The 121,896-nt window shown below is 45.3% G+C and overlaps 2 protein-coding genes across 4 annotated transcripts; one reads left to right on the top strand and one right to left on the bottom strand.

Annotated features, from left to right (window-relative positions):
* The first annotated feature begins 2,367 nt into the window (after positions 1-2,367).
* On the top strand, positions 2,368-47,490 carry slc25a26 (solute carrier family 25 member 26). 3 transcript variants are annotated; one of them, XM_010881793.3, is made up of 10 exons: positions 2,368-2,516; positions 4,292-4,448; positions 4,840-4,958; positions 11,732-11,836; positions 11,919-11,966; positions 32,883-32,927; positions 35,677-35,746; positions 39,698-39,762; positions 43,024-43,097; positions 47,162-47,490. In XM_010881793.3, the coding sequence occupies exons 1-10, from the start codon at positions 2,484-2,486 to the stop codon at positions 47,256-47,258; spliced, it is 813 nt and encodes a 270-aa protein (XP_010880095.2). In that variant the 5' UTR covers positions 2,368-2,483; the 3' UTR covers positions 47,259-47,490. The 3 variants fall into 3 exon arrangements, with proteins under 3 accessions (XP_010880095.2, XP_034142905.1, XP_010880096.2); XM_034287014.1 differs by lacking the exons at positions 11,732-11,836; positions 11,919-11,966; XM_010881794.5 differs by lacking the exons at positions 35,677-35,746; positions 39,698-39,762; positions 43,024-43,097; positions 47,162-47,490 and adding an exon at positions 34,840-35,609.
* Positions 47,491-48,313: 823 nt separating this feature from the next.
* Positions 48,314-84,256, bottom strand: lrig1 (leucine-rich repeats and immunoglobulin-like domains 1). Its single transcript, XM_029113682.2, has 18 exons — positions 83,185-84,256; positions 69,538-69,609; positions 68,479-68,553; positions 62,891-63,028; positions 62,633-62,776; positions 61,322-61,465; positions 60,795-60,938; positions 59,336-59,479; positions 56,947-57,027; positions 55,058-55,129; positions 54,533-54,604; positions 54,211-54,374; positions 53,580-53,918; positions 52,768-53,049; positions 51,652-52,086; positions 51,425-51,556; positions 51,012-51,308; positions 48,314-50,295 (listed from the first exon to the last, which is right to left on the bottom strand). The coding sequence occupies exons 1-18, from the start codon at positions 83,385-83,387 to the stop codon at positions 50,081-50,083; spliced, it is 3,153 nt and encodes a 1,050-aa protein (XP_028969515.2). The 5' UTR covers positions 83,388-84,256; the 3' UTR covers positions 48,314-50,080.
* Between the last annotated feature and the right edge of the window lie 37,640 nt (positions 84,257-121,896).

Raw genomic sequence — 121,896 nt, 5'->3', positions numbered from 1 at the left:
GCCATCTGCACACACCGGTTCCTGAAATCGAAAAGGGGCACTCAGAAACAGTTGTTGGAGAGACATCCTGGAAGAAATCACTGAATGGCTGGTCTAAACTGGCTGTAATATTCAAAGGCTTGCTCCAAACAGTACTCAGCTTAGAAGCCAAGGACAAGTGTCAAGCAAGTAACACATTTGTGCATCAATAGCCAAAGATTTTAAGGGCTAAATGTAGCTAAATCAAGTCACTTCTCTTCAATTCTGATTATTAAATTGTAACATATGACTTGTGTGAGGACTTACTGGACGTCTGGTGGTACGTTACAAATTGGTCACTGAATGGAGAGGCATCAGGTCAAGTAGGCATGCTTCATGTTGAGTCTTGAGGTAGTGGACAACCTGCTGAATATAAAAAGGGAAGTGACGCTACAGTAAATTATTACACAGTCTGATAAATACAAATAACTAAACCACTCCCTTTCAACTATATAATAATACAAACTCTTCCCCTTTCAATGGATAGCATGACAATAGATTCTGTCCTGCAGCCTATTACAGATCCAAGCAAAACGGATATAAGTCCAATCCTGCCACAGCTGGGGCTCCCACCCAATGGGATCACTCTGAGCAGCACATCAACAAGATGGATGGCGGGCATGATGATTCAAACCAAGCGTGCAGGGACCAGACATCATTGTGGCTGGGGCTGAGTAAAGGGTTGTAGCCCTTCTCCTGCCCCCACCTAATAGGAGGCACTGCTTGGCTGACAGGAACCCATAAATAACCAAGCTGGCGAGCCAAAGGAGCGCACTCACCTGGACACAGCACAGCACATTAGACTGCTTTGGCAGCCACAGGAGAGAACAGGGCACACGATCACGTTGCCCTACAACGTTGTATCGCAGGACAAGTGGAAAATGTGTGTGTGTGTGTGCAAGAGCTGACCACTCCCCATTAGAAAGAAACCATGGGAATGGTATAACCAGACTATTTCCTATGTCATAATTATTATTATTATTATGAATACACATTTTCAGGATTGTAAGCTTTATTGATAGATGCAGAGGGAGAAAAGTGTTATAGATACATGTATTCTCTGTTCCAAACCACATATGACCAAGAATCATAGATAAAGTTATTCTCTCTTCCAAACAACATACCATGAATCATAGATACAGTTATTCTCTCTTCCAAACAACATACCATGAATCATAGATTCAGGTATTCTCTCTACACAATAACATATTTCCAAGACAACAGCATATACAAACATTATCTTGACCAATCAAAAGGTATGCATAATGAACAAAAACATTAACAGAACCGCCAACCATTTCAAGTCTTCTTACTGCTTGAACACATTAAATATGTGTTATTTTGCAAACCGGAGCCTTATTTGCAGCATATTTTTTCCAATAACAGTGAATAACAATGGAATTTGGCCAACATTTCTATGTTTTTTCAGAACCATAAAATCTCTAGAAGTTAGCACAAAAATATGCATAACCTTTCATGATATTGTTAAATAATGATTTGAAAATACAAACCTAACAATGCAGAATGAAGGATAACACAGTGGAAAGCATTAACAACTATTGCAATTTAACATAACATATTTGTATAAATACACATAAAACATAAAGTATGTAAATAGCAATACATGCTGACATTATTCATTCATTTCAATTCGTTTCTAAAAAGATGTCTACCATGCTAGGGGCATGTTCCACCCTGCTAATGCATTTGCCAAACAGGGTGGATTTTAGCATTGTGGAAATTCTGAGGCTAAATTAGCCATATCTCTGAGTGAGCAAGATACATTTAGAAGGATGAAGAACATTTGACCGGGATTTTAACTTCTAAATCAAACATATTTTAGAATTATGGAACTTGATTTGTTTCCTCTATACATTGTTTAGCCTAACAGGGTGAAAATGTATGCGTGAGTCAAACAGCCTGTCTTGAAACAATGAAAAATACATTGAACCAAGATTAAGTAATTAGCTTCGAGCAGATGTTTTCCCAGGTACAAAATGATGATACTCATCGAATGTGATGTCATTGTAGAATTTTTTTCTTTAAGAACTAAAAACGACATAAAGTATTACATATAATAATAATAATTATAAATAACAACTTAAGGGAAACACGTTTTGGATTAGATAGGTTTTAACTAGGACTACAAAATAATAAAGTCCCCCTGCCTATAAAATTGGGGGATATGTCACGCTCCATATCATTTTAAATGTTTAGCGATGTTCAGACCATTCAATCTATATTATCTATGGTTCAGACCGGTTCAGACGTAGCTCTGAGGTTGGCGAATGTGCTCTGAAGAACCTTTCGCTTGAATTACCACGTGATTCATGTTATTGTACGTCACGCGTACGGTCAACAAAAATGGCAGCGTCCTTGATAAGCATGTATTTACTGGAATTAGATGTCAAACATCATGCCGCATAGTAGACATTCCCTCTCACAACGCTTGAGTTAAAGCTGACATGGAAAGAAGAGAATTTATAGCTTCGTTAGTGGTAATGTATTTTATCTTCCTCCATTTACGATCACACTTTTTATTTTGGATGTATCCGTTAGAATAACTTGCAAACAACAGCCTTAAATAATAGCTTAGACTAATGTTACCTTACGATTTTGAACAATCTTGTATTAGCACAGTGAAGCTGTCGGAAAACCCACGGTGTTATTCTGACTTTTTCCTACAACATAACTGCACGGTTACGTTCTCCCACGGCAGGTTGTCTCCATGTAATGTACAGCAAGTTACAATTATGGATGCTATGCTTTAGAAACGTCAATAATCAAAGCCATGACAAACCGTTAGGAATGGATTTAGGAGAAACACAACTTCACCTGTAACTATACAAGTGGGTCATTAATGTCAGCGGGTGAATACTGTTTTTTTTGGGTGGGTTTGATAATGGCCTTATGCTTCGTGGTTTAAGTAACTCCGTAATAACGCAATTGCTTAACGTTACCAAATCAATGACTGCAGTGACTTAACAGTCATGAACAGCATGTGATGTTCCCTTGTGTGAGCTTAGGCTTTGAGAGCCCTTTTTCAAAGTGTGCATATTTCAAAGGAGAATACAAATTAGCAATACAAAAGCCAATTCATCCCATTGCCATCCTGTCACAAAGAATATTCTGGAATATATAGGCCTGACCAATCCCACCCCCGTCACACACTGTTCCAAAGTGATCCTCAGGCAGGAAGAGACCATGACCATGAAATCCTACCCTGCCCTGAACAGATTCTTTCCCCGTGCTTTGGCCCTCAGTGTCCAGCTTTAAACCCTGCAGAGAATAAGACTTTGTTCCCCACATCAAGTTACCTCCAAGCTGTTAACTAAATAGCTTCACTCAAACCTGCTCATCTCCCAGCATCTAGACATACTGATACTGTGTACACAAACTGCAATTCCATGCATGCTATAAACTTACCGCTTATGCCATTATTTGATGCTCACCAATATGTAATAGTATTTCAGCTCTAGATTTTGTGTATTCTGGCCCTATTTTTGGTGTATACCCGTGGCTGAAAAATTGCAACAGGTACAGTTATATGTGTGATTGTACTCAGGAGCATGTTATTAGACAGGTTTATAAGTAACTTATATAGGGGCGGTTTCCCATATACAGAAAAAGCTTATTCCAGGACTAAAAATACATTCCAATGGAGATTTTCGATTCAGCTCGTAGTCCAGGAATAGGCTTAATCAGTGACTGGGATGAAGTACTTAACATGTTCCTATTCCATATCGATGGGACACCAGAGGTTTCTTGTGTAACCCTGCTACTGTGAAATCAGCTGCTTTTCAATAGTAAGACATCTATAATAAGTGAAATTAAGCGGACCGTGAGTTTCTCCATGAATGGCGATAGACCTCGGACCTATAGGTCATAGATTTACTGATTTAGAGGATGTTGAAATAAACCTCACTGGGGCAACATGGGTCTGGCACTATCCAGCCCAAATGTTGTGTTAACATGGGTTGACTGCTCTGTTCGCAGGGAGTTTATTGCTCATTGGAACACATAAAAAATTGCAAGCTTTTCATGGCACAGGATTGCAGCAAAATGGTTGGGTTTTTATTATCAGTCTCTAATCTCTGACGTTGTGTGCTTGTGTGTATCATATGGATCAACAAGACTGATAGTCTTTCCGTTTGATAGTCTATTTGCTACATGTTTGTTCGAGTGAGTTTGGTGGATCAGTATTCATCTGTGTGTGCCCCTCAAGCGATATCTTTCAGTTGGCTCAGGGAGTGTGTCTTTCCCTCCACGCCAGGCGGGTGGGTGTGCAGGGATGTGTGTGGACCTCACCCTGTTCCCCCTGGACACCATTAAGACCAGGCTACAGAGCCAGCAGGGCTTCGCCAAGGCTGGGGGTTTGAGGGGCATCTACGCAGGGGTCCCGTCCGCTGCCATCGGCTCCTTCCCCAACGGTGAGTCTCTCATTAGGGGTCTCCTGTGTGTTTTAAACCCTCCGGACAGAAGACTACCTGTTGACACAACTTGCTGGAGCCTACCCAGGGAGGGCCTCAGACGGGATCATTTATTCCTGTAATTAGTTCAAAGAAGCGCTTCAGTGATTACACATTATCCACCAAGCACAATGAATTGTCTGTATTTTCCATATACAACTCATATGCTGTATGCTTTTAGAACAAGATGGCGAGGTTTATGTTGCCAGAGTGAAGTGAAACATAAAACACTATGAGAACAGAAGCACAAACCAGAATAAGTGACAACTACAAGGCCCATCTCCCTTGTCTCAAGTGACTGTATGCCTGTTGACTAAAGGTCTTTAACTGTGATGGCTCTGCTTGCTTTCAGCTGCTGCATTCTTCGTTACTTATGAAAGTACCAAGGCCCGGCTGGGAGCCCGGGGTGCCTTCTCAGACCCATACATAACACCTGTCACTCACATGCTCGCCGCCTCCTTGGGAGAAATAGTAGGTCTACAATTGTTTTTTTTTTATTGTCTTTCTCGCCAACCTCTCTCTCTCTCTCTCTCTCTCCATCTCCATCTCTCTCTCTCTCTCTCTCTCTCTCTCATACAGTGCTTGTTTACATACAGTAATTGCCTGAACATTTCACAGACAAATATACATAGGGTTAGAATGTGCTTTGGGCCTCAGGCCCAGCTGGGTGACTTGGGGTCCCCGGGGGTCTAAAACATTTCCCTGCCAGCTGGATAAATAAGATGTCATTACTCGCTATTGACTTAGCTGTGTTCCCAGCATGGCCTCAGACTCTGTGAGTTTTGTCTGGGGATTTAGACTTTAAAGCGGCGAAGAACGGCACAATTTCCTCTGTTGGTCCTGTCCTAATCGCTCACAGCTAAGGAATCCGTCCCTCTGGGGCTGTTCATGTTGGTATGAAAGGAGGGGGTCTACTGTCTGCACCTCCCTCCTGCCACCCCCTCCTCCATACCTGCCAGTATTGGTGCTTAGTATTCATGGCTTTTGGATGCTGTAGATGTCCAGTTTTACATGTTTATGTAATGGCTGTTATTACTGTGGTGTGAAACACTAAGTATTTACTGTTGCCTTTTTGTTCAGTCAGCAGAGAGTTAGGTGTTTCCAGGCAACCAAACACGTGACAACCTTGTAGTGGGCTGGTAGGTTTCGGTCCATATTGTCGCCTTCGATCATAGGTGACTCCGTTGTAGGAGGATTTTTCTGTCGGGCCATATTGAGCCGTTCCGAGCCATTCCGGGCCATACCGAGCCGTTCTGGGCCTGCTGTCTGATGAGGGTCTCTGACGTCTCTCTGATTATCATTTGGAGAGGTAAGGCCGAGGTCAGTCCTGCTTTTAACCCCTTACACACTGCTGGGGATTTGAGCACTTCAAAAGGGGGATCCGTGAATCAGGGCAGAGCAAGGGCGGTACCCTGCTGCATTCTGGGTATGCATTACGTGATTCAAAGGGAGTAATCTCCCGGCTTAGTCATAAAAGGCCTACCCCAGGGCAGCCCAGAGAGACTCAGAGAAGACAAAAACATCTTCCAGATTATGCAACTGTTTCCACATGTCATTCTGTCTTCAAACACACAATGCATATTAGACTTTGATTAAAGACTGAAATGCTATGTTATGTTTTTTTATATATTTTTTTTTATATCTGAGACCTTGATAATGATAATCTCAAAACTTGGTCTTAAAGTTAGTTCTTTTTCCAAAGTCCCTTTTTCTTTGCCGTAGATGAAAAGAAGTTTTGAAAGGTTCAGCTAGAAGTCAGGTGGTAACTGGTGTAACTTATGCAGCCATTATTAAATATAGAGTCAAATGAACCCTCCATCCCATGATGAAACCCCAGCTTCAGTCTGTCCTGTGTCCACCTCCAGTAATTCAAACTAGGAGGACCAACTGGGCCCTTTGAAAGAGGCTTGACTAAATCTATCTGTATTTTTTTTTTTTTAAAGGAGAGTGGACATGTCTGTGTGTGTGTGTGTGTGTGTCTGTGCTTGTGCGTGCGAGCGTGTGTGCATGTGTGCGCCTGCGCGTGTCTGTGTGCCTGCCCTTGTGCGTGCGTGCGTGCGTGTGTGTGCGACTGCACGCGTTTGTGTGTGTGTGTGTGCCTGCGTGTGAGTGTGTGCACGTGCGTGAGTGTGTGTTTTTTAAGGCTTTTGTTGCTAGTTGGAACACGGGGTCACAGGTAAAGAGGAGTTGGGTAGGAAGGTGGGAGTGGGTTTTGAACCCTGGTCTCTAATGGGGAGCCCCATGTGTCAAGACTTTCCCCTCTTCTCTTGTATATAAAATGAGGAGAAATAAAGCTTTAGGTGAGGTCTGCTTTGTCTAGAGTCTCTGTGAAACGCGCATATAGAGTGACAGGTCATCAAGGGCTATCTCTGCCCATCTCCTGTGTGTCTCTCTACCTGCAGTGAGTGAATACAAATCAGGTCCGCCTCGTCACCACAAATGAAAACACCAGAATTCCATTATGTTCCTTTTTCCCCCCTCCACATTACCTTAACCTTTTAGTCCTGTCTGATGTCAAGTAGGCACATAGCACAGATGAAAGCCCCCCACCCTCTCTTTCTTTCTTTCTTACTGTCTTTCACGCTTTCTTTGGCTTTCCCTCCCTCCCTCCCTCCCTCTTCCTGAGCAGCTGGCCACAGGCATGGCCTGACCACAGGAAACTTCACAAACGCCAGAAATGACGTGTGATTTGGGCCCAGTCAAACCCCAGGGGACAGTTATGCCAACTGCTCATGTTGGGAGATTTTGGGTTGGAGGCTTTGCAGCGAAACGCTGAGCACAACCCCACTAGGCGCAACGTTCCCTCCGTCCAACGTATGTTTCCTCAGGAGGAACCATTCCAGTGTTATGTTGTTGCCAGTCTTGGCCTAAGACGGTGCCCCTGCTCAAGCCAATGCCTAAGATGCTCCTTCACTGGTGGCGCATCGGTTCCAGCCCCCTCCCCGCTCCTCCAAAATAAAAATGTCACCGTTCATTCTTTTTCAAAGAGACCGTTCACGTCATCTTGGGGGAGATGTGGGTGGCCATGTTTTCCTGGGTTTGTTCCAAATGACCTCACAGGGCTCGCTACTATTTTCCACCTTTTGAAATGAAGCAGAGAAAGTGACAACGCCCGGGGAGGAAGGAGAGAATGTGGGGGAGGCGCCGGCTCCATTGTCTTCCTAACCGCAGTGTGACCGCCCCTCCCATAAAGAATGGCGAAGCTGATGATGTCTGTCAGGGGCTAGCAGGTTGTTATCCAGCCATTATATCAGATTTATCTTCATTCCCATTCGGCCGACACATGCCCTGAAAGCTCATTTGTCAAGCGGAGTGAGCGGCTTTCTTGCATTTATAAACCTGTCTCCTAGGATGTACAGGGAAAAACAGTGTGACATGACAAGGGGTGGCAACTAGCTGCCACTTCGGCTCGGCCCAGCCTGGAGTAATCCATGCATTGCCTTTCAGAAGGAGCCGTGGATTTATTGGCTGCCTCTAACTCCAGCTTTGTACCTAATTGCCCTCGTCTCTCACTCCTCCTCCTTTCCTTCTTCTCGTCACACCTTACCAGGCGTCAAATGGAGTTGTGCTCCAAACTGGACGTGAGATTAAAATGTGCGGCGTCAGGATGAGATTGGCTCGGCCAATATGTAATGGCATCCATTCTATGCCTGTTGGTTGTCCTGTGTAGAAATTGCCCGGTGCTGTCTCCTACTGATGTGTTTCTGCACGACTGCATCCCATGAGGCAGAAGCCCCTCGCAGGTTCATAAGAAAACCCATCTGCAGGAGCAGAGGTGTGGTTGATGTAAATGCAGGCACATATATTACCACCCATAGGAGACGGGCTGAGCTGGATGTTCTGATAGGATTCTGACTTCCTGTGGGAAGCACTGCTGGGCGGCTGAGGTAATCGGAGATGCTCCGGTATGTTCTGTTGGTTGTCTTCCTGCTTCAGAGATGATGTGTGTGGAGACGGCCCGTGTGTGTTAGACTGAAATGTTTTCAGATACAAAAGTGAGAGAGCTACAGGAGGAACTATTCATCGCTTTCCCTGGTAAGATTGGTCATTGTATATGATTGCTCTTCAGCTCCCCAGTGTTGGAAAATGAGCCTTTTTAAGCCTATTCAGTTATTCAATCTGTGAGTTAATTAATCACACATCACATTGAGGCTCTCTGCTCTCACCTGAGGCTCCATGTGGATGGACTCTGTTGCTTTAATGCCAGTTCTCTCTGTTAGTGGAGCGCAGGCTTTTCTTTGAGAAGTGCCAATGCCCAAAACTTGAAACTACAAATTAATCAAAAGTGCCTCCCCTGCTGTGTGTCTGGAGCCTTGCCCATTCCCATTGTATAAGCCCTCCTTGCTGCTCTCTGTGTCTCTCTGTGTCTCTCTGTGTCTCTCTGTGTCTCTCTGTGGATCTCTGTGTCAGGAATCTAGACTGGCCACCAGAGCAGAGCAGTGGGCTAGGGAGTGGATGACATAGGAGTTGGGAACCGGATGGGTAACAACTTGTTTTGAGTTGATTTCTCTGGCTGCTGATTAGTGCTGTGAGTCTGTGGTAATTTCCCTTGTTCTTCCTGCCCTGTTTCCCTGGTCAGTGGTTGTTTGGTGGCAGCTGAGAAGTTAAAGCATTCATCATCAGGATATACAGCATCCAGCCAGCCAGTCAGGCAAGCATCCAGCAAGTTATTCAGGCATCCAGCCAGCCAGCCCATCAGCCAATCAGTTAGGCATCCAGCCATCCAGCAAATCAGTCAGGCATCCAGCCAGACAGTTAGTCAGGTATCCAGACTGACAGAAAGGTAGAGGGCCAGGGTGAAAGGCAGCTGGTTTGTGAAAAATGGTATTCACACCTGTGAGAAAAAATAATCCAACATTTTAAAAATGAATGGGGCCATGTGCATGAATTAGTTCTGTACTACTAGCACAAATACAAGCATAAATGACCAGAAGTCATTTGCAGTAAACATTTTAAGCTAATGTTGAAAATATAAAAAGAAAATTATACAAATTTGTTGCAAGTGCCTGAGATACTCCCCATTCCAACATTCTCGCCGGTCTGTCCGTCAGAGGCAGGACTCCACACAGTGCCCCTGTAACAGGAGCCTACTGGGCCAAGTAGAGCAGTCTTTCAGACCCAGGTCCATGGGTCAGTGCGGACATCGTGGGCGCCTCACCCGCCACAAGGAGTAGCTAGACCTCAACGAGGCAAGACCAACTTGTCCAACACCAACCCTACCGATTCATACCGCCACATTCAAGGCCCCCCGGGCATCGTCGCTATAGCAAGATTTGATGCATTCACTACTGCAAGGTTTTCAATAATACAAAAGCTCGCATTTTTACTGAGTTGGTCCCCAGAGGTAGAAGTCTGTGCTTTTCTGGTCCCTGTCACTCATGGATCCAGTCTCTCTACTTGAACACACATGCTTCTAAAACCATAGGATGGTCACACACCCCTTCTAACTCTTCACCTCTCCCAGTAGCACTTCTCAAATGACTCTCAAATAAACAATGTCCCTAATTTATTTGGTCTAATCTCTGTCTCATTCCGCAGCCTCCTGTGAGCTGATGTGAGAGAGCTCCCAGCCCCCGATTCAATTAAGTCAGGAATTACTTGTCATAGCCACTTTTCTTTCCATTGAGCAGCGTAATTCTTTCCTTTGGAGAATTACGTGGAGGAAACATGATGTAGAATGTATGATAAATGTTAACCCATCCAAAGGGAGAGTAAATGGATCCTGTCAGGTTGGGTATCGGTTAGATAGCGCCGGGTGCTCTTTCTCACCACTTGGGGGCACTCTTGTAGCGTGCTTCGAAGGGACAACTGAAACCGAATGCTGTAGATGAATGCAAACCACCCAATTAGACCCCTAAATTGTTCCTACTGTATTAAGGTTCTGTGTTGTACCACAGAACATTTTAAAGTAAGACGTTTAACGATTCCGACCTCAAATTAGACTCTGGTGAAGTGGAATAGTTAATTCAACAGGAATTAGCTATTCCAATTTAGACTCAAACTAAGACTCTGGTGAAGTGGAATAGGCTGTTCAACAGGACCTGGTAGAGTGACATCACACGCACCCCACTTTGAAAGTCTCTCTCCACATGTGCTGTAACATGACTGGTTGTTCCCAGACAAACTGAATTGTCAAAAGTGCCCCCATCTGTTAGTCTGTGTATACAGTGGGGAGAACAAGTATTTGATACACTGCCGATTTTGCAGGTTTTCCCACTTACAAAGCTTGTAGAGGTCTGTCATTTTTATCATAGGTACTCTTCAATAAAATGCAAATGAATTATTTAAATAATGTGATTTTCTAGATTTTTGATTCCGTCTCTCAAAGTTGAAGAGTACCTATGATATAAATTACAGACCTCTACATGCTTTGTAAGTGGGAAAACCTGCAAAATCGGCAGTGTATCAAATACTTGTTCTCCCCGCTGTACATCACTGCCCTGTCAGAGGACTGCAGTGGGGTGGAGGTGTTCTGTGTTCAGGCAGCGTGGAGTGTTGACGGCAGATGGCAACCTGTCCTTTCCATGGTGTCACCGCCACTCTCCTGACTGCGGAGTGAGATTACCGCGGTGACTGTAGCGCTAGGCGTTTTGTGCCGGACGCGGTGCTGGGGTCTCCTGACCTCCCTGTGTCCGGGTGATTGCTTCCCGTTGCCAACGCGACTCCCCGGCATTTCCCCGGCATTTCCGCTGCGCCTGCCATATTGGGAAGTCAGTCGGAGGAGCCCGGCCTGAAGGGAGAGGGAGACATAAATATTAATGGCCACTTGGAGGAGTTGTTTGGACTCCATATTCCTGTTGACATATGTGTTGGCATTTGTGTCTGGGAGGTTTGAGCGGCGGTGGAGCGGCGGTGGGGCGGGGGGGGGGGGGGGTTACGGAGGCGCTCACGCTGACCTGTTGACCCGCTGGCCAGGTGCCATGTGATTAAGCCTTGGTTACTCGGTCACACAGGTCTTTGCCCGGTCATTCATTGTCTCACAGCAGCAGGAATATACCATCAGAACCAGCGGTGAGTCTACTAGCACGGTAATTGCTGTCGACAGGCCACGTTCTCCGTGGCGGTGATGTCTTACGGTAGCTTATTTGACTGGAGAATAACCACGTGCTCATTTCAGACTTGTTTTATTGAACATTCAAGAATAAACAAAAACAAAAAAAGCGACACAAATCCCGCCCAAACGGAGGCCTGTGTCTCCGGTTCTGATTGGTTCTGGGTGTTTAATCTCTAATGTTCCTCCCTAGGTGGCGTGTCTGATCAGGGTTCCTACAGAGGTGGTGAAACAGAGGACCCAGGCGTGCCTGTCCTCCAACACCTACCAGGTTCTTCTGGCCACCCTCCGGGAAGAGGTAGGCATGCACGGCGACCCCATCAGTGCCAGCACGTTGGTTCCTCCCTTCTGTGCGCCTAACGTCCGTGGTGTCTCTGCAGGGCGTCAGAGGCTTGTACCGAGGCTACAGGAGTACCGTGCTCAGAGAGGTATGTCTGGGGCCCGCCCATCTCTCACCGCTAACCCCAGTCCAGCACAAGTCCATGAGCCTCTTTCAGACACCATTCTGTGGGTGAAGTGTCCCTCGGGAATCCTTTGTAGTGGACCTGCATGTCTGCAGCATGTTCCCCGGTCAGACAGGTCCCTTTTAGACGGTTGTGAATGACGGTTGTATTGACTTCCGTTATTCCTCTCAAAGACTTCGACCCCCACCCCCCCACCTCATTCAGCCCCCCCCACCCCCAGCCACCCCCCCCACCCCCTTGACTGGAGGGGAGCATGAATGGGCACACTGAGCCGTTGGGCGTTTCTGTTTCATCTGGCTCAGTTACTTCTCCAAGACCGCTTCTCCTCATCGGATTCTCCTGATTAATGAAAGTAATTAGAGATGTTAGAAATGCAAAACAAAATGAAGAGGGAGAAAAGAAGACTAGACGTTGAACTCCTTCCCTTGATGACTGTTCACCTTTGTAATGGAGCGCCCAGTCTGTCTCCTCCCTCCCTCCACTCTTTGATTCATTATCTGCTGGTTAATTGCACCTGCAGAGCATGATAATGTCTGATGGATTCTGGCACGCAGCATACTACTCATTTATATCCAACGCAGGTCTTTTTTCCCTCCTTTCTCATTTTCAAGAGAATGAGAGAGAAACTGAGAGACGGGGAAGAAAAGTAGTATATGAAGGTGACACTGGTTTTAGCCTCTCCTTTTTTTGGGGTAATATAGTCCCTACCGCTGTGCTAGCCTGTACTTATTTTCTGCCTCACTAAACCGATGTTATTCACGCAAATTCCATCTGGACAGGGATGGAAAAAAGGACATCAAGGCTCTCTGATTTCTCCAAGGGGCTGTGAATAAATGAATACATTTGGAGGCTGGCGCCCGGCCCGTTGCATACTAAAGGCAAGATGAAACGAGTGGGGGGAGGGGAGCGGGGCAGAGGGGCGGCTAGGATCCTCCTCGCGATTGGCTTTGACGTGTGTCAGGAAGGTAATTCATTTTCTCGGCCGGCTATCCGCTATCTCATGGTTCTCGGCGACCCTGTCAAGATAACTTTGTTTACCCGGAGTGGCTCTCCCCCAGCACGGCCGTCTAATTGGGGTCCTCTCCATGATGTATATTCATTAAGGATCCTTCACAACTGATTTCTGAGGCCCGAAATATCACCGGTTACTGTAGGAGTAGAGTGGCTTTATCCAGCAAAGGTTCTAGATGGTTTAGAGCAGCTGTAGCCATGGGAGGTTCTAGAGGGGCTGTACCCAGGAGAGGTTCTGCATGGTCTAGAGTGGCTGTACCCAGGAGAGGTTCTACATGGTCTAGAGTGGCTGTACCCAGGAGAGGTTCTGCATGGTCTAGAGTGGCTGTACCCAGGAGAGGTTCTGCATGGTCTAAAGTGGCTGTACCCAGGAGAGGTTCTACATGGTCTAGAGTGGCTGTACCCAGGAGAGGTTCTACATGGTCTAGAGTGGCTGTACCCAGGAGAGGTTCTACATGGTCTAGAGTGGCTGTACCCAGGAGAGGTTCTACTTGGTCTACAGTGGCTGTACCCTGGAGAGGTTCTACATGGTCTAGAGTGGCTGTACCCAGGAGAGGTTCTGCATGGTCTAAAGTGGCTGTACACAGGAGAGGTTCTACATGGTCTAGAGTGGCTGTACCCAGGAGAGGTTCTACATGGTCTAGAGTGGCTGTACCCAGGAGAGGTTCTACATGGTCTAGAGTGGCTGTACCCAGGAGAGGTTCTACATGGTCTAGAGTGGCTGTACCCAGGAGAGGTTCTGCATGGTCTAGAGTGGCTGTACCCAGGAGAGGTTCTGCATGGTCTAGAGTGGCTGTACCCAGGAGAGGTTCTGCATGGTCTAAAGTGGCTGTACACAGGAGAGGTTCTGCATGGTCTAGAGTGGCTGTACCCAGGAGAGGTTCTACATAGTCTAGAGTGGCTGTACCCAGGAGAGGTTCTGCATGGTCTAGAGGGGCTGTACCCAGGAGAGGTTCTACATGGTCTAGAGTGGCTGTACCCAGGAGAGGTTCTACATGGTCTAGAGTGGCTGTACCCAGGAGAGGTTCTACTTGGTCTACAGTGGCTGTACCCTGGAGAGGTTCTACATGGTCTAGAGTGGCTGTACCCAGGAGAGGTTCTGCATGGTCTAGAGTGGCTGTACCCAGGAGAGGTTCTGCATGGTCTAAAGTGGCTGTACACAGGAGAGGTTCTGCATGGTCTAGAGTGGCTGTACCCAGGAGAGGTTCTACATGGTCTAGAGTGGCTGTACCCAGGAGAGGTTCTGCATGGTCTAGAGGGGCTGTACCCAGGAGAGGTTCTGCATGGTCTAGAGTGGCTGTACCCAGGAGAGGTTCTACATGGTCTAAAGTGGCTGTACACAGGAGAGGTTCTGCATGGTCTAGAGTGGCTGTACCCAGGAGAGGTTCTACATGGTCTAGAGTGGCTGTACCCAGGAGAGGTTCTGCATGGTCTAGAGGGGCTGTACCCAGGAGAGGTTCTGCATGGTCTAGAGTGGCTGTACCCAGGAGAGGTTCTACATGGTCTAAAGTGGCTGTACACAGGAGAGGTTCTACATGGTCTAGAGTGGCTGTACCCAGGAGAGGTTCTACATGGTCTAGAGTGGCTGTACCCAGGAGAGGTTCTGCATGGTCTAGAGGGGCTGTACCCAGGAGAGGTTCTGCATGGTCTAGAGTGGCTGTACCCAGGAGAGGTTCTACATGGTCTAGAGTGGCTGTACCCAGGAGAGGTTCTACATGGTCTAGAGTGGCTGTACCCAGGAGAGGTTATACATGGTCTACAGTGGCTGTACCCAGGAGAGGTTCTACATGGTCTAGAGTGGCTGTACCCAGGAGAGGTTCGGCATGGTCTAGAGTGGCTGTACCCAGGAGAGGTTCTACATGGTCTAGAGTGGCTGTACCCAGGAGAGGTTATACATGGTCTAGAGTGGCTGTACCCAGGAGAGGTTCTACATGGTCTAGAGTGGCTGTAACCAGGCGAGGTTCTGCATGGTCTAGAGTGGCTGTACCCAGGAGAGGTTCCAGATGGAGAATGTTTTTGTATAAAGTTCCTTCATGAACTGTTACATTGTAATACTGATCCAGTAAAGAATATACCTAAATGAGAAATCCAGAGCAAAATGCTACCTAAGACCTTTTGTAAAATGCCGTAAAAGCACTTACTGAAATTTGTATACGTGTTGTAGTAAGTAATCAGTTTGGTGTAATTATTTTGCTCTAAGCTATTAGTTGCATCTGCCGTCCATTTAGATCAGTGTTTTATTGCAAATTGCCACCATCAATATTATGTAAATGTGTGTGTTAAATACTTTCCAGTAAGATTTTGCTTAGGTCTTTGGTTTATCTACTTTGGTGTGTTCCCCAGTTTACATGTTTGTATATGCTATGTTCTGTTTACTTACCACCTGTTTAAAGTACTCCTCTCTACCACTAGAGGGCACAATCAGATTATTCTACCCAGACTCCTCGGCTCTGAGAGCCCTCCCCTTTCTCTAGTCCAAATGGCTTTATGACATTTATGAGCACCAATCACCATGATGAAATCTATAGGCATTTTTTCTGTGTGACAGTGGTGAGAGTTTTTGATGGAGAGCCCATGTACTTTCGCTTTTAATGTAATATTTGATCTACGAGTTGATTTAGACTGCTTCAATTGGTTTTTGAGTAATGAGCGTCACTTATATTATTTGAAAGTCATTTAGTCATTTGCTAGTTTGCGTTGAGGAGGTCTAGGTACGCGAAGCAAACTGTCATTCATCTGGCAAGGTTGAATGATAGAGCTGCCTTTTCCTGTCTCGCCCTAAGGCGCAACTCCAAACTCCCGTCTCTATCTCTCCCACTATTTCCCTCTTTCTCTCTCTCTCCTCTCTGTCTTTATCAGTCTCTCTTCCTCTCCCTTTCTCTGTCACAGTTTTGCTCTTTTCCTTCCCCCTTTTCTCTCCCTTTTTCTGCTCTAGGGAGTGTCTGTAGGAGAGAAACAGTGACAGACACAGAGTGTGAAAGGCAGCAATCCAAAAAGCATTTTTTAAGAGAGGGCGAGCAACCTGTCTTTGGTGAGTCTGACAGGAACAAAAGCGCAATGATTTATGAGTCCTCAGTCCTCCCAATAATACAGGTCTGGAACAGCTGTCTGGAGCACAAACTGACAGACAACCTGCAACTAGCTCTCTCTCTTCCTCTCTCTCGCTCTCTGACACACACACACACACACACACACAAAACAAGAGAGAGCAGCTCAGAGCAGGAGACCAGTCTTACCGACCATCTCAGAGTGAGAGAGGTCACTGTTCAAACTCCCCTTTATTCCTCTGTTCCTCCTTCCGTTCCACTCTCCCTCCTCTGCACATTGTCTCCCTTGAACACTGTTGATATGAAGGGCCTTTGATCCCTGAGGCCCAGGTCTAACCCCCAGTCCTAACCCCCAGTCCTAACCCCCAGGTCTAACCCCCAGGTCTAACCCCCAGTCCTAACCCCCAGGTCTAACCCCCAGGTCTAACCCCCAGTCCTAACCCCCAGGTCTAACCCCCAGGTCTAACCCCCAGTCCTAACCCCCAGTCCTAACCCCCAGTCCTAACCCCCAGTCCTAACCCCCAGTCCTAACCCCCAGGTCTAACTCCCAGGTCTAACCCCCAGTCCTAACCCCCAGTCCTAACCCCCAGTCCTAACCCCCAGTCCTAACCCCCAGTCCTAACCCCCAGGTCTAACCCCCAGGTCTAACCCCCAGGTCTAACCCCCAGGTCTAACTCCCAGGTCTAACCGCAATGCCGATTTGAATTCCTCCTGTTTATGTTTGCACTCTACTTCAGTCAGGGTGTCTGTGTCTTATCATCGGAATGACGTTGCTACACCGTCCTCATCGCTCCGCGGATATTTGGAGAAGATCCATGTTTAGGGGGGGGACGTGGGGACTGTTCCTGGGCTGTGATCCTCCTCGCAGGTCATGTAGGTCCAGTACCTAAGTCGGCGTTCATTGCTTGTTAATACAGCCAAGTTGGACACTGGCTCCACTGGCCACTCCACTCACAACAGGTCACACAGTACGGTAGACGCTAGAAGCATGTTCGCGTGGGCGCGTGGGCCGGTGAAGATTCAACCCCTGCAGGTGCTACGCAACGTCTCTGTCACTGTCTTTAACAGGTTTTTCTTATGGGTCACATCTAGACCTCCAGACTGTTGTAGACTGCTGGATGATCGTACAGTCGATCTTTTCCCAGGCCATCATAAGTATCCCCTCAGTTCAACTACAGAGTTGGCTTATCCATACAGGATGGGTTTGGGTCTTTCCATACGCTGTCCATTGGCTGGTGCATTTCTTCGTTTAGTCATGGAGTGGGGGGGGGGGGGGACCAGCACCGGAGGCCGGATGGGTATAATGGGCTCGGCTGACCTTTGTGTTTTTGACCTCAGGCCAGTCTTGCAGCGGTCGGTGGGGAGGGAGGGAGGGAGGGAGGGGGGGGACGGAAATAGGTGGAGGGTGAGGCTAGCACGTGTGTTTGGGGAGGTGTCTGATGTCTGTGCATATTTGGAGCTGGTGTTGGCTGTGCGTATAGGCTGAGGGAGAGGAGACACAGCTGCTGCACACTGCTCCTCACAGGCAGGGAGAGGGGAGGGGGGAGGGAGGAACCGTTTCCACAGCCTCCTCGTTCCCCTTAGGCCAGCCACCCTGCTGGGACCAGCTCCGTCTGATAATCCATCCCCCAGTGGAGCAGTTAGCCTGAACTAACTCAGCAACACCACCTGGATTAGCACCCCTGTTTATCCCCCACTAACCCCGTTCGTACCACACGTGGTATTAGCCCTGAGTAGGCCAACAGAATGAGGATGAGGACGTCATTTGGATAAAGATACTGCTTGAGGAACTTTATTGCACAATGTCGCGGTGGTGGACGTCGCAAAGCCGTGCCTCCTCTGGCCGGTCTCAACGTTTTGGCCTGCGGTGCACAAACCCTTCTCAGGAAGGATTTGATTGAGTGTTCAAGAGGCTGTCCTGTTTAAACCGCTACTCTTCTGTCGCTAGCCTAACCCCATTCAAATGACGCCACAAGCCAGTGCTAAACGGTTGGCGGCTGTTCCTTGCTGTCAGTGGCCGTGGTTTGTAACTTTGCGTGATGATGCATGGCTCCGCTCTCCGCCCAGACGAGTGTCAGAGCCCTCTCATTACTGTCCTGGTTTCGCCGTGGACCTCAGCGTTTATGACATCCGTCTGTGTAGGCCTGCCTCTCCCCGCTGTCTCTCTGTCATCAAGCTAACGGCTCGGTGTGTCTGGCGCGCTGTAGCGCAGAAAACACCCAATCCACCCTGTAGTTTATGACATGTATATACCTACATACATGGATGAGAAAAAGCCATGCGCCCCTTTACTGTCTCGGTCTTAAAGACCCAGAGGTGGACTGTGAAGCGGTGCCTGGTCGGGCCACTGCCTTTCACTCCCTGTGAGTGTCTGTTGAACGCACTCCGAGGGCCTGCTAGGATTCAGTATTAGCAGGATTAGTTCATTGCTGACTTGTTTGGTGTCTCTGCTCTTACAGGAGCTTCTCTGTTACTGTATGTGCTGGAGCAAGGCCACTGATTCATCTGTGTATCTGTTGCATCACAGCTTTAGAGGATTGTCGGCGTTCATGTCATTGGAGTTGGATGGACTGACATTTAAAGCCTGGTGTTTATACAGAGGGCAGAGGACTATTCACTGTGTACCTCTACTTGACAGTGCTGTAATTATTAGCAGCTCAGGTGGCTTTTAACCCCGAAACCACAAGAGAATGCATGATTACCGCGTTTCTCCAATGTGTGTTTGTTGCCCAGCCTGAACGGAGAGATGTCTCAGGCTCCGAGCTATCGGAGTTGCATCGGGGAAACCTAAACGCCAGAGTTCGCACTCTTTTAAGCGGCGGTACTCTGTCTATAGCCGACACGCACACACGCACATGCACAAAGTATAGGGATTCACGACGTAGTCTCCCACTCTGAGGAGGGCTGACGGTCGGCGCACACTGTCCGGTGAGAGAAGCGCTTGTCTCCAAGTCGGTGCTGTGATCATGACCATTATGATTGCCCCTAGGGGTCGCTAGTGAGCGTATCTCTCTGCTAGTCAGGGATATATTTGCCTCCCTAAATGTTCAGAGTGTTTGCCTCAATCCGAGCAGAAAACGATCCGGGCCCCGACATGTGTTTCCAATCAAGTCTGTCGGCCTGGCAAGGAACCCAGAGAATCCTAGAGTGGGGAGGGGAGGATTTGGAGGAGGGAAGACCATGGGGGAACCAGCCCTAGAGAAGTCAAGGATGTAGGAGGGGATCTGGAGAGGGGGAAGAGTAGGAGACACTGGAGGGGGGTGATATGGTGATTAGGAGTCTGGGGGTCTGGAGAATGAGGGGGTTGTTGAACTACAGAATAAGGCCTTTTACACAATGAGAGCGAGTAAGTGAGAAAGATATTGTGCTTTATTTTACATTGTCAATTATGTTTCAGTTTACATTGATGTGCTGACAGATAATCCCAGAGAGGGTTGTGATCTGTAATCTGGGTATATGCCAACGCCACATCTTGACCAGCCACTTATCTGTGTCCTATGTCCAGACATCTTCTATAGGCTACATCAGTGAAAAGGCATGCAGCTACCGATAGAACAAACAGGCCTGCCTGTGACACTTGTCTTTACACTGATATACCCAGAGAAGATGGCAGGTGATATTTTGGAAGATTATGTCTCCTGAGAAAGCAATTTTGCCAATTTATTTTTCAAAAATAAAGTTGCTTGAGTACCTTCAGAAGTATGTAGTAGTGTAAAAAGCCCTATTTTATTGTGTAGAATGAGTGAAGATGGGGAGATGTTCCAAGGGAGGATGAAGGACCATGTGTTTAGAGGTTAACCTCACGCTTGTTTAACAGCACAACCGCTCTTTCATGAGAGGAAGCTTCGCTCCATCTCCCTCCCAGTTTCCTCCGACCTCTCGCTCTCTCGCCACACGGCTCTAATTCCATTTAAGCCTATTCAGCTGTTACACCGAACATATTACATTTCATTCATTTGCATTTAAGTTATTAAAAGAATTAGCCACAGCGACTTAGCTAGTGCATTCATTTTCATAAATGTTTTCACACCGGCCCCTCGTGGGTGTCGAGCCGTGCTTTACCAGCTGAGCCATACAGGGCGCTCTTGGTGTTATATTGGATATTACGCCTAATTTACAGTGTGTCCTGGGCAAGGCAGTTTTTAATGGAAATGTTGTTTGGAACAATGAATTACATTTAAAAAATAATAATAATCTATATGTAAGCTCCTGTCTTTTCCAAGCATGGATGTGTGTTTCTTTCCCTGAGTCTGTATGGATTGTGACGTTGGCCAGATAGAGGCACCTGTCGCACCTGCTGGTTTCTGGTCCCTGTAGGCGCCCAGCAGCCCGACTCGGCCCCCGGACAGCGTAGAGCTGCTGACACGTCTGTTTAGTTTAGCTTGGATAACAGCTCCGCTAACAGCTAAACCCCACCTGGAAACATCTGGAACAGCCCACTGAGGTCAGGGGTCAGAACATGATGTCACTGCTCTGTGTGGAACCAAAATATTGAATGTTTGAACACGTAACCCTGCTATGCTGACCCCACTGCACTGGCTTTGGAGCAGGTGGAGGACTGCCGAACGGAGTCCTGGGACATTGTAGCTTATAGTGGATCTGCTTCATTGCATTCTTCGTTTTTGAGTTGTCCTGTATTGGCTTTTTGAGGGCTGATAAGAAAGATCACAGTGCTTTTATAAAGTATTTAGTCCCTGTCACTTTCTACATATTTTGGGGTTTTATAGATTGTAAACAATTGTTTACATTTGTTTGTTTGCCATCAATCTACATGTACCCCATGATGATGAAGTGAAAACATGTTTTCTGAACTTTGTGCCATTTCATTGAAAATAAAAAAACTGTCCGTATGATATCAGAGCCCTTTTTCAGTACCTTGAAGTGCCTTTAAATCTTCCACCAGCGTTGCACACCTGGATTTGGGCAGTTTGTCCGGTTTTCTCAAGCTCTATGTGATTGGATAGGGAACGTCAGTGAATTGCGATCTTCAGGCCTTCCCACAAATGTTCAATAGGGTTCATTTCCTGGGTTTAGCACAACTACTGAGGTGAAAAGATGGGTTTTCTGGGCCTACTTGACGAGTTCTGAAGGTTCTACTATCTCTGTAGGGAAACTCTGAAGCTCTGTTAGTTTGGGCATTGGGTTCTTGGTCACCTTTCTTACCAAAGCCCTTCTTGCCCGATTTCTTAGTTTGGCCTGACTGCCAGTTCTTGGAAGAGTCTTGGTGATTCCAAACGTCTTCCCATTAACAATGATGAAACCCATTGTGTTCCAGGGAACTTTGAATTCTTTAGATAAAAAAAAAATAATCATCCCCAGATCAATGCCTTGACACTATTCTATCTCGGGGGTCTACGTAAAGTTCCTTGACTTCATAGCTTGGCTTTTCTAAATAATTTCCAGTCAATTGAATTTCCCATTGGTGGACTCCAATCAAGTTCTAGAAACATCTAGAGGATCATCTGAGGACACAAGGTGCACATATGCTCAAGTTGGAGTGCTATGGCAAAGGAACTGAATACTTGCAGTACCTGTCAAATGTTTGAACACGCTTACTCAAGGATATTTTTTCGTTTTTAAATTTTTTCACATTGTAGAATACTGAAGACATCAAAAAATTATTTAATAACACATGTAGTAACCCAAAGTGTTAAACAAATCAAAATACACTTGCATTTCAGAATGTTGAAAATAGTAAAACTAAAGAAATCCCCTTGAATGAATAGGTGTGTCCAAACATTTTACTGGTACTATGTCTAGATGAGCTATTTAGGTTTTTTATTAAATAAATTGGCGCACATTTCTAAAGATTTGTCTTCTCTTTGTCATTATGGGGTATTGTGTACATTATTTGTATTTTTTTTAAATGTATTCCGTTATAACTGAAGTCTATAAAACAATAAAATATGGAGAAAGTGAGGGACTGCATGTGATGGTTGGCTGGGACGGTTGGCTTCTCTACTCTGCTCCAGCAATCTGTCTCACCTAATCAGTGTCCGTGTCGTCACTGCCAATCACGCCTCAGTTCTCTGTCTGATGCCCTGCCGTTCCCAGTTCTGTTCTAATCTGATTACCGTAAGAGGTGTGCAAGTGGGCTTACAAAAGTATTGTTCTCCGGGCTTGACCACTGTGTACCCTGGTGTTTGTTTTTTGGGGTGTGCTTACAACCCCATGCAGTCCTGCACCCCCAGTCAGACCTGTGTGGCTTCAGCCCCACCCAGGCCTTCAGACAGCCGTATATCTCTCCCTAGCTGTCAGCACCTAATTGGTTGGCCCTGAGGGCGTGTGTGTCATACCACAGGATAATGAATTGGCTACCTAACAGACTACCTCTGACATCATTGACACAGGCAGTGAAAGATATGTTGTCTGCATGCATAGAAAACCCGGTTTTAAAGATAGTGAGCATACTGTTATTACTGTACTCTTGGTGTGTGAGCTTAATGTTGTTACTGTACTTTTGGTGTGTGAGCTTACTGTTATTACTGTACTTGTGGTGTTTGAGCTTACTGTTATTACTGTACTCTTGGTGTGTGAGCTTAATGTTGTTACTGTACTCTTGGTGTGTGAGCTTACTGTTATTACTGTACTCTTGGTGTGTGAGCTGGATCACTGGAGGTAGTTGATTAGGGAGTGGTGTGTCTCCCTTTCAGTGGTGTTCTCAAGTGTCCAGTCTTAAAGCAGCAGCGGGACAATAGCTTAGGTACACAGGACAGGGAAAGAGCAACACAACTCAAGCTAAACATTATGGTCTGTTTCTGGGAATCATGTCTGTCATGTCGATGGAATGACTCCGTAATGAACGTTTGCCAGCGTGTTGATTCCAGCCCACCTCTCAGAATAAGTCTTCATTTGTTGGGAATATTATTGCCCTTCAAGTCCACCAACACTTGTTGCTCTGCAGGCTAATGGGGAGCCGGGCCAGCTGGCCTGTGATTGGCTGTTTGGAGCACAACATGCCGGGGCAATAACCCTTGTTTGGCTTGTTTAAACACACTGTGTGCATTGATGGTTCTGAGGCATTCAAGAGCTGTCAGGTGGAGTTCTTCAGGAAGTGCATTCACACTGGTGCCTGACAGAACCGGAGAGGAGTGTGTGTGTGATTTCAAACTGCTAAACACTTGGCGGTGTTTAGCAGTTTGAAATCCAACAGACAGCTTCAGACAAAACATGGGAAAACCTTAATAAGCGTCCTTGTATGAGGTTTATGCAGAATGACTAAAAACCCTTTCAAACCAATGTAACTGCATTACATGTAGACAGGCGCTGGCTTCCCAGCATGTGAGAATATGATAGGCAGAAGAGCAGTAATACAAGCCAGCCTCTCCCGCTGGCTCCCTTCCCTTCCCAGGCCACGGCCTTATGAAGTGTTACTGGTTTTAGGCCCAGAGCTCGGGATCTGACTCCACATTATTGATTGGCTGTGTTTATGTACGTGGCCTGGTCCCTGAGGGGTGCTTATGCGGCCCTAGCTGGCTCTCCTGTGCTCATATGTTTAGCCAGCCTGGAGATGGCTTGGTGATTCAGCCCTGTTCCAGTCATATGGAGGTGTGATATTAGCTCATACTACATGCACATCGGATGTTGTTGGTTGGTTGGTGACGTCTTCTAGTCTGTTTATTCATGAAGGAATCGCTGACAGAAAGATTCATTGACAGACCTGGCCTTAGGCCTATAGTGTGTTTCAGCTGTGAATTTGTGTTGGAATTTAAGTGGTTTGGACATGTTTATATTCAAAACATTATTCTGTTCAATTTCATGTTTTACGGACTACTTTGCGGCCATAACCATAAGTAGATCGTTATTTCTCCTTAATCTCTATATCAGTGGTTCTCAAACTTTTTCACACGGCGTGCCAGAAAATATTTCACTGAATATATATCCACTAAAGGGAGCACCATGTACCAGCAGTGGCACACGTACCATAGTTTGAGAAACACTGCTCTAGGTTATGGTTAGTCAACTCCTACCCTACCTTAGTTTTCTACCTCGTCATGAACTGCACCCACCTGGTATCCCAGGTCTAAATAAGTCCCTGATTAGTGGATTGAAATGAAAAGAAAAAGAAAATGTAATAGCCCCGGGGGGTGCCGCCTGTAACCCTAGACGTTTATTCCGGAGCCACAGAGGTTCTTGTTCTACTGTGTTCTTTGGAAGGCGTCTTACATGGACCCCCATGTTTTCTGCTGCTGCCACACACTGTTAGCTACAAAAGCCCTGACCAGAAATACACCAGCACCGCAGTTAGTGTGCGTTTGTGTGTGAAAGAGAGAAAGAGTGTGAGTGACTCTGTAGGCCTACAATCTGATAAAGAGCTCAAATCATTTGGCAAACTGGTCTGTGTTGGTTCTCACTAGGTTTTATTGAAGTTGATCGGTGTTAGCGATAGAGATTAAATATGCCCCTGCTGTTTACCTGCTGGAGTGATTAATATCCTTACAAATGAATAGCGGCAAATTGCTGGGTGATATCTATCAATCCCTATTACATGTCACTAGGGTTTCTTCTGAAGTGTCCTGGTGATTTGTGGTAGGCTGTGCGACTGTACATGCCAGTGTTTTGTGTGCAACAGCAGCCTTGGCCTGGTATTATGGCCCCGTTTAGCCTGCTATTCTTCCAGCAGGCCAGCAGCGTGAATATGTGCCGGTGGCTTTTATTTTCCCATCAACTTTATTTTGGCAGGGAGACTCAATGAGACCAAGGTCGCATTTCCCAGGGAGCTCTGCATGACAAGGCCAACATGAACCTCTGAGGAGTTTTGACACTACAGTGTGTGTGTGTGTGTGTGTGTGTGTATGTACTGCGTACTGCGTGTGGAGTGCCTGGTGGCCAGTTGATCCACTGTCCAATCTGGCTGCATTAACAGGTAATAAATGTGGACTTAGGCTCAGGGCTTTTCTCACTCCCTCTCTCCCTGCGGTATCTTGTCCATTGTGCCCTGCTCTTTCTCCCTGCTGATTCAGACATCTGATTTCTATCTGCTTCCTGCTGCCTCCCTATTCCTGGCTCTGTAACCCCTCCAATATGGTCTCCGTCTGTCTCCCCACTCTGGACAGCAGAAACACCTCTATCGGCTTCATAGGAAATGGCTCTCACTTCCAAGTACTTTTTGATGTTCTGCCTTGTTCCTTCCAGGACGTGAAGAACCTCAAGGCCCTCTGTCTTGCAGACTATAGTCTGCCTTTGATTCCTTGTCTCTCTCTCTGAGATTCTTCTGTCCTCAGGCTAGCAGAATAGTCGGGTGATTCTCATCTAACCAGCTTTTAACCGTGGCAGTAGCAAATTGAGTTAGCAGATTTTTTAAGATGCATCATGGTCTTCTATCAGGCCCAGTTTATTTCAAATAGATATAAAATCATCTCCAGGATTCTGTACATTTTCACCAAATTCATCAAAATCATATTAAAACTTTAAGAATATGGCATACTTGGTCAAGTCTATATTAATAAAGCCAATATCTATATTAATGAGCCCTATACAGTGAGTGAAAAAAATATTTGATCCCCTGATGATTTTGTACGTTTGCCCACTGGCAAACAAATGACCAGTCTATAATTTTATTGATAGAATAACAGAATAACAACAAAAAAATCCAGAAAAACGCATGTCATAAAATTTTATACATTTATTAGCATTTTAATGTGTGAAATAAGTATTCGACCCCTCTGCAAAACTTGGTGGCTAAACCATACCATACCATACCATCTTCTTCCGCTTATCCGGGGCCGGGTCGCGGGGGCAGCAGTCTAAGCAGGGATGCCCAGACTTCCCTCTCCCCAGACACTTCCTCCAGCTCTTCCGGGGGGACACCGAGGCGTTCCCAGGCCAGCCGGGAGACATAGTCCCTCCAGCGTGTCCTAGGTCTTCCCCGGGGTCTCCTCCCGGTGGGACGGGACCGGAACACCTTCCCAGGAAGGCGTTCCGGAGGCATCCGAAAAAGATGCCCAAGCCACCTCAGCTGACCCCTCTCGATGTGGAGGAGCAGCGGCTCTACTCTGAACTCCTCCCGGGTGACCGAGCTTCTCACCCTATCTCTAAGGGATCGCCCGGCCACCCTGCGGAGAAAGCTCATTTCGGCCGCCTGTATCCGGGATCTTGTCCTTTCGGTCATGACCCAAAGCTCATGACCATAGGTGAGAGTAGGAACGTAGATTGACTGGTAAATCGAGAGCTTCGCCTTGCGGCTCAGCTCTTTCTTCACCACGACAGACCGATACATCGACTGCATTACTGCAGAAGCTGCACCGATCCGTCTGTCAATCTCCCGTTCCATCCTTCCCTCACTCGTGAACAAGACCCCTAGATACTTAAACTCCTCCACTTGAGGCAGGCACTCTCCACCAACCTGAAGTGGGCAAGCCACCCTGGTTGGCAATCACAGAGGTCAGACGTTTTTTGTAGTTGACCACCAGGTCCCTCTCAGGAGGGATTTTGTCCCACTCCTCTTTCCAGATCTTCTCCAAGTCATTAAGGTTTTAGAGGCTGATGTTTGGCAACTCGAACCTTCAGCTCCCTCCACAGATTTTCTATGGGATTGAGGTCTGGAGACTGGCTAGGCCACTCAAGGACCTTAATGTGCTTCTTCTTGAACCACTACTTTGTTGCCTTGGCCGTGTGTTTTGGTTTATTGTCATGCTGGAGTACCCATCCACAACCCATTTTCAATGCCCTGGCTGAGGGAAAGAGGTTCTTACCCAAGATGTGACAGTACATGGCCCAGTCCATCGTCCCTTTAATGCGGTGAAGTTGTCCTGTCCCCTTAGCAGAAAAACACCCCCAAAGCATAATTTTTCCACCTCCATGTTTGACAGTGGGGATGGTGTTCTTGGGGTTATAGGCAGCATTCCTCCTCCTCCAAACACGGCTAGTTGAGTTGATGCCAAAGAGCTTGATTTTGGTCTCATCTGACCACAACACTTTCTCCCAGTTCTACTGAATCATTCAGATGTTCATTGGCAAACGTTAGACAGGCCTGTACATGTGCTTTCTTGAGCAGGGGGACCTTGCGGGCGCTGCAGGGTTTCAGTCCTTCACGGCGTAGTGTGTCACCAATTGTTTTCTTGGTGACTATGGTCCCAGCTGCCTTGAGATCGTTGACAAGATCCTCCCGTGTAGTTCTGGGCTGATTCCTCACCGTTCTCATGATCATTGCAACTTCACGAGGTGAGATCTTGCATGGAGCCCCAGACCGAGGGAGATTGACAGTTATTTTGTGTTTCTTCCATTTGCGAATAATCGCACCAACTGTTGTCACCTTCTCACCAAGCTGCTTGGCGATGGTCTTGTATCCCATTCCAGCCTTGTGTAGGTCTACAATCTTATCCCTGACATCCTTGGACAGCTCTTTGGTCTTGGCCATGGTGGAGGGTTTGGAATCTGATTGATTGATTGCTTCTGTGGACAGGTGTCTTTTATACAGGTAAAAAACTGAGATTAGGAGCATTCCCTTTAAGAGTGCACTCCTAATATCAGCTCGTTACTTATATAAAAGACACCTGGGAGCCAGAAATCTCTGTTTGAGAGGGGATCAAATACTTATTTCACTCATGAAAATTTTTGACCTGCATTTTTCTAGGATTTTTTTTGTTGGTAATCTGTCTCTCACTGTTCAAATAAAGCTACCATTAAAATTATAAACTGTTCATTTGTTTGTCACTGGGCAAACATACAAAATCAGCAAGGGATCAAATACCTTTTTCCCTCACTGTATACACCACTATGTGGTGATAGCATTACTGTCACCCTACTATTAGTTTTTGATGTCTTTTAAACGAGAAAACAACCAAAAAGGGGGATTTGTATTTTCTTTAGAATAGAATACTCTTTACTGTTGATGTCAAAAGGGCTTTTATGAATGTAATTGTTTTTCCAACGCCTTGTTTATGACAACTTATTTAGTAAAAAATGTTGGGGGGAAAACTGGGAAAAATTCAGAAAACCATTAGCTAAAGTGGTCTTTATTGATGTGGTCAATTATTTGCTGAATCGCGATTGCGGTATGCCATTACGTGCAGGTTGGAGCCTTTCATTACCCAATGTTTCAGGCATTATTGTTCAGGCCATTTTCTATAATTAGGATCTTCACTCTGGTAATAATAATACAATTATAATGTGTAATCACTCTGTGGGCTTTCCTCCAAATGTTTTATTATTTACTTGGAACATTGCTTACAAGTTTTTCCTTTTTTTCTTTTTCAGTAATCAGTTATTTGATCAAGTAGGCCATGTCAACAAATATGGGTATATAAATATACCCAAAGTCACAATGTAGTTTACCGTTTTAAACCCCAAATCATGGACACAAAAGCGTTGTCAGAATACCTGACCTCTGTGAATGACCCAAACTTAAGAAAATGTTATTATGTAAAGACTCAGTGAGCATTTCCTTGCTATTGAAAGAGGTTACCTGAAACATTCCTGTCTTCCAGACAATACAAGCTATGTTCACATTAGGTGAGGTGGAAACTGAGCTGCACTTTATAACATCAAAATGTATTACCATATTAGCAACAACTAATTTTCCAAAGATCACACAAAGCCACAGAGAATTTGAAAGCAAATTGGCTTATTCGATGAATGGCCATGTCTGTTAGATTGAATATCCCCAATGTACAATCACAGCCACTAACACTCCACCAGTGTCTGAGACCAAAGTGCTGGAATCTGATAAATCTTCAATCATGGAAAATAATTTGAGTGAAGATGCAAACATAATCAAAATGGAAGGTCTACTATAACTTTTTTTTGGATTAAACACACTTAAAATGGGTAGAGTTATCCAGAGATTAGGAGTTTAAGAGATTTTGATAATTACTTGAAATGTAATGAAACAAAAATTGAAAGAAATGCAACAGTCATGACAAAAACAACCAGTAAAGGGAAAAGGAAATGTAAGTACTATAGTCGGTGCTGGCTCCTGTTGTTCTGTAAAGTCGTATATAGAAAGTTAGAACCCCCCCCCCCCCCCCCCGTTCTTCTCCAACTGTGGATGCTCATCAGTATGCACAGAGCATGGCCTGACCTATTAAAGTCATTTGTCAGATTGCAGCCAACCGCAGGCCCTGCAATCAGGCTCAATTTAAATGTATTTTGACATGTGTTTTTCCTGCTGTCGAATGAGTGGCTAAGGGCTTGTGACAGCCTGAAGCTTCTCTGAATACTAATACACATCCACCCTTAAATGCAAAGGTGTCAATGCAAAGGACTGCAACCCAGTAGGGCCAATCTCTCTGTCTCAATGATAAAGTACCTGACAGTCTCTCCAAATGGGAATGTTGCACACAAACAAGCAGAGCCTTGTGACTTGCTGTCATGGGTTTAATAGGGAGGGCCATGATTCGTGGGGGACGACATGTTTGCTGGTTCTGGTTGCATGTCATTATGGCCTGTGTTTACTTAACCAAATAAGCGTTGACAGGTAAGGGAGCAACCTCACTGTGTTTCCTTTCTGTGCATATTAGGACATCTACCATTCCTTGTGTTCAGCACCCTGTCTACCGACGACTAGCTATCTCCCTATTTGACATATTAAATGAATGGGTGGCTGGGTAGCCCATTAACTGCTTGTGTTATGTCTTGGTGGTGGCAGTGGGTTGTGCCAGGCCTTGTCAAAGCTTGCCTGACGACTCACACTAATGTCTACAGTTACACTTTTGTTTCAGCCTGAGACTCACTCTATTATAAGGGGTGTTCGGGTTGGAAGCAAAGTAATGGGCAGTTGTGTCATCTGTAACCACTCAGAGGATCAAAGCCAACAACGCATTTTCTAAATGTTTCTTTGACTGAGTGCGTTCAGGGTGCTTGGCTCTGGCCCCAGACCATCAGATCCTGGGACCAATCCGACGGAACCCATCGGTTTCTGGGACCAATCCGACAGAACCCATCGGTTTCTGGGACCAATCAGGCAGAACCCATCGGTTTCTGGGACCAATCAGGCTGCGCCTTTTGGGCCTGGCTGTGTTATCATATCGGGCCAGAGTCTTGACACGCACTGGTGCCTCCCGACCCAGTCTGGTCCTGGTCCGGCACGACCCGGCCCACTGGCCACAAAGGCGGGCAGGCTTTATGGAGCTGAACACCCTGCTCTCTTCAGATGGGCGGGTATAGAAGGAAGGGGCGGGGCCGAGGGGCAGGATAAGCTCTCCAGGTATGTGCTGGCGCCTCTTTCCCTACATGTGCCGAGCACATTTGTGGCTGGGCCCGGTGAACTATGGAACATGAATACTGTGGCGCTGCCTGGAACAGTCTGGAAGGAAATAACAACTTGTTCTTTTGCAATCTCTATTTGTTTCTCATTCTTCTTCCCTCGTGTAAACACCTTACCCTATCCAGTGGAGTCATGAGTAACCATCTGATGAGTTATCTGTCGATTCAGTCCCCTTTTAATGCTGCCCACATCATTTAGGTCCTCGTCAGTCACTCGGTTTATCATCCCAGTTCAGTTATCTGACCGTTTAACTGTCTGAGGTGATACACAGTTGGAATGTGCACATTGGACACACACACACAGCTCCTCTGCCAGAGGTGTTGAACCTGGGCTTAAATCAGCGCTTTCTCAGAAGCCATCTCTCTAGCGGCAGCAGTCTGGAATGGTTGACTTCAACCCCAACCCTAATAAAAGACAGGTGTCTGTTCTAGTGATCCTCCACGCTGGAAAGCAGTTCTCACTGCGGGCCCTGAACCAGCGCAGCTCGGGTATGTTCCTCATAACAAATCCTGTGTGTGTGCCAAGCTGAGAGAGAAACAAAGATGGAGAAAGATATCATAGTGAGAAGACGTGCTGTCTGAGCGAGCGGTCGCTAGGTTCAGCTGTTTTTTCATCCAGTGGCCTATAAAGAGCTCTCAGTCAGACCTAACCCAGCATGTGTTCCAGGCCAGAGGAGGGTCAGACTCGGACTGAGCCACTATTAGATCAGGCTGAATTTGTCTTGGTAATACTGTCCAATTGAGCTTCACAGAGTTGAGGCCAACAGGATGAATGCCTCTGTTGTTGCTAGGAGGCGTGGGGGTGACATTTTGGTGTGTGTGTTTTCATGTGTGTTACATTACTATTGACGACCGGAAGTCCTCGCAAGCACAGTATAGTAACTCGCTTTGAGTATATTTAGATTTTATCTCTATCCCTCCAACCCTCCATTTCTCCATCCCTCCATTTCTCCATCCCTCCATCTTTATCCCTCCATCTCCATCTCTATCCCTCCAACCCTCCATCTCTATCCCTCTATCTCTATCCCTCCATCCCTCCATCTTTATCCCTCCATCTCTATCCCTCCACCCCTCCATCTCTATCCCTCCATCTCTGTCCCTCCACCCCTCCATCTCTATCCCTCTATCTCTATCCCTCTATGTCTATCCCTCCACCCCTCCATCTCTATCCCTCTATCTCTATCCCTCCATCTCTATCCCTCCACCCCTCCATTTCGATCCCTCCATCTCTGTCCCTCCACCCCTCCATCTCTATCCTTCCATCTCTATCCCTCCATCTCTATCCCTCCACCCCTCCATTTCGATCCCTCCATCTCTGTCTCTCCACCCCTCCATCTCTATCCCTCCATCTCTATCCCTCCATCTCTATCCCTCCACCCCTCCATTTCGATCCCTCCATCTCTGTCCCTCCACCCCTCCATCTCTTTCCCTCCACCCCTCCATCTATATCCCTCCATCTCTATCCCTTCACCCCTCCATCTCGATCCCTCCATCTCGATCCCTCCATCTCTATCCCTCCACCCCTCCATCTCGATCCGTCCATCTCTATCCCTCCACCCCTCCATCTCTATCCCTCCACCCCTCCATCTCTATCCCTCCACCCCTCCATCTATATCCCTCCATCTCGATCCCTCCATCTCTATCCCTCCACCCCTCCATCTCGATCCGTCCATCTCTATCCCTCCACCCCTCCATCTCGATCCGTCCATCTCTATCCCTCCAACCCTCCATCTCTATCCCTCCAACCCTCCATCTCTATCCCTCCAACCCTCCATCTCTATCCCTCCACCCCTCCATCTATATCCCTCCATCTCGATCCCTCCATCTCTATCCCTCCACCCCTCCATCTCGATCCGTCCATCTCTATCCCTCCACCCCTCCATCTCTATCCCTCCATCTCTATCTCTCCAACCCTCCATCTCGATCCCTCCATCTCTATCCCTCCACCCCTCCATCTCGATCCGTCCATCTCTATCCCTCCACCCCTCCATCTCGATCCGTCCATCTCTATCCCTCCAACCCTCCATCTCGATCCCTCCAACCCTCCATCTCTATCCCTCCAACCCTCCATCTCTATCCCTCCAACCCTCCATCTCTATCCCTCCATCTCTATCCCTCCACCCCTCCATCTCTATCCCTCCACCCCTCCATCTCTATCCCTCCATCTCTATCCCTCCAACCCTCCATCTCTATCCCTCCAACCCTCCATCTCTATCCCTCCACCCCTCCATCTCTATCCCTCCATCTCTATCCCTCCACCCCTCCATCTCTATCCCTCCACCCCTCCATCCCTCCAGCCATCTGTAGTCTCTCCATGGTCCACATTCTGTAAATCCTGTCGTGTTCATTTGGATGCGACATGAAGATAATCCTCACGAGGAACATTCACTTTTTCAACATATAATGCCATGGATATCAGCATGACCTTTTAGTCACAGCTCCAAAAGAACATAAATCATTTGATTGTGTACCGGGAGGATTTTTTAATGCTCCTTACCAATGTGTTTTATAGAGGCCTTTGGTCTGACATTTTCTTTTCTTTAAGACAATTTGAAGCAGTTATAAAACATGACATTTGCTGTATATTTATAACATTTCTGGTTTTCTGTATTTTCAGATTCCCTTCTCTCTTGTCCAGTTTCCACTTTGGGAGTATTTAAAGGTATGTGTCCTCTCCCCTCAGTGTCTCTGTGCTGTAATTTGTCCCTGTAATGGTGGTGCAGTAAAGTCATAATAGCCATTATGTCCTGACACATTTACAGCTGAATGGGCCCGACTCAGCATAGCGTTACAGCAGGCGAAAATTTACGCCCTCATTTAATGGCTCACACCAGCTACCACCAAATAGAGCTGCAGTTAGTCATCCTCCTTTAGCATGGTCAACCGTTTCTCTCTTCATTGTCTGGTCCTGGACACATAAAAGCTGTTTCTTTTTGAAAAGGCAGCATTTGTGAGGCTGACATCATGTGTCCGGGGACGTGGGCAGCATAACATTCCATTAACGTTCGTCCCAAAACCGGCAACGCATCGTTGATCGTCCAGGACTGGATGAAGGCGGGGGGACAATGGGACATGCAGCTGTGGGGGAGCGGGGGACGGAACTGCAACCCTCCCTCCCCCTGCCGCCGAGTAAAGACATGTCAGTTCACAAGACCCTCTTTGTCACCCTCTCAAAAGCCTTCACTCCAGGCCATCCGCACACAGCCGTTAGAGGAGGCTTCTACTGGTCCTCTCCTCCACTGGCCTGGATCAACTGCCGTCCCCCCGGAGTTCCCTGGGCTGAAAAAACACAAAAGCGTCGAAGACACGATAGAGTGAAACTTACTGGGAAAAACCCCACTTTAGCCAGAAAACGGTTGTTTTTTTTGGCTGTTTGGAAAGCTACGAGACTGGTTTATATGTGTCTGTGTGTGGCATTCGGCTGTGGGGGAGAAATGTGTTGCATTGCAGCTTTTTAATTTGTGTTTCATACGGAGCCAGCGACACAGCCAACCAGGACCAGCTGTCAGCCGACAGACAAAGCTCCTCACACGTCACCTAAACACCACAGCCAGCGCAGACATCAGTCATTCCTCCTCCACTCCGGGACGAATGGATACACAATTCTAACTTTCATCCACACAGCAATGATCGGGGGATGCCACACACATTTCGCGAGTTTGGATTTCGCCCCCTTCGTCAATCGGATTGACTCGACAGATGAATCAGACCAGTCATCAGACTCGGAGTACATGGCCTCTAACTGTCAGACCTGGTAAAATCATGCCCAGTAGCATTTTGTGTAGCTGTCATGGTTCATCACACAACACAGCTCTTTGGTGATGTGGCTATAGTGTGACAGCACACTGTGGAACCCTGTTGACACCACAAATGTTTGACTTATTATAACACTTCACACAAGTACATGCAATATGTGGACACACATGGAGGAGGATGAGGAACGGCTATTTCTATCAGCTATTTCCAGCACACACACACACACACACACACACACACACACATGCCTTTGATGTAGAAAACAAAGTCTCCCATTTAATCTAATGGAACATGCCAACCCTGTACTGCAGCGCAGACAGCTCTCCCCTGCTTTGTGTATGTGCGCGTGTGTCTGTGTGGGGGGTGGGGGGTCTACCGAAGTTTAGGTTTACACTCTTTAGGTGAGGATGTTTTGGGAAAATTGGGTGTCCTCACACCGACAATAAAGATTTTTTAGGCTTGGGGTTAAGGTTTGGGTTAAGTTGAGTAAATTGAAGGTTCGAATTTGGCTTACAATTAGGGTTTAGGTTGAGTTAGGCATTCTGAGTCAAGATTACGCATAAAAGTTAGCTTATTGAGGTTAGGTTAAGTTTGGTTCGGTTAAAGATATTACAAGGGTCAGAGTATTTCTTATATTTAGACATTAGGGGCATTTTCTTTTTTATTGTTACTATATTTTCCTTAGTTCAAATGCAATTCTGGTATGCATTATAAAGAGATTATTTTGTTATAGATTAGGCTTGCAGGGGGTTAATATTTGTAATGATTACATGCTGTTCCTTTAATTGCAGCAGCCACTCCTGTTTCATATGTTATAGTGCTTTTCAAGAAAGACCAGCAATTATCTGTTGTCCCGGGGCAGGACATGCAGCCCAACCAGACCCAGAACTGTACTGCAGAATCCACCACTACCCAACAGCACATGCTGTCATGGCCACCACTACCCAACAACACACGCTGTCATTAAATCTCAAACATGACTGATGCAGGCTGTGTATATAGCTAACGCTAATGTATTGCGTAATTAGCCGGGTTTCCAGTCCAACTGGTTTTACACCACATTTGCCCTGCTATTGCCTCCTATTAGAACATTAACAGAGTACTATGAGACAAGCTCATCCAACTCCATAAGCTCTGTGGTGAATATTGAACAAATGTTGTTTCTTCACTCTTCAGCAGCATAGCACAGACTGCAAACAGTTGTCTTGAGCTGGCTCCGTTCAGGTCCTGCTTGATTTGATTGGCCTGGGATAAGTCTTAACCTACATGGATATGAGAACGTTTCAGAGCTTAGGTGCTCTGCTCCGTACAATAGTAGAACTTCATTAGCAAGGTGTTATCTTTTGAGCTGGGGTATTCTGGGGAACTTTTACGGCACCGCTTTCATGTCTTTCCCTTTCTCAATCCCCCTCTCTTTCGTGTCCTGTAATGTGCATGGGAAAAGAGAGGATGACATCACTCCAGAGGGGAACACAGAAATAGCCACGCCGTTTGGTTCCCAGCCCCAGGGCGATTCCGATGAGGTTTGAGATGTGTTTTTAATGCGCTTGATAACTCTTCTAATCTCTCTCTCTTTCCCTCTCTCTCTCTGTCACTGTCTCTCTCTCCCTCCCCCTCTCCTTCCATCCCTCCCTTTCTCTCTCTCTTTCTCTCAGACACACTGGTCATGGAGGCAAGGTCACACGCTCTCCTCTTGGCAGGCTGCAGTGTGTGGAGCTTTTGCAGGTGCAGAGGATTATATGCTGCTTTGGGAAAGGCAGAGAAAGGGGGAGGGATGTTGGATGGTGAAGCGCAGGAATATAAAAAGTTTACCCAAGCCACATTCCTTAAGAATTCCAACTCAAGTTGCCTCAGTTGGCACAGTGTCATTCACCTGAGGCACAGACATGGAAGGAAAAGGGACGGTAAAGAGGAAACACTAGTTTGGTTGACTGTTTCTCCTGTACGTAGAGGTAGAGTTAATGTTTGACTCAGTATGCCGCTAAGTGGTCCACACATAGTGGGTCAGGTTTCAGTGCGTCAGAACAGATGGACATCGGGACTGGAGAGGAGAAGAGGAGAAGAGCAGAGAGATCAGGAGAGGGGCCCTCTGGACTGGAGAGGACGAGGAGAAGAGCAGAGAGATCAGGAGAGGGGCCCTCGGGACTGGAGAGGAGGAGGAGAAGAGCAGAGAGATCAGGAGGGGGCCTGCCCTCGGGACTGGTGCCCCTGCAGCTGTGTGACCCCTGAGCAGTGAGGCCTGAAGAGATCTCAGGCTGGGAGAAAAACAGGGAGGAGAAAAGAAGAAAAGAACAGAGAGAGTGAGAGAGACGGGGGGCGGGATTGGGGGAGAGATGGGGAGAGGGAAGGAGGAGACTGAAAGAAGGGAGAGTGATGGGGAGGGATGAAAAGAAAGAGTGTGACAGGCCAGACAGGAAGGAGATTGATGGGAGCAGGGGGCTGAAGCTCAGGACACTTGGAAGGGAAGGAGAGATGTAGTTGAGTAGAAACAAGGGAAGGAGAGATGTAGTTGAGTAGAAACAGAAGGGAAGGAGAGATGTTGGTGAGTAGAAACAGAAGGGAAGGAGAGATGTTGGTGAGTAGAAACAGAAGGGAAGGAGAGATGTTGGTGAGTAGAAACAAGGGAAGGAGAGATGTTGGTGAGTAGAAACAAGGGAAGGAGAGATGTTGGTGAGTAGAAACAAGGGAAGGAGAGATGTTGGTGAGTAGAAACAGAAGGGAAGGAGAGATGTTGGTGAGTAGAAACAGAAGGAAAGGAGAGATGTTGGTTAGTAGAAACAGAAGGAAAGGAGAGATGTTGGTTAGTAGAAACAGAAGGAAAGGAGAGATGTTGGTGAGTAGAAACAAGGAAAGGAGAGATGTTGGTGAGTAGAAACAGAAGGGAAGGAGAGATGTTGGTGAGTAGAAACAAGGGAAGGAGAGATGTTGGTGAGTAGAAACAAGGGAAGGAGAGATGTTGGTGAGTAGAAACAGAAGGAAAGGAGAGATGTTGGTTAGTAGAAACAGGAGGAAAGGAGAGATGTTGGTTAGTAGAAACAGAAGGAAAGGAGAGATGTTGATGAGTAGAAACAGAAGGGAATGAGAGATGTTGGTGAGTAGAAACAGAAGGGAAGGAGAGATGTAGTTGAGTAGAAACAGACGGGAAGGAGATATGTTGGTGAGTAGAAACAGGAGGGAAGGAGATGTTGGTGAGTAGAAACAGGAGGGAAGGAGATGTTGGTGAGTAGAAACAGAAGGGAATGAGAGATGTTGGTGAGTAGAAACAGAAGGAAAGGAGAGATGTTGGTTAGTAGAAACAGGAGGAAAGGAGAGATGTTGGTTAGTAGAAACAGAAGGAAAGGAGAGATGTTGATGAGTAGAAACAGAAGGGAATGAGAGATGTTGGTGAGTAGAAACAGAAGGGAAGGAGAGATGTAGTTGAGTAGAAACAGACGGGAAGGAGATATGTTGGTGAGTAGAAACAGGAGGGAAGGAGATGTTGGTGAGTAGAAACAGGAGGGAAGGAGATGTTGGTGAGTAGAAACAGAAGGGAATGAGAGATGCAGGTGAGTAGAAAGAGAAAAAAAAATAAAAAAGATAAATGTATGTACACCCTAAGTACTGTATGTCTCCCTCGATGAGTGCATCTGCTAAACAACTCAAATGAAAATGAGAAAGTAGGAGGAGAGATGAGAAGGAACAGAGCAAGCCAAGATGCAGAGTAAGCTCAGAGTTGACTTGATTTCCCCACACAACAGAGGACGAGAACGGATGCTCAGGTTTCACCACACTTCCCCGTATCATTTCAGGCTTTAAAGCTGAGGAAATACTCCCACTTCACAGACAGATAGAAGCACTGTCTCTTATATTATACAAAACCTCCCGCTGACATGTCAGATCCACATGCCAGAGATGAAGTTACTTAATTGACTGATTTGTGTTTATCCTTGATTGTAATGTCAATCACTTCTTATGATTTCAAGCCAGCTCTTGATTCCAAACCCGAAAGGAGTCGGTTTATAAGCTTGCATGTATACCATGGTTTTTGCGTGTATACCATAGTCATTGCATGTATACCATGGTCTTTGCATGTATTCCATAGTCTTTGCATGTATACCATGGTCTTTGCATGTATACCATGGTCTTTGCATGTATACCATGGTCTTTGCATGTATACCATGGTCTTTGCATGTATACCATGGTCTTTGCATGTATACCATGGTCTTTGCATGTATACCATGGTCTTTGCATGTATACCATGGTCTTTGCATGTATACCATGGTCTTTGCATGTATACCATTGTCTTTGCATGTAAACAATAGTCATTGCATGTATACCATGTTCTTTGAGTGTCGTCCAAGTACAGTAGAATCGAGAATATTTTATCAACAAAGAGTCTATTGCAGCTTTTGTAAAGGCTGGGCATGTAATTCTTCCCTACACTGGGAGGGAAGTTCAGTGGAAGAAGTTGGCAACCTCCTCCCAGCTAGTCAGATCCATCTTCCTCAGAACAGGGCTTGTAACAGTGGTCCGTGTCCCTGAGGCCAAGGGGAAGTTTGTTGAAAACGTTTTAACATCTCCATGTATGATATTTCCATGAGTCTCTCCCTCACTGCTCCTCAATGGCCCACATGTCCCTGTTAACACTAGTCTGAGACTGACGATGTGCAGGGATTTAACAAGACCCGTCTCAGCGTAGACACCCCTGGTACCTGTGGGATCTGGAATGTTGGCTTGGCTGTGGCCTGGGTTTGGGTTAAAGGGAATTAACAGGGTAGCAGCTCAGCTGTGCGTGGAGAGAGAGAATCAGAATTACCTTTCATCTCTGAGTACAAATACACTTGTGTATTACACTGGACAGCAATGCAAAAGCAAACAAGCTAAACATGTTACAGAGTTTATCACGCAACCGTTTGCCACACAACCGTCTTCTGTACATGCTGTCTGCCACACACGCTGTCTGCCACACACGCTGTCTGCCACACACGCTGTCTGCCACACACGCTGTCTGCCTGCCATTGACAAAACTGCAAATGTTCAAAGGATGGTCTTTCATTGTCCTCAGCACAAGGTGCACCTGTTCAATGATCATGCTGTTCATTTAGCCTCTATATATGCCACAATGTCAGGTGGATGAATTGTATTGGCAAAGGATAAATGCTCACTAACAGGGATATAAACACATTTGTGTACAACATTTAAGAGAAATAACCTTTTTGTGGTCACACAAAAATGTGTGGGGTGTTTTATTTCAGTTAATGAGACATGGGACCACCACTTTACATGTGTTTATATTTTTGTTCAGTGTGGTAACGCTGAAGCATGTCGTGTCCCAAAAATCAACAAACAGACATGTAAACACAGAAGCAGGACCCAAAACCCTGTGGCTCCCGCTGCAGAGAGAATGACACATCCATCGTGCTTCGACATGTTGTTGCTGGCTCTTTGGGGTTTCAGGCTGGGTGTCTGTGTATAAGCACTTGGTGACTGCTGATGTTAAAGGGGCTTTCTAAAGCAAATTAAACCGATAGTGGGTAGGGTTATTGCATTGAGTGTTTAGCGAAGCGGAGTGCTGACACAGTGTCGGGAATGGCGTAGAATGGGGGAAACACATCTGGAGTCTGAGGCTCTTGTATGTGCTGTATTTGTCATTCAGTTCTGCAGTTCACTCGTGCATGTTTTATCCACTGTCTGCAGGGGCAGTAGCCGCGTTAGTCACCACTCCACTGGACGTGGCTAAGACCAGGATTATGTTGGCCAAGGTAAGAACGTTACGCCAACAGAATCACCTTTAAATCACAAATCACATTAATGGAGCGCTCCGGTCACATTATCATCCATCTGAAATCTTCCAAGGGTCTAATTTAGAGCTGGATTGCAATTGTGGTTGATGCATCTTCTTAGAAGGTGGGGTGGCTTTTAGAAAAGGTTAGAAGCACTTCACAATTTCAGTGGGGTGATCATGTAACTGGAGTGCCTCATTGACATTGTGAATGTTTTACTAGCACTGGTCTGGAATCTCAACAGTGGTTGATCGAAGAATGCTTACTATAATGAAGAAAACTGAAAACAAACGGTCAGGAACACTCTCCAGGCAAACTACAAAGGCAGTACTGAAACATTACTTAGCCTCAAAAACAGAATTACCTTAAGAGTACCTAGAAGAGCCTGTAGAGTTTGGGGAAAATGTATTGTGGATGAGACAAATATTAACATGTAATAGAGAACAAAATGAACTGGCATATCACCTGACCTGTGAAATATGGAGGAGGGGGTTGTCATGTTTCTGGCATATCTGGCTGCAACTAAAACTGGCTCACTTGTCTTTGTTGATGACTTGTCTGCTCAGATCCAACCAAACGCCTCTAAACTCACAGAATTTCATCATGAGGCATGTCAGAGCCCCCTGAATAAACTGCTATATTGACCGTGGTGGTTTCACTTCCAAATGTGAAACGTTCTTGACTGGCGAAGTCTATCGCCCAATCTGAATCCAATTGAGCATGCCTTTCACATGCTGAAAACAAGACCGAAGGGAACAATCCCTGAAACAAACAGGAACTGGAGATGGCAGCTCTCAAGGCCTGGCAGAAACTCACCAGGGGAAAGTACCCAGCATCTGGTGATGTCGAAGGGTTGTAGACCTTAGCCAAGCACTGCATGCAAAGGATCTGTGACCACATATCAGACAAGACTGCTTTATTGTACATAATGTTAATCTGTCAAAAATTATTTGCACACAGAAATGGGATGAATAGTCCAAAACGTACTGTCATTTCTAAAAGGTTCGTCCGATATAGAGAAAGATTCCCACAAATGAAAGCAGACTGTCTGCACTTAATCACCATTAGTCATGGTATTATTTGAAGTCTAAAGTGCTGGAATACAGAGCTGACAAAAACAAGATTTCACTGTCCAAATACTTTTGGAGTTCACTGGATATGTTTATATTGTTTTAACACTGCTGTGTGTATGCGACTGACTGACTGTCTGTCTGATGCGTCACAGCCAGAGAGCCCCACAGTGAAGTTTCCTAATGTAGACAAAGCTCAGCAGAGACATGCTGCCATTGAGAACAGAGCAGAACCGAACAGAGCCGGGTTACTCCGGGACATTGGCGACACGCACGTTCTCTCTTGTGATCTCCACAGCCCAGCCTTGAATGGACAGGATTCTTTGGACGTGTTTGTGTGGATGTTTAATGTCGGCTGTGTTATTATCTAGACAGGCCAGAGTAGTTTCCATTGGAACAGGCGGGCCAGTCGGACCTCTCGTCTCTGAGAGAGCAGGAACAGAAGGCTAGTGTCATGGTGTTAGCCCAGTGCGCTGAGCTCCGCTGGTCCCGTGTTGCTCTCCAGGCGTTTACTCTACTAGCCCCTGTGTTTGTCTGACTGGTTAGTGTCTCGGTGTGTTTTTGTAAGTGGGGGTGTTGTGAGTTCAGGTGCACCCCTCTGTGTCCTTGGATAAGGCAGACGGTTCTGGGCTTCCTTTGTGCCCTGTGATGTTAACACTTCAGATGGTTTGATGTGGCTCTTGTGTAAAGATGGTGAAAACAATGCTGTAGAACTTGTCTAGCATTTGGCATGAACGTGTTTTAGCTGGGGTTATAGAGTCGAGGATCTTTTCTGGCTTTCGCTAATGTAAAATTAGCTGGTTGTTAGACCAAGTAATTTTAAGTGCTAAAACACAGTGTGACGTTTTCTGAGCCTCTATATAAAAGCTCCCTAATAACACTCCAAGTAGATTTTCCTTCTCTCCCTCCCCCTGGCCTGCACGCCTGTTGCACAAGCCCAGACAGGACTGAGGGCAGAGGAGTGAGGAAGGAGGGGAGGTGGTGCGTTGTAACATTAGTTTCATCCCGCTGCAGAGGAAACATATTTCCGAGGCTGCTTAGTTAGCAGAATGAAAGAGACGTGTTGTTCAGTGGCAGAGCTGAGACCCGGTCAGGTGTGGTGTTTGCCAGGACAGGGCAGGGCTAAGGTCAGGACAGGTGTGGTGTTGGCCAGGACAGGACAGGGCAGGGCTGAGGTCAGGACAGGTGTGGTGTTGGCCAGGACAGGGCAGGGCTGAGGTCAGGACAGGTGTGGTGTTGGCCAGGACAGGGCAGGGTTAAGGTCAGGACAGGTGTGGTGTAGGTTGGGACAGGGCAGGGTTAAGGTCAGGACAGGTGTGATGTAGGTTGGGACAGGGCAGATCTGAGGTCAGGACAGGTGTGGTGTTGGCTGGTCCCAGTCTAAGACTCTTCGTGGTACTATTATAACAGGTCCTAGTCTAAGTCTCTTCACTCTACTGTTATAACAGGTCCCAGTGTAAGATTCTTCGTTCTACCTACATGGATGCAACATCCATCAAGTGACAGCTTTTTAGGGGGTGTGGGTCAGAGAAATGGAGAATAGAAGAAGAGACTGATAGAATGTGCAGGTCAGCATGGGCCATTTTGAGTTGCATTTGGGACATGTAGTATTTTGGAAGGTGTTGTATTTTGGACAGAGTGCTCCTCTGAGAGATTGTGGATACCATTTGTATTTTTCTGTGTGCAACATGAAGGAAGAGGTCGTTTTACAAGCCGATGCTAACTGGCGTTAGCACAATGACTGGAAGGTACGCTAGCATATTGGGAATGATATAAGAGTAAAACAAATTGGTGAATCTCTTATCGTTGGTTGGAGTGAAGGAAAGTAACTCTACCCAAACTTTGGTCATATAGGGAATAAAAAGTGGGTAGACTACCCCTTGGGTTTATAGGTAGGAAAATGTTTTTATATCCAGAATCTGGCATTATGCCTTTAACCTTGCCAGCCTCAACACCCACCCTCCCAATCAAGACTGCTGGCAATACAGAGCAACAGGTGGAGGTGGTTGTTTATGAGTCACATGTGGGTTGGAAGAGGTGAAGGGGGGTGGGGATGTGTCCAAGTGAAAGGAAGTGACAAAGACAATCCATCCATCTTAATGCCTCTATTTGTTCATTCTCTTCTCTATTCTCTCCCCACTCTTTTTGGTTCTCTCTCTGACTGTCACAGGCTGGAACTAGTACAGCAAGAGGAAACATCCTCTCGGTGCTGTTACATGTGTGGAAGAATAAGGGCTTGATGGGGTGAGTTTGGCCGTGGACACGCTTCCGTTCTGGGGGAACCTGAAGACCAGGCTGGGCTAGCAGTTCCTCCCAGAATCAGGTTTTTGCCTACTGGTAGAAACATTACTTTGGAGATTGTATAAGTTCAGGGCATTAACATAAAATACAATAATTAAGAGCTTCCCAAGAGACGTAACTTGTCTGAATAGTCTTATTGATTAAGGCATTAGTGGGGCCAACAGTAAGGTTTAAACACGGAGCAGGCTGTGTGATGTGTTTATGACATCTCACGAATAAAAGGCCAGGTCACTAGGGAGAGCTGTGCTGCCAGCCCTAAACCAAACAGCCCTGTGAATAATAGCCTGGTTTGTATATGAGCAGCCATTGTGTAGTTTACATGTACAAGCCTTGATGTTAATAGCAGATCTGGTTTGGGATGGTGCCAAAAACGCTCTCTATCAAAGATTGTTTGAGTAGGCTGTAGTAATGGAATCTAATCAGATGCAATTATGTTTCTGCTTTTACATTAACTGGCTGTTTAATAACCCCCAGGTGACTCCTTGAACATACTCATTTGGGGTTTTGGTTTATTATTATATTAATCATCATATTGGCGCCATATTTCCACTGCACCAATGAGGAACAGCTTTCCAGTAGGTGTTGGGTTCCCCTGTGGAGGTCTCTACCCTAAGTTTTCCAATAGGTGATGGGTTCCCCTGTAGAAGTCTCTACCCTAAGTTTTCCAATAGGTGATGGGTTCCCTTGTAGAAGTCTCTACTCTAAGCTTTCCAGTAGGTGATGGGTTCCCCTGTGAAAGTCTCTACCCTAAGTTTTCCAGTAGGTGATGGGTTCCCCTGTAGAAGTCTCTACCCTAAGTTTTCCAATAGGTGATGGGTTCCCCTGTAGAAGTCTCTACTCTAAGCTTTCCAGTAGGTGATGGGTTCCCCTGTAGAAGTCTCTACCCTAAGTTTTCCAATAGGTGATGGGTTCCCCTGTAGAAGTCTCTACTCTAAGCTTTCCAGTAGGTGATGGGTTCCCCTGTAGAAGTCTCTACCCTAAGTTTTCCAGTAGGTGATGGGTTCCCCTGTAGAAGTCTCTACCCTAAGTTTTCCAGTAGGTGATGGGTTCCCCTGTAGAAGTCTCTACCCTAAGTTTTCCAGTAGGTGATGGGTTCCCCTGTGGAAGTCTCTACCCTAAGCTTTGCAGCAGCCTTGACAACCCAACTCTAATTAAAAAATAATTATTTGATGACCTCCCTGTTCTTTGGTATTTTGTCTTTTTTCCCAGTATTTTTTCACCTTTCCCTTCTCCTCCAACTGATTATCGAAGTTTACTCATAAGCCAGCTGCAGGCGGAGGGTTCCTGTACAGCTGAGGGGACAAGCACAATAAGCTGTTTAACATGAAGGAATTCCCCAAATCCTTTCCCCTTATAGTCTCTTTGGGAGAAACCAAACGGTGAGAAGCAGGGCCATGATTCCATAGGGCAAAAGCCTTGGCAGTTCCGCCGGAGCATGCCTGCTACAAATTGCTGGGGCTTTAAAGCTGTAATTATGGTAATAGGCCCAATTGCAGTCTAGTGAAGCCATAAAGTGCTTCCATCTGTCTACAGTGCCCCAGAGCCCTGCGGAGCACTGCCTGCCTGCCTTACAACTGGGTTAAAGAAACGTTACAGACCTCCTCACCACACTAACCAACAAAACACAACCATAGCCAAGACCTTTCTACCACATCCAGAATTAAGCCAAAACACCAAAACAATGAGAACCTGAGTTAGTTCTTCACATGACCTAAACCTACTGGTCAGGCTTTGAGCCCAACAGTCTGCTCATTGGAGGATACCCAAACAGAGGCAGGTCACTTATCTAAACAACACTGCCAGCTGGGTATACTACAAAGCAGGATCAACATGTTGGTCAGCTAACCTATTCCAAAAAAAACGTTTTATTAAAAGATCAGCTTGAAATTGGTATAGTCTAATTGACTCAAAAACCCCCAAACTATTTTAAACGAAGTGTAGTTTTCTTAAAGGGGTAGTGTGTGATTTTGGCATCTAACCTCTTTTTCTGTAACACCCAGATTCAGATAGACTAATGCATAACTATTGCTTGAGTTCACCTTCAAGTATAATTTTATACATGAGTTCAGAGATACATGCCAAAATGATGCACTTTCCCCTTAATTAACTTCACAATCATTGGTTGCTTTAGTAGTTAGCTGGCTAATTAATTGATTCTGCTTTGTAATATGCCCCTCTGCTTGCCTTTATAAGGAGTCTCCTCTCCACCAGTTCATAGGAAGTGAGTGCTGTAACCAGCTCTTTCACCTAAGTGCAGATGGTCATGAGTCCATCCCATTTGAGCAGATAATGAATGAAAAGTGTTCCTCTTAGATCAGTGCTTCTGATCAAAAGGATATGAGGACATGAGATTTATCCAGGACCACTGGTTCTCAGCATGATTCACACCAAAAGCCTTCCTTCTGATCAGCAGATCTCTTTCTGTCTCATATGGCCTCGGGTATTTTTAGCCTAACTGGCCGGGAGGCTGAGAGGTGATTGGTCGGTGATCAGGGCATAACTGATTGTGGTTCTGGTGGCTGCTGATGTCACAGTGAGTCAGAGAGAACCCTGGGTAGATAGAAGTGAAGCCTCCACAGGCGTGGCACCTCCCAGACAGGATGTGACGTACTGTCCTAGCTGCGTGAGCCAGAACACGAGAGGTGGTCTGGACAGTTTTGAATCCTATAATGTTTTAAGAACTGTATTTACCTAGTGCCAACAAAGTATTTCACATGGGCAGATGCTGAAAATGGGACTTTATTTTAGTTTGTTGGTTTGTTGTCAGGAACAACATTGGGTTCAGTCACGCACAAGTATGGTATTTTGAAATGTAATGTGTGGCGTTAGCAGTTGTTAACTTCTATTTCAGTGAGGTGATAACTCTGCAGAGAGCAAAGTGAAGAGCAGGATGACACTTGAAATGTTCCCTTGCGCATATTTTCCAGCTCAAACATGTACACACACCCACACATATACGCTACAACTGGTACTGCTACAACAGAACAAAAAATGATTGACAACGCCAGTTATCCCACGCATTTTGCTGGTATGGTTCATTACATTTTTATTAATGGACAATTAATGGCTTGAACCGGATAACTGCGACTAGTCTCTTAAACATTATAAACGTGTTATTCAGTTTGTATTTATGTCATATATTTAGGCAACACACACACACACACACACACACAATCCCACTCTGAACATTCTTAAAAGTTCTGTGAATGACTGGGATACTTTAAAGATCCCTTACATGCTTGGCACCTCGTACATGTTTGCACTTGACAAAATTGATGTATTAGCGGTTGGACCATTTGTGACCCCATTTCTAAATGGAGGGTCATAAAACCCACCGGCCCCCACAGGTGTCCCCACAAAGGCCCCGGGGCACGGTTTGTTTTGTAGGCCGGCCCTGGAGCAGTGAGGGGATGGCCAGAGGAGTGGCAGGACAGGCCGTGTAGGGCGGGGGCTTATTGGCAGAGCGGGGGACCTCAGTAAGCAGAAAAACAGTCCAATGGACAGGACCCAATATATGTCCAGTCAGTAAGGGGAGAATGAGAGAGTAAAAGCCAGTTTGCGTGGAAGAGTGTGAGGGAAGGGGAGAGAGGAATGGCCACACTGATCCAGGGTGTGCGAGCTGAGCCATTTGAGTGGGCCGTTGTTGGACGGCTGACGAGATGGACAGTGGAGGGACGTGTGTGGATGTCATCTGGCCATCAGTCATGCAGAGAGCGTGAGCTCCAGGGAGGCCCGCGGGGAGGGGGGGGGGCAGTTTTGCAGTAATCCACAAAACAGCTGTGTGGAAAAGGGCCTTGGGAGACTGGTGTGTCACATCCCCTGACCTCCACAGCGTCAACAGCCTCCCCAGTCTCTTGTCCTTTAAAACGGACTCTAAAATGGCTTTGCAGGCCCTTAGATTCTAGGACCCGATCCCTGAAATTCCTCTCCCAACACACAGTTTGGCATGAAATGAGTCCCAGCAACGTTGCTCCCCGTGTAATTCCTGATCCAACTCTTGTCTTCAGTCTGTTTTCAGGCAGTATACCACGAGTCATGTCCATCAGTCTGGGAGGTTTTATCTTCCTGGGAGCCTATGAACAGGTCAGAAGCACTCTGCTATAAAGACTCTGTCCTGAGGAGACGGCCGTCCTGGAAGGCTCTTCCCAGCCTGATCTGTCCCTATCCATACAGGCCTGAGGAGGGACGACATTACCCAGAGATCTGTGTTCATGCTCATCAGTGCACTGCAGACTTTTAACTACAAACATTTTTTTTCAGTAACAAAACCTCTGTCTAGTATGTTCACTGTAGGACCATGTGTTAGGGGTATTAAAAGCCATACTTTTCTATGCTTTTTTTGGTTCTGTGACTACATTCTTCAGTTCTCCAAACAGTTAAGATGTCTAATGATGGTTATTTTAAATGGTTTAAAAGGTTTCTGCTCTGCTATTTAGTGTGGGGATATGCTTAACAACACCGCCTGCACTGAAGAGACACCGGGAAGCCCTTAACATGTCAGAAGCAACCTATTAGAGAAGTCCTGTGAGCTCTTGTGCCAGGCTGTGTCAGTGCAGAGCTAGATGGACTGGAGATTCTGGGGGATTTTTATTTATCGGCTATCAGAACTGTCACCACATGACTGCAGAAGGATGGATGATCTTCAATGGACTTCAGCCAGCTTGCATTGACAGGGTTGTATAACACGAATATCACAGTCGACTGACCGCCTGTTTTTACCAGCCTTAACAACAGGTCGTTATGAATTGGAAAACCTTTTGCTCTGTTGCCTTGGTCAACATCCAGAACATTCAAATGTTTCTCTGAACATAAAGAGTTTCCCAACAAAACAGGTGTTGCATTCACTAAAGGGGCCACTTTTTGGGAATAACCCCCATTGTGTCCTTTTGTCTGTGGAGGGGAAGGTACAGACCCTTAAAGCCTGGTAGTGACACAGGTGGGAGTGTCTGCCACACAGCCTATCGCTAAGCTGTTGTGGAACAATGTCATGAATTTAATTGGTGCACCAAACGGCCAGCTCGTCTCCTGGAGGCTGTCACTCAGCAACCGACGGACGTCCAACTGGAACGCCAGGCCTAGAATGAATCCTGGATGTCCAAATGAACCTCCGACGCATTTAGCCAGGAGCAGCATATATGAGCAAGGATAACAACACAACATAATAGCAAAATGTGATTTTATTAGACACTTCAATGCCATGTTAGACACTTCAATGTTTACGCCTCGACATTGGTACAATGGTTTTAGACAGTTTATTTCAATAAATTACTGTATGTCACCCATTCAGTCCTGGATATAAGGGTCGATATGCTGACTACAATCTAGAAATCCTGCTCTGAAAAATGTTTCAACTGATCAAACAATGAGCCTTTTTTTGAGAAGGCAAAACTCAAGTGTTTAGTGACAGTTACCCAAGAAGATGGCCAAACATGCTTACATTGGAAAATGTAATTCTTTTTAAAGTGACATTCACAGTGTCTGGTTGTCAATCCAGTATATCCAGGACAATAGGCAGGGGACATTTCTAGGTTTGGTTAGTTTCCCAACAGTAAGTTGTTGACAGAATGGCATTCCGTTTGTACCGGTCATAGTTCTTAAGGAACAAAACAGTTGGTACCATGATCATATTAAGGATGGTTATTATCAGTTGTTACGTGACGAAGGCTAAATACTGGCCATTAACTGGGAGCATAACAGTGAGAGACATCACAGGTGTACAACAGAACCTTCACAGTTTCCTCATTCCCTTTTACAATGTGGCAGGTTCTTGGAATAGCTCAAAAAAATCAGGAAGTGTTGGGATGAATGATTCTAGTTGGACCACATTCATTACAATTCATGTGTTTTGAAATAATCTGGGCCTGTCGTTGCACAAATGGAGAAGGCCCACGATTCCATTCAACCTGTGGGAGGTTTTAATAAAGAAAAATATGCTTTTGGTAATTAGTAAAAAAAAATAAAAAATCTAATTTGAGTATCCCGTGAGGCCATGGACCCCCCCCTCCCCCCCCCCCATTGCCCAAAGGCCACTGAAGTGCAGCAGCTTTGACGGTAGTTCGTACCTTGACAGGTGGAATAGCCTTGACACTCCATGGCCGTGCCTCGTTTCCTGACAAGGAATTCTTCCTATCGGGTTACAAGAACCCGCTGTGTTTCCAGAGGTCATTTTTAAGGAGTACAAAAGTGCTTAAACATCCCAAACCTAGATTATTATCCCAAACACCCCCTTGTCCTATGTTGTACCACATCACCCAAATACATTAAACCAAAGCTTCCTTCATAAAACACCAGTCAGTATGAGTTATGGTTTTAAGGCCATGACGGGCAGCATTTGCATTCGTCAAAAAAACAAAAAAAACATTCAAGTGCAATTAAAGTGTTCCATGGTTTGACAGTACCAATAGCTCTCACTAATCTCTGCTATACTAGGAGTCCCGGTGGTGGTTTCTTTGATCATGCAATAAGGCACCGCAGTTGAAGCTGGTAGGTAGAGGCTGACGAGGCTAGTTGAAAAGACAAAAATACCATCACGCCGTTCTTTGTCATGCACTGAATAAATTCAAATACTCTTTGTAGAAGTTATATAATATATATATATATATATATGAAAACTCTTATGTACAGTCAACTGTCCAATGGTACATTCCGTTCTCTCTTTTACACATTACTGTACAATATTCCCTACATTTGCATGCTTCAAATGCAAGTCACATTTAGGAGCTACGATTGGTTTGCCACCTCCCAGGGGAAGGTTATAAGTATGTACAGCTGATACGCTCAGATGGGACGCCACCCACACAAGCTCTGCCTCCCTGCTCCCGCCCCCATAGTCCAAACGGGGGGAGGGGATCAGACGTTGGCCTCACCGTCTGAGGTAGCAGTTCCCAGTGCAAAGAACAAGTTAGTGTCAGGGAGAGAAGGGCCTGCTAGTCGCTGGCTCTCCTGAGGGGGGTGCTGTCACTGTGGGAGGCTCTGGGGGCATGTCCGTTGGAAAGCAGAGTCTGTCTGAGCTCTGGCTCACAGTCTGTATCCAACACATACTGGCGCATTACGGGGGTGAGTTTCACTGGCTTGTGGAAGGCCTCCTCTTGGGATGGGGAGCACACTAGCTTGGTCTGTCCTGTCCTGTCTCCTGAGGAGTCTGGGAGAAAACACAGAGCAGAATGCCACGTCAGTCAAAGCAGACATGCTTCAATACATCCATCTTTATAGAGCTCTGGGCTATGGAATGCATCCATATGGCAATGCTAACACTATGAAGCAACGTTCGGCATTCCCATCCCAATTCTTCCCACATGGTTCCTCGCCCAAATGTACAACCTCCCAGGAGGACAAGACTGGACCTGCTCCTCGGAGTCTGGCAGTCATGGGAACAAATCAAAACAGCTTTTCTTATGACATAATGTGGGAGGTATCTTCAGGTTGTTTTACCTCAAAAACTACAGTAGAATACCCTGTCAAATATACAAGGGTAGACTATCCATCAAGTTCTGTTCAGGGATTCCCTAACATTCCCCACCCTGTCTTCCAGATTCCCCAGCATTCCCCACCCTGTCTTCCAGATTCCCCAGCATTCCCCACCCTGTCTTCCAGATTCCCCAGCATTCCCCACCCTGTCTTCCAGATTCCCCAACATTCCCCACCCTGTCTTCCAGATTCCCCAACATTCCCCACCCTGTCTTCCAGATTCCCCAGCATTCCCCACCCTGTCTTCCAGATTCCCCAGCATTCCCCACCCTGTCTTCCAGATTCCCCAACATTCCCCACCCTGTCTTCCAGATTCCCCAACATTCCCCACCCTGTCTTCCAGATTCCCTAACATTCCCAATCCACAGTGTGGAATAGGAAGATCACTACCTTTCCTGTCGTTGAGATTTCTCCGTGTGGACACCGTGTTGTGGTTGCTAGGAAACGAAGGAGGTGGGGTGTCCCTTCTGACCCCGTTTGGGGTCCCGTTGCAGAGGGGCGCGGTGTAGTGTCCCGTGTCCATCCCTAGAGGCACAGCGACCGTGTAGTCCATGTGGGGGGGGTGGGGCTGCTGCTGGTAGTCAGGGCCTACGGGTCCCAGACCCTGGGGGAGGTAGTCCACGTGGGACTGGGAGTAGCTGTTCCCACTCTCCATACAGTCGGTACACAGCACGTCTCCATGGAAACCTAAATCACGTTGGATTACAGAACACACTGGCTGTTTAGATTCTCCCAGTCCAGCAGGTGCCAGACAAAATTTCCCCCTTGAGGTTTAGGGTGAGAACCAGCGTGTAAGACTGTACCTGTGTTATCTATGTGTCCGTTGGCCTGAGGTCCCCCGCTCGCCTCCACACGGACACAAATGTCCTGCCGCTCAGAGAGGGTCCCCTGGGAGGACAGGTAGCTGGGGACATCCAGGGGTACGATGGTCTCATCTGGGATGGGAGAAAACATGAGCACCAGCACATAAAGACAAATGGAAGGGAACCCTGTGCCAAGTAGGGCTCCAACTACCCGAGGTCCGTCTCACCTGTGTTGGTGACGCTGCACTCTTCGCTCTTCTTGCGCGTCTGGTAAATGATGCACACCCACACCAGCGAGGTCACCACGATGCTGGTCACCACGGCGATGACGATGATTCCCACGGTGACTGTGCTGGGCCCGGACGGGGCGACGCAGGCCGCCTGACGCCGGCGGACGCTCAGCTGGCTGTGGGCGCGCTCCGTGCCCAGGGCGTTGGACATGACGCAGGTGTACTTCCCGGCGTCGTCCAGGACGGCACTGCCGATCACCAGCAGCTGGTTGCCCGGGGTGAAGTGGTGGCGCTCGGACGGCCGGAGGGGCTCGTCGTTCCTCAGCCAGGTGAGCTTGGGCGGGGGGCTGCCCAGGGCTTTGCACTGCAAGGCTACCGTATCGCCCACCACCACACTGCGGTCCTCCAGATCCTGGGCCAGGTGTGGCGTCTCTGCAAAACCCAGAGACAGATCGAAGGTCAGTGGAGTTATCCCACCAGAGCAGACTGGGCCAGGCCGTCTCTGGTTCATCAGGAGGTGGGTGTATTGATGTACACTACTGGAAAAGGGAGATTCCGGCTGGACTAGATAAGGGAGTTTATTAAGCAGTGCTCGGTGAGTGGAAACAGCTTCTCAGACAGAACACTTCTCAGCAGGAACTACAGCCATTTGGAGGCTGATGACTAAACAACAGAGACACTCCTGAGGACTGTAGCTACCTCATATCCCTGGAATGAGCATGAGAGTTACAATGGAGCCGACGGAGCCCTCAGACATCCACGGTACAGGATGTGTGAATTGCAGCCCAATACCCCACGCTTCCAAGATAAGACCCTCCATGAGGACTGAGACTGGCTGTCCCAGAGGCCACTGCTGATAGGAGAAGGCTAACAAACACCCCACTGTCTTGCCCCCTGTTCCAACCCTCCCCCACCTGACCCCGGCTCTGACCTCCGGCCTCTGGCTCGAAGAAAGGTCACAGCTGCCAATTTTATTTCATTCTAGGACCACGGCTGACCAGTTCACAACTAGAGCGGTTTACAAGTCTTGGTTTCCAGAGGGAACAACTCTAAATGGTGTGAAGTCAGAAGGACCGTCAGCTGAACGTGACAGTGTGTAGCGGTCAGTCTTACCCAGCACGGTGAGGGTGGCGTTGGCAGACACGGCTCCGGCGGTGTTCTTGGCGGTGCAACTGTACACGCCCATGTCCTCCGGCTTGACGTCCATGATGAAGAACACGTCGTCGTCGGGCATGACGTGCATCCGCCGCTCGCGCGCCGCCGGGAAATCCGTCCCGCCGTCCTTCTGCCAGGCGATCTGGGGGGTGGGGTGTCCCTCTGCCGCGCACTCCAACTTGGCGGTGGTGCCCGTTCGGATGATGTTGTCCCCGGGCGTCTTCACGAACGTGGGCAGGACTGTAGGGGAGGACGGATGAGAGACCGGGGCGGCCGGTGAGATTCACGCGAGGGTTCGCCCCGCCCCCCCTCCCAACGGCAGATCCGAACAGACAGGAAATCACACAATCTGTGTTTAAAGTGACCGCTGGGGAGGGGGGTTCGTTCGAGTGGGCGGGGCAGCCGGCAAAGCCAACTAGAAACCGCCTGCGGACAACAAGTCAGCATCTGTTGGCCTTGCTGACTGGGCATGCAGTGGATGGGCTCTCTGTCAGCACCACGCGCCAAAAATCTATCTGTTCCAAATTCCAGCCGGGAGTCTCAGAAAGATCCACAGAGAAAGAGAGAGAGAGACGTTGTTTAAGCTAAGAATTACCACTAATCTCATTGTGCCCTGTTATGAAGTTAAACTGGGCTAATTATCTGCTAAAATCAGCATATATTACAGAGGGGAAATGATCCCACCGCACGCACACACACAAAAAGCACATTCAGAACGGCTTGAAAGAAAGAAACGGTCGTCCTGGGAGACGGTTCACCCTTCAGCTTACCGTTGACAGTGAGGCGGGCCTTGGTGGAGTAGGAGGAGCCGAAGTGGTTGGTGATGATGCACTGGTATCGGCCCTCGTGAGCAAAGGTCACGTGGCGCAGGTGCAAAATGGTGGTGTACTCCATCACCCCGCCGGCCTCGTGCGCACCCCCGTGGTGAGCGCGCACGTGGGCAAAGTTCTCCACCTCCGCGTGGCGGAGCAGCTCCTGGTCTTTGCGCCAGGCGAACGTCATGGGGGAACTGCTGCTGCTGGCTGCTGTGCACGTGAGGCGCACGTCGCTGCCCAGGACGGTCACCGTGGTCTCTGGCTGCACCGTGATCTGGGGCTTGGGAAGATCATCTACCGGTCAGACGAGGAGGGAAGAACACACAATTAGAGGGGAATTACTCTGCTTCATCTCAGCGACCCAGCATATGTATACGAACAGTATTGTCTGACACAGGGAGATAAACACGTACATGGATGGATTAGCACATGGCAGCTCAAACAAACAGACGCCCAGTGAGGCTACACCGAAACACTGGAACCCACCCACGTGAAGTGGATTATTCTGGAAACCACGCCAGGTCTGAATCTAAACCACGGTTCTGGTCTGACCCGCTGCCTGCCGTGTGCAAGCAAAACAACTCACCACAGACAAATCTCTCCGGGGGAGCGAGGAAGACACTGATACCCTTCAGGGTTTCGGGGTGGGCACAGGTAGCCTCTACGTGAGTGTTTAGCCCCCGGGCCACCAGCCACTCGGGGAACCAGTGGAGCTGACAGTCGCACAGGAAACTGTCACTCTGAATGAGCCTGGGAGGAGAGGGAGACAGTTAACGCTGCTCCGTAAAGAAGAAGCTCACTCCCTGAGCGCAGCGGAGTGGTGTAGACATGTCATGTCAGCGCCGAGGGAATCACATTTTCCAGAGAGTAAAGTTGAGGTGTCTGTGCATGTGTGGCTGTGGACTTACAGTTCCTTCAGGCTCCTCATCTTGCTGAAGGCCTCTGGCTGGATGGAGCGGATGGCGTTCTGTCCCAGGCTCCTGCAGGGAAATTAAACAGAGGGCCCCTCCGTCAGCACTTACAAAACTGGGACATGGGAATGTACACAGACGGACACCTGTGTCCAGAGAGGGCTCACTCTGTCTTTATAAGGGCTTATTTTAAACCAGGTGGAAATATCCAGGCATGTTAGACCGAAGATACTCTCCAGCTTTTCATCTAATTTTCCCCCAAACTGCCAGAGCCTGCGAAGGGCTTTATATGAAATTTCAATTTTGTCTTCAAAACTGACCATATGCTCAGTAACTTTGTTCCCCTCCACCAGGGAAAAAGGCCAAAGTTGAAGCAGCCTCTAACGAGGGGAAAGCAGCTGGCCTCAAAAACTCCCTGTCTTCTCCTTTTACAAAGACGCTATTAAATTGCTAGCAGCCCTCTCAGGCATTTACTTTTGGCAGCCACTCTCGTGGGTGTGCAGTGCATTGTGGGATACTCACAGGTGTTCCAGGGCCTCCAGGCCAGAGAAGGCTTTCTTGGCCACTGACTTGATCTTGTTTCCAAACAGAGTTCTGCAATTTCCAAACATGAAGGGCCAAATAAACGTGAGAGAACACGAGGGGTTAGGGGCAAAGACAGAGGCAGGGGAAAGGGGATAAGAAGACGGACCAATAGGGGGGAGACAGAGAGAGAGACACAATTAGTGGGGCTGAATCTGATAAGAGCAGAGGATTGAGGTATTGGAAATCCGAACTGTCGAGATTAGAAGGGTGAGGGACTCTGCCCTGCTCTACTCTTCAAAGACCACTTTTATCTTTATTAGAATTTAATAGCGATGACAGGGTGGGGCTTTGAGCCGAGTGGGGGGACGGGATGGGGGGGACAACACAGCTTGTAGAGTAATAAAAGTACCCTTGTCAAGGCCGGGTTCAAGCAAGGAACATGCAGCTTGCCCCCTTCTGGGGGTCTAATCTGGGGCCGCTCATCAAAAGACAACCCCTCCCCTCTTATCCCCTTCCATCCTTCCTCTCCACTCTCTGCCTTCCTTCCCAGGAGTGGATGGACATGGGGGGGCTGGGGGTTCAGAGTTAAGAGCCCTGCATCCTGTCACGCCTCCTATGCTCCCCTCTAACACTGAAAACCTACACTGCTAATTGTTTCCCCGTAACCACTGGACGCGTCACTGCTGGGCTCCCATTCCTATGGGGGGGATTCGCTGACACTAGGATGCATGCTGACGAGATGCATTTCGTCGGGCGTTTAGGGCTTCGCAACAGAGATGTCACGTTCCACCCAGCCGTCTACTGAGGCCTGTGGTTCTAGACCTTAAGCAGGGACACAGCTGGGATCACTACAGAACAGAACAAGTCCTCAATGAGAGTCACTGCCCATCCATCCAACTGAATGATGGAAAAATGTCAAGAATGAAAGTAATCTCTCCATGCAGTTTCCAGCTAAAGGAAATACATGTTCTGTTGTTGTGGGACCTCAAAAACCCAGACGACCCCCACGAGGGGAAAACAAATCCCAATCCGATTTGGATGGACAGTGAGCGTGCGGAGGACACTATTGGTTTTCCGGCAGGACAGAGGGGTGGTGCCGGCGCCGGGCTGCCCTGCTACACCTTTCACCATCAGGACGGGAGGGGGGAGCAGGGGGGGGGGGGGGGGTGTAGGGTCACAGGTTGGATAGACAGCAGATAGAGACAGCTCATCTTCTGCAGATTATAAAGCAAGCACTCATACAGGGAGTGGTGCTACCGGATTCCCATGTTAGGACTAGGTTAATAAAAAAACGAATGTTTTTCAACAAACAACGTCTTACTATTTAATGCTAGACGCCATGATGAAAAGGTTATCTAAGAGCCAACAAGTCAAGGCAGTTACTTTCCCACCAGCAGACACACTGAACTTGGACACAAAAGCAGTCAAATCTGGTAAACCAAGATGAAAACCAGATTGAGGCTTGTTTCAAATTTTCAAGCCAATTGCCATTAAAATATCAACCTGCATGCTACGTGAAAAACCCTACTGATACTCAAAGCAGCACTCTAAGTCACCTCAGTTTTACACTTCAAATGATAATGTTGTGGAAAAAGAGAAGAGAGCTAGGCAGGGTAGGGTCCTGTTTGAAGTCTGGAGAACTATACTTTTGACTGGAGACAGTGGGGACAGTATACTTTTGACTGGAGACAGTGGGGACAGTATACTTTTGACTGGAGACAGTGGGGACAGTATACTTTTGACTGGAGACAGTGGGGACAGTATACTTTTGACTGGAGACAGTGGGGACAGTATACTTTTGACTGGAGACAGTGGGGACAGTATACTTTTGACTGGAGACAGTGGGGACAGTATACTTTTGACTGGAGACAGCTTTTGATACTCACAGCTTGTTGAGGTTGTCCAGTCCAGAGAAGGCCCCGTTGGTGTCCTCTATTGTGCCTGATATGTCGTTATGGTCCAGCTCCCTGTGGAGGGACGGAGAAAAGAAGGGGTGAGAGAGATGGAGGAGGAGAGCAGGACCGGCCTGCCAGAGAAGGAACATTGTGCAGTCTTGGCACAGATAGGGCTGAAAGTCATGGGTTATACACTGCCCCCCCCCCCTGCACCTGGTCTAAAGACCTAGTCTCTCTTCTGCCCTGTTCTGCTATGCTCTGCCAACCAAGCACATTCTTTTCTTAAGCCAGGTGACTCAAAACAACGAGTCTCACTCTGAGGCTGCTGGGAAGTCTCCAAACATGTTGCATGCTATGAATACGCTTTTTGGACAATTAACACGCTTTTTTGACTCGCCGCCTGAAATGGCTGAAGTCATCTGGGAAAATGGGCCGTTCGAACAATAATTTAAAACAGAAACAGCAGCGGGAAACAAAGACACAAGTCGCGGCTCCACTGGACACTTTGTTCTGGGTGCCGTTAAAATCCGTCCTTTCAGACTGAAACCTTGTGAATCTGACGGTCACCCATCACCCCCACCCGCTCCCCCCACCAGTCCCCTTTGGATCCTTCGCTGCCATGGCCGGATTCAGCTGCCAATTTCCTATTCTTTCTGGCTGGCTGAGCGTGAATGGCCGTTGCCTTGTTAATGCAGGCAGTGGTGGGGGACGCGGGCCCCTGAGAACTGACCCCCCCCCCCCACCCCCCCCCCGGCTGAAAGGCTTGCAGTCTTTGGGCTTTCACACCCGCCTCAGCCTCCAGCCCCGCGACTCTGCGGACAGCAGAGCCGCCCAATTAAAGCTGCCCCGGCTCTCTTACAGTCCGAGCACGGACCGCGCCTGCCTAGCGCTACGTTGATTAGATTAGGCCTGCCTCAAAGAGAGGAAGGGAGGGTGGAGAAATGGTGAGGCATAAAGAGACTAGGAAGCTAAAAAGAGAAAGCTCACATCGGAGAGAGTGCATGTTGAAAGGGTACGGAGCGGCGGAACAAAGCTGCCGAGTAGGAGAGAACAGAGACGGAGAAAGAAAGGAAGGAAGAAAGAGCGGGTGAGAGAAGGGAGGCCAACACTGGGCCTCTCACACAGCAGAAGCCCCTCCCCCAGCTCCCCCTGTGCCAGCAGAAAAAGGTCTGTATTCGCCTTGGCTGGTCACCCCACTGTGAGAAAGGACTTGTCTCCAAAGCAAAGGCCTGAGTATTTTCTCTGGCTCTGTGGAAAGATCCTGGGCCAGAAAGACTGTGAAGAAGAGGAGAAGGACCCACCCCCAGCCTCTCTCTGCCTGCTGAAGGTCTTGTGTAGAATGGGGTTGGGGGGGGGGGGGGGCTGGCTTCTCCCATACTGCTTCTCACTGCTCCCTTAAAAAAGGGCCAGAATCTCCAGGGAGGCCGGGGACAGGGAACATGTGCATCCAACATGGAACCAACGACCAAACAAAGAGGGAAGGCGAGAGCACACGCATCTAAAGTTCTCACAGAATGAGACGGTGACAACAGTGATGCAAACACACCCCTCCTAAGTTTTCAGGTAGCCCACAGCTGAGAAACAAGCAACATGGCCTACGTATTCCCATTTACCAGAGGCCTAATTTAACATGGTAGGTCGAGGCAAGAGTATGCTACAGTTTAGACTGCATTCAGAGCAGGGAGCTGTTGACTTAATTAGGAGTTTAAAAACTCAATGCATAAAAACATAACTAAAGTCATGAACAGTATCTTATTTTTCAAATATTCTAGGTTGGCTCAAGCTGTTATTTTAAAGTAAACAATTTTTTTTTAATATGAAAACACTTTAAGGCTGCAGGCAAACACAGCTTCATGCGAAAGAACAAACAATACTTTTTATTTGCCATCATTTGCTAAGAAATGATTACGTTCTGAAGACATGACTGGTTCTATTCATTAAAAGGGCTATAGACCAACCAAACAAACTCACACCGGCTACAGGAAGACAGTCTGTTTCTCATCAGACGGTCACTGCTCTAGAATGCACACCCAGATACGCTGCTCCTCCACAGGAACGCAATAGTCGAAAGATTCCCGTTGTTACGGTCGCTTTCACACCCTTAACCCAGTGGTCAGCTGTTGTCTTTTAAACACCACCAGGAACGGACAAGGGATGACCCAACCCCACACATTAATAAACATGAATGCAAACTACATCTGTTTGAGGTCTGAAAAGCCAACCACCAACGCCACTTTCTAAATGGCTCCTGAGGGGCTTAATAAAGCCATATTGAATATTGGATCCACATGAACAGAGCGCAGACGCCAACGTTGCATTGTTCTTAAATGAGTCACATAGCATGAGTCCACCGTGTGGAACCGAGGTTCTGTGTGCTTACAGGAGGCGCAAGGCCTTGAGACCTCTGAAGGCCCCCTCGGTGATGTGGCTGATGGAGTTGTGTCCCAGGCGGAGGGTGTGCAGGTCCCCCAGCACCGACAGGCTACCTTCGTCCAGGCGACTCAGGTTGTTGTAGGACAGAGACCTGCCGGATAGAAGGACAGTGAAATGCAGACGTGTCAGGTCTGGACCGGGATGACAAGTTAGCACAGCACTAAGTCTGAAGGATTTATTCAACATGTCTCCCTGCCTCTGGATGGATGCAGTGTTTTTCCACTGTGGCGTCAGCACAATATCCGCTCAACCACAACAGCTTCCTATCCTGCTTGATAAGGATTTGGGACAAAAGCCATTTAACATGGGCCTACATTTCCGGTTAGACAAGACAGACAGCACTCAGATGCTTCCCGTGGAGTTCTGGCGTTGTTTGAGTGTGTACACTGGACCGGCCTGGAGGGGGTTATAAATACGTCGTTTCGATCAGAGAGCGTGGCCACAGGGTATGTTGTGCGAGAGGCTGGGTTGGGGGTGAGGGGTCAGTCGTGCGTGGCCGATCTCTGACGCCGCGTCAACCAGGCGGCTTCCTGGTCCGCAGTGTAATAAGACAGGGGCCATAAAAGACGCCAGGGGCGTAACCCAGCCACTGTCCTCCGCCGTGCTCACTGATATCACGGTCATCACGGAGCGCTAATAACATCATATCATCCCGGACGAGCGCAGAGTGCACTGACTCGGCAATACAGATACACAGCGCAATCTGTCTCTCTGACTCGCTGAAGCAGACCCACAGGAGCCAGCCAGCCAGACAGACAGACAGACAGCACGGTACACAGACAGACAGTTGGCGAGACCTGAGCGGAGCTCTAGAGTAACACGGCAGGTCTTGACAGACAGCCAACCACAGGTAGTAGTAGTAATATCACCTTGTTCATTAGACAAGGGAGATCCCCTGCTATTAGCTTGAATCCCCATCAACAGAGGGTTACACACACTCTACCGGGCTGACTGGGAGATGTGAATGCACTCCGAGCGGGAGCTTAAGTACTGTCAATCCTACCGCTCATTATGGGATGAACAGGCTTACGGAGATACCAGTGTGAGGTACCGAGCGCTAAGTGAGTCATGTAGCTCTAGTAAAAGGTACATGGAGAGGCGGAGCAGGATGGGAAACGTATTTCAGGTTAAGATTCTGAGGGTGGAGGTAGCAGTTCCCAAAGCAACGTCCGTGACACAAACTGGTCGCACATCTGATTTGTGCGTGAAATATTTCCTGACATTGGCTAATGGACCTGGACATGGCAAACAGCTCTCTGGGTTCTACAATAACTGACAAGTAAACTTTAGATGCAAATTTTCTTTGCAAAGACTTCAATGGTCTTAATATTTTCGTTACTTATGGGTTGATAATCGGTGAATTGGTCTACAGTCATTGGGAGTTTCTAATGGCTGTGACTACTCACAGCTCTCGTAGCCTCTGGCAGAACCGCCAGCCGTCTGGATTCATGTGGGAGATGGAGTTGTTGCTGAGGAAGAGCTGCAGCAGAGAAGACAAGCCGTACAGGGAGCCACTGTTCACCTCCCTCAGGCTGTTGTAGTCCAGGTGACTGCATGGGAGGAGGTGGTCAGAGACACAGGCTCAGACGAGGCATGACAAGAATTGGAGTTTGTATGGTAGGAGATGGGTCATCACACAATTCATAGAATTAACTCAGGACGTTTTTAGACAAGAGTAGCGCAAAACCGAAGCTTATGAAACAGTAAAGAGTCAAAATGAACGGACAGTAAAAGTGATTCTAGTTCAACAACTAGCTTACCACTGAAATATTCAAGGACTAGTTCTACGTAATGTAAGAGTAGCCTTCCATAAAGATGGCAGGTACATCTACTGTTCTCAGATTGAATCTATTGTTGGGATGAGCTCTAATCCAACTGATCTGAACTTAACCGTCAAGGCCAAGGCAAAGTTGGAAGTATGTATGTTACTCACAGGACTTTCATCTTGGCCAGGCCCCAGAAAGCGCCATCTGTAAGCTTGCTGATGTTGTTTCTCTGTAGTTTGAGGACCTCTAGACTGGCCAGGCCCTGGAAGGTCAGTCCCTCCACCTGTCTCAAACGGTTCCTGTTCAGCTCACTGGAGAAAACCACACAGAGACAACTCAGAGACAACTCAGAGACAACTCAGAGACAACTCAGAGACAACTCAGAGACAACTCAGAGACAACTCAGATGACAGACAGACAGAGATAGACAGACAGACAGAGAGGGAGAGACAGACAGATGACAGACAGACAGAGAGGGAGAGAGACAGATGACAGACAGACAGAGAGGGAGAGACAGACAGATGACAGACAGACAGAGAGGGAGAGACAGACAGATGACAGACAGACAGAGGGAGAGACAGACAGACAGAGGGAGAGACAGGCAGACAGAGGGAGAGACACAGATGACAGAGAGAGAGAGATAAACAGTGGCATCCATTCCACCTACAGACAGATGTGTGGTGACCTTTGGGTTTCAGACATGACCTGGGAAGCCCAACACAAAATCCCAAACCGTCACTAATCACGCTGGGGTTGAATACAGAAGCAAACTAAATCATCAGAAACATTAGGCGTGCACGAACATACCAAGAGGCTGACTTCTTTTAGTGCCATATACCCCTCCCCAATGAACGCTGATGAGTAGTGTGCCAAAGGCGCGCCAATTACCCCGCCAGATAAAAAGATCTACATCAAACAACTTCTGCGCTAGCTTTGTGTCAGTGGATCGGTGCACCTGGCGTGTGAGGTTTGACAGCACGGCCCGTCAGCACGCCAGAACAATGAATGACCATGGCGAGTCTTTGCGGTGTCGCCGGCGTTGCCGCTAGCGTCTACAGATACAGTGTCACCGGCTGAACAACGCCACCCAGGGAGACCGTGGACAGGAGGGAGCCGTGGTTACAATGGAGGAGACTCCTATTCCACGGGTGTATTGTCCCCAGAGAGGACGTGTTGAGGTATGGATGCTAGCCTCGAGCTGCAGGAGAGGCTGGGGGCCCTGACAGAAAGGCTAGCCGGCTGTGGGTTCATGGTGGAGGCCATAAATCAGCCACCTTAACAAATGGGACGGTGTTGAAAGTCAGCCGCCGTTGGTTGCGTGAAACTCCAGATAATGTTACTACTGTGTCTTCAACAACTGACCCGGAGTCAGTTGTTTATCTTATAAAGGTTGACAATAGGCCACTCATAAATGGTTAGTTTCAAAATGTGTACTTCAGTGAGCTGGAAGGTGGATGCGGGCATAGAACATTACTTACAGTTGGGTGAGTTTGGAGAGCTGGAAAGCCTTGACAGGAACCTGAGAGATGCGGTTCCGACTCAGTCTCAGAATCTGCAGGGACGATGACAGCTGGTCCAGGGCTCCGGCCTCCAGGAGCGCGATTTTGTTGTTGCTTAGGTACCTGGAAGACAGCATAGATCAGGCATCCTCAACCCACCAGAAGAAAAATGCTTGAAGCATTTACAATTAGAAAAGAAATGCAGAAAGAACAAACGAGGAAATGGGATTCTCTTACAGGTCTTTGATCTGGAGACCTGCAGGGAAACCTTGACCTCTGACTTCAGTGATGTCATTGTTGCTTAAGTCCAGGGTTTCCACCGAGACCAGATCTCTCATCCTCCTCCCATCGATGGTGCGAATCTTATTGTGGTGTCTGGCAATAAAACACAAAATACACAACTCTGTAAGGGGAAAACCATTAATTAAACCATCCTGAAGAACCAAATCATGACACAGCTCCTAATCTTCTCCAAAACAAACTTTCGACGCTTGTTTAAAAAGCACCTCCAAACCCATCTCCCCTCCAAACCCACTCAGGTACAAAGACAGAGTACACAGAGCCAAGTCTCCCAGCTTCAAGGGCAAACGTGCACTTAAGAGCCTACAAACAGATGCTGGTCCTCTTCAAACAAACCAAGGACTCTTGCTGACTGACACAAACAGCCAAGTCATGGAACATTCTGGATTGATGAGCCCATTGTTCTTTCAAAGCACTTACAGCCAAGTTAAGCTGCTATTTTTTTAGCCACTTGATATTGTGATGAGCACAATAGGAAATTTACTTTTTGGTTTACCAGCCACAGTGGCTGGTGGATGCCCAAATTTTACCAGCCACTGAACATTTGTGCCTAAAAATAAATGACAGAAAACAAACACATGGATGTGTTTTAAAATCTTAAAACACAACCAAAAATCTTAAAAACAACAAGCCTGCCATAACTGCTTGCCTCAACACCCAACAGATTTGAGCTAAAGCTCTTGCCAACCAACCAAGCGGTGCACTCATGATATACTGCAGGCCTCCGTGGTTGAATGTTGAATATGGATGGATTCATTAGTGTTGATTTGTGTTTCTTAGGATCGAGAGATTTTGGGAGGTATTTTCTGATCCGTCTGTTTGGCTAAAGTCCTTTGGCTAATGTCGTTTTGTTTAATCTACGCCCCAAAGCAAAACGTTACCTGTATTTGTCAGGTAGCGGCTGTTAATTTCCTACTACAACAAACAGACAGCTGCCAAGCTTCCTCAGGTAAGATGTTAGCCATGACCTTGATTTTGATGTGTGTTACATTTTATACCAATGAACACGACTTCTTTCAAATGAACTGTTGGAATTATTGGCTATGTGAAATGTTATTTTAAGTTTTGTATATGTCCTTACCACCAAGAAAGTCCAGTTAGCATGGAAGTAAATGACCTGAGAAGGTTTTTAAAAAGCGAATTCGTCATTTTGGCCAGCTCTTTGCTATGCAGGCATGGTGTTGTCAGTATCTCTCTACATCTGTGTTTTGTTTTGCTTGGAGAGATTGGAGATACACCTCCACAGCAGCTTGCAGACAGATATAAACAAACAGACCTACATGTAGGAATGACCCAAGCACAGATAAATCCCCTCAGACAGACCTCCTTCAGGTTGGCCACATGGTTCCTTTCTCCTCAGCCTGCCCGTGTAGGGGGTTAAGGCCAGCGTTACCCAAGAAGCGATGAAAGGTGGCATTCAGTGACACGTATGACACCGTGCTGGTATCTCTGACACTCCGACTAGTGTTACTGACCACCCCCCATCTGACCTGACACCACACACACACACACACACACACACACACACACACACACACACACACACACACACACACACACACACACACACACACACACACACACACACACACACACACACACACACACACACACACACACACACACACACACACACACACACACACACACACACACACACACACACACACACACACACACACACACACGTCAGTTGTATTCCAACAAAGTTGTCCTAACTAAAATGAAAGTTCCCCTTGATCTAAATAAAATCCATGCCACTAGTAAAACCAGTCAACACAAGGAAACTCATTCAGGGAAAAACCACCAGAACCGGCATGAAACAGTGTTTGGTAAAAGCCTGGGGTTTTCCTCTGGTGTCACCAGACAGGTGTTCTGAAAGTCAAATTGCAAGGTCATGCGCCCCTCGGGCCCGACACAGATGGTCAAATAAGACTGTCAGTACGCCTACTACTCCGGGCCATGAAGGGGAGGCTCTGAGCCCACCTGAATAAACAGTGGTGTGAAGAATTCAGGATGAGTCGTATACCCTCCCTCCCGACCGACACTACAGGAAGCCCAGCAGCAGAGAGGAAGGCTGGGGAAGAAGACTGACTGAGGGAGAACTGAGGCTCTACTGAACAGGGAAGGACTGGGTGAGAAAGGGTCAACAGCTGCTGACCCGTTCTGGGAAAAACTAGGCAGAATCGAGTTCAACAGGAGGGAGAGGCTGGCTCTCTCACTCAGTCAACTGTCCAGTTCTCTCCTCTCTTCTCCTCCTGATCTCTCTCTCTCTGTCTGTCTCACCCCATCCTCCCACGGTCAAAACCGTCCAGCTGTGTGACACCCAGAGGGGAGAGGTGGGGACAGGGTATATATAATAGGTTCCTTTAGAAAGCTCTGATTATCTCATTGCCAGTGCGATCTTCAGGGTTGGCTTCCCCCCTCTCTTTGATGTCAGGGGTAGATTCAACCAATCCCTTCATTCCAAATCCAATCATCGCATTTAGGCTTTAGATATTCCTCGGGTCAGTTTTGAAGCTGCGTTTGATGTTGAGGGTACTGATAACAAAAGCATGTTTCCCTACTGTCCATCTGACCATTTCCAAAGTCATCTTTGGAGATTCTAACTCGTTTTGATGTTAGGAATGAAGACAATGGAGGAGTTATTTGAAATTATTTCATCCCATTGACCGTGTGATTTAAATGGAGTTGTTTTGACACCTCTATGAAGTCGAACAGGCGTACTCTGGACAATGGAAAGTTTGTGCAAGACCCACTCTCCCCTGGCCCATGGGATTCCATGGGGGATCGTTGGCCTGCTGCGGCATTGTTAGAGCGTGGGAGCCCTGCTGCATTCTGGGAAAGCAGGATGCCAGGTGCATTGTGGGAGTGTGAGAGCCCCAGGGTGGGGCTGATCTGAGAGCAGTGATTAATCCAAGCTAAAGCCCAGCGGCCACGCAGATTAGCCGGCCCGTTCTGATTGGCTTATCTGCCTGATGAACTCCACCAGTGTGAGGATCAAAAGACCCGCCGGGCGTGTGGGTAGAGAACGAGCCAAGGGGGACGCGAGAGGGGGAAAGAAAACAAACGTCCCGGTCTGGTCTTGTCTGGTGTGAAAGTGAAGCATGGTGTCAAAAGGAATCAACGCGCGCTGCATCAAGTGAGCAGTCTGCTGGAGGAGAAGTCAGGCCTCTGCCAGCCGTCTGACGGGCTGATAGAACGGAGGGAAACAGAGACTCTCCCTCGCCTCTCAGCCCAGAGAGAAGCCAGCCCCGGCCAGGACTAGGGGGTGGGGACAGACGATCCACTGTTCAAGCACCCTTCCCCTTGCTCACACACACACGCAGCACCGCTGTCTGACAGCATTCCTGTCGCACTCCACCGCCAGTGGAATTCAGTCGGCACCGCCATCCTGCCAGGACCCGACATGGCGGACGGTCTACACGGTAGGGGGATGGTGAGGTGACGGATCCTGCTGGTAGAACCGGAGCCCCAGTTCTCCACCGGAGACGGTGTCAGTGAGACGGTGATGTCATCCTCAGCCCTCTTCCCATCCCCCCACCCCCAGTCACCTTTTACAGTAAGCCCTGTGAGTGACAGCCCCAGCTGCAGGTTCTACCGATTTCAGCTGTGCCGCTTTGGAAAGACATGCCTCTACCCATCATGCGCCGAGCTTCCCGTAGCAACAGTCCGAGAGTCAGGCCAAAAAAAGAAGCACTGCCGGAGCAGGGTAGAAAGCAGAGCTAGAGTCTCCTTAACTCGATTTAATTCCAAACACGGAACTGAAAACCTTGGTGAAAGGCTGTAGAGCACAGGTTCCAAAACCTTTTTAGCCCGGTGACACCACTTCAATATCCAATTATTCTTCTATCCCCATCATGTTAAGAAATGGATATATTCAATGACCAACCCTTCTTTAAAGCTGGAACTATGAAGACCTGTAAAACGAAACCGTACGACTTTTCATCGTATTTAAATCTGTGAAGTGGGTTTAAAAAAGCATCAAGGACGATAAGCGGGGCAAACACATTACCCCTTTACCACAAAGCTGCTGCACAATGCTAAGAGACACATTGTGAGTTACAGCCTATTTTGAGGGTCCGATGACCATTACACCCAGGCTCATAATGATTCATAGTACTGGTCCGTTTTACAGGAACCTGCTGGGTACTGTTACCACCACTGACATGTCACAGAGGTGTGAAAGCTACACAGACAGGCTGTAAACCATCTTTAATGGTTACTGCTGAGAGTAAGCCCGTGGGCTTTCCTAACTATTCCAGATCCCCTCCCCTCTTCCAACGCAGCACACTCCAAAGAAATGCAACGGAATAACAAGGATGGTAGACTCACAATTTCCTTTTCGGGCAGTTTACGTGGAATGTAACAGATTTAGGTAACATGAGTTGGTTTGGAGTGTTTTATAACCAGTTTTTACCAGGGCCTTAAAACATTTTATTTTATTTTTTATTACATTTCAGGTATTTTTTCCAGGTTTCAGATTTCACCTATTCTGTTTAAGGCAAAATGAAATGTTCAGTCCACAACTGTACGTAAAACTGAATCATGTCCTGTGTCTCAGTTTGATGACCTTCTGTAAATTAAGGTGAGTAGCTCAGTAGTGTTTCTGTAGCATACACGATCAGAGTTCACTAAATATCATCACTTAGTGGTGTTTCTGTAGCATACACAATCAGAGAGTTCACTAAATATCATCACTTAGTGGTGTTTCTGTAGCATACACAATCAGAGAGTTCACTAAATATCATCACGTAGTGGTGTTTCTGTAGCATACACAATGAGAGTTCATTAAATATCATCACTTAGTGGTGTTTCTGTAGCATACACAATCAGAGTTCACTAAATATCACCACTGGATGGATTATCATGCTATCAGATAGGCAGGAGAATGTTCAACAAACCTGATATTAGCAACACAATGTACTGTATCTCAGCAATATAGCATATTTGTATCTTGTAAATGACTGTTGCCAGTTGCAGGTGGAAGTTAGACCCCCTGCAATGGACATGAACCAAAATAAAATGTGAGGATTTAAATTGACTCATTATCCAGCCCTAGTCAAGCTAGAATGTTCTCCAACCACACCATAAGGTGAACTGTTAGTCAGTGTTTCATCCAGACTCTAACAAACTCTTTAGAGCCAGTATGCAGCACAGTGGCCCAATTATGTCTGCTGAGGGGGCCACTGGTCTCACAGCTGTGACACACACTCGCACAAACACACAACGGCTCTCTCCAAATAGGGCTGTAAATCTCCTTTGAGATGCCAGCTCAGTCAGTCCCCCCAGGCAGAGTTACACAACTGGAACTGGGGCAGAACTGTCTTAGTACACAGTCATTCAACAGAGGCGATCATCAAAGCTCTGACACAGCACCGTAACAGCCTACCGCTTCACACCGAAAGAGTGTCTCCAAAGCACAGACGGCCACAAAGCACACACGCACTCAAACGCACGTTGACCGGTGGGTTGGCAACGGCAGCTTGCCATCCCCCGGGGCGGCGAAGGAGAGGGGTACTCACAGGTAAAGGGACGCGATCTTGGAGGCAGCCTGTCCCAGGTCAGGAATGGACATCAGCTCATTATGGTCCAGGTGCCTGAGGAAACAACAAGGTTAGCGGCCAGGACGGATGGTAGGGAGAACCAAACAGAACGGGAGATAACGTACTGCCCTGAACGGACCCCTGGGGTCGGTGGTGTAGCGAGGTGGGTCGATGCGGAGCCAGGCTGCGTCTATCTAAAGTGCAGGAGAATCAGTCCAATAACAACAGAATTGTCTGTGAGTAAAAAGGGAGACGTATAAAGCTGTGTCACGCCGGTTCATGTTCTCAGCCTCTGACAGATATCAGTGTCGGCCTTTTCCCCACCAGGGTTTCAACAGACCCTCTCCTGAGCATATCAAATACATCCCAGCCAGGATTGGATCCGCCTGGTGTCGGGTGATAGAGAAAGCTTCATTTAGCAAACCACTACTTTATTCTCAATTGGACTCATTTCAAGGCGATACACAGAAAAACGCCAGAAGGCGGAGTGTGTTTGACGGGGATTTACTGGTCAGGGTCCTCTCCGCTGAGGACTTAATAGGTGTTTCCTGTAACACTAGCATTGGGAAGCCTGCTGAAAATAGCAGTTCATTAGCCTAAACAGAAACACACTGGATAGGGGCCGCCACACACGCAGCAGTCCATTAGGAAGTGAAGTGGAGGCACTTTGTGAGAAGCTGCGTTCATAGATTACCCATCTGCTTGCCAATCGATCCTTTTCTGTTCTGAATGAGGGCCATTTAAAAAGACCCCAAACACACACACACACACACACACACACACACACACACACACACACACACACACACACACACACACACACACACACACACACACACACACACACACACACACACACACACACACACACACACACACACACACACACACACACACACACACACACACACACACACAGGGAACTCCTGAGGGTGAGAAATTGAACAACCACACACACATACACACACACACGCACACGCACGTATGTACACGTACACAATACAGGGAGAAGGAGAGAATAAGCTCTGTGGTACTCACAGCTCTCGTAAGTTTAGAAGGTTGGAGAAGACTTCAGTGTCCAGGGCTGTCAGCTTGTTGTGGCCAAGATTTCTGTGAGAAAGAAAACAAGCTGATTAGTGTTGATTCTCTCTCCAGGCCTGACCGTTCCGTGCCCAACTGAAACCTGGCTGTAACATTTTGACATCCCTGTTGTCCCATTTGAGTTCTGTTTCTGGGGTTCCCGATCAATAGGGAGGCTGGCTTGGCTTACACAATTGAGTCCACAGCCATCCATCTGTGTAAAAGTCAATTTGCAGTTCAGGCTAACAGGATTTAATAGCCACAACTTCACCTCCTAAGTGACTAACATTAAATAGAGATTTGTTCAGAGGTCGTCTTACTAGTTCCCAGCGAGTCTCACAACATAGAAGGTCATTGTCAACTAAATATATCAATAAACACAAAATCTCTCATACACAGAACTTGTCAATAAGCTTAAAATCTGATGTACATAATGAGATAAAGAGGTTGATGGAACTCCACCCAAACAGTAAAACCTACACGGGCTACTGCTTGTATGTGTATTTCACACAATGTTACAGTAAAAATCCTTCAGGTAATAACTCTTAACCCCAGCCCTCTTAACTGCTGATGTGAAACCAATACAAACTGGACCACACCATGTAGTCACACTGCATTGATCAGCAGAAGATATAAAAGGGCTACACAACACCTCAGAAGGCAACCCACACCAATTTTACAAAAAATGAAGTATACATTATACATCTCATCTTGTTAATCGAAATGACACTGAATAAAGGCCTGTGAGAGCATTACAGAGGTCTGCCCAGAGCCCTGGCCACTTCCAGACGATGTGATGAACTAGGAATGTTTTACAAACCCGCGGAGAGATGGCTGCTTGTTCCCAGAGTCTGGGCACAGGTTTACCTGACACAACACATTCCTGTTCCTCGCTCTGGTGGCAGGCAGCCTGCACAGCACCAAAAGACCATTCTGCTCTAAACAGGGACTGGATCAGGGAGAAATCCTCGGAATGCAGCTAGGAGCGGCAGGGTGAGCAAATGGCCAAGAGTGTTAGGCCAGTAAAAAGAAGGTCATTGGTTCTAATCCTGAGCCAGCGAGTCAACCAGTCTGACTCAGTCAGTCAGAGTCTGGAACTAGCTGAAAATGCACAGGTTTTCAACTAATTCTGCCATTGATTAGGACAGAGTAAGTCTTAATTGTCTAGAATGATAAACAGCATGACAAGTTATATTAAGAGCCAGTAACTGGATTCCAAGTCGTGTCACTGTTGTGGATGTTGTTGAGCCACCAGCAAAATGAGACGACGCTTCTTCTTGCATGGACCATAGCCTCGAGTTACAACTGACTACTCAATGAGCCAGGGCCAGTGGAAGTGCCAATACTAGGAGAACATCCAGCACACCATAGTTGGCGTTGGAGTGAATCCCATCACACTGTAAGGCTGAAGCAACACTTGCAGACAAGCTTTCTATCTTTGTTTTAGGTAATCCTCACTTAAAATTAGGAAACACCCCGGGTCAATTCCTCCGAAATCACCAAATCGCATTAACAGGAGAAATAATTTTTGTTTTATTGTAGGACACGCATTCACACATATTCCCATGTGCACAAGGTCAGGAATTAGTTTTTACGTACAATATAAACAGACATTTATACTGTAGTATGTTTTGAGCTCTGTTGTCGACCGTAATTGTTGTGGTTAATAGTCAAAATCTAGAACTGAAATGTTACCGTAATTGTTCTCCTAAACATGTTTGAACTTAGGAGCACATGTATTCATTATAGAATAAACACCAGTGCAGAGCAAGTCACCAATCCCACGTAGCAAATCTACATCTCCATCCCGCTTTTCTGCCTTCCGCTTCACCTCCGTCTTCCACCACCTAACGGGCTTCCTCCCGTCTCCCTGCGTTTGCAGAGAAGTCTGGCACTCCATAACGTGCGCGTTCGTGCATGCAGAGGAGATAATGGCAGAGTGTGTGTGTGTGTGTGTGTGTGAGCCCCGCAGGCAGAGCCCTGACAGGGCGGTGTGTTGTGATTACTGACTAGGCCCTCCCGCCACCATTGGGCCGCAGATTGCTAAATTGCCATCCCTGCTACAGGAGGCAATTACCTCATTATACTGAAGCAAAGTGAAAAATCACAGGGTTTCCTCCTCTGCCAGCCTGATCCGGACACACACACACACACACACGCGTGCGCGCGCACACACACACACACACGCGAGGAACGCTGACCGCAGTAATCTGCAACAGTAATCACCTTTAACAAGGCCCGGTCGGTGCGAACTGAGGAAAATGAAGCTTAACCGGAGATCTCCTTATTACAAACAACCAATAAAACACAGAGCGGAGGGCTGCGGTTGTACCCACTCAAAAGGCTTCAGCACGAGGAACTGCCTCGGCACTAGACCGGCACAGGAGGAAATAGCCAGAGCAATGTTAAGCATGTCATTGTATTCTGTTGTCCATTTACAGTCCGGTGGAGGAAGGTCGCCCACCAAACACGTGCGAGTCGACCCGGTCTCCTGATAGGCCAACAGGAAAGGGAGTGTCACACGGAACAAGATCTGCCTCCCCTTTGTCATTCAGCTTCGTTTTCTTTCTTATCTGATCAGATAAGTGTGACCGTGTTTTAACACCTACTGTAGAGCTGCCGCTGATAACGCCACCGTTTCCTTGTGCTCTAAAGTCACTAGCAGAGGGTGGGTTACGCCCCGCTAACTAGAGCAAATGTCCTCCAGTCTACCAAAACAAAACGCTTTGGAGGGGCTTAACACGCCATATAGGGCATAACACGCAGCGGAAGGATCGCGACGCTACATTATTATTATTCTTTAAAAGTGAACAGATCTTGAGATACTTCTTATCCTCAATTATATCCGCGGTCAATTTACCAGTGCAAACAGAATTATTTTGAATGCCCGTAAATCAGTGATTGAGCGTGGCGAACCCTTCAAATAGGCCCCGCTGCTGAAACTCAGGAATGATACATTCCACTGCATGGCACAGAAAGCATTCTGCTGTTCATCTAATTTATGGCTTGTTTAAAAATTATTCGGCATTATGGCCCTGAATGGCTCAGTTGTAAAAGTCATTGCCGCCAAGTTCGCTCCATCGTGGGGGGGACCAGGTTTAAAGCCCTGCTCACAGACCAGCCCTGGGGTCCCGTCAAGGGCGGTGCCATAGACATGGACCAGACTGGGGGCCACAGTAATCCAATAGGGTTGCCATGCCTCGTCACACTGTAGGGAACTTGGGGCGGCTGTGAGCTCGATCAAGTTAGAAGACATGAGAATGCATTCTGCTATAGACATCCAGGATTAGCAAGCAGCGTGAGAAGAACCAGAACGGCATCTGACGTGCTACAGGGGACAAACATCTCACGCACACGGAACTGGTAATGTCCAGACCCTGGGAGTTCCTGTGATGAAGCAGAGCCTTAATCATGGACTGGATATCAGGAGATAGGGGTGACAAACAGATTCACTATCAAACCTCTACATGCTTCAGTATTGTCAACACGGAAATTCATACCTAGCCTTCAGCCTAATAGCGGAAAACTTAATGTTCATTCGTGACTGACACCTCAGCCTGCTCCAGTGTACTGTAGCTACGGCACTGGGCACCAGGGATTCAGCCAATGACCTCGGAGTTAAGCATGACCCAGACCACCTAAAGCAGTTGTTCCCTAGGCTTCAATAGATGTGTGCTTCGGCGCTAAAGGACTGGGGAACCAGTTGTGTGACAGAGGATTTTAGCAGCCAAAGGAAACGGTCATACACATATACCGTTGCAATGATTGCACTTCATCCAGTGGCACAACACATTGGATGTATAATCTTGTAACTGAAACCTTTTCTGCAAAATCTTCTGTAAGTACAACTGGGTTTGATTGATTCAGGGTCTCAAGAGGGACAAACATCAGTAACTGCTACATCAACCCCCCCCCCAGCACCATACTGAAATGTCATCTCTTAATGAGCCATAGAAAAACACATGAGTTTTGGTTGACCTTTAAAGCTAGGATACGTCTATAAAACCTGTCTGACTATTGCTCAAAGAGCAGACAAGTGATGTCATTTTATACGACTGCGCTCTCATAATTAAAGGCTGTCCGCAGTGTGGAAGGGGGGGGGGTTAGACTGGGACTGTCTTTATCAGCCCATCTCTATCACTGATAAGATGAGTGTGAACTTCACTCCTTGCGAGTGTGAAGTGATGTCACCAGTGGGGCCTTTGTGGTGCAAGTTGGAGAAAGCTGAGCTTTAATGTGATCCATTTCAACAGCCATAAAATAGTGAAAGAATGACCTTCTGCCTGTCACAGAGCTAGACGAGAGATCCCATAGGCCAAACAGAGGGCCAGACAGACAGCGGCCAACAGAGCACAACACAATACTGTGCTGGTCCCCCCCACACGCACCTTCCTGCAATAAAGCTCAATTTACAGCCAGGCAACGGCAGTAAGAACGTACATAAGAATAACACCATGGCCACGCCACCATTTTAGACTTGAGCAGAAACAGGCGAGAGAGGGGGACAATACTGTGGAAGCAAACAATGAAAAGGTTATCTGAAGTGGCACAACTTGACCAGGCCTGAGCTCGGTGCTAACACCAATCTGCAAACGCCGTGGTCTGCACATTTCTGCAGAGCGTGTTTGGAGAGCAGCAGATACAGGCTGATGGGATCAGCACATTTCAACAGCACAGTTTGCATTACAGATTTTCCAGCAGCAATTCCAGGCAACCAAAAAGGCCTGCTAGCCAGGCTACAGCCTGTGAGAAGATTAAGGCAGCAGAGATCAGTCAGAGGGGGAATGGCGCGCACGTACACACCTTGGAGCCTCGTACAGGGCCTTACCCAGGGTGCACCTAGTTCGGTATGAAATGGGAAACAAACAAACAAACAAATAAGGGAGGGGGCAGGCGGCTGAGGCAGGAGCTGCATTGTGGTCCACACGAGCCCGGGGGCTAGGAATGAACTCAGGCCCAAAGACGCCAGTCAGGGCGAGAGTGAACACAAGTGCTTAGAACCAATTAGGATTTGCTCAATCTCTAAGGTCGCCAGACTCCTTGATTACAAGAAAAGGGAAAAAAGCCACTCCAATTAATCTGAAAGAATAACATAAATATCCATTCTGAGGGGGTACTGTTTCATTTCCCCTTTGCACAGGCAACTGATCTTTACTGTACTTCAAAGTTAAGAAAATGGCTGATCATCAGACAATGTAATTCCCTCGCTTACTGTTTATTATGCTTGCAAAAAGAAAATTCTGCAATAATTACACCATCGTCCATGGAGAAATGGGGCCAAACATTGGCCTAAACTTTAGAAACAACTGCATGTAGGCCTGTGTATGTCGAGGTAAGCCTCTGTTTTCTATAAAATCAGTGGACACAGGTCAGTGCAGGTTTTCTGGAAGGTAAGAAAGCTTGGCTCTGGTTGGCTCTCGTACTGCCAGACGGCCTGTTTTAGGGGGTTCTCCACTTCACAGCACCTCTCTGCGGTGCCCTCTTTGTCTCTAATGTCTTCTCCAGATTTCTAAACTCTAAACAGATGTACAGAATCCACAGATGATTCATCTATTAAACCCACTTCGTAGACACCAGCTTAAACAAAAAAGGGGAAAAAAATATGGCACCCCAGTGTGTCTCAACAAAAAGCCCATCCATTTTGTTGACTGGAATCCTGTGGAACTACTTCTGGCAGCAGTTGTTGAATTCTCAATACACTGATGAGCTCACTTCATAACTTTATGTAAATGTCTGTGAACTTTAATCTGCATTAAGGTCATCTTTGCTCACTGATTGCTGCTAATTTATTTCAGTGTAAAACTATGTAGACTGTACACCTTTCACTTAAAGCTCTATTATAAAAACTGACATTAAAAAAGTAATAAATGTCATAGCTATGTAGACTGTACACCTTTCATTTCAAAAGGATATTATAAAAATTGACATTAAAAAAAAGGAATAAATGTCATTCTTTCCCAATTCAGGCCTGCACCAATCATTTATCATGTATAATATCTACCGTAAATATCAAACATTAGTTGTAATGGGAACATAAAATGTTGCGACTCGGGTGCATATCTTGGCCACAGCATCTCGACCGTGCCCAGGAGCCCTGCAAAGGGCAGTGATAATTTGCTCAGCACAGTTTTTTTTAGAAAGGGGGTTGGAAGGAGGACCAAACCGAGACCCATCATGCTAGATCTAGTCTAGTCATTGTGGCAGGTACCTGTGTAACTACCACAGATGGCTCATTTGCCAAGTTTGTCTTGTTTCCCAATGCACTGTTACTCTGAGTACCTGAATTAGCAACATGAATGTGACCTCCCTTCTACCTCCAAGTAGATGGTGCTGATTTATAGACACATTAAACCATGTCACGCACCACAGATTAAAAACATTTTCCATTTCCTCCATGTTTCCACACCTTGTTATTGTGCTCCATTTCAAGTGTGTTGTGAGAACTGCAATGATGAACAGAACAGCTGCGTGGGATGTGTTCTGGAGGAAATGCCCTAGCTGAAAGCTGGTTAAAATCTGAGCAATACTGATACAATCTTACCCAAGGAAAAGAAAGACAACGATATGGCTTCATAATCAGCCCAGGGACATTACTGTCACAAGGCTCAAGAATGCATGACAACAAACCAACTCGGCGAAATCTGTCAATACCACAAGTTGGCTTAAACAGAATTGCCATTGAAACAGCAATTACTACAATCCGTCCGGAAACTACCGTTCCATCATGGGTCCATCTGCACTTGGCAGAAAGAGGTTTCGTTTTCACTTTTGTATAATTTAATTAGAGCATCAGTTGTCCCTTCATTAATTCACTCCACCAGGATGATGAGACATGGGAACCATGGAGAATGGAAACAACATCGATTACCACCTGACAAACTCAATCTCCTGGTGAGAGCGGTTTTAGTGTTCATATGAATGTTTGTTGTGTTTTGTTCAGTCAGTCCACAGAACTTTCGCCCAGTGGAGCCCAGGCCGTGACTTTGACAAAATAACCCCAGGCAGCAGACAGAAAGCGTCCAAACCCCAGACAGTAACCTCCAGCCCCAACACGCCCTCCATACACACCCTGAGGCCAGGTGATTTGCACCCAGGACCAGAGGAGCCCCAGGACCAGTCTGTCAGGAAACCACCAAAACAAACCCATTTCCTGTGGGCAAAAGCCAAAATAAACTCTGGGCGGATTTAGCGTAACCACCATGTTATGAGGCTGAAGGCGGAGGAGTATGGTGTAGCAACAAAATGAGTCTACAATTTAAGAGGCAGGAGGCTGGTCGTCTGTTGGGGGTTGACATTTCTTGCCCATAAAGGAAACCACTCAGGAAAAGCTGGTTTGTAAAGGGATCAATCCTGAGACGACTTCTTCCTCTAAAGGGTGATGAAGGTGACACTGCAGACCACAGATGGAGAAACGAACGGCCAAGCAGGAAATATTTATTTTAGACAAGGCCTCTGCTTTCTCTCTATATCCAACGACATCAACTGGAGCCAACGCTAATACTGTTCATGCTTTTATTTACTTGTAATACCCATTACACAGATGGCACTGCAGGCAAAGACGCTCTTTACACACATTAAAGTGACCACAAACAAGATAAACCACCACTCTTCAGAGAGATTATCAGACCGAGCAAGAGGAAGCCTGCAGTGGATATGATTAGGCTATTCATCAAACAAACAAACGACTTCCCATCAAGGTGATTCATAAACCGCCTTTTGAGAATTTAGAATCACCAATATATACTAATATGCTGGCAACAGCAGACATTCAACAATTCTATTTCCTTTAAATTAGGCTATATTAGCTATTTAACTTCTAAGTAACCATAGTGGTCACTCTCTCTGAATCCGCCATCTAATTCTCTTAATCCCTCATCAGCTCTCCCTGTTAGCTCAATCTCCTCGGCTTTTCCTTCTGCTGAATATGCAAACACCCACTTGTTTCCTACTATCCCCATCAAGGCTGGAGTGCCACAGGGGAGCTATCAAAACAGGGCTGAACAAGGAAACTATTTTGACAACTGGAAGGCATTACAGCTCGATTTTTCACTAAGTCTGTGTCAAGAGAGTTCCTCCAAAAATGATCTTGCTGATGGACACACTGCAGTTGAGTACCCAGGCTCTGCCCCGGCTCCCGCTAACAAAACCAAGCTACTGAAGTTGTCAGCACAGCACAACAGAAAACTGCCGAGTCAGCCATTTTGTCATAACCACAAGTATGAAAAGAATGAGAATAACCTAAATACTTAACATGTATAAAATAACTATATTTAAGTATAGCCTATAAATAAATATTAAATATTATCGCAATGGAGATAAGCTATTTTGAAGGATATCATAAGTCGATACAGAGAGGAAGATAGCATCTGCTAAAGAAGAGATAATTCCAAGCTATACAGCAGTTCACAGTGAAAGCAGACCATTAATTTTTACACTCGACAGTAATGTTCACTCGGCTACCAGACAGGTTGAATGAAAAACCACTACAGCCTGCTAGCCTGCACACAGGTCTAAACATAACAGGGACAGTATTCCTCCCACTAATTTAGTTGGCATGGGGTCCGGAGGTTCGGACAGAGACACGTTTGGTGCGAAACCAGCATGACTTGACTGGACAGAATGCACACAGAGGTCCAGCAGGATCTCAAGAATCGTAATAATGTTTAATTTGAAAATCAAGTACTATTGTCCAGCTCAACATCCCCCTCCATTCAGTTTCTCTTTACTCGTGGGTTTCTGACCTTCGACATTTGATCAATGTATTGTAGCCTACATTTCTGCATCATATTAAAGAACAGCAGGAAAAACCTGCAGATGTTGAAACAAACATTTTAACAAAAAAATATGAAGATTTAGATTTGATGCGGTTTAATGTAATACTTAATCTTTTGCTACTATAGGACATTACATCAGCAAAAGCTGGACAGTATACCTAGAATTGGGGAAAAACATACCTTTTGTGTGTAATATCCTATACTAATGTACAATTATGGTGCCATATTGTAACCCAAGTTGTCTGCCATGTGCTTTTACAATGTTCCGCAATTATGAAAATCAATGTAAAATGCTATTTAGACTGGATGTTGGTGTTTTGCTAGTGTGTGATGTTCTACTCAGATAGCTGCATTTAACTCCTCAACTGAGATAGGCACTAAGACAAAACATAGGCAACTGCTATTCACCTTCTCAATGCAAGCACAATGTGATAGGCAGCATGTGATTGAAATTTGCTCAAGTTCCACCTTTGGGAATCCAGTACAGTACTAGAGACGGACAGTGACCATTTTATTGTGGAATGCCTTGTCTAGTCAACCTTCTTAGGCAACGTTTGAAATAAAAATAATAAAGAATGTCACATTATTTAAATTGTCTTAGTGTGTTTTGCTTGTGTTTAATATGCTGATTAAATAGATTGTTAGAATAGATTGCCTGTTTGCGTCACGCTAATGAATACCTACTGTTAAACCGGACATAGATTTTTTTTTTTACTTTTCATAGTTTATAGAGACTACTAGATAAAACCAGACCAAGGAATCCAGCCATGGTTGTGGTCTGGGGAGGGAGTTAGCAGTAGCGGCAGCATAATCACACACATGCTCAGAACCTTCAGGATCTCTGCTGGAGGGAAAGATAAAAAAAAAAAGCTCATATCCGCAACCATTTAAAATTACATTCTTCTCAAAATCACATATTGGTTTCCTTGTCAGCAGTTTATGGACAAGGAGTCATACTTTGGTTCAGTTTCCCTAACACTGTTTCTAAATTAGGTAACACTTTTTTTGGGTGGACAATCAATAACATGAATTAACTATCCAGTATCACAAAGCCTAAACCTTTACCTAACCCCCACAATAACACTTACTGTAAACCATAGCCTAATCTTCATGTTAACAAGCATTTATTTATTTTTTAGATTTTTGTTAATAGTATGAATATCTGTAGCGCATCTACAGATGGTAATGGTGACTATCCAAAAAAGTATTACCCTGACTATCCAAATATAGTATAACCCTAAATTGTAATTTTACAGTATTTGTGGCTGCAATTCTATTTAAGTCTGTTGAGTAAATAAAGATTTTTAAAGCATTATATGCAAATGAACTATAAATGAAATTGGCGAGCTTCACAATCAATTATAGAGGCTTATTATAGAGAAAGATGTTGACAAGCAGAACATACGCTAATATGGGTCTTATTACTTGAATGTGATTTATGATACATTTGGAATATAAGTGTGGTTTGAATAACTTATTAGAATTACAAGTAGCATACAACATAAAAGAATACAAATATTAGTGGCCTAGGATGGTCCAGTTGTATAGGCCGCTAACTCTGGTGCATGTGTACAGCTGTAGCACGGTTTTAAATCCGTCCCACAGCTCTTTCAGGAGAAAAATATTTCCTTTATATTTCCCTACGGTTTAACTAAACTAATAAAGCAGGAAATGCTTAAAAGTATAACTTCACAAAAAATACAAATATTCGAACCCCGACCCCCCCAAAAAAAGAAAAAACAGAATCGCCCAGAACACTAACTTCTGTGATGCATTGAGTTGCTGCAGACCAAACCTAACCATGGAGCTTCCATTAGTTTGATGGACAATTAAAGCAGGACCTCTACCCAACCAGCCAACCGTCCACACCGAGTGCCCTTGCACTTCTCTCCCTACAGACAGTGTGTGCCGTAAACACTTACCTCCTGGCCTTTTGAAGTGCCAAGGGCAAAAAATCTGAACTATTTCTAGGTTAATAATAACTTCTATTTCTCCTACTTCACTTATCTACAGTGTGTAATTAAAATAAACACGATAATCAGGCGGAGGACTATAGGTCACATATTTCACTCATGTATAAGGTGTATTAAGGTGTATACGCATGTTTTGTTTGCATACCCCATCGCCCCGAGTGGTCAGTCAAGAGATCAGCCAATTATTGACACTGACCCTGAAGCAATTTGGGTTAATTGCCTTGCTCAAAGGCAGATCGGAACAAAAGGGATTTGATGTTCCATATGCTCTTAACTACTAGGCCACCTGCAGCCCATGCATGGACTCAAGACACAGCATATTTAGTACATCTGAAATAGGCTCCTAATATAACGTTTATTGGAGAAAAAAATGTGTCCACATAAAACTATGTTAGGCCAAGATATTGTTGTGGCCTATCCCTGGAGGTTGTATTTTCCTGTATCCTACATAAAATAAGTGAGACAACAGTTATTTTAGCATTCCATGTCTGGGTGAATATTTAGTAGGCCTTTATCTAGTTATTGTTATTTCAGCTGGTCAACTTGCTTGTCTGGGTAAGCAACTCTTGCTAATAATTACACCAATAAAGTAAATGTTGATGGGCAAGCTCCTGCTTTAGCTTGTTTATGTTAGGCTTGAGGTGATACTACTACTGATTGCTAACAGCACAACAGAAAACATAGACCATTATTGCAAAGACCTCAATTGAGAAATGTGTAGATATGCAGGCAATGTGCTTAGACCACGACTCTTTCAGGACATCATCTAAAATTATTTCAATTCCAGATACGGTACCTGTGCCTATTTCCACGACCTTGCAAACTCAACCACCTAATCACCTTTTTTGATCAAATAAAAAAGGACCCTAAACCGAACAGAACTACAGTTTCCCTCTGCCATTGCCCCACATTAAAATATTAACACACACACACCTGTTTGGACACAGACCATTCACAGATTTAATATTATAATATCCACCTGCAAGTTATAATATCCATCTTCCTGCAAGTTAAAAAAAACAAGGATTTGGTTACAAAACAAAGACACTGTCTCCCTTTATGGCATCTTCCATCAAGACAACATTAAGGAACAAACTATAAGGGTGAGGAAATATTCTGTCGTTTGTGATTATTCAATGGAATAAAACCATAAAAATCTTGATCGATAACTATGTTCGGTGTAGACATATAAGGTGAGACGTGTCAATTTCCTAGCTGTGTGATGCTTTTGTTGTTAGTACTGTACTATTACCTACACATTAATGTTATGTTTGACCATAAACAGCACTTGCACTTCAACGAAGTGGTTCTTAAGGGCACTAGGGCACCCGGGACACAGGCATCATTATGCATGTTTTAGAGGACATTTTGAAAGTTGCATTCCTCCCTTTCCAGGGGGAGGACAAACTGCCTTACACAGGAACATGGGGTCCTGAAAGATCCAGAGGCCCTTTCCTCTAACCCCCACCCACATGAGAAGAAAAAAAATCTGTTGTGTTAACAGCCCCCCCTTCCCTTCTCATACACACACAATATATATGGACCATTTGGTGATTTGGGTGAAACCTTCCTGCTCAAAAGACCGTTCTTAGGGATTCTGAACTTGTCCAGGTCTCATTTGAAAAAGATGTATCTCTAGAGACTAACTTGTTTAAAAAGTTTAAATAAAACTACCATCGAAAAAGGGATCACACTGCTGAGTGATACAAAATGACTGAGGAAAGAAAACCATGTCATGCAATTACATGAGAACTGAAATGTTCTCAATTTCAAGAGACATTCCAAGAAAATGTTTCTTAATTGGCTCATTTCCTAAACTAACCTGCAGACAGTGGTCCCACTGTGGTCAATGTTGTGTTGTGAATCCATGCTTCATTTACTAGAAATCCAATTTGTGAGCCAGAGAAGCAAATAGGGGATTAAGGATTAATGTGTGTCATAATCGAATTGAAAGAGAAGTTGAAGTTTACACACAATGCACAATTTTAATCCAATGAGATTTGTTTCTGTTTTGGAGGTTGAAAACCTTTCTGAATTAGGTTGCTGTTAGACACACAGCATTGTGGTATTGTTTTCGACATACTATTTTACATTTTGACTAGGATAAATTACAATATTTTTAGCATATTTATTGTGCCTTCAACAACACGTCATTGACTTTTCTTCATAGCTTGTTCTCCGTCTTTTTAAATAGGGAGGGAATTAGTTTTCGGACCTCATAACTGATCAAAAATGTTCCTCGTGTTTCTCTTGCCCTCCTGAAGCAGACATGATCAGCAATATGTTTAGAAGATTAAATCGTAATAACAATCAGTGTGGAAACGTAATGCACCTTAGTACCACCTAACTATCGTGAATATTCCGTATTGTGAGGTGCCTCGCAATAACCAGCACCAGTGTGTTTAGTGGATGAATTACCCCCAGATGTATTTTTGGTCACCTTGGAAGTTCTGTACTCTACACAGGGGTAGAGAGAGATGTCGATAGTAGGCCTAATCATATTAAGAGTTATTAACAATGTAAAATAAACTCTTAAGCACTTTCACAATAAGTGCAAATGCCAAATCTATATTGAGACATTTAATGGGCTGGACTCGATACCTCAGAGCGACGCTGTCAAACTTAATTATTGTTTGGACATTTTCCGTAGCTGACCATGCATACCCTATTAAGTTCTGGTGTGTTTCATCTAAGGACAAACAAGCAATCAAGCAAGTAACAACTCCATAAAAGCGAACTGACATTCGTTTGTCTTCGCAACAAAGATTCTGGGAATTTGTAAACGCTGCACTCCATTGGCCAACACTGCATCTTGATATGGGGTGGTCAATTAAATACGGCGGATCGAGGCTACTTACAGCGAAACTGTCCGTATTGGCAGGTCCAGCGGTGTTTCCGTCAAATCCAAATGACTACAGTCCACAGAATCTCCAGTGCAGGTACAGTTTTGAGCACATGGTAAATCTGAACTCAATTCGCAATTGATTAACAATTCCAGAGACAAAACTAAATAAAAACCATAGCCAGAAACCGATCCAATTCGTCCCAGGGACGCCGCCATTTTGTATCCAGTTTAATCGCGCGGCGACTGATCTCTCGTCTCCGCAAGTGGGAAATCTGATACCGTTTTAGGGAGATGGTGTGGTCTGTTATAACACATCAATTGCGTTGTTGTTGTCAAATAAATGAAAAATGTTCACGTAGCAAAAGTGTCTACTCTTCCAAATAAGTAGGCTAATTTAACTCAAGTTCTTAGTCCAACTTTCTCTGGTATCCAATCAGGGTTTAAATCAAAGGTGAATCACGGTTTACGAAGCAAGACGGCTACAAGAAAATTGTCACGCCGCCAGGATTAGATAGCATACAAGTAGAACTTCTCCATAAAAGGTTGAAAACGAAGACTCCTTGGCAAAGCAACTCGTTTCAACAAACACTGAAATACTAGCCTATGCCAGAGAAAAATATGACACATCAACAGTGGCTCACAGTTTTGAAGATAACTTCAATCACGCCATACGAAGTCTGGATTTCCTATAAGAAACCATAGAAATATTAAACCCATATGATTATTGTAGGCGCATTTCCTCCGCACTCAAAACATCTTAACTTTCTTCATCGCGCGCTTGGAATGTTAGCGAAAACGTTAAACGTTCCACTGCAGCTCAAATGAAGTACCCCAAAGAGGCAAGTTCGTTGCGGATGTTGACTTCTAGGTTATGGCGTTGCAAAAAGATGTAACACCTTGCCAGTGCCGATTGATTCCAACTTTGCCGCACAGTCGACGGGTTACTGCTCTCTGAAGGTATTGACTTTGCTATCAACGATCAGATAAGGTTCACACAGTGAGAAACTCCCGCTTATCCGATTAACAAATTCAGTCCCAACTTCAGACTGTATCCACCATGAGTTTTTTTTTTCCTCCTTGAGTTACTTTCCTTTTTTCAGTCTTCAGTCCACGTTGGATGCACAACAGCACTTGGGAACCTCCCATTTTCCCTTGCAATTGGCTGCTCAAATTTGAGGAACCGGTTAACTTCTAATCTCACTGGCTGTGGTGAATTCTACAGGCGTCACAAAGTTTGACTGCCAGTGACCAACTGTCACTCACTACACATTAACCCCACCCATGTTTCCCACCCGGGGTGTGAAACTGCACCTCCTCCTTTCACTCTCACTGCCTATTAAAGGAACAATGTAAGAGTAAAAAAATAAGAAAAAAATAAATAAATAAATGGAACAAGGGTGGAAAAAATCTTCCTTGTGGTGATATATTTATATATTTTCTCCAGATTATTTAATTTATTGCTATATTCTTGTAAAACATGAGTTTGGAATTAGGAAAAACTTTTCCTGTCTCCTATCTCCTGTCTCTTTTGTTTGCGGTTGTTTGCTTCAAAAGTGTCTTGTAGCTACATTGCAAGTGCGTTGGAGCAGGGGGGACAGCACAGGTGAGACATGTCCCCCCGCCCCCCATGATAAGAACCCTCAAAAAATACAGAATGTGTCCCCCTCAATATCAAACTCATTCCCACAGCCCTAGCTACATGGACATTACCAATACTTTATTAATACATTTTAATAATTTATTCAAATTACCATGTACACATCCAATCTATTTCAGATTATGTCCATATTATTCTGACATAATTAGGTAAGTAATAGTTGTTTAGCTGCCAATGTGTAATCCATGTTTAGTTTTTGGTATTTGACATGCATCAACATTGGAATTTGGTCCAGGATGCTAGTGTCTTTTTTCTAAAATTGTCTTCTCACAAAATTGACTCTCAGGACCGAATGGTTTTAGAAAGCAAATACACCAAATAGTTAGAATCAATAGACTCCAAAAAACGACGTGGTAAATGTGGTGTTGATTACATTTGACTCTGTGGCCACTGGAGTCAGACACGTGAATATGCGTTGACTTGCGGTTGATACTAACTCTGCAAGTGAGCGAAATTGTTCATTCCTCCCCTCAAGCTAAATCAGGGGCCGTGGAGGCAGCTTTCATAAATTAGACCAACACTTAAGATGGCAACCAAATCTGCCTCCTGTCTAGATAGGGATTCCTCTATAAGAAAATGGCTACGGTGAGTGCTTAGGGTCTGTCTACTTTGAATGTTCCAGCCATAGTTATTTTTGGTAAGCATTAATAGTGGCTAACTCCACCATGGTTTCTTTGTTAAAATGCCTATGAAGAAATTAATAGGTTTTTGGATCAGGCTTAAGAGATCTTACACATTTTGTTGTATGACGGGGTATTCAAGTTTTACCTAACGAGGGCTGGAGCCTGATAGTTTTCTGTTCTACCTCATCATTGATTGCACTTCCTGATAACCCAGGTCTAAAGAAGTTCATGATTAGGAGGTTGCCATGAAGAAATGGAGTGGTACTGGTCTGGAGAGCCAGAATTGAATATTCTTGTTGTATGAGATCATCTTCCCTAGCTTGTGAAGTTTGAAGCACTGATGTCAGTGGTTCTGAAAATGTTTTGTCTGTGAACATTTATTTGACTTCACATATTATATGTATAGTCAACAACTAATGTTTACTTCTTTGTTTTAGAGAATATTTAAATCTGAAAGAACTTAGGTTTGAAATGCATCAACAAAGATCTTCTTTGTAGAAAATAATTCCTGAGAGTCTTACATCTGAATATTTTCTAGCTTAAACTGTTACAAAGGTAGAGTAAATATAACTATCATCTTATGCATACCTTTACTGTTAGTAGGCACTTACTGGCTCTTACGTTATCAAATGGACCTAAAGTCTCCTCTGGTCTGGACAACATGATTTGGGAATGGATAAAAAAAAAACATGCCTACTACATTAGGCTAGCTAGCAGAAAGCTATAGCTATAACTTCTCGGCAGATGTGTGTTGGTCTGCCTAATAATGTGCAAGAAAAAAATGTTGGAGCATACTGTATAAAGGCTTAATAATTCATGAAGGTCAGTCAGTTATACTGATATTATCTTATAGAAAAAAGCTTATAAGATAACCTCAGACCTGTTTTTAGTGTACATCACTAAACCATATTTATTTTCAGATTTTCATTCTCCATTTTAATCCCTTAATTGGCAATGAACCAGACAGAAACATTTTAATATACATGTTTTTTGGGGAATACAAGAGTCAAATGGAAAAATTCCCCAAAATGTAGTCACATTTTCCCAAAAATATCCATTCAGAATTTTCATTCATCACTCACAGCCGAAGATAATAAAATATTATTTTCAACCAATGTCCAACTTGTTTTCGGAAGACCTGATGACATCATCACTGTCTGTACTGGGCTCCAGTGCACACTGAACGCTTCTGCGCTTGCATTATGGACTCTGGCGGACAGCCAAAGCAGTTGCCAGCCACTATGAATCGGCATATGCCACCATGAGCAGATTACTTTGAACACAACAGTCAACCATTTTAAAAGCTGCCTCCAGTTCTTTTATAGCTCAGTGGCGTTGCCTTGTTAATTTCCCAAGGAAGGAGGTGCATCACAGGCTCTCGTTCCATTACGCTCTAAAACCGGAGCATCTGTATGTTGGGGACTCTACAGAGGGCAGGTATTAACAAGTCACTGGACTGTCCTAAAGGTCTGCAATTAACTTTTATTATAAAAGTATCATAATGTATATAAAGTATTGTAGAAGTACTCTTTAGTCTGTAACCACACTATTAATAACTTTCCTAATTCATGCATGAAAATACATCTTAGTGAGGTGTTTTTGTGTGCGTGTGTGTATTCAGAATGATCTTTATGCGATTTAGAGGTGCCCTATAATGGGTCTCATGATAGGACATAATTCTTCCCAAATGGTGAAGTCATGTCCGCCTGTAGTCTAAAAATGCACATCTGTAATACATTGGTGTAGCTGTCAGCCTTTTGGCCCAGTGACATTTTTTTTCCCTTGGCTTTTTTGTGGCTGTGACAGGTCCTATTGATTGACCTTTTATGAGCTATTGTAATCGCTTCATGTTAGGATAGGCTAAGTCCTGAATTTTCAAGCAATTAATCACCACAGTGAGGCATGGATATTCACACCTGCAACACTGGAGGCGGTTCTGTAGATCAGTTCCTTTTTCCTTTGGTAATGCATAGTTCTAGGTTTTACACTGAGTCACACTGCATCAGAATTGCTGGGCTAAGCATAGACAGGGTTCCTGTTATATTTATATGATAAATAAAACAATCATAAGCCTATGTGGTGTGAGACATTGTGTGGAATAAAATAAATAAGTGATACCATTGTGTGGCACTGTGGGAGTAGAATGTTATTTCAATACGGAAATGTGGGTAGTATTTGGTTGAGCTGTTGATTAATACAATTTTAACCTTTATTCACCCATTCAAAAGACATTCAGAAGTTTGTTGAATTTCCAATGTGTTATCACTATGCTTTCAACAGTATAATAACGTCATTACTTCCAGGTGTTGGTATCCCGGTCTCAGCATACCAAACTACTTCCATAGAGTGGTGCAAATTGGTTCAGAACTGTCCAGGGTTGGTGGGATGGATGTCGGACAGGGCTGCCTTGTATTGTTGTCCTCTAGCGACTCCTGTGGTAGATTCAATGTCACAACACATTGACAAACTACATTGAAACAATGTTGATGGAACCATTTTGTGCCCGGTTGGCACTAAATATGCATGATCTTTTCTGCGGGGATACAGTCATAGCTATCTGAAATATTTGAACCTGAATTGGAATATCTTTTAGCAGATATGATATATTTAGATTTTTGATATTTAAGCTTTTTCTTAGATCATACATATTTAAACTTATACACTATACTTACTACTTGTACATTTCCTGCCCTCTTCTATTTGCTTTTCAATGACAATAAAGTTTAATCTAATCTAATATTTGGATTAGGAATTTGTTGCTTTATTTTGAGAATTCTGTTGTCATGACTATGATTATCTGGTTGTCCTCATCAATGATTTGGTGAGCAAATAACTGGCTGTACAATCAATCAATCAAATGTATTTATAAAGCCCTTTTTACAACAGCAGTTGTCACAAAGTGCTTTACAGAAACACCCGGCCTTAAACCCCAAGGAGCAAACAACAGTAGTATTGAATTTCAGTGGCTAGGAAAAACTCCCTAAGAATGCCGAAATTTAGGAAGAAACCTAGAGAGGACCCAGGCTCAGAGGGGTGACCAGTCCTCTTCTGGCTGTGGCGGGTGAGATATTAAGACTCCAATTGGAATAATAAATACATTTCTCTGGGCTAAATCCAGAGTCTATTTGATTCTAGACTAGGTCAGAAGTATGACCAGGTGGAAAAGGACAGGGACAGCAACGGGCCCCCCAAACCAGGTACTCCGCAGGTGTGGACCAGGACCTCATCTCCTCCTAAAATGTAAAACTGGAGGAGACTGAGAAAAGTTAGAAAGTGCATTCCTCATATCCCCCAGCACAATAATATAGCAGCGTAACACCTTGTAACTGACCATGTGAATGTGCATGAGAATATGTCAAAACCTTTGTGTTTTTTTGGTAGTTTAAGGGAATCTCAAAGTTTACTTTGACCTTTCTACAACGAAGGTCTTTCTACATGTCAAGAATGGTACGTATCAAAATGAAAGGTAATTCGTATTACCAACTGTATCAAATACATGGAATGATTGCTCGCACTTGCAAGCAGTTCTGAAATATTTTCTTACCTATTATACATGTTACAGTTGTTGTATATCCATAATATAACCTCTGGATACGATTGGATCCTGAACAACTAAATGCTTTGAAGAAAGGAATGTTAAAGAAACTCCATCTCAACACAAGTTGATGGCACCAACCGGCACCTTGTATGACCTATAAATGAATAGCTAACATGTACGGCTACCACAGCTTACCCAGTGGGCCCCATCCAGGTCTGACTTTGCTGTGTGAAGTTTGAAGGATGGGAGAGAGGACGTGAGTTTGTCATGGGTTTGCCGTACCGGGAGTAATGAGCGCACCAGATGAGTGAGGTTCCCTCTCTCTGTCTTTTTTTCATTCTCTTTCACTCTGTCGTTTTCTCTGTCTCTCTCTCTGCATGGATGTTTTCAAAACCAACCATACCATGTGTTTGTACAGCTGGAACAGGATGAAAGCGGGAAGTGCAGGCAGTTAAAAGGAAGGTGCAATGCATAAAGACATTTGGACTTGGTGAATTGTGTTGGTGTGCTATACATATCTTTCACATTGTGGGATTATTTTAGCATTTATTGAGGGATGTCAGCTGGAAGGGGGGGATTGTGAGTCCCAGAACAATTTATCACGCTCGTCTTACTAGAATCTTCAAAGATAACGAGCCATCTGCTTGAGCCATTCATCAACAATAAAATGGAGAGGCGTGAAACGAGGCCAAGTCTTCATACTCTCACTGGATGGCTAACGGGTGTGGGAGCATAGAAATGCCTAGCTAATGGGAAGCAGAGATAGTTGACTTCTACAGTACAAGGCTTTGCTAAGTGGCGTGATACTTAATCAGTGAGGTAAGAGTGAGGAAAGTATAGGCCTACATATGTACAGTAGGTGGACAGTGAGAATGGGGAACATATGACAGCCCAGGTAGGGTAAAGCCCAGGTAGAGCAAACCCATGGTAGAGTAAAGCCCAGGTAGAGTAAAACCCTGGTAGGGTAAGTGAAGCCCTGGTAGGGTAAGTGGTGAAGTAAAGCCTGAGAGTAAAGCCCTGGTAGGGTTTCAAGTAAAGCTATGTAGAATAACGTTCTGGTAGAGTAAAGCTCTGGTAGTGTAATGTCCTAATAAACTCCTGTTATATTAAATCTCTGTTACAATAATGTCCTGGGAGATTCCTTTTGTGAAGGACTCCAAGTTCCGCACTTTCTAATTACTGCACTCATTAGTTTTAGTAGGTCTTTTAGTCATCTCTTTAAATGGCTTGTTTATACTCTACACCATTTATGAACTCACTATTTCGTTGAACGACAGAGAGATGTGGGTCATAAAAACCTGTTTGTAGAAAACCAGGATCTAGAATCCCACACAGGTCATGATCTAAACACCTGCTGCAGGAGGAAGGAGAAAACATGGATTGTGCAGAATAAATGCAAAAAATACAAAACCCTCCTCACCCAGGTGTCCGAACAAGATAGCCGGGATGTTTTTTTAAAATATATCATTGAAAGTGTGTACTATCTTTTACCATGGTTTGTTTAATGAAGTGTGTAAATCTTGCCCAGTTCTGAAAAGTTGTCATTGTTGTCAGTTGTCATTGGATAGGGTGTGGCATACACTCCAGCACTGTCTATTACTCATGTACACTGAGTAACTACACTGAAGGCAAGCATTGTTGAATGTAAGGCCGTGCCTACAGATTGTTTCAATTTCTTTTTTTAACAGGCCTTTACCCATGTCTTCTATCCCTTGTGTCTTAACCCTAAGAAAAAGTTTAACAAATTGAGCTGGTTGAGTCAAGCTTTCTGTTGGAATGAAAAGTTGTTACTTCGCTTATTTGGCTGTGATTGTTTTAATAGGCCTTGACTATAGAATATTTCATAAAAGAAGAGATGGCCTGGAACATATTTTCAGTTTTCTTTTGCCTCAGGAAAGGAATGCACTGTGCTGGAGCTTTGAAAGGTGACTTCTGTGTAGCGTGGCCACATTGGTGAACCAGCTTTTGTCTGGCAGCATTCTTTGTTCTGTGTTTTTAGTGTGAATGCATTAGTGCCAAGACTCTCCCTCTCTTCTTTCCCTCTCACATTTGCTGCCTCATTGCTCAGAAGAAAAGGTTACCATTTGCCTTAATTTTGTGAAGAACATGTTGTTCACTAGGGTGATATATCTTCACCTCAGTATCTACAGGAGTCTATGTTGAAGCTATGTTTGAGTGCCTACAATCTTTACTTAAAATGAAAATAAAATGTCATGAATGTAGGGTATTGTCTTCCTATGCTGCATTAGATCTAACCCTGGTGTTACTAGAACCATGCTCTTTCCAAGTGAGCTACACAGGACGTGTGGTTGGCAACCATGTACTGTTATATAAATGGAAAAGACCATAAACTGAAATTGCTATATGATCCATGGTATCTACAGTATGTCTTAAATCAAATCCATATGTTTGTTTTCTCAAATTATTGAGAAAACAAATGAAAACACTTCAGGGAGTTTATGTATTATGTACTCTGCCCTACATAATTATTGGGTTCCTCTCACACAGCAAACCTTTAGTACCCACTCTACATGAGCAAACCCAAGCTAAAGTTGACAATGAATTGACCTATGGCTCCTGCATTGGTGTCTCTACGGACTGACAGACATTCAGTGCTACAGAGGCTAAAGGTACTACCCAGTTATAAGTGCTCATGTTGAACAACTGTTTGAGGAAAAAAATCATTTTGCTATTTAATGCGTTATATGGCTCGTAATCTGTTCTGTGCTTAGGTTGACCTCTTTTGATAAATAAGCAAAAATGAGCAAAACTATGTTTTGGCATTTCATTTTCCCGCTATAACTAAACCAAACTGTCGCCTCAAATCCGTAACACCCAACAAGCCATGGGCTTGGTGGACCGTTACACTCCACATTTCAGTGGAACCTCACCACCGTCTGTACATGGGTAGAGTGTTTACAAACCCACTGAGTAGTGGATAACAAGCTAACTAAATCAGAACGACCCCTAGGTTTCAATTCAATTATGCCTTCAAACACGGTCAATGAAGTACAGGCCAGAGGTGGAAAATTCAATTTATTTGAAGTAACTTGATCCGCATTTCCCTCCACAGTAGGAACATATGGCCTCTCCCTCTGTGTGTGTCATGTCATGTATGTTTACAAGCAATTAATCTGACATCATTACATTATCGTAACTGTAACATTAACTGTGGAGAAATGGCGGTTATCGAGTGTATTGGCTCTAGCAACAGAGCTGGTCTGCTGTGTGTGTGTGTGTGTGTGTGTGTGTGTGTGTGTGTGCGTGTGTGTGCGCACCTCCTCAGTCACATAAGTGGAGCACATATACGGTACCAGTCAGACGTTTGTCCAAACTGCACTGCACATGTTGAGATTTTCACTCCTCTCCACAGAACCTATTGCAGTCATTTGCAGTAATGTGTTTACCTATTGGGCTACTGAGTGTTGAATGCTATGTTGCACCATCAATAATATGCCAACCACTAATTACAAAATGCTATTTCAGCCATGACACTCTCCGATTCTCACACAAAACATTCCACAACCATTATTTATATGTTAATTGCACATTTTCAATGAACATAAAGCAAATAAATAATGAAATACCACCCCCCCTCCCCACAACAAGGGACACTCATTAGGGTGGCTTTAAGAAGGACTTGTATAGCTATTGGAGATGAAGAAAAAAGGCATGGTTATCCCTCCATTCAACTGATTCCCTTGCTCTGACAAAGTGAATAGAGAGGCTCTGGCAGTAGTCAATGGGATCGGAGGACTGTGGCTCACTCATGCAGAGAACTCCCAGCCCCTCTATGCTCCTCTGTACCTGAAGGAGAGAACAGCCAGCTGCTGCTACTGGGCCCTTTTCCCTGGACTGAATAGAGCCACTATGAATAGAGCGGGGGGGACACAGAGGTTGAATAAGGAGAGAGAGTGGAATGGTGAGAGAAGGGTAGGGGGCTGCCCAAAACTATTGTTACCGCCCAGAGTGCAGCGTTCATGGGGCTGGTTATGACACCCACGAACCTGGCTTGGTTTAATCGAATGTAATAGAAATTAGCAGGGTGTAATGAACCTGCTGAAAACATTTATTATTGGAGCACATCAAAGGGAAGAATTACTTTGGAGTGCAGAGTCTTCTGCTTTCAGTCAACTCTAAATTAGCAATGCCCTTTTGTCTATTTGTTTAACCCAAACACCAACATGAAAAAGTGTGTTCGAATAAAAGTTTAAGAAACAGATCAACGTAGATTGGTTTGTTGTCAGCATTCTTTAGTCTACCTACCAGTCCAAATTATGTCTTACCATAACCCCTCTCATCCTCTCTGTCATCATCCCAAACAAGAATCTGTCTCCTCACCTGGCTAATGACCGTCGTCTTCTCAGTAACCCCCTCCCACACCCCCAAACCTCATGTTGTGCTGAGAGTCGTCCAGTTGCCAACCATTCACTGGCTATAGCTGCAGAGAGTCATCCAGGTGCCAACCATTCACTGGCTATAGCTGCAGAGAGTCATCCAGGTGCCAACCATTCACTGGCTATAGCTGCAGAGAGTCATCCAGATGCCAACCATTCACTGGCTATAGCTGCAGAGAGTCATCCAGTTGCCAACCATACACTGGCTGCAGCTGTTGATCATATGCCTGGTTGCCCCCAGGCCTCTGCTGAAGCTGATGGGATAATGGCTGCCATGTTAAGTACACTGAAGACCCACAGTTCCATGGCTGGGTACACCATGGGCTGGGTATACCATGGGCTGGGTATAACATGGGCTGGGAATACCATGGGCTGGGTACATCATGGGCTGGGTACACCATGGGCTGGGTATAACATGGGCTGGGTACACCTTGGGCTCTGGGAAACACAGGAGGGCTACTGAATCATCCTTTTCTTACCAGAAACCACAGAGTGGTATATAGTTGTTCTTTGCAGAAGAAGAGTAGACACTGATTAGAATTTCAAAAAGCTTACGACCATTACGTTATTGTCTTATTGAAGCAGATACATTGCCATAGCATTGTACAAAGTTTGAAATCATGAATGAACTCAGTGGTAATGACTGTGACTAAAAACAGCCATGTAGCCTCGCGGACCACTTCAAACACTGAGAGACAGAGAGTGACAGTGGCCCCATACACTGTTCTAGAGGGCCTGTGAGCTTACACAAAGACCCATCTGGGGCCACTTGAGACAGGCCAGGCCAAGACTGGTATTTGGTGCTGTGGTGAATGCAATGGGCTGAATGAGGCTCTCACAGAGACATTCATCTTGTTCCACATAGCACTGAAGACAGACGACAGTTCTACTGATTCACCAAGTTCACTGAGTTCAGCCTCATTCCTCAAGCCTTGATTCTACACAAACTCCTCTTAATTAGGGTGCTTTTTAATACCACTCTGATGATGAGTCTCCTTGTTTGGGGACCTTGTAGCTGTTCTTGACCGCTTCTGTCCAGCATTTGCGCAAACAGTCCTGCAATGAAGTGGCTGTACTGCTGGGTCATTCAGAAACAAGAGTAATTATTGTTAATATAACTTACAATACTCACCACCCACACAAGGCCTGCTCCATCATTTATTTAAAAAAATGTAAAATAATGCTTCTTTCACTGGCAAAATCAAGCAGTCCTCTAACACCTTAGGTCCGTTCCTAAACTAATTGTACCTGTTGAACGGCATTTCTGAAAGGTAGTCATCCATGTTTCATGAAGCTGAATACGTTCTAAACAGTTTTGGCTTCATCTACTCTGTTGGCCCAATTTAAATGTTTATATTGAAGGAACTCACATTCCTTCAACATGGTCCACTCAGAAGAGTCTGAACAAAAAACGTCAGCAGCACCTGCATTAGTACTGAATTGTCTGATCCAGTGAAAACAGCTGCGCAAGTACGAAATGATGGCCTCCACATACTATTTTTACAGGCAGCACTTCAGGGAAACAGTGCACTCAGTTAATCTGGATCTTGCAAACAATGAATGGCGGTCTGTGGTTCTGACTCAAACAGTTTCTGAAGAAATGACCACTCTTCCGCCCAGCTACCTACAGCACCCAAAGTTAAGAAAACTGTCACACATTTTAATCTGCAATGCCCACTCCCATTGCATTCAATCCAGCCCTTCCTCCCCATACCTTTTTTTACGTACAATGTTAAATTCCTCCAGCATCTTTTCATTTGCTCTGTGTCCAGGGGCGGAGCTTAGCTTTCTCTCCCATGAAGCTTAGCTGCCCCACCCCCACCCACTCTGCTTAAATTGCTACCTGATTTCCCAACAAAAAGTAAGAGGCAAATCATATTTGTATTTAATACTCCCAAAAAGATGTACGTTTCATGTCCCACGATGAAGATACGCTTGTTATTAGGATACAACAAAACGTATCTCCAGTTAAAAAATTTGCTGTTAGCTGCTGTTGGACCTGGATCAAAACTGTATCTCCCCCCTTCACGTTAAGCCGCGATGCTGCTCCCGTCATTGTAACGCCAGATGTAACCATCCCCTCATGCTTCTGCTGCTCAATAACGTCACTAAAGAAGTTTCTCAAGGGCACATATCATTAGATTTAAATCTACCTTTCAATTTTATGTTTTGTTACTTAAGCTAGCTATCTTCCACAGTTCAAATCTTTAGCAAATGAGCCAACAAGATCTTACGTTACACCCATGGTTGCCATATTTCGCTGACAATATACTGGCCAATCACCCTGCAGACTCCACATAAAAACCACACAAATACTATTTCTTCTATACAGTCTTATCTATGAGATGAGATGAGAGATGAGTCTTATCTGGAAACCTCCACATCTGGCAACACTGGTTACACCCCCATGGTCACATAATGGCTGATCATACAAATGCTTTATAGAATAACAAAACATATATTTGTATTACTTCTATGTCAACTAATTAGTATCTAGCAAAGAATCATAATATCATTTTATTCTGCTTGTAATAATTTTTTCAACTGTAAGATAAACTTCTTGTGGGCCCCTCTGATTGGCTGCCATGGGTGCCGTGCACCCATCAAACCCATTTAGGTTTTGCCTCTGTCTGTGTCTCAAACTTAGATTTGTCTGTCCACAACACTTTTTTTCCAATCTTCTGCTTCTTTTGCCCATCTTAACCTGTTCTTTTTATTGTCCAGTCTGAGATGTGGCGTTTTCTTTGCAACTCTGCTGCCTATAAGGCCAGCATCCCTGGTAGAGTCCAATCCCCGGTGGGTTGGCACAGTTTTTGTGGCCAATTTAATATTAATATAAATACTTCTCAGGGCAAACATTTCTCAGAAAAAGTTTACTCTTTTTAGGCATGTGGTAAAACAGTGAATAATTCTTTCTGTTGAGAACATTGAGATTGGTGTAATATTTGAAAATGAATAATACTACTCAAATAATGAAAGTACATTTCAGGCCTGTTTGACATTCAGCCAGATGTTTAGTACAAACTGCTTAACAGATGTTTTTTTTCCCCTGTGATGTGTGTTGAATCAGTTGAAAGCAATGTATCTAAGCATCTTAGCTTTGAAGCCTGCAAACTCACTTTGTGTCCTTCTTTTCCCCTCACTCACACACACCACCATGAAAGAAAACCAGGGATGGAAGAAAGACACATTTCCCTTAGCTAATATTATTTTTTCTCCACCATAAAACAGCAAATAGGGGAGATAAACTGGAGGGAAAGGAGAGCCAGAGTTTCTGTCAGTTTCTTGGAATCTGTTGAGAATTTTCTTGATTGACGCTAATAACGTTTTAACATTCACCTCAGCTTTGTTCTATGAGTTGGACCTGAAGGAATGCTGGAGATCAAGAAATCACAACATTTTCTTCCAATCTGACTTGATTGTACAACATTTATCAAAATACACACACATGCTTGTACGTAAAAACACAGACACACCACATCCTCACAAACTACTCCCTATCCTTACTCCAAGTAGCATTACTGTGGTATAATTTTGAATACATACTTTACGAATACCTCGTTAGGATAAATTATGAACTATGTCAAACGTATTGTTCAAAATACCATTCCTAAGAAGCTTGACAAAGTAAAATCTACTTTGCCATGTTCTCAAATGTGATGATTTAACAGCTAGCATTATGCTTCCATGTTCGCAAATTAAAATATTTGCTATTCGGGTTGGGAGTATTTGGCACTAGCAAATGGGAAGAAAATAGAAACAAACTATACGTTGTTTGTTAGCTACATTAAGGATTTATGCTGCATCTGACACTGATAAGATGTGTGACAATTACCAGGAAACAGTGGAGGGAATGATATTGGTGAACGATGTATTTGAACTGTAAACCAATGTTCCCTAACTGCATGGTGTTCCCCTTCACATAGTTTATTCCAGCTTACAGACACACCCGTTCACCCAACCTTCTCCTGCTCTGTATTGGTGTGCTTGTTTAGCGTTGGCTAACGTCAGCTGCCTGTTTGATGGCAGGAGCATGACAGGGCAGATGCACCACAGTTTTCCAGACACGCCACATCTCCCTCCAGGTTTGGGCCACATCCATAGTGGACGAACCACATAGAGGAGGAGCCAGTGAACACGACGAAGTTCAGTTAAACTTGTTTTGAGATTTAGAAGCTCAGGTTAACTCCGCTCAGAAGAGGATGAAGTCTGTGTTGATGTGTGTCGATGGCTCCCTGATGACATGGCCAAGCCTTTTTCATTGCATTGTAGTTGAGAGTGTGAGAGAAATAAAGACCCTGCTGCTTCTAACCGCTGGCACCTCAACGGATACCTCAACTCAAACAGAGAGACTTACAGTGGGTATAGAATAGAATCACTCCCCTTTAAAATAATCCCATATTGTTGCTTTGCAGCCTGAAATGAAAACGGAAAACATTCTTTTTGTTTTATTTAGCTGTATTTACAACTTATAACATCCAAGTGAAAGAAAACAATCAACTATGGGTGGTGAGTCATTGTCAAAAGATATCCAGGATAAAGTTGTGGACAGGCACAAGTCAGGAGATGGATAAAAAAAAATTCAAAGGCTTTATCAGTGCCTAGAAGCACAGTGAAGTCTATTATTAAGAAGTGGAAGATATTTGGTACAACACAAACCCTTCCTGGGTCAGAACATCACTCCAAACTGGATGAAAGAGCCAGGAGGAAACTGGTCAGAGAAGCTACCAAGAGGCCTACAGCAACTCTGAAGTAGTTGCAGGAATTCATGACAAAGAGTGGTCATTGTGTGCATGTGACAACAACATCACAAATTCTCCACAAATGTGGCTTGTATGGGAGGGTTGCAAGAAAGGCCACATGCAGTCACGACTGAGCTTTGTTATGGTCAGATGAGACTAAAATTTAATTATTTGGCCTCAACGCCAAACAATATGTCTGGCGAAATCCAATACACCTCACCATCCAAATAACACCATTCCTACAGTAAAGCATGGAGGTGGTAATATCATGTTATGGGGAAGTTTCTCTGCAGCAGGGACTGGAGCACTTGTCAGGATAGAAGGAAAAATGGATGGGGCAAAATAGTATCAAATTCTTGAGGAAAATCTGATGTTCTCTGCCATAAAGTTGTCAATGGGAAGATGATTTACCTTCCAACATGACAATGACCCAAAGCACACAGCAAAACTGACCACAAAATGGTTGAAGGCCTTGTCAGAGCCCAGACTTAAACCCCATTGAAAATCTGTGGAATAACTTGAAGACAGCAGACCACCATCAAATTTAACTGAACTTGAGCAGTTCTGCAAAGAGCAGTCAAATATTGCAATGTCTAGATTTGCAAAGTTACTAGAGACATATCCCAACAGACTAAAGGCTGTAATCAGTGCAAAAGGTGGTTCAACAAAATACTGACTCAAGGGGGTGATCCTTTTTCCAACTCAGTGATTGTTTTTTAATTTTGTTATTTTTTTCTCACATGTTGGTGTTATATCATTCACTTGGATGTTATAAGTTGCACTGAGTAAATACAGCTGAATGAAACAAAAACTGTGTCTGTCTTTCAGGCTGCAAAGCAACAAAATGTGATTCTTTTTTATTCTATACCCACTGTAGATCTGGCCTTTATAGACAACGGACACCTCAACTAAAAACAGAGACTTACAGTGGATATAAAAAGTCTACACACCCCTGTTAAAATGCCAGGTTCTTGTGATGTAAAATAACAAAGATACAAAGAACAAAGATAAGAGACATAGATAAATCATGTCAGAACTTTTTCCACTTTTAATGTGACATATAACGTGAACAATTTAATTGAAGAACAAACTGAAATCTTTTAGGAGGAAAAAAATAAATAGAAAAACAATAACCTGGTTGCATAAGTATGCACAACCTTAAAGTTAATACTTTGTTGAAGTACCTTTTGATTTTATTACAGCTCTCAAACTTTTTGGGTAGGAGTCTATTAGCATGGCACATCTTGACGTGGCAATATTTGCCCACTCTTCTTTGCAAAAGCACTCCAAATCTGTCAGATTGCGAGGACTTCTCCTGTGCACAGCCCTCTTCAGATCATCACACAGATGTTCAACTGGATTCAGGTCTGGGCTCTGGCTGGGCCATTCCAAAATGTTAATCTTCTTCTGGTGAAGCCATGCTTTTGTGAATTTGGATGTGTGCCTTGGGTCGTTGTCGTGCTGAAAGGTGACGCCTGAAGGTTTTGTGCCATAATTGCCTGGTATTTGGAACTGTTCATAAATCCCTCCAACCTGACTAAGGCCCCGGTTCCAGCTGAAGATAAACAGCCCCAAAGCATAATGCTGCCACCACCATGCTTCAATGTGGGTATGGTGTTCTTTGGGTGATGTGCAGTGTTGTTTTTGCCCCAAACATACCTTTTGGAATTGTAGCCAAAAAGTTCAACTTTGGTTTCATCAGACCATAAAACACTTTGTTTTTGCAAACTTCAGCTGGGCTTGGATGTTTTTCTATGTAAGAAAAGGCTTCCGTCTTGCCACCCTACCCCATAGCCCATTCATATAAAGAATATGTGAGATTGTTGTCACATGTAGCCAATACTTGCCAGAAATTCCTGCACTTCCTTTAATATTGCTGTAGGAAACCTCCCTGACCAGTTTTCTTCTCGTCTTTTCATCAATTCTGGAGGGACGTCCAGTTCTTGGTAATGTCTCTGTTGTGTCATATTTTCTCCACTTGATGATGACTGTCTTCACTGTGTTCCATGTTATATCTAATGCTTTGGAAATTCTTTTGTACCCTTCTCCTGACTGATATCTTTCAACAATGAGATCCCTCTGATGCTTTGGAAGCTCTCTTCGGATCATGGCTTTTGCTCTGAGATGCATCTAAGAAAATGTCAGGAGAATCCTACTTGAACAGCTGAACTTTATTTGTGATTAATCAGAGTCACTTTAAATGATGGCAGGTGTGTAATGACTTCTATTTAACATGAGATTTAATGTCAATTGTTAATGCTGAACACAGCCACATCCCCAGTTATAAGGGGGGTATGCACACTTATGCAACCAGGTTATTGTAAGGTTTTTATTTTTCTCTTCTTTTCAATCAATCAATCAAATTTATTTATAAAGCCCTTTATACAACAGCAGTTGTCACAAAGTGCTTTACAGAGACACCCGGCCTTAAACCCCAAGGAGCAAATAACAGTAGTGTTGGATTTCAGTGGCTAGGAAAAACTCCCTAAGAAGGCCGACTTTTAGGAAGAAACCTAGAGAGGACCCAGGCTCAGAGGGGTGACCTGTCTTCTTCTGGCTGTGCCGGGTGAGATATTAAGAGTCCAATTAGAATAATAAATACATTTCTCTGGGCTAAATCCAGAGTCTATTTGATTCTAGACTAGGTCAGAAGTATGACCAGGTGGACAAGGACAGGGACAGCAACGGGCCCCCCAAACCAGGTAATCCGCAGGTGTGGACCAGGACCTCATCCCCCAGCACAATAATATAGCAGCGTAACACCTTGGAACTGAGACGGGGGTTCCAGCGACACTGTGGCCCTACCCGGGGGAGGCCCCGGACAGGGCCCAACAGGCAGGAAATCAATCCACCCATATTGCCAGGCATCAACCAAAGGGACACCCACCAACCGCAACCCCCCTGAAAGAGGGCCGAGTATTGCCAGCAGCGTACAGCCCAATTGCACAAGTGCGCAACAGAGAGACAACAACAAGCCAGTGACTCTTCCCCCGAAAGCCATTGGAGGAAGGGCATCCCAGTGGCGACGAGAGCCCACCTGGCAAGACAGCAAGGGTGGACAGTATCAAGCATACTGGTCACCTTCACGCCCCCGGACCAGGCTACACCTAATTATAAACCCTGCTGTAGAGATGAGTTTTTAGTAGGCACTTGAAACTTTGCACTGAGTTTGCATTTCTAACCTTAATTGGCAGATAATTCCACAGTAGTGGAGTTCTATGAGAAAAGGCCCTGTCGCCAGCTGTTTGTTTAGAAATTCTAGGTACAATTAAAAGGCCTGCATCTTGTATTTTCCCTCAAAGATTTCAGTTTGTTTTTAAATTGAATTGTTCACATTATAGGTCACATTAAAAGTGGAAAAATTCTGATTTGACCTTTATAGACAACAGACACCTCAACTCAAACAGAAAGACATAGATCTGACCTTTATAGACAACAGACACCTCAACTCAAACAGAAATACATAAATCTGACCTTTATAGACAATAGACGCCTCAACTCAAACAGAAATACATAAATCTGACCTTTATAAACAATAGACACCTCAACTCAAACAGAAAGACTTAGATCTGACCTTTATAGACAACAGACACCTCAACTCAAACAGAAAGTCATAGATCTGACCTTCATAGACAACCTTGAGTGGAAATCAAATGTGCTGGAAGTGAGAAGTACACAAACAAGACTGGCTGGAGTTATACTGGCCAGAAAGAGAACACCATAGATGTTTTATTTTCTTTGAGAACGTTTTTACCCTCATTTTATCTTGTAAGTTTGACTGAGAACATGATTATAATTACAAACAATAATTATGTAGCAAAACTGCCATGCCCAGAGACAGAACAAGAGATTTTTCACCTTGCTCAATTTGAGATTCAATCTTACACTTGGTTACTGGTTAAATGTTATAACCACTGGGCTACTTGCAGCCCCTTTTCCATGAAAACAGAAATTGCCTTGTGTGATTAATTGTCGACAGTGTCTGTTCATAGATTGATTGACTGTCTGACATGTGTTGAGATTATTGTTGGATGTGTATGTAGCCTGTGTGTGTGGGAGGGCAGCTTGTTTGTATAGCAGGTGTTGCTCTGCAAGTTTCATGTGTGGGCATTTCTGTCTTTGTTTGGGTACTATTCACATAGTAATGTCTCTCTCTCTCTCTCTCTCTCCCTCTCTCTCTCCCTCTCTCTCTCTGAAAGCAGAACGAAAAGGAAATGCCTTCCTAATTGGGAAGACTGGTGAAGCCTCTGCCAGCTGTTCTAGAGAGGCCGTGTGAAGCAGGAAGGTGAGGAGACATACCCTCCTGCTGTGCTTAGTGCCTTTTAACTCTTTCCATGTTGTGACCACAGTCCGCAACACTGGGAGAGTGTGAGAAGGGAGTGGGATATACTGTATGCGGTTCCATTCAGGATTCGTAAAATTACAGTTAAGTTGAGAAATGTAATTCATTACGACAATGGTTATTAATTTAACATGTGTTTGTTCACATGGTTGTCCTTAACTATTTGACCTATGGCAGTAATATGAAGACACTTCTAGTGGTTGAGACACATACAGTAGGAGTTAGAGCAATGGACAAATAGGATTTTCTTGTATCCTTGATGTCCATCCAATGCCATGATTCTATTTCCTTCCTGTGTGTGGTTGTAGGTTGAATATCACTGTTATTTGACATAAACACACTGTAGTGACCTGTACTCAGACTCCTGTGACAGCTATGATGGAAACAGACATGCCTCCAGAACCCATTGCATGCTGATTGCATTCTGACTCTTTGTCAGTCCTAGTTTGAACCTTATTCAAGAGTTGGATGAGTTTATCTGCCAAAAACAATGAAGTCCTTTTGATTGAATACTCCCACCAGAATAAGCAAAGCGAAAACATCTCATGAAGATCTCTCTCCTTCAGATAAGTTAAAGAGGCAGTTTTAGTACTTTATGTTTTTGCCAGTTGGTATTTCTATCCCTGGACAGCAGTTGTACTGCATGTCATTTAGCCTGGTTTTAATCAACCTGTAAAGTATTAACTACTCAGTGGGACTCGACCACATGCAGTTGCTCTTATTGACAGACTCCTGAAAGTACTTATTATATTGCATATGTTTGTATTTCTTGTTTAACATTAAGAAGAAAAAAAAAATCTCAACAAACCTCCGTTGGTCATGGCTTCCAGATAGATAAAGACCATCACACAGTTGGATAACCCCTTAATTCTTGACTTTACCTCCCCATTATGTTTAGATAAGTACTGCCTCCGAGCCACTGCTGAGTGGTGAGAACACTGAGGCCCATTCACCAGCCTCAGCTGCAGAGTGCCACGCAGACAGATGGGGAAAAGCCATCATTATTTACTATTACTCATTTATCGTTAAACTGCCGCATTTAAACATTATTATCTCTATTGCCAAGCAAATTGAGAGAAGACTACCCAGGACATCTGGGTGGACTGTGGTGTGGGGGAGGGATCCCAGATTTGATCCCAATATTTTTCCATTCACACACCACACATGATCTGACACAGACGGCGGCTGTAGAACTCCTAGACTGTTGTAATGAACCTCAGGGAGACTGGAGTGTATTCAAGTGCAGAGCTCCGATTTAATGAAGGCAATGGAACAAACACTGAATCAAAGTGTCATAGTCAAAAACTCAGCCGGAAGTCCAAAACCAGGTAAACCATAAAACAGTCAAAGGAACAAGAGGAGTAGACTAGGAAACGTCGTTGAGAGGAGTCAAAAATGTCATAGTTAGAGAACCGAAGGCGAAAGAGAAATGAAGACTCAGTAGAGTAACAACAACTAACAATACCTCACATAGAAACAAAGAAAACTAAGTGCTATGTATACAGGTGAAAATTACAAGTGCCATCGACAACAGGTGTTCAAAATTCTGGTGATGGGGGTGTGGTATTAGCGGCTGGTGAGGGAGTGAGCTGGCAGCGGGCGTCACAACTGTGGTTGGTCGGAATGGCGCACTGTAGGGGAACGCTGTATGTTTACAATTAGAATAACGTCAATCTAAAATCCAGTCTGACAAAATTCCATTTGCTCCAGTGCTACACTCCCGGCAGTGTGACACTAATGAACCATAGCTGCCTTGAATAATCTCTAATTAACCGCAAAGAACACAGAAGTTCTGCGCAATCAATAAAGGTGTGCCTACAAATCCCACACAAATGAGCTATGATGTTCTAGTGAGAAGGGCTGCACTGAACGACACGTCCACAAAACAGATGGAAGGAATGTGTGCAGGGGCATGTTCTTTCTGCCGACAAGCATCTATAGGCCTGCCCAGGGGTTTGTTCCTGCTGACAGCAGCTCAGCTGAACTGGCCCCAGGCCCCTTCAGCACAGCTACAGCTCCGGCTTCCCCCACGGTCACCTCGTGACGCTCAAACATAAACACTGGCCCATTTTGGTGGCGAAGGTTGTTCTTTGTTTTTCTTTTTGTTCGGCCAGTTTCTGTTATTGGTTCAGTTTCCCAACCCACAAAGCTACAAAGAAAACAGGAGTCCACGTATGTGGAGGTGCAGGGTAAACACTGATTGTTGTGACGGGTGTGTTGAGTGAGTGCTGTGGTGTGTGGCGGAAATTCCTGACATTGAGCCCCGCTCTGTGCATTTCTCTTCTGGGTGATATGTTTTGAGATGTCTCTCTGGCTCACCTGTTGAGCTCCGAAAACAACAAAAAAACATCACACATCTGTGGCTGTGGGTGACCTCCGACCCTGTCTTTAGTTGCCCTGTAGAGCTACGGTGTTTGTCAAGTCAAAAAAATCTTCCCCCAAGAAGCTGAAGCACTTTTTCTTGCATAGTGCGGATACAAGTCATTCCCGTGCTATAGATTTTGACATGGCAAGATGGTTTCAGACCTAGTAACTGTGTTTCTTTTGGGGAAGTCCTTGGCTCATGACTTCTGTTACTTGGTTTGCTCTGTAAAGTTTTAAAGGGGTATAATGAAAGACTGTAAAGTGTTACAGGGGTATAATGACAGATTGGTTACCTTCATGAATTAAGGTTTGAAACCAGCAGCCTTTTGGTTATTTGCCCAACACTCAAACCCCCCCAGAATCAGAAAGAATTTTATTGCAAAAATAAGTTTCACAACAAACTAGAAAATTTGTTCTGGTCCGTTGGTGCAGCAATTTATACAAAATAATTAAAAACAAATAAGAATAAGAATAGTAGACTGAACATAAAGACAGTAGACTGAGCATTTATAAATAAAAATATGCCACAAGATATGTGAGGGACAATAACTTTCCGGTTGAGGTTTGTGTGTGTATGTGGGGAGGGATTATATATTGGTCCAGTTGAGGCTTGTGTGTGTATGTGGGGAGGGGTTATAGATTTGTCCAGTTGAGGTTTGTGTGTGTATATGGGGAGCGGGCTATTGTCAGTTTGGTTCCAGGGGCATGAGGCCTACTGCTGTTGGAAATTGTTCTTGTGGCGAGAGGTTTTGGTCCTTATAGACCTGAACCCTATTCCAGAGGGGAGAGTTCCTAATAGTCCATTATCAGGGTGAGAGGGATCAGCCCCAATCTTTGGCACTCGCCTCTGCGTCCTAGATGTGTGTAGGTAATGTACAGATGGCAGATTGCAGCCAATCACCCTCTCTGCAGAGCGGATGATATGCTGCAGCCTGCCTTTGTCCTTGACAGTGGCTGAAACGTATCAGACTGTAATGGAGGAGGTCAGGATGGACTCTGTAGAAATGCACCATCATAGTCTTTGGCAGGTTGAACTTTTTCGGCTGCCAGAGGAAGTACATCCTCTGCAGAGCTTTCTTTGTAAGCGAGGTGATGTTCAGCTCCCACTTGGAGGTCTTGGGCGATGGTGGTGCCCAGACAGCAAAAGGACTCCACAGAGTTGACTGGGCGATTGGGGAACAGCAGCTGGGTTTCTCCAGAAGTCCACAATCATCTCTGTCTTTGGGGCGTTGAGCTCCAAGTTGTTCTGACAGCACCAGGACACCACATGGTCAATCTCCCACCTGTAGGCGGACTCGTCTCCACCAGAAATAAGTCTGATGATGGTGGTGTCATCCACAAACCTCAGGAGCTTGACAGAGTGGTGACTGGAGGTGCAGCTGTTGGAATACTTGGAGAAGAGTAGGGGGGTCAGGAAGCAACCATGTGTTGAATAACATTAGCCAGAATACCACGCTAGCTGGTTGTTATTGCTCCTCCGGCTAAAGTCCTGAAATTACGACATTAGATTATTTATTTTTTAATTATATTTCAGATCATACCAATTGTTTGTTCCTAGACTAAGAAGTTAGTTAAACAGTCCATGCTTAACATTTTTGGAAAAGCATTGAAATACCTTTTTTTTCTTCTTCTGTCAAGTACTTTAAATGTGCTTAGAATATGCCAATCCCAAGCAAATATCCTGAACCATTCCTAGAATATTGTGGGAAGGTTGTATGTAAGGAATCATAGGGCCACCACACTCTCAACAATGCTCTAAAAAGATAACACTTTCAGAACATTATGTGTCGGTTGGGTTGTATCAGTTACAGAGATCTGCCCTGTAGGCTGAGATGAATGAATGATTTAGACACAATTGAGAGGGCGGAGTTAGGTCCCTACACTGAAATCACTTAATGTAAGTTAAAATTCTTAAACAATTAGGGTAAGGGTTAGTGTTGGGGTTAGGTTAGGGTTAATAAGAGTTATAACTTAAGGACAAGCCCTCATCTTGGTCAAATGTCTACTTAGAGCATTCAGTCCATTTCAAATGTGAGCTCTGATCTCTCCATTGATTCAGCCAATCACATTAACAGACCTGCCTCCAAAACGTGTTTGAGTTTTTAAGTGAAACTCCAACGTTCACCTGTACCCCATAGCCAAAGTCAGTTAAACTACAAGCAAATTCCTTTCCATCTGATTAGCCTGACAAAAGAATAATCAATATGTTGCAAAGGTGGAGTAAGTGTAAATAACCGACATCACATGAGATTACGGTTGTGTGATTGCATATACAGAAGTTTATTGAAGCCAGGTTTGAATAGAAGTTGTGAACTACGTGGTATAGATCTGATATTCTAAACAATACATAACCAGAGTTTGGTGGAAGATAGAGCCAACACTCAATCCAAAATGATATTGATGACCTAAAGATCAAAGAATAGAATGTATACTCAGGGAACTCAGTGAGGTGCAGTTAGAAGAGTGTTGGGCAATAGGAGCCACCTGGAGCAGGCCTGACCGTCCTCAACAACCCACAGCCCTCCTCCGGGCCCTGGCTCCTAACGAAGCGTGTAATTAGAAACACATCCGCCTTCAAGGGGCATGGCACAATGAAACGTGCTCACCGGTCCTGTAGCTGAGAAAGATAGATGAGGAAAAAATACTTTTAATATGCACCGGCACGTACACACTAAAACAGATAAGAACAGGCAGGCTCTAATAAACAAACAACATTGACACAAACTGAACTCAATGGTTTTAGTTTAGTACAATGAACAAAATTCCACCCATTTCAAGTAATGCTGTCTGACTCACCACTCTCTCTCCATCTCATCTCTCAGCACAAATACGGTGGTTAAGATACTATGTATGAGCTCCCAGAACCTGTTGCTAAGAAAATAAACACGCATTATATACCGGCTCTACTTTGAAACTGGCTCCAATTTCCAACAGGAACACACACACACGCACACATTCACTCACTCATATGTACAGTGGGGAGAAGAAGTATTTGATACACTGCTGATTTTGCAGGTTTTCCCACTTACAAATCATGTAGAAGTCTGTTATTTTTATCATAGGTACTCTTCAACTGTGAGTGACGGAATCTAAAACAAAAATCCAGAAAATCACATTGTATGTTTTTTAAGTAATTAATTAGCATTTTATTGCATGACATACGTATTTGATACATCAGAAAAGCAGAACTTAATATTTGGTACAGAAACCTTTGTTTGCAATTACAGAGATCATACGTTTCCTGTAGTTCTTGACCAGGTTTGCGCACACTGCAGCAGGGATTTTGGCCCACTCCTCCATACAGACCTTCTCCAGATCCTTCAGGTTTCGGGGCTGTCGCTGGCAATACAGACTTTCAGCTCCCTCCAAAGATTTTCTGTTGGGTTCAGATCTGGAGACTGGCTAGGCCACTCCAGGAACTTGAGATGCTTCTTATGGAGCCACTCCTTAGTTGCCCTGGCTGTGTGTTTCGGGTGGTTGTCATGCTGGAAGACCCAGCCACGACCCATCTTCAATGCTCTTACTGAGGGAAGGAGGTTGTTGGCCAAGTTCTTGCAATACATGGCCCCATCCATCCTCCCCTCAATATGGTACAGTCGTCCTGTCCCCTTTGCAGAAAAGCATCCCCAAGGAATGATGTTTCCACCTCCATGCTGCATGGTTGAGATGGTGTTCTTGGGGTTGCACTCATCCTTCTTCTTCCTCCAAACACGGTGAGTGGAGTTTAGACCAAAGAGCTTTATTTTTGTCTCATCAGACCATTGACCTTCTCCCATTCCTCCTTTGTATCATCCAGATGGTCATTGGCAAACTTCAGACGGGCCTGGACATGCCCTGGCTTGAGCAGGGGGACCTTGCGTGCACTGCAGGATTTTAATCCATGACAGCGTACTGTGTTACTAATGGTTTTCTTTGAGACTGTGGTCCCAGCTCTCTTCAGTTCATTGACCAGGTCCTGCCGTGTAGTTCTGGGCTGATCCCTCACCTTCCTCATGATCATTGATGCCCCACAAGGTGAGATCTTGCATGGAACCCATACCGAGGGAGATTGACCGTCATCTTGAACATCTTCCATTTTCTAATAATTGCGCCAACAGTTGTTGCCTTCTCACCAAGCTGCTTGCCTATTGTCCTGTAGCCCATCCCATCCTTGTGTAGGTCTTCAATTTTATCCCTGATGTCCTTACACAGCTCTCTGGTCTTGGCCATTGTGGAGAGTTTGGAGTCTGTTTGATTGAGTGTGTGTTAATACAGGTAATACAGGTAATGAGTGGAGAACAGGAGGGCTTCTTAAAGAAAAACTAACAGGTCTGTGAGAGACGGAATTCTTACTGGTTGGTAGGTGATCAAATACTTATGTCATGCAATAAAATGCAAAGGAATTATTTAAAAATCATACAATGTGATTTTCTGGATTTTGTTTTTAATTCCGTCTCTCACAGTTGAAGTGTACCTATTATAAAAATGACAGACCTCTACAAGCTTTGTAAGTAGGAAAACCTGCAAAATCAGCAGTGTATCAAATATTTGTTCTCCCCACTGTATGTATGTATGCATTTGCTCTTTAAGCAGATCCCCAAATCAAAACCTGACAGGTTTTCTTTTCAATGTAAGACAACACCAGCTAGTGCATTAAGCTTCAATGCTTAATAACTCTTTCACATCTGGCAACTCATAAAAACACACACACACACACACACACTGACACCAACACAACCAGACAACCAGCTTCTACAGAGCGAGACATGTTGATCAGACTGCTGCCAAACACCAAATCAAACAACACCAGTGCCTCTATGTGTGTGTGTGTACAGTTACACTGAGACAGGAGCCAGGAGAAGCATGATGAAGCAGGACGGTATTAGGTCATGATACCTGATGATTCATCATACAAACATCAGATCTGTGGTATGGACCTCCCTGCTCAACACCAATGCGTTGACATATTCGGAGTATTTCTGAGTCTTTTTCTTGCAGCCGTAGCTGATAAGAGATGAAGCTATGGGTTTGTGCGTTTCTCTTTGTTTCGCACCATCAGTTGATAACGGATGATGTTATGGATTTTGTGTCTTTGCCTTACACCATTAGCTGATAACGGATTAATTCATGGGTTTGTGTGTCTGTTTTTTTCTCGTACCATCAGTTGATAACACATGTAGTTATAGGTTTGCCTGTCGGTGACTTTGCCTTGAATGAGTAGCTGATAACAGATGATGTTATGGGTTTTGTGTGTTTTTTTTGTCTCGCACATTGGCTGATGAGGGATGATGTTATGGGTTTTGGCTCACACTGTCTGCATGGATATCTCAGTCAAGGACGACATCCAGTGCTGCAATTTACCAGCTGGTAAAATAGTTCTGAGTTCATAACGCCTTTAACAATCAAGAGACAACAGACTAACCAAACAAACTATCAAACATACAGACAGGCACAGGGCGAAAAACACGCACACAGCAGCATAAATCAGCCCCAAGCGGACCGCCGCCACTTCTAGTCCATTGAATGGTTGAGTGAGGAACTTTGTGATGTGTTTAGCAGGGGGTATTTTGAGAGTGTATTTGGAGAGTAAATAAATATTTGATGACAGTGCCACCTCTCCCCTGCGCCGTGGGCAGCCCAAGCAGATCATCTTGTGACCTTCAGACACCAAGGAACAGATGAATAATTCAGCCTAGCGTTGTCAATCATCCTGTTTGGTCCAGCTGGAATAGAGCTGAGCTGCTCCACGGTGCCACGGAGGAATATCTGGATCACATCTCACCCTGCCTCAGTCAAAAGCAAACTGCAAACACTGCAAACGTAAGCTATTCAATGATTAGAACTACTCTTGTACAGGCCTACAGTATGGAATAAACAAGAAGAGGAGATACAGATATATAAGCACCTGGACACAGCTATTAGCAGTGGATATAGGCCATGTACCACGAGCCGTTGCTATAATTGAATGTATCTCCTCTTCTTGGGAAGGCCGATTCTAATGGTTCCTTAATGGTTATAACATCTAACCTGTAAACAGTGGTGAAATGCCATTGTTCTGTCCCTGAGTAATGCAATTGATCCCTAATTGCTTCCAGGCTATTGCTGTTAAGGAGAACGTGTTGCCAATCGACTTACTGGATAACATGTTTTAAAAATCCCAATCAATATACAATTGAAATTGGATTGAGTTGCTGTGCCATGGAGGAATGCATGTCTGAGACATAGAGTGCCTGCACTTTCTTTTTTTGTGATGTAGACCTAATTTATATATATATATTTTTTTTTTAAATGCCATCAATCTACACACAATACTCCATTACCACAAAATGGTAAATAAAAAAATGGAAATATTTCTTTTAAACAGGTTTTCAGACCCTTTATTCAGGACTTTGTGTAAACTCATTAGGCCGCTATCACAGCTTCAAGTCTGCTATGGTATTCCTCTACCAGCTTTGCACACCTGTGTTTGAACACTTTCTCCCATTCTTCCTTAAAGATCCTCTCAAGCTTGGATCGGGAGTGTTGGTGAACTGCTATCCTCTGGTCTCCTAATAGATTTTCAATGAGGTTCAAGCCTGGAAGTTGGCTGGGCCACCCACGGACCTTCACAGACTGGTGTCTAAGCCACTTGGTGTAATTTGGGTTGTTGACGTGCTGAAAGATTGGTCTTCGTCCCAAACTAAGGACTTGTGCGCTCCGGTTTAGGTTTTCTTCAGATACCTTTCCATTGTTGGTATTTTGCTCCATTCATCCATCCCTCAATCCTGAGAAGCATCCCTATAGCAGGATCCCTCCACCGTAGCGATGGTATCAGACAGGTGATAAGCAGGTGACTTGTTTTCACCAGATGTAGCAGTTCGCATTCAGGACTAATAGTTCGATTTTCGTGTCGTCTTTGATTAATTAACTTTTTTTAATTAATTATAAATGTATTCTACACTCACCTAAAGGATTATTAGGAACACCTGTTAAATTTCTCATTAATGCAATTATCAAATCAACCAGTCACATGGCAGTTGCTTCAATGCATTTAGGGGTGTGGTCCTGGTCAAGACAGTCTCCTGAACTCCAAACTGAATGTCAGAATGGGAAAGAAAGGTGATTTAAGCAATTTCGAGCGTGGCATGGTTGTTGGTGCCAGACGGGCCAGTCTGAGTATTTCACAATCTGCTAATTTACTGGGATTTTCACGCACAACCATTTCTAGGGTTTGCAAAGAATGGTGTGAAAAGGGAAAAACATTCAGTATGCGGCAGTCCTGTGGGCGAAAACGCCTTGTTGATGCTAGAGGTCAGTGGAGAATGGGCCGACTGATTCAAGCTGATAGAAGAGCAACTTTGACTGAAATAACCACTCATTACAACCTAGGTATGCAGCAAAGCATTTGTGAAGCCACAACACGCACAACCTTGAGGCGGATGGGCTACAACAGCAGAAGACCCACTGGGTACCACTCATCTCCACTACAAATAGGAAAAAGAGGCTACAATTTGCATGAGCTCACCAAAATTGGACAGTTGAAGAATGGAAAAATGTTGCTTGGTCTGATGAGTCTTCGATTTCTGTTGAGACATTCAGATGGTAGTCAGAATTTGGCGTAAACAGAATGAGAACATGGATCCATCATGCCTTTGTGCAGGCTGGTGGTGGTGGTGTAATGGTGTGGGGGATATTTTCTTGGCACACTTTAGGCCCCTTAGTGCCAATTGGGCATGGTTTAAATGCCACGGCCTACCTGAGCATTGTTTCTGACCATGTCCATCCCTTTATGACCACCATGTACCCATCCTCTGATGGCTACTTCCAGCAGGATAATGCATCATGTCACAAAGCTCGAATCATTTCAAATTGGTTTCTTGAACATGACAATGAGTTCACTGTACTGAAATGGCCCCCACAGTCACCAGATCTCAACCCAATAGAGCATCTTTGGGAAGTGGTGGAACGGGAGCTTCATGCCCTGGATGTGCATCCAACAAATCTCCATCAACTGCAAGATGCTATCCTATCAATATGGGCCAACATTTCTAAAGAATGCTTTCAGCACCTTGTTGAATCAATGCCACGTAGAATTAAGGCAGTTCTGAAGGCGAAAGGGGGTCAAACACAATATTAGTATGGTGTTCCTAATAATCCTTTAGGTGAGTGTATAACACAATACAATGTGGGGAGAGTAAAGAGGTGTCAATACTTTCCAAAGGCACTGTTGTTATGTGTTGTCACCCCAGGCCCCTGTGAGAGGAAGTGATGGTGGACTGCTGAGCATTGTTTGGGTGGACCTCTTCAATTTATCACTCAGCTGTTGAAAGCTGCTGTTTATGGTAGTCTGTAAAGATTAATCAATGTGTGTGTGTGTGTGTGAGTGTGTGCATGTGTGTACATGTGCGCGTGTATGTGTGCCTGTCAGCATTTTCTTGGGACTGTACCAAGAGACTGACGCAGCCCAGAGTAACCTTCTCACATGAAGGTGTCACATACGATACTTCCTCAAGCTCCAAGCCAAACACCATTCGATCTCCGATCCAAGTTCACACCTGATCCCCGCCTCCTCCTCCCTGCTCTGGACGCTTGCCCCCGATCACTATCTTCTCCTCTCCATCCATCCCAGCAGTGACTAATTCAACATCCGGTTGATGGACAGTTTTGGTTGGCTTTGAATGAATGTTGAACAGAGGTCACACAGAGAGGTCAGTGATTCAGCGAAAGGGCCAGAGACACGTCTGTAACTTCTTCACTGGGTTACATAAATACATACAACATCATGCGCTGCATTGAATTGAATACTTTAACTTGTTGTTTTAGGAAGGGGAACCACGTGGCACAGCGGCTCCCCTTCCTCTCCGGCGCTCCACCTCACCAGTGTACTAACCACCGGCAGGAGAGTGATGGCAGCAGCGCGTACCGAGGACACACCTGTTCCCCATCACTGTTCAGTTGTGTTTATATTCTGTCGTTCACCCACCGCACCTCACAGATTATTATTTGTCGTTTGAAACCGTGTTGGTGCTGTTATTATGATTCAGAAATAACACATAAAAAATCCCTGGAGAAATACAAAAATTTGTTTCATTTTCCTTTTTGCCTCACTTTCATGCACTCGCTACATTTGCACCATCACATCTATCTTGTGTGGCCCAACTCTGAGGGCTGTTGGCAGGGGTTTCAACCATGAAATTACAGCAGGATATACTCTCAGACTGACCTAGTCAGATTTCTGAGTTTTGGTTAAGTCCCTTCTTGAGGGACAGGTAACATTGCTGTTTGTCAAAGTGTGTGAGAAGATGTCTCAGTGTTGTTGTGACATACCAGATTGTTTGGTTGCTGTGTGGTTCAGCTCTTTAAATATATAACCAGAAAGCCTTTCACCCTATTCTCTAGCCCTAAAACTAACTCAAATCTTAGTGTAACCCTAACCTTAATGATAATAACTCAATTTAAAAGTAACCCCAATTCAAATTGTAGGGGTGATTCTACATTTTCCCCTCATGTTGGGGGATTTCACGTCCAGATAGACTTGTCTAGATAGACATGGGAGACATGGACGCTGCACCATTCATTACTCACATTCACGATTATAAATAAATCCTTGTCCACATTTTATTTTCCTGAGCCAACAGCTTGAGCAATCAACAGCAAAGTCATCGGCACCCATCGTAGTCGTAGTTTAGTTATGAGTATTGGAAAGAAGAACATTCCTCACCAGATACTTCCCGACTGAGTCCCTCACGTAGAGAAACAGGCATGTCCAGGCACTGCACCGCACCCCTTCCAAACACATCAGGAGAATACACCTTGGAAAGCATCTGACACCAGGGGTGTTTTAACACACAGGCCATCCTGGGGCTAGGTCCAGGGGCTCCAGCTGGCAGGGGGCTTGAAAAAATACCATTGTAGTTTATTAAATCAGATGATTTGCCAGCTGCCGACTGACAGTTTCCATATTTCAAATAGTTGTAATTGATTGGTTTTCTCTGGTGCAGTGGGTTGGCTGTGTCTAATAGACAGATATGGGTGTGCATACTTGACTAAAAAAGGGAGCAGGATTCGGTCAAAACAGAAATGCTGACATATCAGCTTCAGAGGGTCAATACACACACCACAATCAACCAGTTGCCACGATGAACTTGCTATTGTTGGCATTTTTTTTTGTTGGTTAAATACTGAATTCCTATCTTTGTCAGTGACCATTGCTAATGGACAGTGGTCTTTTCAAAAGATTTCTTTGGTGAAAAATAGTGATCTGAGATCAACAGTGCTTCATGAAAGACTGAATCACTCAAATTAAATCCAATAATAAAAAACTGTAATTGTCAGACATAGACAAACAGTGAGATGCTTAATAAAAGGTAAGAAAAACAGAGGTATAGACAATATGAATAAATGCAAAGCCAAATTGTAACACAGGGAACATGTACAACAGGAAGAAATTACAATAGCGTGTCTATATACAGGTTTAATCAGTGCACTGAGGTAATCTGGGGTCATTGGCAAGTTGATAAGCTTTCTTGCTCCAGTGTTATTATCCAGGGATGTCATTCTTCTCAGTATTTGTGAGAAATGGAAACACTTCTTGTGGGTGGCGGAAGACCTGAGTCAACCAACCAGTTTAACCACCCTATTGACCTCAGACCTCCGACTAGGTTAACCACCCCTATTTACTAACTATAATTGGAACACTATTTGTAACACTGGTCAGGTGTAACAGATAGGACTTAGGGCCACTGTAACAGTAAATCCTTGACATGGGGATATCACAGTCAGTGACTAGCAACCTGATCCACATCTGGCTACAGGGAATATTACTTATTTTTAAATAGCATACCTGTTGGATAATATGGACCAACATGTTATTAGGCTGATTTCTGGAGGAGGACATGATATTTTTGATGTCAGCATTTTATTTTATTCATTTTGGATTATAGTTTTCTGTGTTTATTTCCAACATCTACTTTTACAGTCTCTGCTATCTCAGCTATGGGTACCAAGGGAGCCATTCTGTTTGATTCTTATGTGTTTCCTAAGTGAAAAGACAGCCTTCTTCTCTGCTTGGGATACTCCCCCAGTTTGTAGAGATGGCTTTTCCAGGGACACCTCATTCATATACAGTACTATCCTTTCATACTTTGCTGTTCTGCAAGAATGGACAATATCTGAGAACTGGCCAAAATATGTCTATTGCTCCTTGAGTCTTTTCATTTGCCAGAGAAGAAGGACATTAGTCATACCAGCGCCCGAGACCTATTTTCATATTCAGGAATTCTTAGATGACTTAATTCACCCAGAAAATGTGTTCATTAAGCAATGCAAAGTGCTCCTCTTGTTATCCCTTCACAATGAAATATACGACAACAATGTGTGAAGAAAAGGATACATCACGTGATAGAGTGCAGGATGGAATAATACTTGTGTGTCATGTGATCTACCCTGACAGAATCCCATCTGGGTAAATGTATGGCCGTTAAGGAAGGTTTAACCTGTCTGGTCCCGCTTTCTGCATTCTGCTGATGTTTCTTTCTGAGTTCCTGTAGAAAAGAGCCGACTACATTTGCATCTGTCTCATGCTGCCTCAGAGAGCGGCCGATCATGCAGCCTGCCGGTCTGCCTGTCTGCTTCTCTTTCTGCCTGTTTGCCTGCCTGTCTGCCTGCCTGCCGGCTGACCCACCTATGGGGGTTCAGATTCCTGTGAGCGCAGGAAGAAACACTTATTTCACAATTAATCTGAAAGACTCCTATTAGCTCAGGGCCCCTTGGGGACAGCTCAGAGGAGGCGATGACAAATTGCTATTTGAATTGAGGGTTAGGCCTGTTATGAACGCCTTTACCAGTCACTGTATTCTAGGGTTGAGGTACAGCTGTGGCTCACGTAGCTTCTGCCTTTCGATGAGCACTTTTTGAAGAGATTCATCTAAACTGTTTTTCTTGTCAAATCAATTTCATCATTTCTAAGGACTGGTCATTTCACTTCTGCTCTATTCTTGTGACTTCTGCAATCCTTGGGTGCTTTCTATTTCATGTCTGAACTATTAGGAGTCCACCAAAACATGACCAAAATCCAGGAAACATATTCAATATTTTATGTTGGATGGAGTCTCCCAGTGTGAGGGAGGGAGCTTGGCTGTGGAGCCTGGTGAACTTTTCCCCAGTTTCACCTGGTTGCAGCTGAGGGCTTTTCAGCCATGATGGGCCCCTGGGATCCGGCTCTCGGCGGAGCAACCCGTGCTTACGAGCTGTGATTGGGAAGGGGTGGTGTTGAAGGAGGCTGGAGGCGTCCAGAGAGACAGCTGTCCAGCTCGTCCTTCCCTCATGGATGCCTCATTTATAATTAACACAGATGACCAGGTGGCTATGTCCCTCTTGCCCTGCCAAGGCATACTTCAGGCCAACCTCTGACCTTCTATCAGACATTCCAAAGCAGAGAATCAGTGAAGGAGCAATGGATCATGTTTACTGTTGAAGTACTGCTGGCTCACTCACTGGGCTAGCTTTGAAACAGCACTGTTAAGATAAATACACAGGACAGAGGGAGAGATGGGGGGAGCAAAAGAGTGCGAGGCAGTAGAGAAATAGAGTGAGTGAAAGAGAGGGACAGAGTAAGGAATAAACAGAAGAGGTAGACACATGAAGACAGAAAGACAGTGAGGGGTAGAAAAACAGATACAAAATTAAAAGCAACGAGAGAGAAATACAGAGAGAGAGAGAGAGAGAGAGAGAGACAGACACCACAGAAGGAGAAACATAAACTAGGTCTTTATAGCTTTGGCTGAGCTGAAGGCCGAGGGCTGCTGGGAGCTCACGGGAGGCCAGGTCTGGGGAACAGGAAGTTATGAAGGCACCTGCAATTCTCATTCCTGCTTCCCCAGACGACAACAGCTCTGCAGCAGTGCTACAGCCAGAGTACAATGTTCCCTCCATGAGCTCATGTCAAAGCTCTCATCTGATCCATCTCTGACCCTGGTTACTGACCGAGCCAGCTGAACACCAGACAGACAGACAGACAGACAACCACGGGCTGTTTGGTCCACCCGGACCCGCTCAATCTAAACCACAGACTAACAACTGACCTTTCACCCTGATCCCTCTTTGCCAAGTGCTTTAGTTTCACCCCGTCAGCCCCTAACCTCACCCCTGTTCCCGCTGCATGCTGTTGCTATGACAACTGTTACAGGTTTTTTCTCTCCAGATGTGTTCATGATTATTGTTCTGCTCACGCCCTGCAAATACGCCTGCATCCACAATAAATGTCTGGGTTATTATGCTCTATCCACCTAGAGACTGGACTCTTCTATCATCGCTATCATAACGGCCTGGTTATAGTAAACAAGCCGTATCCACTTTCTGATGTGTCACCAGAATACCTCTGACTTCCTGTGCACATGTTCTGGGCAATGTCTGACTCACAAGTTCTGTTACAATGTGATTTGCTATTTCTATACTTTTGGGAATTTTCATACTGATTGGGGGGGGGGGGGGGGGGGGGGGGGGTCTAACATATTTTCCCCACTATTTGTCAGTTTTCTGACTGCTAACTATTAAGGGTAAAGCAACTTTTTTCAGGTCTATTTAGCCGCTGAGTTCATTCAGCACTTTGCCTGGTCACCATTAAATGGCACGATTAATCATCCGGTGCTATGACCTTGTTCTGGGGCTTGTCCTCAATCCTCCGTCTGAAGGGCAGGACTGTGCCCCACTAATCTCCCGGTGCCCGCTTCACCCTCCCCCGGCTGCCCCACCCAGCCCTACCTTGCCCCGGACGTGTTTGTTTTGGCAGCGGGAGCTCATCCGTCACGCCACCTGGTGTAGAGGCCCGTGGCCAGCGCTTCCCTCTCTGGCCGTGTGTTAAGGGGTGAGCTATGTATCCCCGCCACCCCCTAAATGGGTGACAATACTGCTGTCCTCGCTCATCAGGATTAGGGGCTGACAGTGTTCCCAGGGCTGCTGGGAAGGAGAGGGGCTGGGGGACATTGGGAGAAACAGGTGTATGATGTTTTTTTTTTATATACATAGCCCACACATGGAGAGCCCCCCTGAACCAGAGGAGAGGTGTCATGTTGAGGGACAGTGTGAAGGGGTGGTGGGTGGTTGGGTAGGGGAAGAAGTGGCCCTCACGACATTAGGACATTTTTAGGGGGTAGAAAATTCCCTACCAAGCCTAAAGCACACTGCACCCAAACTATGATGTTATTAATTTAGTTAAACACTTTTTTAATGAGCTTTTACTATTTATTACATGACAACATCCCTGAAGAATATTTTAACATGAACAGACGTCAATACAACCAGGCGGTCGGCTGTCGTTTTTAGCGGTTGTATGAATTTGAATGTGGCTTCGTACTAGCCCGAGATTAAGTGGACCTTGTGACTCTGTGGCCCGCTGGCCAAGGTGAGATCAGCACGGAGCCCTCTGAGACTGACTGGCATTTCCACACACCTCTATCAAGACCTCTTTGTCCAATTCCTTGTATGTGCAGCACAGGGAAACAGCACCGTGTTGTCCCAGCTAACATCCAGACATGGCCACATCTAGGCCACAGTGAAAGAGAGAGCCCCTGCTTTTGTCTGCGAGGGTCTCCGTGATGGACTGATAGGATCGCTCTGACATCCTCCTCCTCTTGTTCGTGGCTTGGTTGTTAATGGAGCCGTTTTGTGTTAGTGATATTCTGTTGGCTCAGACTCATAGGGCCACGTATGGGAATATCATTCCCATCTGATACGGATTGAGGTGGATGGATGTGCTGGTAGGTATATAAAAGGTGTGAAATGAACCATTTGGATTCACATCAGTGGGGACTCACTTCCAGTAGGATCGATTCAATGAATGCAGCCCATAGTCTATTATAAAGGCCTTAGACAGAGCTTAGGTCCCCTGGACCCAGTGGCTCTTATGCAGGTGAAGGGGTAGGAGAGCTAGGATAACCCCCCTGTCAGACCTCCTGGGGGGGTCATCAGGTCCTCCCGCCGCCCTTGCTCACAGCCAACATCATCTCCTGATTCTTTCACCATGTGAGAAGACCTCTGTCACGGCACCCCGAATGAAAGGGAGACTTTCTTCTCCACCCTCCCTGGCCCATCTGACAATCCAATCTGCAGGGCCAGTGGTAACCAGACACTCCTCCTCCTCCTTCTGTCTGACAGACATGGAGGCTCTCTGCTTTTCTCCTCCCTCGCTATCTTCTTCTTTCCCCCATCTCCGTTTCTTTCCTCCTTTCCTCTTTTTCCCGTTGTTGTGGCAGAGATCCACAGAGGGGGGTGATCGTTGGCAGTGCAGGTGTCTAATTTTCATTAGAATTGCAAATTGAAGTGGACGCCTGATCTGATAAGAAGAAGCAGCTGGGGCTCGCTGTGCTCTCTTTCAGCTGGGGAGGAACGAGCACGGATCATCACACCACCACAGCCCAGGGGACAGGACCACCAACCACCACCACCACCCCCCCCAACCCCCCCTCACACCAGGGCACTGGACCAGACCGCTCAGTACTTATCTGTTTTTAGTTGAATTCATGTCCGCCAGACGATCCACGACAGTAGGCGTCAGCATCATTTCACGAGTAAAAGTGCAACTTAAAACACACCAAACTGTCTTCACGTCTACACTGTTAGTCTGTCTCTCCTTACGCAAGGCCCTGTTAAATTGTGAACGTGACCATGCATGATGGCATCACAGTAAACTGGATCTGAGGTGATGGAGGCCTGAGGATACGTAGTGCCAGCTGGGCCTTGAAAGCGGCGAACAACAGTTGCACTTAACACGTCTTTCCTCTAAGTGAAATATCACACCACATTTCTGGCACCAAAAAAAAAAAAGACAATTAACAAAGAGGATTTGCTCAGTATGTCGGTCTTCCAAGTTTTGGGAAACAACCAATTTGTGGTGCACTGTGAAAACCACCGCAGCTGTTCCGCATCGAGCTCGGTCGTTAAATCACACGGAGAAGTCCAGTTTGTAAAAGGATAACCTCTCCTTTGGAGTTATCTTTCTACACACTCCCCCGTCTTCTCCCTGTGTGAGGAGACACATTCCTCTCCCTAGCTCTCCCTCCATACTCCCCAAGGTGAAGTGTTGAAAATTATGCTTCCCCGTGCGTCTGAAGGCTTGCAGAAACATGGTGGCTGGGCTGTTGGGCTCCCAACATGCACCTGGATGTGTTTGTGAAAGGACAGGGCTGGCCGGAACGAAGGAACAGCTATGTCAATACAGCCAGAATGGGAAAAACAAACATGTCTGGTTGAAGTGTCCCTTCAGTTATGTTCCCCTCTACTGGAGCTTACCCCCTCTAAAAACACACCCAACCAACACACACGTAGAAAACTTAACAGAAGAACATGTTTATACCTCCCTCTGTATCTGTCATACACTGCAATGAAATCTATTTTCAACTGACATTCTGCAATAAATACTGTACAGTACATTTCTTACGTCAGCGGTCTATTTTAACATCTCCTAACGCCAAGTAACTTTATATTGGATGAATTTGTGTCTCCTGGGCAAATCAGATGTATGCTATTGTATTGTGTATTAATGCATGTATAATATACATATATTGCCATGTGTATTTATGTACACTTGTGTGTGTGTATATATATATTTATTAATGTGTGTAGATTGTGTGTGTGTGTGTGTGTGTGTGTGTGTGTATATAGATTGCTCAACCCATGGTCTCTGTTTCCTAAGAGGTCTCTAAGACTGATCAACTTTAACCCATGGTCTCTGTTTCCTAAGAGGTCTCTAAGACTGATCAACTTTAACCCATGGTCTCTGTTTGAGAGGTCTCTAAGACTGATCAACTTTAACCCATGGTCTCTGTCTAACAGGTCTCTAAGACTGATCTACTTTAACCCATGCTCTGTCTAACAGGTCTCTAAGACTGATCTAGTTTAACCTATGGTCTCTGTATATTAAAAGGTCTCTAAGACTTATCTACTTTAACCCGTGGTCTCTGTTTAAGAGGTCTCTAAGACTGATCTACTTTAACCCATGGTCTCTGTTTAAGAGGTCTCTAAGACTGATCTACTTTAACCCATGGTCTCTGTTTATTAAGAGGTCTCTAAGACTGATCTACTTTAACCCATGGTCTCTGTTTATTAA

The sequence above is a fragment of the Esox lucius genome, chromosome 17, assembly GCF_011004845.1.
Source record: "Esox lucius isolate fEsoLuc1 chromosome 17, fEsoLuc1.pri, whole genome shotgun sequence".
NCBI classification, from domain to species: Eukaryota; Metazoa; Chordata; class Actinopteri; order Esociformes; family Esocidae; genus Esox; species Esox lucius.
This window is presented reverse-complemented; position numbering and strand designations above follow the sequence as displayed.

What these genes read in the sequence shown, in the direction of transcription:
- slc25a26 (XM_010881793.3), top strand. Translation starts at nt 2,484, where the DNA reads ATGGAAAGAAGAGAATTTATAGCTTCGTTAGTG. An exon ending in GGAGTACCGTGCTCAGAGAG is followed by an intron (nt 11,967 to 32,882) that starts GTATGTCTGGGG and finishes CTGTATTTTCAG; the next exon opens with ATTCCCTTCTCTCTTGTCCA. An exon ending in CCAGGATTATGTTGGCCAAG is followed by an intron (nt 39,763 to 43,023) that starts GTAAGAACGTTA and finishes TGACTGTCACAG; the next exon opens with GCTGGAACTAGTACAGCAAG.
- lrig1 (XM_029113682.2), bottom strand. Translation starts at nt 83,387, where the DNA reads ATGGCGGCGTCCCTGGGACGAATTGGATCGGTTTCTGGCTATGGTTTT. An exon ending in CTGGCCAAGATGAAAGTCCT is followed by an intron (nt 60,939 to 61,321) that starts GTGAGTAACATA and finishes CCTCCCATGCAG; the next exon opens with TCACCTGGACTACAACAGCC. An exon ending in CTGGAGGCCCTGGAACACCT is followed by an intron (nt 54,605 to 55,057) that starts GTGAGTATCCCA and finishes ATTTCCCTGCAG; the next exon opens with GAGCCTGGGACAGAACGCCA.